General features: G+C 45.7%; 1 protein-coding gene across 1 annotated transcript; it reads right to left on the minus strand.

The window, feature by feature from the left end:
• Positions 1–878: 878 nt before the first annotated feature.
• LOC147712474 (uncharacterized) lies at positions 879–119891 on the minus strand. The gene is made up of 5 exons (XM_086923162.1): positions 118991–119891; positions 53515–54122; positions 48602–48755; positions 9486–9594; positions 879–4933 (listed from the first exon to the last, which is right to left on the minus strand). Exons 1-5 carry the CDS (start codon positions 119315–119317, stop codon positions 4674–4676), a joined length of 1458 nt encoding a protein of 485 aa, XP_086779288.1. The 5' UTR covers positions 119318–119891; the 3' UTR covers positions 879–4673.
• Positions 119892–144179: the final 24288 nt, after the last annotated feature.

A 144179-nucleotide genomic window follows, 5' to 3' on the forward strand; every position in this document is an offset into this window, starting at 1 on the left:
ACGCCAAGAACTGTTTGGAGATAAGATACCAGAGAAAGACCTCATGTTTCCATCACTGACATATGTTTATGGAAATTCTTACATCCGCTTGAATCCTGTGGCCTTAGCAGATGTGTCCTTTGTACACTGGAAACATTTTGGGTCGGAAAACAGCCAAGTCTGACAAACTCGAAGGAGCAAACTCTGAATCCGTGTAGGAAGATGTAGAAAGAAAGAAACTGAGGTCAGGGCGTGGAAGTGGTGCAGATATAGTGGCCCTATATCACATCTGTGGTAGGACGGACTGAAAATGGAATGGCACAACTCCACTTAAGGGTTATGGGAGTTGCTATGAATATATTCCAGATCCAGTCCGATGCCAGGGTAAATTCACAAGGTGAGGAGCCTCTGGTTAAAATTATCTATCAGAACCATCTTTCTCAAACACACCTACCTCATTTAGCAATTCCAGAAATGTTTCTTTTCCATCATGTAGATTGTTTGAGCAGTCTTTTGAAGTAGCAATCAGCACGCAGAGGCTAGCAAAAGGCATGAAGGAGGAGTGATCCCAGCCAGAAAGGAGTACACCTTTTGAAATCTACTTTGGGTGAGTACAGGCAATAGTTAATAATAATTTACCTACTCTGGTATTCTTTGTTTTTTGTTGTTGTACAGATTACCTATAAACAGCAAGCTTTTTCTTAACAAATGCTATAGATTTCATGTTTTAATATTTTTTACACAAATATGTCATGGACCAAAGGCTTTTAGAAATAACATGCAATCAAAAATCACTGGTTACATTTTAGAAGCAGGTCTCACTCCACATATGTGTGCTCTATCCAGTTATAAAAAGCATCTGAGCCTAGTCAAAAGAATTTGGATACAAAAAATAGTTGTCCATTTAAGCAAAGCAAATTTTAATGGGTCTTATTGTCTTCAGCCACAAAAAAGGCCAGAATCGTGCTACAAAAGTAGGAGTTACAAAGCAAAAAAGTTGGGTTTTCTTACAAATGCGCATTTTGAAATAAGCAAAACATATGCAAACTTTTAAAAGCAGCTGCTATTGCCCAAATGAAATACAAGAATGAGATTAGACATTACAAATATCACCATTTATACATTTTGCTTCTTTAGAGAAACACTACAAAAGCTTTCATTGCCATAGACTTTCTTTTATTTAAAATAGATTGATAAAAAAAACTATCCCAAATGCAAATATGAAAAAAGTAGTGGTTCAGTAGATGATTGCCAAACCGTTTCGGCTAGAAAGCCTAAACTGCAGGAACAAACTTTTAAGAAACATTGAATAGGTTTTATTTTCAAGTAAACAATTTGACTGAGAAACACTGTTAAGAGCAAAAGCACCCATGTTGCCATTGTATCCGTCTAAGAAAAAGTACAGAGAATAATAGCGAATACCTCCCCGAATACAAATGGACATAACTCATCAGAGAGTCAATCTACTTACACCACACCATTCATTGTTTTTAAGCCTTCAGGCGCTTACCCGTAAACTACGAGGACCTTGGATCCAAGGATTTCACCCAAAAATCTGTATCTTTAGGAATCATAACAGCATAGCCAAGATTACAGACAGCAACTATGGGATTCGTTACATCTCCAAAATGACCCGCTAATGCAGCCCTCCAGCATGTAAAACAGGAATGGCTGATGCTCAGAAATGTCAGGATTCACTTTGAAGATTTGTTTTGTTTGCTTGAGGACTTGCAACATCATGTATTACAGGACAAAGGGATCAACGAACACCAAATAGATCTAAAGTATTATCTGCTACCATTGCTGTGCTTGGCATTCAGCAGCGAGATCAGTAGACTTGTCAGAAGCCAACATGAGAAATTTACAACATGTTTTCTGCTCCACCGTTTCAACTATTCTATTGTGTCAAAACTGCCAATAGTGATACCTTAGCCTGACAGCCAAATGTTTTTCACATGACTTACAAATGTGAACACGTCATACATTCCTGTCATGATCTGCGGTGCGGTACAATATCATTATAGACACAAGCTTTTGTGCAGAATTTATCTTACACAAATACAAGACCAACCAATGGTGCTTTTCTAACACATTTGCTGAATTATGAACTTTTAAAATGTTCCAAAGTAGCACGGACACGCAATTATTTAGCCACTTTCACAAGTTCCAACCTAAAACCAGTCTAGTAATGGTAAGCTCTGATCGTAGAAGTTGTGCAGTGAAAGCACTGTCAGTCCAGTAAAGCCTTTCTGAGGTCAGGCAGCGTAAACACAAAAATCAGTCTGGATTCACTGCAACAACAATGGCAGCTTGGCAAAATATAGCAACAGCTACTGATGAATACTGCTCCCTCCTGATAGAGCTAAAGCAGACCATTCTATAATACCCCTTGGCCTATTGATCCTTTTCAGTATGCTTTGCACTGCCATCTCTGCTTTCCTTACAACGTTGATTAAGCAACCAGAAGACTAATTTCTTCTCAGAGTTGCTTCTCCAGTTTGTGGAATCTTGAAGACATCACAGTGAAATTCTGTAATATTGACCACTTTTGCAATATACATTCCACAGTTAATTCTTGTAGCATTATAAAGACCCAAAACGAAGGTATCAATTTTAATGGCATTGGAAGAATTATTAGCTTAGTTGTCTTGGTTGGACTTTGCTACACACATGCCAAGCCTCTTAGCTAGCTTATGTCTACTTCCACAAACTAGGTGCCCTAGGCCTTGTCTGGGTGCCCTTCGCCCTCTCTACAGACTGCACACTGCTAAACACAAGACTGAAATTAAATCTCCATACAGGCATCTGTTCTGCGCCATGAATATCAACCAAATGAATTTCCAAAAGACAACAGATCAAATCCTAGGCCAAAATGTCCACACAAAAAACGAGTTTTTCTTTCAGTGAAATGTTCTACCATTCCCCAAAATGCCTGTGAACACTTCCCAAGAATAGCCCAAGAAGTGGGCCACAGAAGTCAAGCTCAATTTAGGTGCAAGAAAATAAAAACTTGTTTCCTGTAGTTGTGCATCGATTCAATTATAAGATTGGCTATCTGCAAAGAACAGATTTACACACATAGTCCTGTGCCTTACCGATAAATGAAATCCTAGGAGCTCCACAATAACCCCTTAGGATTGACCCAATGTCGATTATCTCTTTAGTTGGATTAACACAGTCTTTCCAACCATATTACACTAACAAACATTTCAACCTATCCAAAACACATTGCTTGTGACCTGTAACTCAATCCACAAAAACGCAAGTAGAAGTATAACCTATTAAAACTTGTCAAGAATGTCAAAATGCAAAGGATGTGCACCTTGGTCACGCCTAATAAAGGCACTGGAGAAAACAACACTCCTTACTGCTGATGCCCATCATCCCAGCCATCAAGCAAGAGCTTGAAAGATATCTGTAGAAGGACCAATAGCTGGTCTGCGGCGAACAAAATTCAGAATGAAAGAACAGAGCGAGTGCTGTAGAACAGTGTCCCAAACACTGGAGGAGGCATTACAAGGCACGCAGGAACACTTAGGTGAAGCGCCAGGCGCCATTTTATCACATCTACATGTTGAGGTTTTCACACGAAGCACACCTGCTGTATATAGACTTAGTGGGGGAAAGTAGCTTTTGCCAGTCCCCTCCGAACAATAAATTGCTTTGCTTGTGAAAATCAACGAATTACGTTAGCTTAATATCCCCTGATAACTGTTTTTACTCATCAATAAAAATACACATTCATTTTTTATCAGATTTTTATAGTGGAGAGAGTAAAAACAAAAATGAGACATCCATTTCAAACAGAACTCTAAAACTTACAAAAATGTGCGTTCATTCCTTTAGACCTTATAAAAAGAGGCCACTCAACATCTTAATAAAACCTCAATTTAAGGTTATTGTTCATATACTCTACAAAGAACACTGTGCTTCCAGCGTGCTGGATACTGCACCCCTGAATGACATAAAGACTTGTTCATAAGGCACATACGGGTTTCGTTTTTTTCCTTTTTCAATAGTTCATGTTAGCATTAATATCAAGGGGTCGTGAGTAGAATGTTGCTACACTACTCAAAGGTACTGTGCGTTCATTGGAAACAAAATGGCAGAAAAAATTATTCCTAGAATTGCGACTTTTGGTAAAATAATCTCCACTATTGCCAAACAAGCTAAAAGAAAAAAAGCTTATTCACCCTGACAGAAGTTGGCAGAATTAAAGGCCCCACTTTATAAGTGGAAGCTGGGCCTCAAATTGAATCAGTTTCTTTTTCCCACACACAATCGTGGAGAAGCACACTGGTGTCGAAAACGAGAAAGTAACAAACCGTACCTAAAGATTTGTGCATGAAACAATACCAAGGTTGCAGAGCTTTATAAAAAAACTATTGCTTACCAACTTTGCTTCATAGTTAAGCGTTAGGAAAGCTGCCTCGTTACCAGTGTACATAAAAACTGATTTGCCACAATGAAAATTAATGGTCACCAGGTTATAAAGCCTGGGTGGCACAGCCACTGAGTTACCAGTAGTGCACAAACAAAATCCAAAAGTCTAGTGCCACACTGCTCAAAATAAAAAACAAATATAGATGCATAAATATACAACATTCTCCGTGAAGTACCCCTCTCCCATTCATTCCCAGTTAAGAGTGGTTTTCTCGGCTTTCAGCTGCCTCGTTCTCGCAGGTCTCACGCTCTCACGCGCACAGCATCCAAGTCACCCTGACAGACGACAGATGGTGGTCTCCGATGTTACCGATCTGGATTTTAAAGCCAGAGTCTGTGATGTCTATGGCTTTCACTGTGACACCCACAGAGCCCTGGGCGCTGAGGCCAGACACCCCCAGGGTGATGGTGGGCTCAGTCAGCACGCGGTGGGGGAAATTCACCTCACGCAGATGCGGCCATCCGCAGTTGTCTGGAGTCTCACAGAAGGTCTGCACCTCTCCCGAGAGACCTGTATGGGATAGAGATAGGTCATGGTTACTTTATGGGAAAAATAAATTAATCATATAAACTACACGCTTTCTCCTTTCCAGTTCTGGAGTGATCTGGCCCACCAGGGTCCGTCCATTTGTTTCTTCACGCAAAGAGCACCCTCAGGGGCCGATTCACAGAACTAACTTAAGACAAAATCATAAACTTACTACTTCTGGTATTCACAGAAGGCATTTAGTAGTCTTAATTTAGGATTTTGCCTTAAATTACAATTTTGTCTTAAATTACCATTTTGTATTAAATTAGGATTTTGTCTTAAATTAGGTCAAAATCCTAACTTAATACAAAACCTAATTTAAGACTACTAAATGCCTTCTGTGAATACCAAAAGTAGTAAGTTTATGATTTTGCCATAAGTTAGTTCTGTGAATCGGCCCCTCAGTGATTTTGCTAAACCATTTTCAGAAGCAGTCAATCTCCAATCACAAGGCCCACACAGTCTTCTGTAACAGAGACAATGCAATGGAGCTATTCCTGACACATGGCCGCAGGCAGGGGAGTCAGAAGTGGTCCTATGAATGTGGGTTATAAGGGTTGCTGTTTTGTGGCGCTTACTTATGCTTAAAAGGTGCTTTCAATAAATCAAAATGAATGCAATTAACATGTATAAATAACGTGCAGGCCTCAAAATGAACACTCACATTTTAACTGTAAGTGAGAGGACCACGCTTTCATAGCTCCAAAGATTACGTTACAAAGACTTCTGAATGCATTTTTTCTTTTACTTTCTCTATGACCTACTGTCGGTAAGGTGAGATGTTAAACTTTCAATGATACAAACATGCTAAACTAAACATGAACTAATGCAAAACTTTAGATTTTGATCTTCCTATAGAAATATCTTCAAAGAATACAATAATCTATTGTATTGCTTAGTTTAATTTTCACAAGATGTTTCTTCCTAAGTAAAACTCACGAGTTATAATGTGTGAGAATTGTTTGATTTAACCTGTAGGATGCAGATACTTAACCCTGAAAAGTTATGGGCCAGATGTATCAAGGCTATTGCGACTCGCAAAGGCCGAAATTCGCAGAATTTCGGCCTTGGCGACTCGCAAACGGCCGATTTGCGATTTTTCTTATGTATCAAAAAATCGCAATTTAAGGAATCGCAATTATTTGCGATTCCTTATTTTGCCATAGCATTTAAGGAATCGTAAATTTTGCGACTCCTTAAATGATATGTATGACACATTTTTGGTTTGCGAATTTGTGTTAAGAAATCGGAAGTTACCACCAACTTGTAGGGCATGTATGTGTGCCACATGCACAAACATGTAGATTTCAGGGGTGCAGCAGGGTGTCTTTGAGACACCCCTGCACCCTTGAAATAATTCTCAAATTGCGATTAGCAAATTGCGCATTCACAATTTGAGAATTATTGCACTATCATTCCTATGGGCCTCCACTCTCAGCTCTCTCCACTCTCACTCTCCCCACACACTCTCTCTCTCTCCCCACACACTTACTCTCTCTCTCTCCACACACTTACTCTCTCTCTCTCCACACACTAACTCTCTCTCTCTCCACACACTAACTCTCTCTCTCTCCACACACACTCTCTCTCTCCACACACACTCTCTCTCTCCACACACACTCTCTCTCTCCACACACTCTCTCTCTCTCCACACACTCTCTCTCTCTCCACACACTCTCTCTCTCCACACTCTCTCTCTCCACACTCTCTCTCTCCACACTCTCTCTCTCCACACTCTCTCTCTCCACACTCTCTCCACACTCTCTCTCTCCACACTCTCTCTCGCCACACTCTCTCTCTCCACACTCTCTCTCTCCACACTCTCTCTCTCCACTCTCTCTCCACTCTCTCACTCTCTCTCCACTCTCTCACTCTCCACACTCTCTCTCCTCTCTCTCTACCCTTTTCTACCTTGCACCATTCTCCCCTCTGCCTTGCACCCTTCTCCCCTCTGCCTTGCACCCCTCTCCCCTCTGCCTTGCACCCTTCTCTCTACCTTGCACCCTTCTCTCTACCTTGCACCCTTCTCTCTGCCTTGCACCATTCTCCTCTCTGCCTTGCAGCCTTCTCCCCTCTGCCTTGCAGCCTTCTCCCCTCTTTCTTGCACCCTTCTCCCCTCTGCCTTGCACCCTTCTCCCCTCTGCCTTGCACCCTTCTCCTCTCTGCCTTGCACCCTTCTCCCCTCTTCCTTGCACCCTTCTTCCCATTGCCTTGCACCATCTCTTTTCTGCCTTGCACCCTTCTCCTCTCTACCTTGCACCCTTCTCCCCTATGCCTTGCACCCTTCTCAGCCCCCCCCTTTTACTCCCCTGCGGACGCCCACATAGTGCTTCTAACCAATGCTTACCTGAGGGCACCATTTTGCTGCCTCATCCCTTCTCATATGAACTTTGCTCTGGAGAATGATCTCTCTGGGGGGCCCCACTCCCACCCTTGTCAGGGTTCCGAGCAGTGCTCTGTGCTGCCTCCTGCTCTCTCTCTGGGGCCCCCACCCCCGTCCTTGTCAGGGTCCCGAGCAGTGCTCTGTGCTGCCTCTCTCTCTGGGGGCCCCCACTCCCACCCTTGTCAGGGTCCCGAGCAGTGCTCTGTGCTGCCTCCTGCTCGCTCTCTGGGGCCCCCAGCCCCTGTCCTTGTCAGGGTCCTGAACAGTGCTCTGTGCTGCCTCCTGCGCTCCCTCTGGGGCCCCCAGCCCCGTCACTTGTCAGAGTCCCAAGCAGTGCTCTGTGCTGCCTCCTCTCTCTCTAGGGCCCCCAGCCCTCGTCCCTGTCAGGGTTCCGAGCAGTGCTCGGTGCTGCCTCCTGCTCTCTCTCTGGGGGCCCCAGCCCCCGTCCTGGTCAGGGTCCCCAGCAGTGCTCTGTGCTGCCTCCTCTCTCTCTGGGGCCTCCAGCCACCGTCCTTGTCAGGGTCCAGAGCAGTGCTCTGTGCTGCCTCCTCTCTCTCTGGGGCCCCCAGCCCCTGTCCTTGTCAGGGTCCTGAGCAGTGCTCTGTGCTGCCTCCTGCTCTCTCTCTGGGGCCCCCACCCCCGTCCTTGTCAGGGTCCTGAGCAGTGCTCTGTGCTGCCTCCTCTCTCTCTGGGGGCCCCCAGCCCCCATCCTTGTCAGGGTCCTGAGCAGTGCTCGGTGCTGCCTCCTGCTCTCTCTCTGGGGCCCCCAGCCCCCGTCCTTTTCAGGGTTCAGAGCAGTGCTCTGTGCTGCCTTCTCTCTCTCTGGGGCCCTCAACCCCCGTCCTTATCAGGGTCCTGAGCAGTGCTCTGTGCTGCCTCCTCTCTCTCTGGGGCCCCCAGCCCCGGTCCTTGTCAGGGTCCCGAGCAGTGCCTTGTGCTGCCTCCTCTCTCTCTGGGGCCCCCTACCCCCGTCCTGGTCAGGGTCCTGAGCAGTGCTCTGTGCTGCCTCCTCTCTCTCTGGGGCCCCCAGCCCCCGTCCTTGTAAGGGTCCGGACCTGAGCAGTGCTCTGTGCTGCCTCCTCTCTCTCTGGGGCCCTCGTCCTTGTCAGGGTCCTGAGCAGTGCTCTGTGCTGCCTCCTGCTCTCTGGGGCCCCCAGCCCCCATCCTTGTCAGGGTCCTGTGCAGTGCTGTGTGCTGCCTCCTGCTCTCTGGGGCCCCCAGCCCCCATCCTTGTCAGGGTCCTGTGCAGTGCTGTGTGCTGCCTCCTGCTCTCTGGGGCCCCCAGCCCCCATCCTTGTCAGGGTCCTGTGCAGTGCTGTGTGCTGCCTCCTGCTCTCTGGGGCCCCACCCCATCCTCTTTCCAGGCCTGGCACCACTGACTGAAGAAAAACAATGTCAGTTGATACTTTGTTTCTCTTCAGTCAGAGGAAGGGGGAGGGTCTCAGAGCAGGCTGCAGACAGCCTGCACCTGCTTTGGAGGGAGAGAGGCTTGCTTCAGCTCAAGCCTCTCTCACAGCTAGCTCTCAGAAGAGCTGAGGAGGGGGCAGGGCCCGCTTCATTTAATGAAGAGAGTGGGCCCTCCCCGCACTGCGTGGCCTGCGGGGGCGTTTGTTACCCCCCTGCCATTAGGGGAAATAAAGCTACTAGCATCAGTTCAGCTTCTCCCAGTGGCAGTAATTTTAGGAAAATGAAATGAAATACCAGGATTTGTAAAGCGCAAACAATTACCCCTAAGGGTGTCAAGGCGCTGGGGGCCGTTGGGAAGATTAGGTGAGCTATTGCCTAGAGTCGCATTGTACTGGGCTAACCTGCAGCCAGCGCTGGGGATCGAACCGTGAGCCCCATGCTCCGGAAGCATCCGCCCTGGCCACTGCGCCACACCTCAACTCAACGTCATCAGTCTGCTGCATGATCCTGCTTTATACTTTCATGGAACATAGAATGAGGACCAATATTAGTAGTCATTGGACTAATTTTAAGACTTCTGTGATTGACTGAACGTATCAGAGTCTTCCATAGAAAGTGTTACAATACCGCTTACCTGAACCACACTTTCTTCTTCTTACTTTCAGCAACACCTACAACTGACGGACTTCATTCACTTACTGACAGAGGAGTGAACCTTCACAGACTCTTCCTCCCTGCACTTACACTGCTGGATGCCGCTCTCCACCTTGTCCAGCCCCTTCCTCAGACTCTGCAGCTCCAGCTCCAGGGCCTCCGAGAGCTTCACATTCTGGCTGGTGGCACCGGACTCCACCTAGGAAGACAGGAACTATTAGCTAGGACCATGGTTGAGAGCAATAGCATACATCTGCTCAGAGGCATTTGGAAACCCACAAACTAAGTAGGTAATATTACCTTTCCTTCCAGGGAAATAAATTGCACTTGCAAATCTTATTCCATCTTGCAACATGGGATAATTTAATGTTTTAAAAAACCCATTCCTAAAACAGTTTTCGTGCAAGAATAAAGGATAGCTTTCAAATTAATTTGAGCTAAATGGGTTTTGGGAAATTGACAACATTTGACAGCCTTGACTAGAAGCTCCTTATCTGGGACAGATGCATCAATACATACGAAGCAAATTGATTGGGAAGATTTATACTGTTGGTCTAGTCCATGGGTCCGGGCTATGAACAGAACCCGCACCTTACCTGTGATGGAGCACCTGCACATGATGCGGGGCCGCTGAACCTCTTCCTTTTGTAGTTTTACGCAGACCTTGTCCTGTTGTCTTTCAGGTCCACAACCCATCACCTTTTTTCTATGCTCCCCATTTTCTTCAACTTTTTTTTACTCTCCAGTGGCTGAAGTACGAGTTACTTACCTTCGGTAATATTGTATCTGGTAGAGACGATTCTAGCCGCAGATTCCTTTATGTAGGACTATCCCAAGGTGCGAGACTGGATCGGGATTTTTTTTTGCCACAGCAGCCCTGCGCGCCGGGGGACGGCATCACACGACTTCGCCCTGACGTTGTCCGTGTATGTGACGTCAGCGAGGTCACATAAGTCCCACCCCAGCGCGCCCACGTCAGTTTTCGTCAGAGAACTTTTCCGCGCCACAACGCGGAGCCATCAGACAAAACTTGTGATAGTATAGGAACAATGTGCGAAAGAGCAGAAAAATTGGGAAAAGGAATGGCGAAGAACAACACCATAAGGAGCAGTGCCAGCAGTAACCCTGCCAGTACGGAGATAGCAGCGCCCCCCCCCCCCCCCCCGGAGACAAAGATATATGAAAAAACGTCATGATAACATGCAACCTAGAAGATAGCAAAGGGGCCAGAACCCCTAGTAATGAAAGGGGAAGGAGGGGGTCTAGAAGGTAGGCCCCAACCTGGGGCACCTAGAGCACAAGGGCACAGAAGTACCTATGAACCTATTCTCCAATGTGCCAAAAAGGGAGGAAAAGAACAAATAAACAGGACGAACATCCTGCAGAAAGAGCGACAGAATGCACTCACGGAAGACCTAGCCACCCACAGGGAGGCAAATGCAGAAGACCAAGCCAAAGGTACTCTCAGAACAGGGAGGAAGGGCGGGCCGTGAAGGAATCTGTGGCTAGAATCGTCTCTACCAGATACATCGTTATTGAAGGTAAGTAACTAATACATCTGATAGAGACTACTAGCCGCAGATTCCTTAACGTAGAATAGATACCCTAGTCATACCCAAGGGGAAGGAGGGTCTGCAAGAGGATCCCACCAGCCTGGACATAATAGAGGGTCCCACAGGGGACGAGGTCAACAGGTAAAAGAGCCCTGTCCCCCTAGGCAATGGGAACCCCTGCATCTATTAGACCACCAACCCCAGAGGGGATGCGGGAAGACAAGACGAGAGGCAGCCCGCCGTCCATCAGCAGGAGAAACTGGGGCAAGGCAAAAGGAGGCCAGTGCGCCCCACACCCATTTAAGGCATCAAGAACCTCCCCCAGAAGCCCCAAGGCCCAAATGAGGAAGAGGAGCACCTAGGAAGAAGAGCAACCTAGAGACTCCAAGGAGAAGAGGTAGAGCAAAGGCAAGCCCCCCCCCCCCCACGGGAACAAGCCTAGTGAAGAGGACAGCCGAGCCTAACACAGCCAGAAGGAAACAGGCCAGAAAGAACGGCGCCTTCAACAATAAGGCAGGCGGAAACAGAAAGGGTAGCCCAAGGACACCTAGGGACAGACTGCGTCCGAAGAGGGACAAGGAACTCAAGAACCAGCTCAACCCCTAGGGAGGAGAGGCAGAACTGAAGGCAGGGCCCACTGGAAGAAGCGGACAAGGCAAGGACGACTGTCCCGCAAAAGTGCCAGAAGGCACAATGGTGCATAAAAACAGTAGGTCGGCACCGGAATGCACGGCCAGACGCAGACAGCACCACAGAACGGTGCACTCAGGTCAAGCCAGACGCCAGTCGAAGACAGAGACCAGGAAGGTCAAGAAGGGCCCGGACACATCCCAAAGGGAGGAGTCCACACACACACAGGGCTCGAAAAATCTGAAAAATGGTACTAGTCCTGCAGGTCTAGTACCCTGGAAAAACCCCTCGACCCAAATGCAACCTACTTGACCTCCGTCTCTGAAAACGGAGCAAAAGTGACAAGTTAACAAGTTTTATAGGCATCTTTATTGCTCAGTCCCTTTGTGAGCAATAAAAATGCCTTTAAATCTTGTTATCTTGTCACTTTTGTTCCATTTTCAAAGACAGAGGACAAAAGTTAGTTTGTCTTCCTACTCGTCAGAAAGGGCGAGTAGGACCTAAAAATAGCTCGTCCTCGTCCATTCTCCCTCGCAAATGCGAGCGGGCGAGTGGATTTGTCGAGCCCTGCACACACAGCCCAAAAAGAAGAGGAACAAAGCAAAGCCATGAAGCAAGGCCGCAGACAACAGGCCAGACCAGGTCAACAACGCAGCGACCCTGGAGAAAGACAGCCCGGGGCGCAACTCAAGCCAGTCCAAAACTATCAGCAAGAGGATCGCACCTGCAACATACCAGAACGCCACGGAGAGCAGAGGCCTGAAAGGCAACCACACCTCCCCAGCACATGACAGAGCTATATAACAACTACCATTACCTCACATAGGGCATGTCACGTCCAAAGACATGGGAACCCACTTAGGAAAAAACATTCCGGAGTAGAGGACAACAGAAAGACCTGCGGAGAACCCGCAGATGGCTTGCCAATTAGCCAATAAGAATAACAGAAGGCCTAGTCTCAGGGCCAACACAGTTTAGCAAAAGCCAAAAAAACGCATAAAAAAAAGGGCCGGCCTGCAGCCAAAAGCACCATAGTTCAAAAAAGAAGGATTCGAATACACAGTAATCACACAGATCACACAACTCGGGCGACCCGCCCCAACGGAAGAACACCTCCCGAAAACCAGTTCAACTCACAGGTCACTGAGGCGGAGGAGGAAGAGTAGGAGGAGGCAGAAGCCCCGCCAAGAACCTCTGTCTGGCTGAGTCCGCAGGGGCGTGGAACAAAAGAGCGCCATCGAAAGGAAGGTCCACCAGCCGTTCTTGAACGTTCTCTGAGAATACACTGTCCTGAAGCCAGGATTGTCAACGAAGTGCGACCGAAGAAGCCATGGCATGACCAAGCATCTCCGAGATGTCCAGAGCGGAGCGAAGAATAAACGCTGCCAGCTCCCGGCCATCCAACACTTGGTGCTGTAGATCGACACAGGCACCCTTCAGAGAAGCGGCAGACATAAGAGACTCCGCCGAGTCCCACAGGCTGGTGGAGGCAAACACATTATGCCCCCCGGAGTCAAGCCAGCGGGCCTCCCGCGACAGGGCAGGCAATAGCGGTGGCATAGAGGGGAAGGCATTCTGCAAAAGAGGGCCCCTGGTAGAAGGGTGGAGGGAAAGACACACAGGATCACGTGGCACCGGATGGTGGCAGTGCAGAAGGTGTTGGGGCACCGTGTCCCCCGTGGCGGGGCGGCCCCAAGCCCCCGGAAGAGATGAATGGAGCAAACCCTTTTAGGGAAGCAGCAGCTCCCTACCACCAGAACCCTGATGGAGGACCTCCAGAAGATCCACAGGGAAATGGGTAGCTGGATCACCCATTCGCAAGATTCCCACAGCCGTGGAAACAGCGGGAGCAAAGGCAGCACCCGCCTTTGCTCCCGCTGTGGAGAAAGCAGCTCCTTAGGAGGTGACAGCTGCAAGCTTAGGCGGCCGTCCCCCAAGCCAATCGGAGGAAGGAAGGGCCAGGTTCAGAAAAGAGGAAGAGGGACCGAGGAGTGGGGGGTCTCCGGTGAAAACCGCGGCCACGGTGACGGCAAGGAGCCATCCTTAGACGACGTCGGGGGGAAAAGCTACGACGCGGCAGACCGTCTCCGGCGAGGATGAAACCGGCAAGTGCCGAACCTCTGGAGAAGAGGAGGCGTCTGAAGACGAGTCAGTGACCCGACGTCGGCCTGGCGCCATAGAGTCCGCAATCTGAGGCAGGACCTTGTCGTCCGGCGCCAGGGGAGATGCCAGAATGACCTTCCCCACAGCGCACGGCACAGGTGACCGGGGCTGGGCTGGAGCCGGGGTGGCAAAGGAACGGTGCCGGAAAAGCGTCGACCCAACTCTGACAAGGCAGCCGCTTGCGTGGAGGGGAGAGAGAAACCCATGGAGGGACGAGGGGTCCCTCGCCAGCCTCAGCCCGTGACGGGATGAGAAGGGCCCTCCGCCAGTCCCTGTGGCGCCGCCAGGGACAGCAGCCGCCGGCGCCTAAGCGGCGTCACCTCGGTCTCGGACGAGGGCACTGCCTGTGCCAAGGGCCGATGGGGACTCGGGATGCGACCCGAGCCCCGGCGACCTCCCACGACACCACAGGGTCTCCCACAGGAGTTTGTGGCGAAGCAGAGGTGCCGTGATCCGAAGGCGGGACCCCCGAAGGGCCGCACCCCAACGGCACTACATCCTCCGAACCTGGAATCGAGCCAGTCGGTGCCGGGACCAGAGCCACCGGCGATTCCGCAGAGAGCCCCGCACATGGCAAGGGATCTGCAGACGTCCCAGGAGGGGAAGGAGGAGGAGGAGGAGAAGGCAGTGAGACCTGCAAGACCACCGCATATGTCTCCATCTGGGCTCTAGGCGCCCCCACACCGGAAACTGGCAGATAGGGGGACGGCACGCGGGGCAGCACCACCCGCGGAGCCCGCACCCCCAACAGGCCGAGAACCAGCTCTCGGGGACAAACTGCGACACTTACCGACAGGTGAGCGATGCTCTTCCGGCCTGGGAGAAGGACGATGCTGAAGACAGAGGCGTGATTCCTGAAAACCTCCGCAGGGGCCAGGCGTGGTGACGACGCCGACCTGGACATGCGGGCTGAAAGAAGTTTCATCCGGCGCTCCCACCGGGACTTCGGATTCATCTGCTGGCACGCCTCACAATCTGTGGAGTCGTGGTGTTCTCCCAAACACCACATGCAGATGGGGTGAGGATCCGTCGCTGACATCTGGCGTGCACAAGACGAGCACGTCTTAAAGCCTGAAGGCATTCGCACATTGTTCCCACACACATGCAACAAGCGAAAGGCCCGAATCAGGCCAGGAGCATGATCCGGATCGCGTTGCACGCGGAAAAGGAAAAAATTGACATAGGCGTGCCGGGATGGGACTTATGTGACCTAGCTGACGTCACGTACGCGGCCAGGGCGGAGTCGCGTGATGGCGTCCCCCCCGACGCGTAGGGGTGCTGTGGCACAAACAAATACAGGATCCAGTCTCACGCCTGGAGATATTTCTACGTTAAGGAATCTGTGGCTAGTAGTCTATCAGATGCCTCTTCATCAGGCCTCAATTACAACTGCTATTTTTAAAGGTACAAATGGTTTGAGATTAAAGTTGCTGGAACCTCTATTTTAGTACATCTACAGTATGTGCAGATGCATAGTGTTGAAGTGAAGTAAACACCATTGTTACTGACTTCTGACAGAATCCCCTCTGGACAGCAGAAATACTCAATTAAGTAGAAGTAACAGGAGGCCTGTGAGGAGGACCATCTTTGATTTGAAAATCCATGCCTCCCACAAGCGGGCACTTGGGAAGTAGACGCTACTCATAAATGCTTTGAAAAGAGAATGAGGTGCTCAAGAGGACTGAGGGATATCCGGTACATGACTTGACCACTAGTCGAATCCCACTGTTGGACAAGACATAAGTGCAGGAAAGCACATCTACACCAGTCCAGTCAGGTGCAGACAACAGTCTCATCCCCATGAGCAATAACACAACAAATACAACAAGGCATCTGAATCTGTTTGGCCACAGGCCGCGCATTTTGAACTCCAAAGTCAACAAGAGTCGCCCTGGGGACGGCTCTGTCCACAATCAAAATAAAATCATGTTATATCCAGATTACAACTCACAAGGCAAACGGGACTTCCTCAACTGGGGGGATATTATCAAACTTTGCACCGCTCTGCCCATTTTAGGATAGTTAAGTTCTACTGCAAGTGTTAACTAAGTAAATGTGTACTTTGAACTTAAGATCGCCCCCCACATATTCTACTGTAAGGCGTGTGCCTGGAAATAAAAGTCTGAACTCCCATTGCAGTGAGACAAGCACCCAATCAAGTACATTGTAAGGAAGCAGAGACAGGAAACAAAACAAAATTCACTTGAATGACGTATGGGAGATTGTCCACAGAAATCTGTCCAGCCATACCTAAAGCGAATGTGCTGCTGGATGTGTTGGAAACCAAACAATTCCACCCCGCCATGGGCAGGCCAGAAGGCGGGCCAGCTACTGCAGCTGATGACTGTTAACCGTTTATGAAGTCCAAGGGTGGGGTCTTGTGACTGCTATAGTGAATGAACCATGCACCACGAATCCCAGCACTGCTGGAGCTAGGTTATAGCTGGTAGTGGAGCACAAAACACCGATCACTGTAGAAAAGTACATTTTCTTTGCTCTGTGAGTACCATTCCATGAGCAGTAGCTGTAGGAGATAAATGACAGGACTCAGACATCTGGTCTTACACTGGAGGGCCTGTTGTTGGGAGGCAGGATGAACCAAGTGGAGGCCAAGACAGAGACAAAAGAGGGGAAGACTAATAAAATCAAGCACTGACAAAAGCAAAGTTCTCACTTTGTCGATATTGGTGCATTGGCTTAGTAATGGCTTGCAGAATTGCTGTGCAAGTACTGGCAAAGCCAAAAGTGGCAGACAGCCATAGTGGATTGTTATTTTGTATACTTCCTAAATGAATACCACTTTGCATGTATACCTGACAACCATCTTGGAATGGTATAGCAAAAGGTAAACAAAATCTTACTGTTATACCGTTCCAAAATAAATAACAAGTTGTAGTCATCTTGGAACTATTCAAAGTAACAGTACAGGATGCCCGTTTGCTGCAACAGAATTTGAAGATGTTTATAGAATTTTGCTGCAAGCAAGAGAGAGAGAGGGAGAGAGAGAGAGAGCACGAAAGAGATAAAGAGAGAAGGAGTACATAAAGTTCTAAAGCGGACTAGAAATAAATGCAAAAAGAATACAGAGTCTAACATCAGGAATGGAAGCATATACTCAGCCAATAAAAAAACAGGGTGAAAACTAAATGTTCCAAGGGTGGGATGAACAAAAAAAAATGTAGAAAATCCACCAAATCGAGAGCAAGGAATTGAAACCGAATAGAAAAACATCCATTCATGACTAAAAGGCAGGCCCAAAGCCCACTGTAAGCATATGTTAAAGAATTGGTTACAAGGGCATCCAGAAGCTCCTGTTCCCCAATATGTCAGTTGGAGTTGTTTACCACTGGTGTTCCTCTACTATGGTCACTTCAGATTGAAAATCAAGCATGCCTCTTCAGCACTGGACCCTCAAGGTGGCACCAGCAGAGCAGTCCAAGGCTCCCTCTGGGAGGTTATATGGGCTGGGAATTCAAAACTCATGAAATAACAGTATATCTTATTGGTTCTAAATACCAACACATTTCGAAATAATCTGATCACTTCTTCAGAGCATCACAGTATTAATATCTAGGACATCCATTTGAAGTATTTTCCTTAGTATTGGGTTCAATAAAAGAACTCTTGAGGCTTATGTAAGACCTAGGAGTTAGATTAGGGTTAGTGACCGGTTGGAGTGAGCCATGTCGGCAATAAGAACAACTAACAAAAGTGTTATTTCAGGAAAGTAAGAAGAATAGATGAAGAGACTTACCCAATATTGAAATATACTAGATTGGAGTACTAAGTATTGGTTTTTTAATACATTTTGTATACACTCAAACTACAGAAGGCCTAAAAACCTTTTGAAGTGCCCTTACCCATAGCCCAGCTCATGCTTTACCAAGGTCTGGCTAGCCCAGTATCTTAAAGTACCGGTACTTGGACCACTTTATTAGAATATGTCTGGGGGTGTCTATGGACATGGGCAGGGATTTCACACAAGATCTACATCCACTCCCTCACAGGTCAACTAGTAAGACCACTATCCCCAACTACTTCTGATGATTCACTAAATGGCTAAACCATTACCTTCAGGCGGGGTTCAGGGCACACTTTAAATGGTGTCTTATGATAGAGGCTGCAATAATCCATGCAAATCTTGCTGTGCCTCCGATGGATGGGCTGATTTTCTCTTTTGATTAGCCCTTTCTTTCAACTAGAGGTGCTTTTATGACGATTATTCCTTATTGACGTTTTGAAGCCACATAGTGACATTTTTCTTATGTTTCTCACCTTAGGCATGCAGCTGAAGATACGACTCAGTCCTTACAACTGGATTTTTTTCGGCTCACGGGCAATGATAAATCTTTATGCAACCTAGTGAGCTACCTAGAATTTTTAAACTTGAACTCGGTCAAACGCCAATTGGATGTGCTCCCTAGCAATCAAGATGTACAACTCTTCATAGGTTTCTGTCTGGTCACCACTAACCCAGCCACTCATTTATTTCAGTGCCTTTTCCACTCAGCCCTCTCTTGCCTGTTTACCATTTAAAGCTTTGTCACCGTTATCCTGCAAATTGTCCAGGATTATGCTAAAATTCGTAAAATAACTTACTCCTTGTGTTCAAAATCAGATTGCTTTTCTGGCTCCCAAGCTAAAATTACAGGTTATATTCAAACCGGTGCCCGAGCTTCACTGTTCTTCAAACATTCACTAGGCAGCTTGTACAACAAGCACTAAAACAGTCTTATCAAAACAGTGACCAGTTACAGTATTCTGCACGCCAATAGTATTCAAAGAGGTTGGTGGAGAAATAAGAGCCTTCCGCATGCCAAGAATTTTTCGAAGAGGTTGGGGGGGAAAAATAAGAGCCTTCCACATGCCAAGAGATTTCGAAGAGGTTGGTCGGAGAAGTAAGAGCCTTTTGCATGCTATGAGTTTTCGAAGAGGTTTGTGGGGAAGTAAGAGCCTTCCACATGCCAAGAGTTTTTGAAGAGGTCGGTGAAAGAAGTAGGAGCTTTCCATATACCAAAAGTTTTCGAAGAGGTCAGTGGAAAAAGTAGGAGCATTCCACATGCCAAGAGTTTTCGAGGAGGTTGGTGGGCATGGTGCCATCCTTTACCATGATATTTGGAAGTAGAGATTCACAGAAGGTGTACGCTGGTCTTCAGCGTAGGGCTGCTGTAACGGTCTGTGACCCTGCCTTTGTTGGTAAATCTGTGTACAGGTGAAGTCTGCAGTGTGGTGATAAGAGAGCAACCATTAATTAAGGTCCACTTGATGCCACATAGCACTTTGCATTATTTCTGTGGACACGGAGGTACAGTAAGGTACACAGGCCCTCAATTTAGCGTCCCTTCGCAATCTCTCTTCTGACTACTTCCACAGCTACCAAGCCACTGAGAATTGCCGAGGCAAGCTGTTCTGCACCTTCAATTAAGGAGGACAAAGCATGCATCGAGAGTACTGGACCAAGGGGAAAATAGTTAAGCACACAGAGGGCTATTTGCACGCTCAGTTGTTGTACCCACCACAGTCACATATAGGGAGCAGGTCAACACAAGGAATATTCTCCAACGACGAATGGTAAAACTCTTAGATGACATGTGAAAGGGGATTACCAGGGGCGTGGCCAAGGCAGCGGCCGTGATGGCCGCTGGCCTCTGAAGCTCCGTCCGGCCATCCTGTAAATTCTGTGTCCCTGCGATTACAATCATCATCGCGGGTCCGCCGCAACATCGTAGATGCCTGAATTGACCCTGAATCCCCCGATGATTCAACGAGGCCGCTGTGTGCTCTGGAGCGGCTGAGAGAGGGATCGCAGGTATGCGGCACGGTCCCTACGCCGCGGGCCCACCCCCCCCTCTTGTCCGGATTCGTCTGTGCCTGGAGTAACGAGCACCTCCTGCCCTGGTGATCATTGCAGTGCGCCCTCATAGCGCTGTGCACCCGCGGCCCTGGAACGTCACTACTCTTTGCTGTATTAGCACCGGACTTCACATGTCAGACGGCCGGCTCAGGGCCCGAGGGAGGAAGAGAGTGCAACCTGCGGCAGCTGGCTTCGGCGTCCCCCGGGCCCGTGTGTGCTCGATGAAGAAGTTGCTGGGCCCACGCAGAGGGGCGTCTTGCTGCGCTGCTGCAGGTAAAGCCGGATACTGCAGATCAACCCACCCTGGCCCCCGCCTCTGGTAATTAGCGCTGTGCTGACGCCCTGTAGCTGTGCCATATGCTTCCTAAGCAGGGGAACTTTCATTTTGTCTGCAGACGGAGTACAACAAATCGGGCATTCTGTCACAGCCCACCCACGATACTGGTTCAGTGGAAGAGGATCCACTGGGGATATCATGGATGGTGCCTTCCCTCTTCTCTTCGGCACGGGGTACTTGCACTGTCTGATTTTGCAACAGCAGGTTTGCATTAACTGCTGGCAATTTCTTGCGACATTGAGGAGGAGATTGTCCACCCTACATACCACTCTATGATTGCTGTGCCCTCCTAGTCCAGCACGAGGTGTTCACACAGTCTAGCCTGGCACTGGTTTGCCTGCACTGATTGGGAGCAACACGCAGCACTGGGGCATTACCCTCCTGCCTTGTGGGGCCTGCTGAATACTGGCTGTCTGAGAGTGCCTCGCTCTTCGTGGCATGGGCCGCAAGGATCCCAAGCAGAGAACGCTACCCTTCGAAAAGGTTGCTGACACTAATCCTACTCGCGGCTTGAACATGGCAGAGGCGGAGCAGATCCTGGGCCCCGAGGGTGGACAAACAGACCCAACCACTTCCCTGCTGCAGGAGATGTGGGCCGGTTTTAAAGCATTGGATAGCGGTTTTGACTCTAGATAAATCCCTTGCCAGCCTTGGCGCCAAAGTTCAAGTGCATGACAGACGACTGGATGTGGCAGAGGCACGTATTACAGACATCGAGGACGGGACTGCTCAATCTGTGAAACGACTCCACCGCATCCTGAAGGAGGTCGCTGTCAAAAACGAAGATTTGGAGGCGCGCAGTCGCTGGAAAAAACGTACGCATTCTTGGGGTCCCAGAATCGACTCCCACCGGCCGCATGGATCAGTTTGTAGAAACTCTGTTGCTGGACTTGTCTGGTAAGGAGGCTTTCACTAGTGGCTTTGTGATAGAGAGGGTACATAGATTGTTGGGCCCTCGCCCTAATCCCGGTCTTCATCCCAGACCTATTGTAGCGCGAGTTATGAACTTCCGAGACAGAGACACTGTTCTTCCGCTGACGAGGGAAAGAGGTGACGTGGATTGGCAAGGTTCCAAACTGTCTTTTTATCTGGATTTCACTACTATGGTCCAAGAAGCGACACGGAAATTCAGTGGAGTCAAGGCCGCTTTGAGAAACCTTGGAATTCGCTATGGTATGCTGTATCCGGCCAGACTAAAGGTTGATGTGGACGGCAGAGCCCGCATCTTCGAGAACCCAACGGAGGCGCAGGAATTTTGTCGACTCTACAAACAAAAGAACAACCCTGCCGTTTGACCGGGATCCAGCTCCTCTCCCCCGCACAGTGGCTCTGACGCGAGTGCGGAACTCTTCTCCATTGCTGGCACGGGATGACTGGGACACTTTGAACTGCAGGCATTGAAGTCAAATGTTGCAGAAACACTCTAGTTAATTTACATTGATGTTACAGTATGCTGGAGACAGGCCGGGGCGTTGCTACCCCCCATGGTGTATCCTTTGTGTATGGTTCTGTTCACTTTGGGGTAGTGTTTTTTGGAATGTTCTTTCAATGTAAAGCACTTTGGTACTTCGCGTTCACTATCATTTAGGTTGTGGCCCTTCCCCTTCGGGGGCATGGCTGGGTGGGAGGTGGTGGGTGTGTAATGTTTTTCATATATCACTTGTTTGTCGTACATTTAACGCATTCTTGGATGTGCACTGCTGATAGCGATAGATTGTCTATTGTGCTAGAAATGTTCTATCAACCAGAATGCCAAGTTTGGTAACGTAAAGGGTCCATCATTCCTTACCCTACTCTCCTGGAATGTGAGTGGTTTAAACAATACTCGAAAGCGTAGACAGGTCATCCACTATCTACTGAGACACAGGGTAGACATTGCATATTTACAGGAGACGCATCTTTCCAAGTCAGACAGGGCACACTTCGGGGCTAGTTAGGGACCTCATAGATATTTTGCTAACTACAGCAACTACGCTAGGGGTACAGCCATTTTGATACACAACAGGGTTTCATTCTGCCACACATCCACTCTACAAGACAGCGAGGGAAGGTACCTGGCAGTGTCGGGATCTATCTTTGGTATAGAAATTACATTATTATGCATATACGCACCCAATACGGACGATCCAGATTTTTTTCACACTGTGTTGACGCAGTTGAGGACCCTAGACCCGCTGACTCTGCTCATGGGTGGTGACTTCAACCTACTTCCTGAACCCATCGCAGACAGCACCTCAATGGCACACGACTCTAAACCTCGGGCCCGCAGGGCTCTCTGGGAGCTCTGTGACAGGTACACTCTCCTTGATGTTTGGCGGAAACGGAATCCCACCACTATTCAGGCCAACACAACACGTGGACGAGGATTGATTTTTGGCTTATATCACCCGATATTTCTGGCTGGTGTTCTTTGGTTGAAACGCTCCTCAGGACCTATTCAGACCACTCTCCAGTTAAGATACTCTTACGGATACCTCGTCCTGAGGGTTTTGAGCGACAATGGCGATTTCCAGGCCACGCCTTACAGGATGAAGTCTTTAGAGCTGAAATCCATGAGGCTACTGAGGACTATTTCACAATAAACTCTGTTCGGTGGGCACATGGGCTGTACTGTGGGAGGGATTCCAAGCCGTTCTTAGAGGCACATGTATTGACAAACACGCCGGAGTCCTTAAAGACCTACGCCATACATTATCACGACTTGAGCAAGACCTAAAAGGGGTCGATGAGGCGTCCACTCATCAAGCAACATCCACGTATGGGAATAGACGTACGGTCCTATTGGAGGAATACAGAGAGATGGCGGGCAGGGAAATTATTTTTTTAGGGAAATATCAGACAGCTAGGCGCTATGGGGAGGGTGAACGTCCGGTTAGGGTACTGGCTCAGTTACTAAGACCTCCCTATCACAAAACTTACATTACCGACCTGAAGACGCCCGATTCGCAAACCTACACCTCCACTACAGACATTCAGAGCAGCTTCCTAGATTTTTTTTCAAAGTTATACATGTCTACCCTTGGAGATGATTCTGTAGCACAAAAAAACTATCTGGACGAAATTGCATTAGTATATATGGAAAAACAAATGCAAGATTTCCTGGCTGAGCCCATCACGGTCGCGGATGTTTTGCTTGCCATTGATACTATCCGTGGCTCCTCAGCGCCAGGATTAAACGGGTATACGGGGGTGTTTTACAAAACATTTTAAGACATACTGGCCCCTAAACTTATTGAAGTATACGCTGAAGCTCTAGAAAAACAGATCCCCCTTCCCCACTTTACGCGAGGCTGGCATTATTCTTCTTACCAAACCCGGTAAGGACCCCTCACAATGTGGCTCTTATCGCCCGCTATCCCTCCTAAATTTGGACTATAAAATCTTGGCGAAGGTCATATCCAACAGATTGTCCCAACTGATGGAATTCATAATTTCCCCGGCTCAATCTGGTTTTGTGCCCCATCGTTCCACCTCCCTCAATCTCCGTACGTTTTTTTCAGTCATACATAGGATTAACCCTGACACACTAGCAGTTGCTATATTATTAGACACAGAAAAAGCTTTTGATTCCTTGGAGTGGCCCTTTTTCCTCTCCATAATGCGCCGTAAGGGCATGCCCATGGGTTTTATCGCCACAACAACTCTGCTGTATTCTAAACCTTCTGCCCGTGTGCGCTTAAATGGTACACTTTCCACTCCCTTCCAGCTTACACGTGGTACAAGACAGGGCTGCCCTCTTTTCCCATTATTGTTTATCTTGGCCATGGACCCACTCGTAAGGCACTTCCAAGAGAAACATTTGCACAGGGGGCTGCAGTTCAACACTGGCCCCCTTTTGGTATCGCTTTACGCAGACGATACAATACTTTATGTTAGACATCCGAAAGACAACCTACACAAATTGATCAGGGAAATTATTAGATTTGGCCATTTTTCTGGACTGGGCATTAATTGGCACAAATCAGTCATTTTCCCTTTGACGAGCAGCACGAAACCTTGGGCCCTGGAGTTCCCCCTAGAATGGTGCACTGAATCAGTGAAATATTTAGGAATACACGTACACTTGGACACAGTGCAAATATTGAGCCTCAACTATGGGAGAGCAGTGGACACGTTAACCTCTCAAATAAAGAAATGGTTACAACTCCCTTTGTCACTGGCCGGATGTGTGGCCATAATAAAGATGTTAGTCCTCCTCAAATTTCTATATTATTTCAATAACATACTGATCCCACTCAACAACCAATTTTTTAACACACTTAATTCTCTCCTTAGCCGTTTGGTATGGGGTGGTGGGCATGTGGAAAATAGAAAAATTGATGTACATAAGCAGCGTTCATTTGCCCTCTCCCGTCCCCCTCCCTGTAGGCACCACGTATACCCTGAAATATTGACCGTATCACTCCGCCAGTAAAAGCCCGTGCCCATATGTACATGACAGCCATTTTAGGCACCTTGACCTCTTGCCCACTCATTAGAATCACTGGCTTCCCTCCTGCGCGCATTTGAGCACCCCCCTCCCACTCTCACATGCATAGACCATGAAACCCAGCACTCTGCGTGACCCTGCTATGAAAGGCAACCCTCCTGCTTGACCCAGGCACCCCCCCATTTCCCTCTTGAAGAAGCATCCTTCGCCTCAGCTGACATAGCCCCCCTGCTGTATCTGACTGCCCCTGTTCTCTCATGTACGGGTCATAAGACCTCTCTCTCTCTGTGCGACTCTGACCCTGCGCGCACCCTGACCCCCTCCTTCTCCCTCACATGGACAAGTCATAAACCTTCCTCCTCTGCAAGACCCTGTCCTTGGGAGTCACGGCCGCGCCTGACCAACACCTCCTTTCCTTTCATGAATAACCCCTCTGTTAGCAAACCCTCCCTCCGCGATGGACTGTCCACACATGTCCGAGGCCATCGCCTAAGCCGGGAGACACTGTTTACTGCCCTTTATTGTATGGAGTCACTCCTCTTCAAAGGACCCACTATTGATCCTGGCCTCCCCACCCCCTGGGCTACGATCAGGCGCACACATCCTAATAATCAGCGGAACATTCAGCTGCGTCATTGCCCCCTCTCTTATCAGCAGGTCAAGGGTCCCTATTGTGAACACATGTGGGGTAGGATTGACACGAGGATTATGGGGTTGTCTTTTCTTTGTTTCACAATGCTGTGACTGTAATGCCAAGTGTTTTGTAAAGTATAAAAGACAGAGTCTCAGCTCACTTGTTAGAGCACCTCCCGATGGCACCTTGTTTCGTGTCTGACATGACAGGCTCTCCTCATGAGAATTAAACTCTGTTCTTGATTCCTGCTTCCAGCGCCCGTCTCTTTATTTTGGTAATTATTCAGAATGGGAACTAAGAGGCGTCTTGCGCCAGCAGCCTGGGCATCGATGGTAATATGGGCTCCTGTTCCACAATTGGCGTCCCAACGCGGGGTCCATCAGTGACATAAGGTCCAGTAAGAGAGATCCAGACGATGAGGTGAACATCTAAATGATCGGAGTATACCTGCCTTGAGAGGGCCCTCGTCCGGCTGCCGATTGAATGAACTTCACCAATTCTGAACGGACCTCTCTCGAGTGACCTACTGTCCTGACTGGAATCCCACAGGACTGCTGCGGTAAAATCATGGAGTAAGAGAACGATCGGGCGCTGGAAGGAGGAAGGCGAAGAACTGCCCACACGGTCCGGTCCGGGTAAGGTCGCATAAATGCGACAAATTGTGAAATGATTGTTTGTTGGATAATACTAGTATTACGCTTTGTTGAAACCTCTGGAGATTCACCGTCTGCAAACGGAGAAAACAACAGGCTCTCCCTTTGCAAGCAGTGAAGGATAGGTAACGCAGACTTTTGTCCCCATTGTAATCCGTCGTGCCTATCTTCCTCCCCCACTGTTTCCCGAACTGTCGTTCGTGGATTATTGTCTGGAGATTCTTTGTCTGCAAACAGGGAAGAACAAGGTCTCTCTTTGCAGGTAGAGAAAGAGTAGGTAACGATAACTTTTCGTGCCCACTTATTCTCCCCACTGATTGTTTGATTGACCGAACATTGATTGTTCGGTATTGGTTTGTTTGAGGTATTCACCGCCGCCAAACAACGGAGAATAGAAATATTCTGCCTAGTCTTTGCCCGCCGTGATAAGATAGGTAATGCAGACTTTTGTCCCCGTTGTAATCCGTCATGCCTATCTTCTCCCCACTGGTTGGTAGCCTGTTTAGCCCGGACCGCTTATTAGAGATGAACCATCCAGCTCCACTGGAGGGCACACCTAATAAGGACATGTTCATTAAGTGTGGACTAGTCGCTATAGCTTATAATAGGTTATGGCATAAAAATACAAGAAAAAGAGTCGAGCGAAATCAGTAGGCCACTGATGAGTCATCAACTTCGCTAAAAATAAAATAAGAAACGTTAGAAATAACCCGCAATAAGAAACATAAAAATGGCGAGGGAAGACAAGCTTGACACCAAGACAGCCACGAGGTAGCTAGGTTCCACTGCCTATTCCTGTTCCCAACATGTCTGCCTCATTGCCCACCACGCCCAAATAACGGTCACATGAAATAGATACAAATCAATAGGTACCTACCCCCATTCCGGAAGCTCCCGAAGTGCAGCGGGTCCGCGGTTACGCCCATCCGGAAGGCGAGGCCTCGAGGCATGCGAGGCTCGCCTGGCCGCGGTCAGAAGGAGACGCTGTTGGGCAGGCGGCCCAAAGAATAATAAGGACCTCTCCACCTTTCCCTCTTCTGCCGCCCTGCAGGCTGCGGGGAGAGAGGGGGCTGTCTTGCCTCGGCCACCGACCACCCCTCTCTCTCACCCGATCCGGCTTTCGTCGAAGGCCGAAGCCAAAGCGAGGATGACGACATTTCTTTGAGCTATAATGGCTGCAACTACACCCAACGCCTGACAGTTGCAGATAGTCCCGCCACATGCCGACGCCTGGACAATTGTAGGGGTAGTCCCGCCACATGTCAGCGCCTGGACAATTACAGGTAGTCCCGCCACATGTCAAAAAGGGGGGGGGGATGTCTTGCCTCAGCCGCCGACCCCCCCCCCCCCCCATCTTCATCGCCTGACACAGCCTTACCGAAACTCTGGAGCCGGAGAACGGCGCTGGGTCGCTGGAAGGGGGAGGTGACGCGAACGAGCCTCCCCCACCTCCCTCCAGGTGGAGGCTTCCAGCGACACCCCAACGCTCTTTGCTCAAAGAGGGTCCACATCGAAAAGCGGTCTTTTGCCCAGGACGGGCACGCGCCCCATGCCTTCTCTCCTCGACCTTGAAGATTCTATGAGAGCCGGGGGGCGCCCCGACCCCTCCGCATGGGTGCCCCCGTCCCCCTCACTGGAACCGCGACATCGGCGCACTCCTGCCGGCGCCAGCCTCAGTTTGGAAATGGCTAAAAACACCGCCAAGGTACAGACTTGTTCAGTTCCGGTGGAACACCAGAGTGACCCGGTAGGAAAATTGTTGCCGCCCTCCCCACTCTTTGACTGTTGTTAGACTGTTACCACATTGTGCAAAACTTCTTGAACTACCAACGGAAGGTTCTGGTCCAACCACGAGTAGTTGGAGACATTCTGACTATGCTGGAACCAGCCTGACCTCGCCCAAAATGGCGCCGACACAAAATGAGACTTTTTGAATAAACTTTGTTGCACCCTGACCGCGCAGCTTTTTGCCCCGAGATATGTATGCAGTCTTTGGATAATGAAAGTAGATATGAAGGATATTGAGTATGTGCTCGAACAAAGAACTGACTTAGGGTGGGTACTGATTATGATTTGGAAAATGAATTGGTGTAATTTAGATAAAGAATGAGCATTGGATAATGAATTTATGAATTAATTAAAACTGAATTACTGACATGCATCATGCTTGCTCTGTAGGGAAGTTTAATACGATTTTATTGCACTGCTGCACTTTATGCAATGAACTGCCACCAACTTCGTTCTTCTTATGTACAGTTTCAATCTGCTCCGTGGCCGGTCCACTGGGTTGTAGGCCTGTATTTATACGTCAACACTTTTTATTAAAAGTATTTTGAAAAAGAAAGCATAGTTGTAGCGGTTGCATTAATGAGTTTTGGATGTTTTTGCTACTATGAGCGAAGAATAAGTATGATGAAAGCTGAAGGTTAAAAAGGACCAGATATTTGGCAGCTACATTATGTGTCACAGGCAGCCGGAAAGGTGTTTTAGACGCCCTTAAAACGACACCACAGAAAGGCCACCTGATCGCCACCCTTGCACCCAGCAAAAGGGGTTGCGACCAAGTAACTCATGTAGATACACAGATCGTCAATTATTATCTATCTGACATTACTGGTCCCTCTGGGCTTAAACGCCGAGATGGTAAAGAAATGCAGTACGTGGAGATAGGTCGAGTATGTGGTAAGTAAAAACATTTTCGGACTACTGCATGCTGATGTGCTTTGAATGCTGCCCCCCCCACCCCTTCTTTTCTCCTCCCTTCTGCAGGTCACGTCAGAACGTCGGCTGAAGTGTGGGAGAACGATGGTCAAACCACCGACGAAAAAGGGAAGGAGGGAATATGTGCGTAGTCGTTATGACGATAAGTTTTCAAAAAGACGTAGACTTAAACATGACTGTTCCTCCTTAGAACATAGCGACTGGGAGGATGGACTGACATAGAAACTGGACGGGTACCGTATGACGAAAATTGACTAGAAATAACACGTTAGATAATGTAACTAGACGTTTGACTAGGTCGGGAAAGGATAAAGATAAAAATGTGTGGGTAAGGGTTACCACGGCACCACCCGTCTGGGAAGTTAGAAATGTTGCTGATGTTCAAAATGCACTGCCCCCCCCCCCCCTTTCTCACACTCTTATAGATATAGCCAAGCTGTCCGACTGTTCTCCCGATCCATACTTGCCGTTGCCTCAGCCTGGAGAACCTCCCACCAAAGGAAGAAACTGAAAAATGGTTTAAGATCCAATCATGGGTAAATAGCGCGACCAGGTTAATTTCTGATCGACCAACCGAGGTGTAAGTATTGGCAATTGAGAACACTCACAGAGATAACAGGCGAGAAAGAAAAGGAGGGAAGGGTAAAAAGAGCTAAGCACGTAGATAAATAGGATAGTAAAGATACGTAAGATATAAAACAGATCTTGTTGGCTAACAATTGTTTTCTGTTTTGTCGTGAATGTCTTATATATATGTAATGCATGTGCTGTCTTCCTTGTCTGAGTTTGTGTGTATGTAATGTACGGATTTATGTCTTCCCTCTGTCTGTATTTGCGTGTTACCTGACCTCTGCTGTTCTGTGTTGTGAGCGCACTAAATGACCTATTTTCGTACACGTCTCTCTCTCTCTCTCTCTCTCTCTCTCTCTCTCACCACCCCCTTATCTCTCTCTCCCTCTCTCTCTCCCTCTCTCTACATGTCATACGTGTACCGAATGGCTCGTTTAGATTGCGAACGACTCTCACCCTCTATGAGAGTCTCCCTATTTTCTCTCCATCTTTGTGGTAAAATTGTGCCCCACCGGCACCAGTCTGATTGGATACTTATTGAACGCGAAGGTGTTCAGCGAAATTGACCGAAACTAAAATGATTGTATCTCGCCATATTACTACCTCTCCTTTCTGCAAAATGAATGAACTCGAATTGGCTGAGAAGGAAAGGACAGGTAAGACGACTAAGGTCCCCCAATCTGGCCATTTATAGGGGAACTGTATGTCAATGGCACCTTATTTCTGTTCATTAGAGACGAACGCCAACGTCTAGATTGACCCCCAATGCCCAGATTGCCCCACCCTCTTTTACACCCAAGCGCGAGCACCCGAAGCATCCCCGCCCCGTCTGATAGACCCCAGCTGCCGTCCCGGATATAAGTATGATGACCATGAGTAACTGTTGTCCCTCGAGAGAAACCTGTTTTACCTGACTCTCGATGATGGCACCCCCGCCCTGTTTGAAAGGGTTAGCCAACCTTGAAGGAAAATGTTAGAACTGTTAAGGCCAAGGTTGGAAAGACGAGTCTCCCTGGAAGTTCCGAAATGTTGAGTTTGATGAAATGAACAGTTGATAAGAGTATGACTTTTCTCTATATGTGGCATATATCGATGATGAATAAGCTTGGCACGAACTCAATAAGAATGCCGACATATGCACTGCCTGGTAATAGACCTCTGACTGTGACCAATGAGCGTATCTCCCAAATGCGTAGGATTAAGGGAGGAACTAACATGCATAAATGTCTTCGTCTGCCAGTTCTCTAAAAACTTGTTTTGTACCTATTCAAAGATTCACGATCACCGAAGGAGAAGGGTCGGACGTGACGCACAGCCTGGCTGCAGATCTCGAGACACGTGTGACCTCGACCAAAGGTGGAGCTGCAGAGCAACAAGATACGGGACGAGACCGCAATTTCAACGTGGGAAATGAAAAATGACGGGCCGCCTTGAAGCCCTCCGTCTGCTAACCCACGTGTGCCTGGAGTCTCCGTTCCCCTTCTTTGGGCCCGATTGATGGGCCTGCCTGCTTGTTATCCTTTGCTCCCTTGGTCCCTTTTGTGTGTCCCAGGAACTCTGACCCAACTCCGCCCTCTCTCCTATCGACTATTTGAACCACACTCACCCTCTTTTCCACGTGACTTTTTGCCAAAAGGAAGAACTGCATTCAAATGGGAATAGGGTGTTGCCACGGAAATATAGGTGCCGAGCATAAGGCGCCGCCAAACGGATTGTTTAGGGAACAGGACTGTGGTCTAACAGCAGAGGACTGACCGCACCCTGCAACGCGTAAGGATAGAACCGAGCTGGACCTATAGCTCCACCGCCGGTGCTCAACAGCGCCAACGAAAGGACACGGACTAGAGCCTACCAGTGATGGCTCACTGCTAAAAGACACTGTGACGAAGAGACTTTGTATATTGAACTGATTCCGCCCTCAACTGCTTGGTCAAAATGTTCATTGGTCACATTTTTAAGTCAGAAACATTTATGCTATGTAGTGCTTTTGAAATGATAGGAACTCGACAAATGCAATTTCCTATGTGCTGCATTCTGCCCATCACATCAACTGTTCATGATTTTTGTGCAATATGTTAGTATTGACAAATGCTATTTCATCAACCACATGTTTATATGTACGCCCCTTAACCAGGAGGGATAGGAAAATGAACTTTGTTGTTTATATATACTCCCGTCAATTAGAAAAATGAACTCTGTTATGTAAAAAGGGGCGACTGTGGAAAATAGAAAAATTGATGTACATAAGCAGCGTTCATTTGCCCTCTCCCGTCCCCCTCCCTGTAGGCACCACGTATACCCTGAAATATTGACCGTATCACTCCGCCAGTAAAAGCCCGTGCCCATATGTACATGACAGCCATTTTAGGCACCTTGGCCTCTTGCCCACTCATTAGAATCACTGGCTTCCCTCCTGCGCGCATTTGAGCACCCCCCTCCCACTCTCACATGCATAGACCATGAAACCCAGCACTCTGCGCGACCCTGCTATGAAAGGCAACCCTCCTGCTTGACCCAGGCACCCCCCCATTTCCCTCTTGAAGAAGCATCCTTCGCCTCAGCTGACATAGCCCCCCAGCTGTATCTGACTGCCCCTGTTCTCTCATGTACGGGTCATAAGACCTCTCTCTCTCTGTGCGACTCTGACCCTGCGCGCACCCTGACCCCCTCCTTCTCCCTCACATGGACAAGTCATAAACCTTCCTCCTCTGCAAGACCCTGTCCTTGGGAGTCACGGCCGCGCCTGACCAACACCTCCTTTCCTTTCATGAATAACCCCTCTGTTAGCAAACCCTCCCTCCGCGATGGACTGCCCACACATGTCCGAGGCCATCGCCTAAGCCGGGAGACACTGTTTACTGCCCTTTATTGTATGGAGTCACTCCTCTTCAAAGGACCCACTATTGATCCTGGCCTCCCCACCCCCTGGGCTACGATCAGGCGCACACATCCTAATAATCAGCGGAACATTCAGCTGCGTCATTGCCCCCTCTCTTATCAGCAGGTCAAGGGTCCCTATTGTGAACACATGTGGGGTAGGATTGACACGAGGATTATGGGGTTGTCTTTTCTTTGTTTCACAATGCTGTGACTGTAATGCCAAGTGTTTTGTAAAGTATAAAAGACAGAGTCTCAGCTCACTTGTTAGAGCACCTCCCGATGGCACCTTGTTTCGTGTCTGACATGACAGGCTCTCCTCATGAGAATTAAACTCTGTTCTTGATTCCTGCTTCCAGCGCCCGTCTCTTTATTTTGGTAATTATTCAGAATGGGAACTAAGAGGCGTCTTGCGCCAGCAGCCTGGGCATCGATGGTAATATGGGCTCCTGTTCCACAGGCAGGCACGGGTCCGTTGGGCTGTCCTAACATTGCAAAATATTAGAGGAGGGTATAATGTTCCAGACTTCCAGCTTTACTATTTAGTGGCACAAAGCAGCTATGCCTTTGCCTGGTATCACCCTGATGCCCGGACTCCCTATCTGAAGCCTGAGGCCGACCTTGTATTTCCAGAGCGCCAATCAACGCTCCTCCCCACGGGATTCCCCAGGGACCCACAGGACATCCAAACAGTCTCTACCACGGGCTGGGCATGGCATAAATTATGCCAATTCACTGGCACCGAGAGCCTGTATTCCCTGTGGTAAACCTGCATTTACTCGCCATAACGGGTGAAATACTGGTACAGCGCACTTTGACACAGTTTGCACTGACGAGACTGGGTGACCTTTATCCGGACTGCCACATTTTCTCCTTCTCAGAGGATGCACGCTTTACCCCTAGTGGTGACATGGACACATTTGTTTTAGGCTGTATCCGCTACGCACTACGCGCCACTTTTCCGATGTTCCCACTTGAGCCAGCTTCATTTTCTCCTCTAACGTTGATCATTGATAGCTTGAACAACTCGCACCTGATTTCTAAGCTTTACAAGGCATGTGCCCTACTGAAGCCAATACGAGACAACAAAATCCGTTGTGCATAGGAGAAAGACTTGGGAACTACCATCACTGACGACCAATGGGCTTACTGCTGTCCGGTTACATATGACGTTTCCCTGAACAGCAGGCACAAACTGCTACACTTTACATTCCTGCGCAGCATCTATTTCACCCCAGCCCTTTCTCACAAAATAGACCCAACCAGACTACATACCTGTCACAAATGCTCTGCACCGCATGCAGACTTCGCTCACCTCTCCTGGACATGCCCTAACCTGCTAAATTATTGGGAACAAGTTCAACTCACGTTAGGCCTGATGTTACGCATACCCCCTGACCCGAATTCCAGAAGAGGCATTATTGGGATATACATGTACCTTCCCCAAGAAAATTTGCGGGTGTGTGTCACTTGGCCTTGTATTAGCAAAGAGAGAAGTGGCTATTCACTGGGAGCGTAAGACTTCCCCAAATGTTCAGGGTTGGTTACGCAGTCTCGCCTATTGCAATGCCAACAGTGAACTTTATGCAAGCCTATTGCCCAGCACATCCCGACCCAAGGATATCTGGGGTCTCTACAAGTCCTATGTTGAGACGCTTAGGCAGGAGTCTGAATCCCCACTGGAACATGGCATAACCCCTGAGGGGGTTGGGTGATACTACATTTACAGCTGTCTGCATTCTTATGTATACAAGTCAATGTAACATGCAATTACATGTTGATTACTGGGAGTGGAATTGCTCTGTCGATGCCTCTTTTTGTTGTTGTTATAAAATGGATGGGATTGAACCAGATGGGCCCTTACATAATGTAAGATTAATATTGCAAATGTTTCTTTTTATTTGGTAACTGGTTGAATTTATTTGTGCACAGAACAAGACATTGTATCGGCATGACGTGGCAATCACTGACCACGACATGATGTACGAGTATGTACCCGTGTTTCTTTTGTATGATGTACATGGAAAATATAGTAAATAAAAAAAGGGGATTACCAACATGACTGGTGAAGTATCTGCACAAATAACTGAAATGCAGCTTCCAAAATGCATTGCCGTGTGACTTGCACACCACATGAATGCGTGAACTACAATCCGAGAGGTCTGCAAGGTCTCCTGACCACGAAGGACATCCTAAATAGGTTATCCAAACTGGTGGCATGGACCAAGCTTCATTTGAAGCAAGTACACAGCACCACTGGTTTTAATGCTCTCATCTGAAGAATGGTTAAACCAGGAAACACCTGTCAGGGACCTTCCAGCATGGGTGAGCAAGTAACGAGCAGTAAATGTATCTAAAATGTGAATACACTTAAATGAATGGACAATAACGCATAGCGGGAGAGCTGGTGTTCTTGTGAGCGCGTTAAACAGGTACTGTGAGGTGTAAATAAAGACTCTGGCTGCCTCCAATCCTGGTAGTTGGAGACTGGAACAGCGAAAAGGCATAGAAGAACGTGCAAGCTCCTTGTTGTAACTCACTTATTTGGAACGAGACATACTTGACACTCACACGCTCAATGAGCTCATGAGAGCTCGAGGTCCTGTAAGGTATCGGTCGGTCATGGCTGGTCATGGTTGCGCCTGGCACGGCTTTGGAGTGGGCTGTGCTCTTGTTTACTGAATTAATCGCTCAGATTTAAAAGAGAGACGCTTTTTCAATTATTACAATTTTGGTGACGCTCTGAGGCATGCCAGGCAGTGAGACAACAAGGGCCGCATTCCACCCACGAACCCATGTGATGACAGTGGTGCGAGGGAGAGACGGAAATAAACCACTATCTACCAGTGCATGTGTCTGGCGGTTTATTACTGAGTAATCGTAAGCAGACGTGTGACGTGTGGGCAAGGACATGCAACTGCAGTGGTAATGTACACCGAGATGTACTTTGTAGCCTGAGTAACGCCCAGGACGGGTCCTCGTCTCTTCACGTAAAGTGCAGCGCCAAACCAAGCTTTTTCCTAAGTCTATTCACTCCGGAGACGTTGAAGGCTGGTGCGGCAACCGCTTCGAGGAGAGGGGTGTACCTCCGACGAAGACAAGCCCGGTGACGCGCACACCCTGCGGAGCGTGTTAATTACGGGAGGCAAGCGTGGTAACTCCACTTTTGGGAGTTTCAGTGACATGCTCACTCTCAAGCCTTGTGATGTTCTAATACATGATAGTCTAATTAATTTCAGTGATACGTACACTTAAAATGAGAGATTGTTAATTCCTCTTAAGCCTTGGCTGGCATATGATATACCATATTTGTGGGATACTTATATTATATATAATGCAGGAATATGGAGATATCATTTCACAGTGTTTTTTATTTTAAGGGATGGGTTACTGCATACCACAGAATGTGAGGAGTCCTAGTATATTGGACGATAAGTGTATATTTTTGTACTTGATGGCTCATATGCGCTAGAGATACAACGTATCTAGTTACGTAGATGTGTGATTATGCTGTTTTTGAGCTTCCTATCACTATAATTTATTTTGGACTCTGTGCTGCCAGGTGTTGGATGATCTGTACATTTTCATCCACTTTCCCCATTGACGTATTATTAATACACAGACTCAGACTGGAATATGGCCGGGTGATATAGCTTCCTTATTAGCTATTTTAAAGTTGGACTAATTAGAAATTTTGTATCGTAGGATCCACTGGTGCATGATTAGGAATATTGGATGTTCGCAGGACAAGGCAAAAGTAAACACATGTAGGGTCTATGTGATGTCTCGAGGCCGAGGACTTAATTATGGATCAGTAATTATGTATATAGAATTTTGTCTTAATGTTTGGATGTTCATCTGAATATATACGAGAAGGTGCCTGGTTGTCATAAATTTTGATTTGTGTTAGGAATAGTCATGAACATTACCTGTCGCAACGAGTAAGGAATTCTTAATTCAGGTTGTAAAGACAGATAACATACATGGGTTCTGAAGTTGATTTGGTACGTTCAGTTGGTCTCTTGTTTTCTGGGATTGATTGGTTATGATCAGAAGGACTTGTATGTATATATGGGGAAAGGTATGGGATCTTGCGAATCAGTTAGTCCCTTTAGAATATAGGGCCAAAGGTGTTTATGTTAATAAGCTAGCACATTCCTTATCTTGGATTGCGCAAGAGTTTCTTGTTTTGAGCTACATTATAAGTAGGATGCATATATATAATACATCTGAGCTAATATGGCAGTGTTATACCGAACTGATATGGATTACATTAATTTATTTGTGTCTCAAAATGGTAATGATTACTTACTGAGTGAAGGCATTATGATATTTACACTTCAAAATGGCTGTGATATGGGCTTATCTGTACTGTGCTAGACAGGGCTGTTTTCAGTCATGTGATTAAGTACGCTATCACGTGACTATTACGAAGGACAACATAGATTGCTTGTATGGAAAGATTGAGCAACACACAGCTGAACTAGAACGCTGTCGGAGCCAGGTGTAGAGGTGTACTTTCCCAGGACTGCCGTGAAGGGTTTGTGTGTTTCCGTACACCCTGTAGGTGGTTTTTATTACTTATTGTGTTCGGCGGATACGCCCTTTATATATATATTTTATGTGGTGATTTAACTTAGGAACACTTGTTAAAGAATTACGGTTGTGTGAATATACTTATGGATCATTTGAATGGGAACACAGGATTGTGTGAGGCTAGCAGTCACAACATTGATACAGGTGTGCTTGTATTTTGGGTATGGTACGGAAGGTGGGATTAGTGCATCCCATGTCTTGTAAGTGGTAGGTAATACTGTTACTTATTTATGTTGGAAATTAAGATAACCGACATGCATGTAAGAGTACGATGTGACCAACATGTTTATTTTAAATATTTGTGCTGTTGGTTTTACATTTAACGTTTTTTAAAGAAGTCATGAGGGGCATTTAGGGCACGGCATGACTAGCAGGAGAATTAAGGAAGAGTTTTGGTGGCCTGGGCGTGATGACCAGGTCAAAAGGTGGTTGGAAGGTTGTAGTCTTTATAAGGAGAGTAAAAAAAGATTGAGGGTGGGCAGCCAGAGTGGCGCTTGTCAGATCCTTGATCCTGGGAAGGCTTGGAGCCCTATTTGTCTATATTTTATAGGTCCGTTGGCTAAACTGTCAGGTGATATGAGATTTGCAGCTGTTATAGTGTATGTTCATTCTAGGTGGTTGATAGTTAAATTCATGAAAGATTTAACAACCAAGTCTACTATTACTATTTCTAAGCCAGGGTATCAAGAACAATGCATCCTGGGACACCTTTACCCCCCTAAATAAAAGTGACATCAAAAGGTTCTTCGGAGTATCAACCCATCTAATCACTTCAGTGACCCGTTACCACCTTCCTTCTTCAAAGAAATTAAGGATGCCGTCTCTCCCATCTGGACAAAGATCGACGATGCATCTTTGTAGCAAGGCACGATCCCAGAACGCCTAAAAGCTGCACATGTAACACCTATAATAACAAAAACTACAGCAGACAGTGCTGATCTTAACAACTTCATCCCTATCTCTAGCATCCCCACACTAGCCAAACTCCTAGGAAAAATGCGTCCAGTTGCACCTCTGTGCGCACATTGAAAATCTCCATCTCCTGGACCGACATCAATCTGGTTTTCGTAGTGGACACAGCACTGAATCGGCTCTCACTCACGTGATGGATGACATTTTAATAATGCTTGATCAAAATTAATCTTACCTTGTTATCCTCCTTGACCTTTCCTCTGCTTTCGACACTGTCAATCACTACAAACTACTAGCCATTCTGGAGCACAGAATGGGCCTCTCTGATCAGGTGCTGCAATGGTTCTCATCCTTCCTCCAGCACAGATCCCAAAGAGTGAAGGCGAACCACTCTCTCTCTCAGCCATCACCAGTTTTTATGGGGGTTCCCAAAGGGTCCGCACTATCTCCCATACTCTTCAACCTGTTCCTGGAACCATTAGCTAATGAACTAAAATCCATGGACATTCTCTTCCATATGTATGCAGATAAAACCCAACTCTATCTGAAAATCCCCTCCCCGGATAACATCACTTCACTCAACTCCACCCTATTGACTACTCAAAACTGGTTAACTGAGAACCATCTCCTGCCAAACACCTCCAAAACAGAATTCCTCCTCAAATTTCCCCCAAACACACTCCTAAAATCGACCTCTGGATGAACCAACTCAACTCACCAAATTCACTGCTCCCCCTGCATGATTGACTCAGCTAAATCTCTAGGAATCACCCTGGACAAGCACTTGAACATGAAGACTCATATCAGAAATGTGTGCAAGAGAGGTAAAAGGGGGCCGACCACCTTCTGAGGATACTCGTGAATCTCAAACCTTTCCTACTACAAGCTGACTTCAAGCAAGTGGTCCAAGCGCTTGTTTTGACGAGGCTGGACTGTGGCAGTGCCACGCTCTGTGGCCTCCCCAAATATACCTTGGCCCCTCTAAGAGCATCCATGAATGCGGCAGCCAGATTGGTTATGGGCACCAAGCGAAATGCACACATCTCCACAGTCTTAAAATCTCTATACTGGCTGCCCTATGAAGCAAGAATACAGCTAAAGATAGTCTGCCTATCTCACAAAGCCCTCCACTTCAAAAACACTAACTATCTAGCACAATAGCTAGAACTAACCGGAGGGGGTACATCGTCTAGGAGTGTTAACTCTCTCCTCCTGAAACCTCAGATCTTTCGCAAAAAGAGAACATACCAACAAACTTTCTCCAGCTCCGCACCGAAAATCTGTGACTCTCTTCCACCAGAAATTCTTAGAATCTCTTCCAAGGATGCTTTCAAATTGGAAGTAAAAAGATTCCTCATAAATAAGTTCTTACCTCAATAGGAATGCGCAATTGTCTGCTCTAATGCATTGGACATACTCCATTAAGCCCAGAGCTGGATGCTAACCTTGTTTTTTTGTCTATTCTCTTCCTCTCTTGTTGAATCATTTGCTCCTCTCCTATGTCGCTATGTATCAGTTACTAGCCCATTCTTTGCTGACCCCCAAGATGTGTAACTGGCCTTGTTATGGAAGCCCTATTTGATTCACTGTCTGTTTTATAGTCCCCATTTGACTCATTTACTGAACTGTTACCTTCCTTTCCCTCAAATTGTAAAGCGCTCCGATATCGGTCGGGATCAAGATTGCGCCATATAAAACTTTATAAATAAATAAAATAAATACTATTGCGGTTTTGGAGAAGATCTTTGATGAGGAAAGCATTCCATACACTTTGCTGACTGATAATGGGACCAGTTGACTTCCAGTGAAATGCGCTGTTTTTTCGAGAAGTGTGGGATTAAACATTCTTTCACCTCTCTTTACAATCCCATGGGCAATGGAATGGTGGAGAGGGACAACAGATTAGTAAAAGGCACAATTTAACTTGTGGTGCTGAATGGTCAATCTGTCAACAGACTTGTAGACAAGATGTTGTGGCCATATCGTACTACCCTTCATAGTGTCACTGGCAAATGTCCTTTTCAACACATGAGAGGACGCCTGCTGGATACTAGGCTGGTCCCTGCCTGTTTGAAAGATTGGATACTATTGGGTGGTGAGCATGTTAATGACAATGGCTTTACCAAATTCAAGATAGGTGAATGGGTCAGAATAAGATCAGGCAGGGTGAAGGGTGCATTGAGCAAATTTAAGGGACCCTTCGTATAGTGAGGGTAGGAAAGTATTTTGTAGTAATTGAAGGAGGTGAAAGGTGGAATTTGCATAGAGTAGCTTTGTAACAGAGAAGTGAGGAGTGTGTTAAGAGTGAAAATGATGAAGGATGTTTTGCAGCCTTGTTCATTCTGGATAATAAAGTTGACTGGGAATCTAAATTTAGTGCAAGACCATCAGTCTGAGAGACAGGGGGAGTTACCGAAAATGAGTGTGGATCCACAATAAACGGTGAGGTTAGAGTTCGAAAGCCACCCTCTTATTTGCTGGATTATGCGAGAATGTAAAAGGTCTCCAGTCTGGGGCATGTTACTGTTTAAAGATTTGTTGCAAGACATGCGTTACTGTTTTATTGATTTAGAAATTTTTATTATCTGGATTTTTTTGGGGGGTGGGTTATGCGAAAGGAGAGGATGCGGTATGATGGGACTTTACCAATTTGTGTTCTAATTTAGAGTGTAAGGCTGACAACACTCAAGTCAGTTGCTGCTGGCTCCTTGAAGTGATCTGATGCGAGGTTGTGCTTCACCAGTAAATCTTATTTTCCTACTGAATTGTTGTCCTGTGGTCATCGGAAAATTCATCATAACAGAGTACAGTGTAGTATTCCCGTTGTTCATTTTGATGTTCATATGGGATTTTCTGTTCCATTATGTCCTTCAATTATTTAAAACCTATGGAGATTACGGAACGATATTTATTCGATCTGGTAAGATTGACTTTGTGTACATTATGACGGCTAGGGGTGATTGCAGAGGTTTGAGCAACATATCGCTCTTATTTTTAATTTTGCAGATTTACTTATAATTGATTGTTGAGAGGGACGTTATTGCATTCAATGGACAGTGGATTCAGGGTGAGAATCATATTAGTGTTTGTTTGCCCATGACAGGTGACACTAGGTGGTGATAGATTGCAATTGGGACACGTTTGGCTTTTCCTTGTCCTTTATCTTTTCACACTTGCACGATTAGTGACACAGGGATGTCTCTTGGCCTTTAACTACTGATTATATGTTGTTACACAATGGGTGCATTATATCTCTTCTTAGCAGCATGAGACTCCTTTTCCATTTTTGATCATGGGGTGTACACATATACACTTCGAGCATTTCCCCCATTTTTCAAGTTTTTGGTATATTAGAAAAAGAACGGTGTGACATGACTTCTTAAAGTTTTGAGATACTTAATGTCTCCCTTGTTTGTAGCCCTGAGGAAGTCAGTGGTGAATGGTGCCACATCAAGGAAACGTATGTTGCCTAAATTGGCTACTTCTATGATTGTTCACATCTTTTAACACCTTGCATGCTCATGACGAGCTCAGCTCGTCATGAGGCACGGTGGCGCTGTGCTCATGACGCACACGCATGGATAATTCCCCCGCTGTGCTGAGCGTTCTATACAAACGGGCGTCGTCATGACGAGCTAAGCTCATCATGAGCACAGCGCCACCGTGCTGCATGACGAACCAAGCTCGTCATGAGCACTGCGGCACTGCGCGCGGGCCCCCTCCCCTCACCGCGGGGGAATTACCCCCGCGGCAAAGGGGTTAAGATGGTTTGGGAATTAATTAAAGCAAGAAAAAAATGTAAGCTTGGACATTTGTTGCCTACACTGGTGCTCAGGATATTGTTTATGTTCTTTCAGGAGATTTTCTCCTGATATAAGAGAGCGGCAGCCGCCATTTTTCCTTTGTAGCACCGAATAAATATGTGGTATATGTGAGATAACAGTATGCACAAGGTCTGCGCATATATACACCGTGCCACCACTCTAATGACTAGCATACATTAAGTCACATCAAGAATGGCACTTCCATGTGCAAACAAGCCGGTTTTCCAAAGTGCACATCCCTGGTTTGCAAATGGGAATCGGGCATATGCCCTGTGGATTTAAGGGCCCTATCAGCAGGCATGACCTGTGTCAGGCCACTGTCGAGGTACACTAATGGTGAGCAGATGGCATATAGGTGAAATAAACTCAGGGCAGGTTCAAAAAGGAGGCTGCACAAAAATGACGTTATGGTCAGATGATGATCTTTGTTACTCTACCAGTGCTGGTTTTTTTTAAAGTACGAAGTCTTCTTTACTTTTATTTTTCCTGCTCTATAAAAACCCCTTTGACGACCTGAGAATACATGCAAACTTGTTTTTATACAGCGACCAAAGCCTTGCATGTTCAAAACTTAACAGAGCTTACATTTGTATAACATAATCCAATCTAGCACATTAGAATCGACTTCAGGCTCAATAGAACCTCACAAACAATGCTATCAGTAAAGCACATTCAATAACCAAGGAAACTCACAACCCTATGAATTATGAAAAGAGCACCCAGAAGTGCCTTTATTTTTAAGAGCCATTGTTATTGTTACCTCAGTGGGATAATGCATCTGCTGCAGAAAGAAGCATGCAAAATAAGGATCACAGGTTCAAACACTGGTAGGGCCAGCTTTCTCTTTTCAGTTTTCAGAAAGAAATTATTACCCTTGAGGAAGGCAATACTCATATGTGACATTTACAACACTATGAAGCAAAACAAGACTTCTGTGGAAAGGCAACAGCTCTTCATCCGTGAAGTGCGAATTATAGGGTATGCAGCATGGATTGTTGCCAAAAGCTTATTTGTAAAGAAAAAGGAACACTTGCAACTCAGCTATACATTAACACTATTGCCATATGCATTCTTTGAAACATTCGTGGCATCAAACATAGGGGTTAGAGGAAAGGAATCAAAGCAAAATCATGCTTGAATGACAGTGAGATGGATGACTGATGAAGATCCCTTTTCAGAGCCCTCTTAATGTCACGCTAGAAATAGGAAATAACAACCGAAGTCTCTTCTTAGCGCTGGAACAGTCAGGTCACAGAGTGAGATGAAGTCATTTGTAAATATATATGGGATTAAGTATCCCCTGCCGTATATTATAAGAATACTGCAAGTCACAAAGGACTTCCATGACCATAAAGGTGACTTGCAACATCCTTTTAACATATGGCAGAGGACAACTGCTATTCAGTATAATACACGGTTTCATCAACACCCTTCCTACAAAATACTTAAATCCTTAGTGTGTTGCTCATTTATATGGAACATATGAATTCTAAAATCTACAAAACAGATCTACACCCTTACAGAGTTTAGATAATTTAGACCGACTAGGTGTTGCACCTTTTGATGGCACCTCTCTTTCAAGCACTGACCCTGAAACCATGAGCAGGGAACAAAACTCGGTTTGTGGGTTTTCTGGTTCCCACCCTCCACCCTACCACTCACCCTGAACATCTTAAGCTGGGAAGCGGCAGGGCTAAAAGCTAATATAAATTCCATAGAACTGGTCTCCTTTCATTGATTTGTATAATATATTGTTCCAAGAAACTTGGGCTGCTTCTAATCTACTTTGTAAGGGCAACGCATGTCACTCTATCGCTAACAGCCCATCTAGCTCAGGGTGGGCTAAGGGAGACGCTTTGCAACATGGTTTAAGTTATCGTTGAAAGTCAAGATTGCAGTCTTAAACACAAACTGTCAGTGTATTCAGTGGTTTCAGGTAAAACAGAAGATTTCTGGAGGAGGGTTCCTATTAACTTTTACAGTGATGATTTTTCGCATTCTAACATTAGGATTTATCAGTTCTTGTTTATATTTTGTTGATACATTATTTATTCTGAATTGCTTGAATTTTAATAGGCCACATCTCGTCCTTTGTGGGGATTTAAATGCTAAGCTGCAGGCGTGGGTCTCCATATTTGATCAGAAGGGTCCTCGTTTGATTGATGGGTTGCTTTTGGACCCCTGCGATTCCAGGGGGAACAACCTTTTAATTTCATTAGCGAGCGAGATTTGGCGAATGTACATGACTGTAGTAGCTGCCACCTTATTCCCACATATGGTGGTCTCGGATGCATCTCAGTAATTGATTATATATTCTTCTCCTTACAATCTTCTAAATCGCCTATCATTTTGTAGGTTTACGAAAAAACCCTTCAGTGATCCTAATCCACCTACCACAGTTTTCCTCATAGCACTATCAAATTTTGACTGTCTACCGAAGAACAACTATCGATTTGGCACATCATCCGGTAGTTTCAGGTTGGGCTGGAGACTTGACTATCCAGATCGTTTTTTTTAAGGTCCCTGGTTCAAACTCACTATGATCTCTTTGATCTTTACTTGTCAGAGACAACCACCTTACAGTAGCCTCTTTTGTAGATATATTTTGTGGTTAATTCACTCGTATTTAAACAGGCCCACAAACGAGCCTATCCCATCCCTAGATGGTTTGGTTCAACTTGCTCGGCTGCAAGAAGGCGTTTAGGGTGAGATTTGAAATCTAAACCAAGGGGTATTACTAGGATGTCAACTTGCTGTGCATCATATAAGGAATCAACGCTCTGGAATTTAGAGCTCCGAAAGCAAAAAATGGGCACAATTAACGTTTCACTGAGAATCTAAGATCACTAAAGCGTTTTTGTGTACAGTAAGAGCTACAGAGTTGGCAATAGCAATCTTTCCAGCCTAAGTGATGATATAAACATCAGTACAGCAGATTACCCATTTCTCATACATTCATCAAGTAAAGTTTGGTTCTGTTATCATTCTGATGGGCTCACTATATCCGGATGTCTGGGAATGTCAATCAATAGAACTTTACGATGTTACTTGTGCCTCGCAAGAGAGTCCCTCCGGTAAAGCGCCAGGACATGATGGGTGCCCATGGATGCATTTAAGGATAATACTGAATTATGGGCAGCCTTACAAATGTTTTTAATAAAATATCTTATAAACATATACAAAGATTCTGGTCATTGTAAACTGTAGTACCCATCTTTAAAAAGGGTGTTAGGCTGCACCTTGCTGCTGTAGGCCTGTTTAACTTATTGTCTCAACGGTTATATTTCTGGCAGGGTTATTTTTAAAAGGATTAGTGAGTGGGTTGAGGAGAATGACATCAATAACCTTCCCAGTCTGGGTTCCTTCACTTGATTCTGAGCAAATATATTACAGCTAAGCATTGCCACCTGTACCTGACCTACAAGTAACTCTCCTGTGCACTCAATCGTGTCAACCGAGAGAAACTTTAGACAATCCTTTAAGAGCAGGAATTGAATGATTACCAGGCCTTCTTCGATCGACATTCGGATATCGAAGCTAGAGTACATTTTGGACCCAACAGTGAGTATTTGGACCCTTCTAAACTTGAGCGAGGGGGACGTCAAAGCTGTGTTTTGGCACCCATTTTATTTCTTTTATACATTAATAACTTAACCCTATCGATGCTTATGACGAGCTCAGCTCGTCATGAAGCACAGTGGAGCTGTGCTCATGACTAGCTGAGCTCGTCATAATGCAGCGGAACGCCCACACAGGGCTAATTCCCCTCCTGTGCAGGCGTTCTATGGGAGTGGGCGGAGTCGTGACGAGCTCAGCTCGTCATGAGCACAGCTTCACTGTGCAGCATGACGAGCTGGGCTCGTCACGAGCACCGCGGCGCCAAGCCCGCCGCCCCACCCTCTCCCTCCCACCTGCACCGCGGGGGAATTAGCCCCGCGTGGAATGGGTTAAACCATTGAGTGATTGTGGATTAGACATGTCCCAAATCAAATCTACATTGTTCTTGCCACTACTTTATGCAGATGATGCAGTTTTATTAGCGTGTATTCCGAATAGCCTGGAGCAGTTGGTAAGAGCTTTTACGAGCTTTATGTCTGAGCCTGATCTGGAAGCTAACTTTAATGAATCCAAGCTAATGGTACGAGGGTCACATGGTTTTGCTCTGCGAATCTTCTCCATAGATGGTAACATGCTGGAGAAGGTTTCCCAATGCCTGTATCAGGGGATCATCTTTAAACCTTCTAACCTACTGAGTTACAATTTGTTTGTAAGGAGTCTGAAAAACAGACAGACTGTGGGTGCTCGTTTAATCCTTCAAAGGAAATCGGAAGCAAGCTGCAGGCTCCACTAATAGAAATATATAAAAAGAAACGGTGCTGGTATTACTGTATGGTGCCGGAGTTTGGGGTTATGCCAACACACGGCAAGTGCAGCTGGAAGAAAACCACTGTCTTTTTTTTAACTTATGTGTATCCCTCCATCTTATCCCAGTTTTATTTGTTACGAGGAGCTTGGTCTCCAATTTATCAATGATCCTATCAGATTGGCTCCCTTATGGTTTCGGTTCTCAGTATGTTGCAATCCCCATGCGTGTTTCAATCGACTTGTCATCAGTAACAGTTTAAGCTGTGATAAGGGCCTTAATTTACCCTGGATCTAATATGTTAAAGTCACTGTGGTGACTTAAGGTTGTCAAACCTTTTTGTTGATCCTTTGGTCTTAAAGAGTGATAGATCGCATGTGAAGCAACAATTTATTGAGTATAGGCATATGGAAAGGGATGGTGCAGAAATGTTAACATCTTCTGGGAGGAGTTATAGCTTACTTTAGACAACCTTAGCTATGAAACCATATTTATTGAATGAGACCAGGGCTTAGGACAGGGTCCTTTCCACTCATTTTTCACGGAGGCCACATACGCTCTCATCTAGGTTTTCCGTTGGGTCAATGACAGTTCTAACATAGGTATATGTCCCCGTAAGGGCACTTTAAACCGGACACATTTGCACTTTATATTCTTTTGCAAATTTGATGGTACTTATTCTAAATGTTATTTATTTCTACTGCTAAAAAGATATAGATTTATCCAAAGTAGACGTGCACTGTATGTTTTACAGGTGTTGAATGGGGATGATGTATGTTCTGCAGAAGGTTCCTTTTTAAAATCGGCTAACTAATGCCATAAATTGATGTTTTTTTAAACATTGTAATATTATTGTTATTATTTGTACTTTAATATGTATAATATATAATCAAATAAAGTTACTACTGACTGACAGAATCTGTAGTGCAAAATAAAACATATCAAAAGTCAGTTAGTAATTTATGCAGAAAGATTTTAGAATCAGTTTAATGTAAGTCACTTTTACAAAATGCTGTAGCTCAGAATTTGCAGAAACAGGTTGAATTGATCTTTCCTGTACTTACATTTAGCATAAAAAATAATCATGTTATTGTAAGTATCTGTTTTCTGCTAATTACATCTCATTAAAAAGAATTATCAGAAAAAAAGAGAGGCCAGTTCTTATTTGTGTTGTTTAAACTGCGAAGTGAAATGCTACTTTGCAGCTGTCTTTCACATTTTCTACTGGCTGTGCCAGAAGCCAGAATGGTGTAACAACGGAACTATAATAAGTTATTACGGTTGAGCAGCTACATCATTTCGTTAATGTAGCCACAATAAGGAAATTAGACTTTTACACAGGGATTGTAGGAGCTTATGTAGTATAACTGTAATAGTGATAAAGATTACAGGTCTTCAACCTTCTGATCAATGAATAGTGTTCACCCCGGTGGGTGCTTGCAGTGCCTAGCAGGTAGCATACAGAGATGTTGCCTATTTAGAATGTAAGTCAATGAGAGTATGTTCCTGAACTGGTTACTTTACAGATCCTTGCGGATACTCTTAAATTTTACTTCAGCAACAAACATAAGGAATGGGAACGGAAGAGAGGGAGCAATGGAATTCAGTGAAGGCAAAGAAATTTGAGGGCAAAAAAGGGAAAGTGAACGCAAATCTGGGAGACAAAACACTACGAAGACCAGGGAAAACAAGCATTGCTTATGCTAATAAGCTTAGCTTTAATGTGCTGCACCATGCACTCACGCAGGCACAGTGCACTCATAGATGAACATTGCTCACCTCCAGTCTGTACACATTGTTCATCCTGCACATATCGCTCACCTTGCACTCTAGACCCACACCACTCGCCCTGCACTCTCACTCCAGACATGCACTGCTCAGCTTGCACTCTACACACATCACTCACTCTGAAGTCTACCAACCACACTCTAGACCTACAATGCTCGCCTAACACTTTAGGCGAACTTTTTACCCTGCACTCTACAAACACCACTCACCGTGCCGGAAGTAGGCTTTTTGTATCCACGTCTCAAGGAATGAACATTAAGTCAGATCAGAAACGAAAAGAGATCGCCCGGTCTTACACACACTACTCTCCTTGCACTCTACTAAGGAATAGTACACAGGACTAACTGAGCACGGGAGCAACAAGGATGTGGAGAGGAAAAGGAGAGAATAGAAAGGACAATAAGGGTTTCAGGGACACAAACTAGTGGTGCTATTCTGCAATAGTTACCTGGGTGGCCATCGGATTCATCATGGTGACGGGGCCATCACATCTAGTGCTTTTGTGTGCTAGAATGAGTGACTGCCCAGAAAAGGGGTGTGTCAGGGCCATTTTCTGAGGTGTGCGCCAGGGTAGCGCAATAACGGCATGTTGAGGCGGCCATGCGGTTGCTGGCTTACGCAGCCTGGCAACAAGAACATTTCACACCAACTAGCATTACAGCATCATGGAAGGATCCCCTTTGTATAAAGACAAATCATTACACCATATTAGGGGGAGGGAAACCCTTAGAGATGAAATATAGGCACTTTTTTTGGCAGAAGCACACCACATCTGGCAAACCAAAATCTGTATTCAAGCAAAAACAACGAGTGGCGGCAAAGCTTCTCTATCCATACTGCTTCTTGAAACTTTTTTGGTAAGCACACGTGGTTTAGTGACATGTGCGCTGTCAAGGCAGACCTAAAAAACAGCAAGTGAGTAAGCATGAGAAACATAGAACATGTGCTAGCGAGTATGCATGCGTGAGGCACCATGCACAGGAGAGAGCACAGGGAAAAGAGATGAAGGAAAGAGCATTAAAAGGGGCAGGTGGCACGCAGGTGATACAAAGCACATCTCTTGGGTGAGAACATAGCTTGGGTGAAAACATGACAGAGTACTGTACATGAAAGGTTAGACGAGAAGGCAAGGAGAATGTTAACTCTAAGAGAAGCAGAAAGAAAGTGCACCCAGGAAACATTACTGATAAAAAAAGGATTAAGAGAGTGCAATCGCAACAAGGCTGTGGAGAGGGCAAACAGAATAGAAATAACAAGGGTTTGCAATGCCACTAACTAGAGAGGTCGTTCTGCAACAGGTACCTGAGTCACGCGGGTCTGGAGAACACTCAGGGCAGAGCCAAGCACGGACACTTCATTCTGGGCCTCTCGCTTCTGGTCCGCGAGGCTGCGTCGGATGGAGTTCACCTCTTCCTCGGTATGCGATTTCTCCAAATCCAGCTGCTTAATCATCTCCCTGAAAATACACAACCATTAACAAGGAAAACGAAGCTGTTCTGTTGAGGGAGGAAGATGGAGGTGCAGAAAATGTTGGGCAGATGAGTGTCCTGGAGCTCTAATGGAATAAGGGCAGACCTCAGCGATGCCTTGACACGGGACTATGAAAAGGTTCTGGGGAGCAGAACCTAATTGCACATGGTTTAGAATTCGCATAGTAATGAGCACCAATGATGTACACAGAGCAATCGTAGAGAACAGTTTTGGGGATACTCACGGGAACAGCAGCGGTTGCTACAGCTTCTAACAGAGGTCCATGGCACTCCTAGATAGATGCGAAGTCAGAAACAGATTCCCTTTGGTATTTCTCATAAGCATACCACAATGTTTGCACACCACATTCAAACAATTAGCCAATCACCAAAAAGTGTAGCAGTGGCCAAAAAAACAATATACAAAAGTTTATTTGATAGATTTATTCAATGAAGTTAAAAAGAGTAAAATAGACAAAATGGACAATACAGTAAATGCTAAAATCACATATTAGTCAAAGTTTTTATACCATACAAGATATGGAAAAATACATGTAATATAAAAGTGCAAGTCAATATACACAACACCAAACCAAACTTGTACTTTTATAATACCTGTATTTTTCTATATCTCGATGGTATAAAAACTTTTACTAATATGTGCTTTTAGCATTTACTGTATTGTCTACTTTGTATATTTTAATCTTTTTAACTTCATTGAATAGATCTATCAAATAAACATTTGTATATTTTTTTGGGTTACTGCTACACTTTTTGGTGATTGGCGGATTGTTTGAATGTGGTGTGGTATGCTTTTGAGCACTCCCAAAGGGAATCTGTTTCTGATAGTGTCATTTTGGTGTCCTGTCCCTTTGGTGAGTAGGACCCCTCTCTTTTCTTGAGACTCCTAGATAGATGGCCCCTCACATTTATTTCACATTGTATTGAATTCGTGGTGTCTCACTGCTCATCGCTGATTCCGACTTTGGATCAGCTCAGGCCCCAGTTACTTCCTGGTCTGATTCTCACCTGTGCGCCATATCACAGACAAGCGGGGTGGAGCCAAGGCTGCTACCAGCCATTTAATGCCGGTTGCAGCAACAGAGCTCAGCGGACGTGCCAATGGCGCGCCAAAGGCTAGTCCGTCTGCGCCTGTCCACAGACATCCGGGGCCAGTTGTTATGTCCAAATGAGCCTACTCCTCAGCTGACCTTAAAAAGCTTCACTCAGACTAGCTCATTCCCAATCCCTCTACTTGCACCAGCCTAGTCAAGCATGCAATCATGGTAACCAGAACCTCCTTCCCTTGAACTATAAGCCCCCTCCATAGTGCTGAACATTCCCAGTTACAGGTTAGACATTGAACTCTGAGGCTGTCTTATATTTAAATACCTACTCCATGGTAAAACATTAATTAGACATATTTCACTTACTGGAGTCTGAGCAACCTGACATCCTTCTGCCAACAGAAACCTGACTCTCTCAGGATTCCTCCCATCACATTTTGGCAGCCTTACCCAAGGACTAATATAACCTCCAAGCACACCGCCCCCAAGGGAAAGTGGGCAGAGGAGTAGCCGCCATAATACGCCATGACCAGAAATTCACCGCATTAATGCTGGAAGATCTACCGTCAGTAGATAAACTTGTGGTTAAAATAGAATCCGACGTGGCCCCTCTAATCTGTGATTTGCTCTACAGCCCCCCCCCCCCCCCCCCCCCCCCCCCCCCCATAGCATGCCTCTATTTCCACAATCCCTGGGCGAACAGGTAGCTCACCTGATTACTAACCACACAAAAATCCTGCTGAAGGGTGATTTCAACTACTGGGCCAACGACACAACGGGTGGTCCTCAATCCACTGAACTATCCGCCCTACTCACTGGGCTAAATCTCACTCAGCAGGTGTCCTCTGCCACACACATCAAAGGGCAAACACTTGATCAGGTATGGACAGCCAACCTTGTCACGTCCACTCTTGTCGGTCTTCCCTGCACATGGTCTGATCATTATCTAATCAAATTTACCATCAATAACATCACCATGGCCAAATCCCCCACTACTGAAGGGGGAAGAGCGAGGAACTGGAATAAGACTGATAAAACTCTATTCCTCAATACACTGGCCAACACAGTCCCGTCCAATCAACCATCTATCAAACCTAACGAGGAAAACTTAATAGCTTGGCTATTAGCAGCTAGCAACAAACATGCACCTGTCAGGAAAACAAACCTTGCCCGACGTCATGAAGCACAGAGATGGTTCTCCACTGACCTAAAAGCCCAAAATGTAGCCCTTCGGCGATCTGAAAGGTAGTGGAGATGCAATTACCTGTCTGAGGACAAACGGACCTATTTAGATGCTATGAAAAACGACAAAAAAGCTATTTTGACCACCAAAGTGCCTATTATTCCTCAAACATTTTGACTGCCACTAATAGGACCAAAGAAATCTTCTCGATTGTTAATGAGCTGTCCAATCCTTACAGGGTCACGATGAAACCCACACCCTTTCAAACCCTATATAACTCCCTGAACAACTTCTTCATTGACAAGACTACCAAAATTAAGGCCAGCATTCCTGCATGCTCAAACCCCGATGCTAACTCCTTTGCACCTAAAAACCCTTGCACTTTCAATCAATACCCTACAATATGCAACCAGACATTCTTGGATCTGCTGTTCAAAGTAAAATCGGGCTCACCCAGTGACTGTTGCCCTCCCGGCCTCTTAAAAGAAGTATTTACCGTTTTCCCCAGACCAGCTCTATCCCTTCTGAACGAGTCACTGTCTCAGGGCCTTGTTACCGAAACCTTCAAGGAGCCAATTGTCATCCTCCTCCTGAAGAAATTAGGGGTGGACCCTCAAACCCTGGCTAATTACCGCCCGATTTATCTGCTTCCATACCGGGCCAAGGTCTTGGAAGGTTACGCGACCAGATGCCTCTCCATATTCTTAGAACAGTCTGAATATCTCGACCTCCATCAAGCAGAGTTCCGCCCAGCACATTCCACAGAGGCCGTCATACTGATGGTAATGGAAACTCTCCGGAAGGAGGCCGACAGGGGCTCCCCGCAGGCCCTAATGCGGCTTGATCTCTCAGCGGCTTTTGACACGGTTGACCATGGAATATTGGTCAATCGTGTCAGAGATGCAGAGATCCAGGGATCAGCCCTCGGCTGGATCAGTTCCTTCCTGGTAAACCGCTCCCAGTCTGTTCGTATTGCCCAGTTTATGGCCCCTAAGATGAGGACTACATGCGGAGTCCCGCAGGGCTCCTCACTATCCCCCCTTCTGCTTAACCTCTATCTCCTCCCACTGATTCGAGCCTTGAAAGAGAGCAAAGTCTGTACATTCAACTACGCTGATGACTTCCAACTAATTTTCTCCATCAGCAAACTCCCCAGATTCAGTCCGTGATTTACAGACCACCATGCTATTCATTGGCGGGTAGATGAACAGCAATCATTTGAAACTCAATCCGTACAAGACTGAACTAGCCCTAACAGGGGGTACCCATAACCCTTGGAGCCCACAATTTTGGCCAAGGGAACTGAGCCAATCCCCCACCCCATCCACCTCCGCTAAAAGTCTTGGCGTAACAATAAACTGCGATCTTACCATGACGTCCTAAATTGGGTCAGTTGTATCAACTTACTTCTACCAGTTGAGGAAAATAAGAAAGATCAGAAGATTTCTCACACAGGAAACCCTGACCCAGGTGGTTCTTGCCATGGTTATGTCCCATATTGATTACGCTAAATCCCTATACTTTGGCATTCCACTAAACTTAACCAAACGTCTACAACTGGTACAGAACCAGGCAGCAAGACTGATTTTTCAGCAACCTAAGCAACAACATGTCACCCCCCTCATGAGGAAGCTGCACTGGCTCCCTAACACACAGCAATGCGCATTTAAGGTATGCGGTCTCATCTTTAAACCCCTGAATGGAAGAAGCCCTAAATTTGTGGACAGCATTATTCAAAGGCATTCACCCATGCGCAATCTGCACTCGGCCCACAATCACTTTCTGTCAACTCCCTCCTTGCGTATGGGCGGCGCTAGGTTTGCCATTCTAGCTCCAAGATATTGGAACTTCCTCCCCTTTGAAATCCGATCCTGCACAGACCTCTTGAGCTTCAGGAAGATCCTAAAGGCTTGGCTATTTAGACAAGCTTACAAGTAGGTCCCCAAGGCTCCGGTACCTCTTAGAGTAGCGCCATGAAACCAATCCAGTGTACATGCGCTTTATACATTTTTTTAACATAACAACATAACATCAAAACTTAGTCCGGAAATGCCATCCAACATAAATATCATGCTCTAAATACTGTTTACAAAAATATAATCCGACTCGGAGTAGATTTTCTGCTATTAACTCCAATAGGGCAATATTTTTCTAGACGACACTGAGGATACCATGTTTATGGCAGACAATTTTCTGACAAAAATATTCTGGTACCACACCACTTAATATATTCAAAATCAAATAATAAGCTGTGGGGTGAGTCCATGCTGGAACTGCAGGAAGCAGTGGAGGTGATGACACTGGTACCTGGCATATCATGGAGTGCTGCCCACTCAGAGATGTTTGGACATCAGAGAATGTGGCTAGCATAGGAACCTTCAGTACAGTGATACATCGGTGGAAATGCACAAGTGTCAGAAACCTGTATAAAAGTCAATAAAGACACTCAACATACAACTGCCTCTTGTCTTTAAGAAGTGATCAGAAGTGTCCCACCTGATGTTATCCAGCTGCAGCGAATCTGTGGTTTGATCTTGCCGCTGGTTGGCTGCGACCTCCCTCAACCCAGCCAAATCCTCCCTGCTGCGCTCAAACTGAGACTGCAGCATCTCCACTGCACGCAACGTCTGGTTGGAGCCACTTTCTAGGTCTCCCACTCTCTCAGACAGGAACTCCAGACTAGACTCTAGGCTGTCGCTCACAGCACCCATGTCCTGCCGCAGATCCTGAAGGCTCCGGCTGTTCTCTTGCATGGAGCCAGCTACGTTAGAGTACCAAGAAGTCAGGGAGGTGATATTCTCTTTCATCCCAGAGTTGTCCGACAGTATCTCGGATATGTCCTGTGCCAATTTCTCCATTTGAGTGGACTTGATAAGCTCCACTTGGCTCTCCAGCTGTGCCAGGTCACTGCTGGTGGGAAACTCATCTCGGATTTCATCAAGACTCTTCTTTACCTCGGACTGTAGGTCCGACAGCTTGCCAAATGCATCGGAGGCCATGGTCTGCTCTACCTCACTTGTTACCTCCTCCAGTTTCTGCTCCAAAAGCTTCCAGGCTCCTTCCATCTCTGAAAGCCTCTGTTCAAGAGCAACCGACTCGGACACCTAGAAAAGAAGGAAGATCCTATTCAGAGTCAGGTCAAAGGAAAAGGTTTCAAACAAATTTCCGCTTGGCTAAATACACAATACCACCATTGAGTCACCTCTTCCATGTATTAATATAGGGATCTAGCTAGTATCTGGAAGGAGATCGGAAGGGTGCATAGGTGTGGTTTATTATGCTGAAAGTCAAATAATGTTGTAGAAGAGTGACAGAGAACAGAAAGTTGTATGGAGTCACTGATGAAATCAAGAGACGTTGAGAGGCTTTGTTTAAGTAAGGAGGACAAAATCATGATTGGAAGCCATCGAGCAGGCTACACGTGGAGAGGTGGTTGAATCTACTTGCGCTCTATAGCTTTGCAGATGGCTGGATGAGAGATTTGTTGGCACTAGCAATGGGATAAGTGGCGCTTGGAATGTTTACTGTAAGGAAGAGATGGCTAAATCCATTTTGAAGCCATGAAGGAAAGTACAGGTGAGGAGTAAATGCATAAAAACATTGGCAAATAGTGATCATGTTAGTGCTAGTCAAGAGACAATGGTGTGGATGAAGGAGCCAGATGAGGTGCATGAGTGGCTGTCAGTTTTGAGGAATAGCTTGATCAGAAAGCTTGGGCTTAGGGCAAAAAGAGAAGTGATTAGCAATCTTCAAAAGCTGCTGTTCAGGAACTGATCAGAACTGCATAAGGGATAAAGGCCAGAATAAGGTGGGGGTGGAGACTGTGTGGTTAGGAGGAAAATGGAAGAGGCTATGGGTGTTGTCAAAGAGATCCTGAAAGAGATGTATGTAAAAAGGAAGAAGATAGACTTCTACGCATTGTCACAGCCCTAAACATCTTTCGCATTTCACTTTGTCTGAGACGATAAAGTAACAATGTTGGTGGCCTATCACACAAACAAACCAGACACAATTCTGGAAATCTGAAATCTGTGTCGAGACCAGAAGGGAGGATTATGCTTTCTTTACTTTTATTAATCAAGAAGCACAGCAGCTCTCATCAAAATAATAACACACTATATTTCAAAGTAGGCATGGTGAAAATCCTGGTCCATAACAACCGAAGCCAATATCTCTCTCCGTATGCATTATATCCTGTTCATGCTCTCATCCTCTGTTTTTTTCAATGTCCCCCATCAGTTAAGTGCTCTCTCTTGTACTGTGCTGTTGTACTGCAGGGTAACTTGACATCTGCGCATATGTAATGTTCATTTATTCACTACACACATGCACCCTTCTCAATCAATCAAACTTTATTCGGCTCCAAGGAGCCATAAAAGTGAGCAATACAGATATAAAACATTACATAATAAAAAAACATACAGTACTCTTGTAAAACATTTCAAAATTATCACAGAGCACCCTAAAGATCATAGACAACATCCCTCTAAAAGCAAATAAGACCTTAAATCAGCAAAAAAAACTCTAAGAAGACCTAAAAGATTGGGCAAAAAGGGTCCATCATGTTGTCTAGGTATCAAAAGGTAAAAGTGATGAATGAATTAGAAATCCTAAAACATAGAAACAGATAAAAAGAATATTAAAAACAAATGCAAATTCCTGCGCTTGACACAAAACATAAGGTCAACACTTCAACCTGGCAACCCAGATAAGAGGGCTTGTCAACATTTGCAAATACATCAGCGCTGGACGTACAAGCTCAAAAGGTTGGTTCTCAAATAAAGGCAATATGTACCGAAACCGCAAAACTCTGTAATAGTCACAAAAAAAGATAAAATGCAGAGTATCTTGTGGAGAAAAACATCACATAAGCATGAGGCAAGCGCAAGGTATGTGTATTTATATATTTTTTTACTTTCCCTATCCCGTCGTCTGTCCACTTCCCCCCACACTGCCCGGTCCTTGCCCCACCGCTATTACGTGTGCCGGCCACACCTGGTGAGCTTTGAGACTTTTTGTTTTTTTCAGAGAACGGTTTCTTTTTATTTGTTAATGATTCCTTATTATTATTTTTTTTATCAGAGATGCTATTGGTTTCTTTAGGATTCCGACAGTTAAAATAAAGGACCTTTCCCTTTTTCTTTAGGGATGCTGTCTGTTCTGGATATGATTTTTGCAGACTATTGGTATTTATTTAATTCTGATTTCTGACTATTTACTCTGTATTTTAGCTTTTACGGCATTTTTCTATATCGCCTATGTTGGGGTTTTGTAATAAAACTCTACCTTTTTATGACTCTGGAACTCAGTTATTGGGGCATCCGAGGCACTATTTGATTTACTCTGCTGATTTGTTGGGCCTCATTGTGGAGGGCGGTGACTCCTTTCGCTAGATAAGTGTGCTGGAGCTGAACAGACAGAGGTTAATTTTGTGGTGTTCAAAATATTGCAGTTTGGTGATTTAGTGGGGTTTAGTGATACCCACAATAGCAAGTCACAAGGAAAAAAAAGGGAACCCATCTCATTATAGAACCAGGGTGCATACTATATATCAGAAACAGTGGTTCCAGTGGTGCAATTAATGTATGATTAATAATCAATACAACACATGATAATCAATAACACATAAAGGGTTGTTCAGGGGATGTCAGAAAGAAAAACAAACACTCTGTACACTTATATTTAAACCATCATTCATATTGTATTTTATCCGCATATGATGAGTATCTTTCAACATAGAGTGTTCCAAGGAAAAAGTGAGAAAGTGTCCCAAGTGTAAGGTGAGAATCAAGAAAGTACATATGAATACAATAAGGTGACAACAAGTGCAATATACACGGTTTCTTCAGGGAATATTATACAGGGGAAAGAAAACGACCAATGAGACGATAATTTTAACAGCAATGAATATCGACGTGACTATCACGTCATAGGCACTGTTTTGTAGGGTTCGTTTTCTAGGGGGCGTCGACGGCGTTTCGACCCTGGAGTGATAAAGGGTCTCGCCAAGACGGAGGGGATGTGGGACGTCTGTGAAAGGGAAAACAGAGTGAGGGATATGGACACTCATTTGGATAGGAGTTCTGATAACAGAAGGCTAGGGACAGGTCCGATTACCTGGATCTTGACAAGCTCAAACACAATTTCAAGTGACCACCATGCGTGAACAGCAAAGATAAAAACACTTACAGTGGACCCGGCCGGGTACTGTTAAGTGATGGGGGGGAAAGGAAGTGGGAGAAAGGATTAAAATAATGCTTGTGGCGGTGTATTCTCACTGGGTAGGGTTTTGTGCGCTGCTTACCACTGTAGTGGTGCAGTCGGTGATATCTGGGTCTGTATGGGGGAAGGATGCCGGTTACAGAGGCAGGATATGCCAGTCAGATTATGAAGCTGCACAATGGCAGCCCGGGATGAGGCCTGGAAGGGGAGGATGGATAAGTAAAGAATCTCGTAATGCCAGCATATAGGAATCTCATGGCAATGGGGAAGCAGCTTACCAGGGGTTATTTGGCGCGATCGCTCCTGTATTTTCCCAACTGCAGGGATGGGACTGAATCTACAGCGTGCACGAGACATTACCGTACTTTATGTTGTACGTGCGAAGGGAGTACAAAGAGAGCCGAGAGCTCGATCTCCGTATGAGTAAGGGACTTCTATAGTCAGAACTCCTATCCAAATGAGTGTCCATATCCCTCACTCTATGTTTTCCTTTCACAGACGTCCCACATCCCCTCAGTCCTGACGAGACCCTTTATCCCTCCAGGGTCGAAACGTCGTCGACGCCCCCTAGAAAACGAACCCTACAAAACAGTGCCTATGATTGAAGATAGTCACGTCGATATTCATTGCGGTTAAAATTATCGTCTCATTGGTCGTTTTCTTTCCCCTGTATAATATTTACTGAAGAAACCATGTATATTGCACTTGTTGTCACCTTATTGTATTCTTATGTACTTTCTTGGTTCTCACCTTACACTTGGGACACGCCGCACTTTTTCCTTGGAACACTATACGTTGAAAGACACTCATCATTTGCGGATAAAATACAATATGAATGATGGTTGAAATATAAGTGTACAAAGTGTTTGTTTTTCTTTCGGACATCCCCTGAACAACCCTTAATGTGTTATTGATTAACATGTGTTGTATTGATTATTAATCATACATTAATTGCACCCACAATTGCATGGCATCCCCTTGTGCAGGAAGACACCATTTAAATGAGAGGGTATTTAGAATAATATACCTGTGTGCAAATGATACACAGGTTAAATTTCCCACTAACAAACTTTAAAGAACAAAGCAAGGCTCTGGTGAGTTCTGTGACAACTTGATCAAAAGCAGTTACTTTATAAAGTCACAGAACTCGGGGTGAGGTGTGTCCAAGATGGCACGCGAGATGGTTGACTAAACCATGAGTTTTGACCAACCGCCTCCATTTCTCCAGTTCCAGCGCCCTTTGGAGCCTCCCTGCAGCGCCCGGAGGATATAATAAACTGTGCACCTAGTGCGCGGGGTACTGTTTTGCCTGATCCTCAGGGCTGTGAGGAGTCCCGAGAAGCTTCGGCGATTTGGGGATTGTAGGCGGAGGCCCAGTCACTCTGGTACACGCACTCCTGCAGACACCTCCCAAGCTTCGGAGTGGAGCAAAGATGGTGCTGCCGTTCAGCGTGCTTGGTAGGCCAAAGTGGCGGCCGAAGGGTCCCCTTTTAAATATTTGGTAAGGTGCAATGAACAGAGATTGCTGTGGTCGGCGACCCCACACCCATCTCCGCAGATTCACAATTGACCCGTGAATAGTGGGGGATCGCATTGCGCTAAGGCACGGAGCCTTGCACACAGAGTCAGCACAGGGACCTGACCTCTACTCATCGCCTACCTCCTGCACTCGGAAGGGGATCATTCCTGAGGCCTGCACACGCAAGGAGCCTAGGGACCCACCCACTTTGTTATCCGGCTGCACCTGGGGGCTGCGGGGTGCAGAGTCACTGCTCGGGCACCCTAACGGATCAGACAACGATCCTAAGGAAATCGGACGTGCCCTCCACACACAAACCCCTCCAGCTGCACTACTGGTGGTGGTCAGGAGGCCACAGAGGAGTGGGAAGTCTGCTGGCCATGAGAGAGGCCTGCTCTTAAATTCAGCAGCATGTGACCACCTGCTGTGAGACGGTGGCGTACTCCAGCTGCACAGGGTGATTACGGGGGGCTCGACTCCCAATTCTTCCCTCTGCTCACATGGGGATTTGGCCTAACATTCGGTCTAGGAGGTCGGCTGACCAAGACATCTGAAGGCGATTTAAGCGAGTACAGACTACATCCCCTATTTCATATTTTGCTGCCTATACACACATGGGTATTCCTACCTTCGCAACCTGATTATGGCCAAAACTAAATCCAGGTGGACCACTGGGGAATCATCTATAATGCTTAGTCCGACACTAGAGAATGCTCAACTTCCCCAGGAATCAGCAGTAGAGTGACTACTGCAATACCATTCTGAGAAATTCTCAGAACTCCTGGCTGCTGTGGGCAATCTAAAATCATCCCTGGAACCGAAGATCGACACTTTAATGTTGAAGGTGGGGTTCTTATGCGAAGTGAAAGATGCGAAAATGGTGTTGAAACCTTCGACCCCTCTCACTGACCACAATCGACACATAACGACATTTTGGAGGGAGATGGCAGTACTGCGAGCTCGGATTGGAAGTCAGGTCCAGTAAGGAAAATGTCTGGGCCTGACCAAAAGAGTAGAGAGACCAAGCATGTATTGTATTTAGAGACCTGGCTCAAACATTCTTAGGGGTAAGACATCCACCTTCTTCTAGATGGAGCGGGCCCACAGAGTACAGGGCTGCCCCACCCCCCAGTCCAGGTGCTCCTCCTTGACCTTTGGTAGCTCTGCTCTGCAGCTTCAGGGACCGCAGCAACATCCTGCAGATGGCCAGAGCCAAAGGCCCATGTAAGGTGGGCAATAGCACCATCACCATTTTCTCAGACTATACCCTAAAAGTCAGACGGCAACGAGAATCACTCCAGAAAGTGAAAAGGTGTCTCCAAGCTATGGGGCTCAATTACTAACGGTTGTACCCAGCAAAGCTTCCGGTCATTCTAGATAAGGAAAACCTCTTCTTCACATCATCACCGGATGTCATGACCTGGTTGGAATTGACAGTCGAATATCAGCGCACTGCCGGGCCAGTCGGGACAGATGGATGGAAGGCTCAGAGAAGCAGGTGCCGCTCAAAATGCACAATCCGAAACAAACCATCGAAAGCGCAGGCAAAGCAGAAGCGCTTGTGCAGTAGAACAATCCATAGCTGCAGGCTCTAACAACAGAAGCTCAGATATGGACACAGTATGGCTAGCCGACCCTCCTCTGATGGAAGAGGTGCCTAAGGAACTACGATGTGGCCCCCCCGGTCACACCGATGACTGCAGACGCGCTTTCATGTCCTTGACTGTGGTGTATCCTTTTCTTGTTGTCTCTGAATAGCAATGGGGTCTTCTGCCAGGCGGCGGTGGAGCAGAGAGGGGGTAATGGGTGCACATGTAGAGGTACGAGGGACAGCACTATACAATCCAGATGTCAGTAGGGCCGGACACCTCACACGAAAAACAGCCTGTTCACTATGCATTCTGCCCAATCTTCTGGTGTTGGGATTTTAACTGAGTCCCAGACTTGGTACTCGATAGATCAACACCGCCGTTAGTGGGAGCCCAATCCCACACCAACTCCAGGCCGCTGCAGCAATGGGTAATCAATATGCATGTGATAGACACTTGTCGAACCTTACATCCATGCTGTGGGATTACTCACACACCTCAGCACTACATGCACTGCACACATGGAATGATCTGATCTATAGCAGTGGGGCACTGGTGAATACGTGTACTCATGCTGACTACCTGGGCAGGACACTGTTGGATCACAACCTATTATTAGTGACATTCTCCTGGGGGTATGCACGCCAAGTAGCAGCTGCAACTGATAGCATTGTTGGATGAACTGTCCTGAACACACGTTGGTGAACAAATTACCTGTTATCTCAAGGACAACGAGGCGTCTGGTGCAGACACGGAGGCAGAGAGGGGTGCATTTAAGGTGGTGGCCAGGGAAGCATGTATGGTAACACACTACGGTATGAAGCGTGAATTGAGAAGGGAAGTCTTACAGTTGGAGGACCGCAGAAAAGCAGCAGAAAGGAGTGGGTGTCTAACCCTGACTCTCTTGCCCCTTTACAGGCTTTCCGAACCGAGCATAGGGAGGTGTTATGGCACCTATCGGACCTAGACCATGAGGAATATCCTAAGTTATCAACACAAGATGGGTGGTAAAGCCAGCGCAGGCCTCAAAATATCCACTGTTCTGGCGAGTTGACAAATAGGTGTTCTACAATTACTTTTCCTTTTCTGCCTGTAGAGTTCCAGGATTTTGTAAAGTGAACTGTCTGACCTGCCATACAAAGTGTGAACTGAAAGGCTGTTTTCCGAACACACATTTAAATAGCTAATAAGTCAACTGTAGAAACATTTCAAAATATATTTCAGGGGTTGCGAAAGCCCATTTTTCTACTTCTGTGTGATGACAAAAATATTTTAACAGGATGAAAAACAAATCATAACACTTGACTTGGTGATGTGCGAATGATAAATATATGTTTTCTGAAACCCAATTTTCACAGATTATTGTTAATACACTATATAGTTTTATCAGTAAAGCTGCATGGTATTGTGAAGGTTTTTGGTCACTTCTTGGAAATTTACGGCCTCTAAATGACAGTGCTTAACAACATTATGTCTTAGTAATAGATTTATTAAAAGTGAGTGTTTAAACATGTACTGAGAAACACTCCTGCCCCTGCCCTGATGGCAATGCTATTAGTAAACTGAGAGGCAAGTCAGAGATCATATGTACGCTATATGTGGGCTAGATTCTTACCAAACATGGAACAAATGTTTAGTCTATTTAACAAACAATCGAGTTTTGTTTTGTACAACAGAAAGGCTCAGCTCACATATTTGAAGGTGCACTCGTAGGTGAGAATGAAGAAAAAAGTAAAATAAAATATTTGCCATTCGTCACACAATTCGAGACCAGTGTACGGTTCAAGTACATTACAGTTAGGTCGAGTAGATTATGTAAATTACTCGCCCTGCAGGTCTAGTAACATTTCATGATTTTTCGAGGCCTGGTTCAGCAGTCTACTCACACAGCTATTGAAACCTGAGGCTCCACGGGTTCCCATAGGGGCAATAACTACTACCAGCGGGCTTCCACAACATTCACAACTGGGTATTAATAGAGCGTTTGAGGCCTACTACAGGACTCAGTAGAGAGCTCCAGAAGACTAGAATCAGGGGGCAATAAAGATTTACTCGAGCAATACCTAGACCCCTACAAAAACAGGAATTAGATGTTCTCCTAACTCTCGAGGCGATCAAGCTGGCAATAAAACAGATAGGCCAGAGGTCGAACTCCTAGAACAGATGGCATTCCTGGCGAGTATTATGCCGCTTACAGCACCCAGCTGGCACCTAGGCTCCTATAAGTATATGGAAAAGCGAAGGAGAGGAGTAGATTTTGCACCATCTATTTTGAACTATGGACTAGGTAAACAGAAAAGGTACTAACTGATGGATGGCCTCTCTGGACATAGAGAACCCTTCCAATACCCAGGGATTGGTCTATTTACAGTCAGCCTTCTCTAAATTTGGGATGGGGCCAGTGTTCCGCAGGTGGATAGGGGTACTGTAAGAATGCCCGTTAGCTAGCATCCTGGCGGGGGAGGTTATCACAGACAGTTTTGAAACTGAGCAGAGTACCAGGCAGGGATTCCCCTATGCCCCCTCCTGTTTGCCTTTGCAATGGAACCACTAACAGACTTCTACGTGTACAGGGACAGCAATTGGGGGATCTGCATCTCCAGGTCTCCTCAGATTGTCTCCATGTATGCAGATGTCACTTTGATCCATTTGAAAGGCGACAATAGTGTATTACTCTAGGTCATGGCAGCTTTGAATGAGTTTAGGAGGGTGCCCAGACTTCGGATTAAATGGGGGGGGAGTCATGTTTGTTCCCACTATTGCAGAATCCTGAGCACCCCTGTCCATCATCAATAGGGGTCCCCTGCAGTAGAAATATGACTCCCCTAAATACCTGGGTACAGGTGTAGCATGAGGAACAAGATGTTGTTGATGGGAAACTAGGTAAGGCACTGACATCAGTCCATCCCTTCTGGACATAGCTTTTCATTTTGCAGGTTTTTTTTTGTTGCAGTTTTATATAGCGAGAACTCGACCAGAAGTTATTGGAGCGCTTTGCATGAGCACCAGTTACGTTACACAAGGATATATACATTTTTTCTGGTAGGCAGGGAGAAGAGGGAATTGCCCAGAATCCCAGGATATTGATCCATCGCAGAGACTCGAACCTGGTTCCCCAGTTCCAAAGTCGGCAGCTCCGACTATTACGGATGGATATCGTGTCAATATCGATAATGCTAGTCCTCCATAGACTTTTGTATTTCTCTGGGGCCTTACCAATCAAACAAAAGAGGTCCTTCTTCATAGAACAGCAACGCATACTCGCCTCCTTGATATGGGGCCTGAGAGGCACAGGGCGTCCATAACAACACTGGATGCACAATCGAAAGAGGGTGTTTGGGGGCTCTTAACTATGAGCCTTATTACACAGCGGCGTTGGATAGAGGACACACCAAACCCCGAGAGGGGCATGGTGAGACTGGAACTGAAGGACCAGCCGTTGCGGAGGTGGTTGCTGAGAACCCCATCTTCTTGTGGCATCCACAATGTGCTACTCCAGGAGGCGGCATGGTGCTGTTGGATATACATTAGAGAAAAGTGAATGGTGCCCTACGGTACGGGGCTACCGCTATGGGCCACACCACTTAGTTGGTGCTTAAGAGAAATTTATCAGACAGAGGAATGGACCATGGTGGGAATTCTGAAGTGGGGGATGTGGTCATCGAGGGGAAGTTGCATACATTTGAGAAAATTGATGGATGGGACTGGCCTGAACCCTGGACAGTTTCTGCATGCACCTATTATCGTTTTTATTAAAGTTAATGGAGTTTTAAGAATTAGCTTATGGAAGGTAACACAATTTGTATTGTGTACTAATTATAAAGATAGTAAGTTTCTACATTTTAAAAACTTTTAATAAACAATAATTAAACATGCTGATATTGTCGTTAATAATCCTACTGAGTCTGTAGTGTCTCAAAGTACTTTAAAGCACTAGTAAATCATCATGTTAGCTTTTCATAAACCATCTAGAAATACATACTATTCTCAGATTGTTCCCTCTTTGACATGTACAATAAAAGATAACTGGAAGACACCATATTGAACTACATGGTTGACTGAATCGTGGCATGGCGGGAGTTCCTAACCAGACACAGTCAAGTCTCCTCCCAGGAGTAAACTTGACTGTCTGCTCTACTTCAGTTATTCTTCAGACTATGGTAGGACACAATGTACATGCCCCGCCAGAAGAAGGATGAACCTGCTGCTCAGCCCCTCTGCCTCAACTGACACTAGATCCAAAACAATCAGAGACACAACCAATCGCAGGGAGTTCCCTCATGCTTAAGCAGATCAAATCCACACTAAGACAGCAGGCTGCAATACATGACAAAACAAAGTGCTTTCATTCTCCTCCTTGAGACTACCAGTAGTCTGCAAGTCAGTAACGCCCCACTCCTCCTGGCTTCATCATTATGGTCTGGCTTGACAGTGCTGCTGTCCCCAGATAATTGTGTGAGCATTATTTGAGGGGGGTTTTAGCTCAGCCCACATGTTGAAAGCCAAGAATACATGTTTTGATTGGGAAGAAAGTGTGTGCTTCCAAAGAAAAGTGCTTGACCTCCACACAGCTGCGTTCATTTTGTTTATTTATCCAGCAGCCTGAGACTGAATTGTCAAGGGCACACATGTGACATTGTGTAATTTTAATAACGTGTCTTTGATAAGATAATTTAAGTTGTTTTCTCTGGCATGAGCACAGATGGGAGGAGGGCAGTCACTAACCTACATGGATTTTTAGGTCTTGCTTGATGTGCAACTGTCACCTGACCTTTTAATCTATGTCAATATCATTCTACAGTACTTTACTTCCACACAATTACATATTCATTGTCATGATTTTTAGCTGTAGTGCTCTACATTGCCATACAACAATCTTGTAAAGCCAGATCATTGCCAATGATTGTTTAGTTAGCTGACTAGCACAGAGAGAATGAGTTGGCCGATCCTCAGTACCAACATTTAGTTGCATCTTAACCAGGTCATTTTTGGCATTTTACCCTCTCTTTATCATCATGTTTGCTGGAAATATATTAGGAGTTGAATGGGAAAAGGGGAGGGTGCTTTGTTTCCAAATCAAGCTCAGGGAAATGCAGGCCTCGAAAAATCTACTGCCCACTCACTATGACGAGACAGATTTTATAATGGTAATATATTTTTAGGGCCTCCTGGCCCAGTCCGGCAAAAGAGCTCAAGCTAGTGAAGAATAGGTGTTCCGCTCATTCAGAGTGAATAAGCAATAACGATGCATTTACATTTTGTTTTTATCTTTTCATATTTGCTGTGCATTGAAAGAGAAAAGTTAAATGTCAACTTATGTCTTATTACAAATTGCTGCTCATTTTATCCTGTAGATTGGTGTTTAATTTGCTTTCGGAGCTGCAGGATGGCTTTTTTTTTAATAAACCCACAACATTTAAATATCTTGGAAATTAACTGTACAAATATTTCGAAATACATCAGCAGATGCATATTTTTTGTAATTCAGACGTGTAATGGAAACAAAGATTTAAATAGGATCAACATAATGTGCACACAATAAACATTAGCTGAAACTCAGTTTCCAAACAGTTTTGTTGTATGCTCTACAGTTTTATCAGTAAAAAGTACTATCTGTAAATGGCAGTGCGCCACCACATGACATGAACTAAGAAACATCACTGGCCCCACACTGGTGACAATGCTGTTAGAAAACTAAGACGCAAGTCAGGGTTTATGTGTAGCATATATGTGAGATAGATTCGTAAACATGGAGCAAAAGATTAGTTTATTAAATCAAACAAAATAGTCTTTTGTACAGCAGATATGCTGAACTCACATATTTGGAGGTGCTCCCGTATGTCATAAGATAGAAAACGGAGTCTTGTTGAAATAAAATAATTACCTAGGATCACACAATTTGAGACCAGTTTATGGTTCAGGAGCATTACTGTTTCCTGATTCTATCGCCCCCTCCCCCAGCCTGAAATGGTAGCACAGACTTGTCATCATGGTAACCAAATAAGTAGGCAATGGGAAGTCCACCTGCCCTGGTGCACAACCATTAATTATAGCTTCCCCAGGCCCCTCTGATAAGAGCGTAAACCAGATTTTCTCTGTCGACTAATTCCCGTTTACATAAAGCACCACTGAACTGCTAGAAGGCAACTTTCTAAACTGCTTTCACCAGAAATACCAGTTCTGAAAGTGGTCTAACAGGGGATTCCCGTAGCGAAAGATGCCCTATACAAGTACAGCTCACACCCAATCCCTTGGACCCTTGATACTGTGCTTTTAATAATCAACTGACACACAAATATGAAATACTTAGGCACTGAGTGCAACCATACAGGCCGTCAAAATGGAGACCACGAGATGGCTTAATTTTCCTAGGCTTTGTGTACGAAAGTAACAATAAATAATTCTAAATGTGGTGAAATTCACTGTTGCTATAGTTATGTACATTATTCCATGGTGACCCGTTACTTTATTCTTCTTGATTTACGAAATCAACAGCAAAACATATTGCTGCCACTGAAGGAAAAATGAAGCACGTCCTCGGCATACATTTCTATTTATCGAGTGCAGCGGTAGATGGGCTTGCTCATACATTCCAATTAGTTTCACCTTCAATTGTGCTGCTTTCAAATTGCATTGTGTAAGCTTTGTAGAAAATACAAATCTACAAAATCTGAAAATGGGCAAATTTTACACACATCACTTAGTGTCAGTCAGTTGTGGACTGAAGCAAATCATTAACTTATTCTAGAGAAGCAGCATTTGCTCTATTTCAATCAAATTACGATCCGGGTGTGGTGGACAGCGCGGGGCTCTTGCCGATGAAGAAGATGACAACCTTCCTCACACTTCCAGCCCTAACCTTCTGGCAATGCAGATAACACCAGATTTTACCCAAAACACCGTGATTGGCAAATGGCAACAAGTGGGCCAAATTTGTCAGGTCTGAGGATGTATGGGGGATTCCCAATGATCCCTTCTCACTTAAACCACTTCCAATAAAATTGTTTTAGAATTAGGCACAGGAGTCTGAAGAAAATAAAGTAATTATTTCTTTCAAACTAGTGAGTTGTCCTTTAGTGCGGTTACTTGCAGCCGTGGCTAAAAAATATTGAGATAGCTTATGTATTTGGACCCATTTTTTTCAAAAAAATTCCAAAAAACAAATATGTTCACTTACGTGCCTATTGCTGCAGCGGTAAGAAATTTATAGATGGCCTCAAAACTGCATTCACTACTAAACCCCCTTAAGAAATTATTGTTAAAGAAGGATACAGAATAATTTCCAAACACAATGCCCAGTCACTGATGGTAGCAGAATGCAAAAAGAAGATAACGAATGGGCACGCCCTATAACCTGTGCATGATAGGCAAAGTCAAAGGACTTGCTTAGAGAATTCTGAGCATGGGGAAACTGTTTACAGCATGGTCAAAGGTCACGTCTTTAACCAGTAACCACTGGGCATTGTAAAATATGTTCTCGGTAAGCTGTAGGGCTATGGGACAGAAAAATATAATGTTAATTCCCAAGTCCTCCTGCCATCCGGTGCGTCACTCTGATTGTGCTCCATTTCTTGTTTGACCCTCAGATTATGACCCAATGCACTGGAAGCAGAACCTAAAACAACGGCAGTACAAGCAAAGTTAAGACCCTACAAATCTGTCCGCCAGCCGCTGCACAAGATAACCTGGAGCAAAGGGGATACAGTTCTGCATTTTGTAGCTTACATTTGTTACAAACAAACCCCAAGTGTGGCCACATGCCTGGCAATACAAACAGCAAAGATAATTCACTGAAGCACCCAGCAAGACAACATATGAGAAAATCTTGACCGCTCCAGGATAAAATAGTTTGGACAAGTGATATCCCTAAACCTTCAGCATATTACAGCTGCTTCTGTCACCCCACAAGTTTGAGCACGAGGAAATGAGACACAAGGAGTACTCCAGTGCTGCCTCCCTCCTACTCCCATTGAGCTACGGTCACGCAGGTAACTGAACATAGTAGGAAGAAATTGCATCTGAGAGGTCTGACTACAGACCCCAAGGATTTGGGGCAGGTGGGTATCTCATGACTCTTGGTGGAGAGATCTATCTGAGCTAACCTACAATCCCCCCAGCAGTGCATTATGATGTTCAACTCGGCCATATCTCGATTACTCTCACGGTCACTCCTCAGTCTCCCTACCTCCTAATGCATTACCCCATTCCCTCGGCGATTAGCATCTGATCTCAACACAACAATTTCTTCTGCTCCACTTCAAAATATGGAACCTATCATTGATATAATAGGCAGGATTCATCTGGCCGGTAAATATTTAAGCTAGCTATGTATATGGTCTATCCTCTCAATTCAAGCACAACTAGGAGTAGTCTTCATCCATACTTTTCCAAGCACACACTGCGGCCTTACTCAGGAAACCATACTCATCTCACCGCAACTCACCTTCACTCACACACTCTTCCATTTTTAGATCTTGCCTGGCATTAGCAGCGCGCATGCACTGCTATCGCCATTGCGAGGGACTTTTGGAATCGATACGAATGCCAGGCTTACACGCGGTGGGACAGAAGATGTGCACGCTGGGACTTAATGCTTTACTAGTGGTGTGATATTCTGGGAACTTTTTTTTTCACTGCCAGTAAAGGCAGTCCCCGCGTGCACATCTTTTGTCCGCCCTGTAAAGAGCGGTCACGTCCCATGATAGGCATTATTTTATCCCTCCATCACCACTGCCTTAACTTTCATACCCGCGACTCCCTCTTTTATCACCTCCTCAGACCCAGTCTTGTTAACATTTGAGTTTGTGCGGCCTACCGTGGCGCCTGGTTGCATGTTTTTTAAATTTTTATTTGATCACTATGGCGCGCCTTCACGGTTGCCATTTACATAACTTGAATTGGAGAGAGCCGTACACATTTGACAGCCACTTCAGTGTCCGTCGGAGAAGAAGCAAAAGCCTCCCCAGCAGCGGAGGTAAGCAGCTATAAAATAAGCTATGTTTCTGAGGCACTAACAGGCGCTCTTAAAGCAGCAGTCTCTGTCTGTTCTTTGCAACTAGGGCATTAATCAGCGAGGCACTCTCAGGCACTCTTAGGCAAGCTGTCTCTGTATGGTGCAAAAACACCAGAGGGAGGCTGCGCGAGAGCATTAATTCATTATTTTATCACTCCACCACTGCCTTAACTTTCATACCCGCTGCTCCCTCTTTTATCACCTCCTCAGACCAGTTCTTGTTTACAAATACCGGGGCACTAAAAAGTGATTGGGCCCAAACGATGACTGCTTGTCCAGCTGCGCCCTTTATCGACCTGGGCAGTTTTCACATCTGTCGCATATTCTTGGTTGCAGGTCAAGAGGAAAAGGCAGTGTGGAATAAAAGAGGGGGTGCCTTTTTAGAGGCAATCGAGGGGGTCATTTCTGGTGTGAGAAAAGACTGGAGTAAGTAAGGAGAACGCTTACATGTAAAATGTTTATGAATGTAGTCTGATATGAAGTAACCAGAACACCACACCCCAAATATACACTTTACATGTTTTCTTGTTGTGGACATGCATTGTATAACTCAGAGAAATTACAAAATCCGAAATAAAAGAAAAAAAGGTGCAGAGAGCAAAATTAAATCAAAATAGGACGCACAACCTCGCCTGTAAAGGTAGGGTTAATATCCTTCCTCAGAGGGGACAACTTGCACATTGCTGAGACTAGGTCGAATTCCTGCAATATAGCGTTAAGAATTGTTCCCGATTGGGTATGTTCCATATGCATACCAGTCGTGAGGAATCATCCTAGAGCCTGCACTCAGTCGTACCTCGGGTCCCCACATAAGTGAACATTAAAGACACCCACGATCATGATGTTTACACTTCACACGTTGGGTCCTTTCAGATTTCTTAAATGGGAGCCCAGTACTTGGATGTTACAGACCACCGAGGACACACAAATAGATTTATAAAAGTTCAATTGGACATTTTACTTGATCCCATGGAGAATAAAAGAGCTTGCAGGATAGGAGCTCCAGTAGTTAAGATGTTAAGGCTGCAACAGATCGCTTGAGACATAAAAATAATCAATCCCTTCATTGATCTACCCACCCGAGAGGGGGTTGCAGGCATAAAACAGGACTTAAACCCTCCAGAAAGAAACGGTTTGTGGTGGCCCATGTCTCCTGAAGAAAAATCACATCAAACCTTTAATAATATAAATCAACCATGTAGGGCCAGTGCACTTGCCAGTCATGCCAGCGATGTTCCAGCTGATGAGATTGCACTATTTACACCCAGAAAGTATAGTAACATGAGGACTTGGAGCTCAAAAAACCTTCTGAAACACTTCTGGAGTATTAGTCTCAGCTAGTCAATCACAGCCATTCAAAGATGATAAGGAGCCAAGACTATTCGAAAGCGCTATGTTCGAGGCGACGCCTTGCCAGGTACCCCGAGCCAAATCCAATGATCCCAGGGTTTGCCTATGGCTAAATTGTAATGATCAGACCGATGGTCTGTAGAAAAACCATAGGGGAAGGGCCACATTAGTAGAGATAGATCCACTTGGAATAGGGTGCCTTATAGATGCTAAAATGTGTACAGCTACATGAGGCCTAATAAAATTGATGATTAAACAGGCCTCTGTAAAGGATTTCTTGACCCTGCCATCCCAGCTCACTCTTCTTACCATGATAATAGGTCCTCCCACCTGAGCCTGAGGGTAATCTTTAGGTTCAACCAGTGCAAAACTTTACTTTTGAGTTAGTCAAAATCCTTTGTAATGCCTTGTGAGAGGAGAGGAACATTCTCCAACACTACCACATAAAGGGTAGATGGGGGAGACTAGGTTAACAATATCCAACCTGGACGAGAGAAACATGTATCGCAATTGTGTGGTCTATTAACCTCTCCTTCAGACGTTCCGTCTGACAAGGTCTAATTTCTACCTGCTGCCTCTCCATGGTACACTCCAGCTCTTTACGGGGGGAGGAATGATATTTGACCACATAGGCTGGATTTGGGGCTAGGTATCGCACCAATACTCTGAAATCTCCTCTGATCGTCTTCCCTTGCCAAAAGAGGTGGGTCACATGGCTTAGCAGTAGTAGATGACCCTGTAACTAAGTGATTAGGGGCAATGACTTCCACAAGGCATGCAGGCTGGGATTTGTTTTGTTTGTAAAGCTCTTTTCCAATTGCTGTTAAGCGATGACTTATGGGTTCCAGTTCAGTCTCCATCCAGCTATTAAGAGTCTCGAAATGAGTCCAACAAAGCCACTAAATCACACTTTGCCAAATCGGAGTGGTTGATGTTAATTGATGGTGAATCATCTGTGACCCTGCTGTGACCCTGGGTGCTTAGATTTGCTGACAATAGTCGGCTGTTTTCTTATACCTCCCGCTCTGGTGACATCCTCCACTACAACAGATGGCCGCTGATTAACTGGATCCTGCATCTTGGAGCGTAATGGGTGTGGTGAAACCTTCACAACGAAAGGTGTGGGAGTAATATCTTCCAAGCCACCATCATGCGCAAGAGGGGATACGACCGCTCCCAAATCCCTGAGCAAAGGGGACAGACAAGGGGACGCCAGAAGATAAACGATAAAGAGGGGAACAAGAGAGTCAAGAGTGACCAACTCTATTTCTTTGTCTCGCACATAATCGGCGCACTGCAAGAAAGCATCCATGGTGGTAACCCTTTTCGTACAGCCCTTGGGGGCAACCCGGGGGTGGGGGGAGGGTCTTGTGTTTGCCCATAAATATCCAAAGGCTATCCCCATTTCAAAAGACCAACACAACACTAGTCATGAAGAATCAAGTAGACCTCATAGTGCTCACTTGCGCCAGTTAAGCTAAGGATAGGGTTTAACCTCTAATGCACCAACATGGATATCAAAATAATAGTGCCAGTCCTCATAGGCAGTGATGTGGTGTCGCCTGATAAGAAGAAACAGACCAGTAGGCACAACCAGGGATCTAACGACCAAAGAAAAAAAAAAGAGAATACCTCCCCTACCAGCTCCTCCAAGCCCCAGGCTCCTTCAGGTGGCATGATAAAGGTCTCTGAGGAGATGCCAGTCAGGCTATCAGACTTCAACGTATGAAAACTCAGAGCCAAGAGAGAGGGCCCAGACTGGCCTACTCCGGTGTCTGACGGGTGCGGACAGGCCTGCCATTGGCCCGGCCCGTGGCGTGGTAGGAAGAAGGCGCTTTTCAGCGCGCGGTGGAAGGGAATTGGTCACAGATGTCCCAATAGCAGCAATAGGATCCACCAGATGTCTTGTGCTGCGGTAGGTGGAGGGTGCTTTTCAGCGCAAAACACAGGGGAACTGGTCAAGGTACCGTCCTCCTTTATGCTCAGGGTCATGGGACACGAAGTCCCAACAGCAGCAACAGGATCCACCAAACGTCCAGCACCGCAGTAGGTGTAGGGAACTTTTCAGCACGCGACATGGGGGAACTGGTCACGGGCCCCTCCTCCTTCAGAGCACAGAGTGGTGGGACACGAAGTCCCAACAGCAGCAACAGGATCCATCACATGTCTCATGCTGTGGAAGGTGGAGGGCGCTTTTCAGCATGCGGGGAAACTGGTTACAGGCCTCTCCTCCTTGAGAACACGGGGTGATACGACACGAAGTCCCAACAGCAGCAACAGGATCCACCAGACGTCCCGCACCACAATAGCGGACGGGTGCTTTTCAGCACACATTTGCGAGGGAACGGGTCTTGGGCCACTTCTACTTGAGAGCAAAGGGTAATTGGACATAGAGTCCCAACAGCAGCAACAAGATCCACCAGACGTCCCGTGCAGTGGTAGGTGGAGGGCGCTTTTCAGCGCATGACGTGGGGGAACTGGTCACGGGGTCCTCGTCCTTTTGAGCACAATGTGAAGGGACATGAAATCCCAACAACAGCATCAGGATCCCCCAGACGTTCCGGACTGCAGTTGCTGAGGAAGTGAACTGAAGAATTCTTTTGTATCAGGAAATGGGTTATTATTATTAAGGTTTATTGAAATGATGAATCGGTTTTGGATTTGCCTAATGTGACCTAACCCTAATCATGTCATGCTGACTCTGCAGGTTTATTAATTATGATGCATAAAGTGTGTATAAAAAACCCTGGTTTTGGGAGTTCAGGAGCGACTACTCGTTTTCCTCCTTAGACACTATTCATTTTACTTGAGACTTTTCTCCTCTCTTTAGGGTGCTGTCAGTACTCTACTTGAGTTTGACGATTAGGAACATTAGAGATTTAACCGCTTGAATAGGGATTATTAATATTCTGAATTCTGATTTTGTGTTCTGTATCAGGACCTGCATGGCATTTTCTGCAATTTCATTTATTGCTTATATAAAGAACTCTGTAATAAATCATTATTGATCTGAAACTCCACTAATGAGTAGTCCAAGTTGCTATTTGGATTTACTCTGCTAATTGAAGGGGTTCAATATTGTGGAGGGTGGTGTCTCTTGCAGCTCTATGGACAAGAACCCCAGAGCCGAATCGTCAGAGGTAAATTTCAGGAAGTTTGAATTATTGAGTTCATTTGATTATTGGGGTTAGGCTCCCACAGACACAAGGGCTCAGGGCCTGCCAAAAGCTAGGCCATAAAGGCTTTCTACAGACATTAAAAGCCAGTGGTCCTTTTGTAGGGGTAGGACGACCTGTTAGAGGCAGTGACCAACGGTCTGTGCACACACCCACTGGATACTTTGGTTGTGCAATCTTACACTTGTACAAATACATTCATAACATAGAAACTTGACTAAAGGGGTTATTTACTCAAATAAAACACTTACATAGGTTATAAATAGAAAATACAACTTCCTCTAATGAGCATCAGTTAAAATTATACTATGGTTATAATGCAACATAAAAAACACTGAAATTCACTAGCGCTGGCGAGTTATGCAGCCATATCTTCCAATGCGCAGATAACAATCACCCCAAAACATAGATGACATCACCTTGCAAGTAAAATTATTGACATCACAGAAGCTACAACTGATTGTTCATTTACAAGGGAAAACAAAGATAGAGAAGACCAGGCCCAACTAACACACTGCAAAAGCAGGAGGTGTGACATGCAGCTCGGCTACTGGTTGTCCCCAATTCAGGTATGGCTTGGAGATCTTGAAGTAGTCCTTGCGGATCATGACTTTTAGCTGACAAGAGGGCGCTCGCGCTTGCTGGGGGATTTCCTGGATGTTGGTTCAACTGTGTCTTTGCGGCTGCATAATAAATACGTGCTAATCTTATCTAGAGGTACCAAAAGTGATGCGATGTGTAAATGTAAATGTAAATGTCTTTGTACTTGTATAGCGCACAGCTACCCGCAGTGGGTCTCCTGGCGCTTGTACGAATACCGCAAGGGAACCCTTCCTGGTTTTCCATGTGAAGTGTCCACTCCTGGGCACCCCCATGGTGAAACCAGGCATCCCCGGCGCTGTGGGGGCCGTTGTGGAGACTTAGCAAGCTATTGCCCAGAGTTGCAGCGTGGGACCCATGATTAGAATAGGCACTGAGGCGAGAATATCCAGTCAGAGAAATTTATGAGCCCAAGACCCGCCGAGGCGAGAATCGAGCCCAGGTCCCTGGCCAGAGCTCTGCATCAAGGTCTGCCTGCTCTAACCATTGAGCCACACTTCTCCACTGTAGGCACACAGACGACGAACAGACGAGCTATGTGCACTCCAAACCGCAATCCGTAAGCTGCTGAAGGCCGAGGGACACTGTATTGTGTGTTGTGGCAGACATGATGCATGTGGGGTAGTGGCAGCAAACGTACGGCACACTCCAGGCCATAATCCGGGAGCCGCAGTAGGCCAAAAGCTGCTGAGCTGTGTGCCGCAGCCTACGTGACGCAACAGGGCAGCGGCAGGAGCAGAAACTTGAGGCAAAGATGCGGAGTGAACCAGATAGGCTGTGCCTGTTGTGGAGTGACAGCTGAGCTTTATACGGCACTGTGATCAACCGGAGCCTGTGAAATCCTTGGTGATGCATGAATCCTCCAAGGAATGGTGACTGCTGGTCGGCCATGCAGGCACAAGCAGTAAGTGCACTAGGCTACCCGGTACCTGCGTTAGGCTGATGTGGCTTGTTCTTACAGAGGAGCCTACGCATTTAATGCTTGCCTCTGCCCATTTCCAATAGAAGACAACACTGGCAAACTGTGAGGCTGCGTTACCCCACACTGTGGCCTGGGTACCAGTGCGGGCCTGTTTGAAAGTATTGCTGGCGACCACCCAAGTACGTTGAGGCCCCTTCCGACTCTGCCCTAGCTGCTCATGGCAAAACAGCATCAGGCGCAAAGGTTGGGGGTGGCATTAAGATAAGCCCCCTTGATTTGTTGATTGGACAGTCTACTAGTGGTCTTGCATTTGTTCTCCCCTGGCTGCTAGCAGCTGGTGGAGGTGGCACTGTCCAGACCTGGCTCGGTAGCTGGATTTCAGCAAGCCATTTGAATTTCTAATGAAGCCCGTATTGGGACCTTCCTATAAGGCTGGTGTGCTTGTGAGACTTGATGGGCTATGGGGATCGTAGACCATAACCAGATCTTGACAGCTGTCCGTTGCTGAGGAAGCCCTTCCACCTATAAGCCATGTTTAAAGCCTCAGGTGACGTCGTTCCTTCGTTGCCTTCTGAGTAAATAAGGAAGCACATGATAGCACAGAAGCTCTGCTCAGGTGGACTGATTCACTTAAGGGCTTGCAAAAAGACCTAATCTAATCCCCTCAGGGATAAGGCTGTGCATTTAAATTTAATGCGGGTTCAAACCCTATTTTGTCCTTTTTTCAAAAAGTTAGAGACGCTAATCCAAAGTCGCAGGTATCCTCTGTTTGCAATCAGCTGAAAGATATTACAAAGTTTACTTCTCTGTCTTCACTGCCTCCGCCTGCTACTAATGCTATGAATGTAGTGTCTAGGGAGGATTCCAAACATCATAATGTTATTTTACTTTACCGGATGTTGACGCAGAATTGAGAAATAACTTGTCAATCGAAATAAGCTTCCCTACAACTCCTCCTGGCCAACCACAGGCAACAGGGTTGAAGCTTTGTAACAGTACACCTACGGACAGTGAACGCAAAAACCACTTTATTCTATATGCGTACACTTCCAATAGGTATCTACTGCTTCATCAGGACCGGTTTGAACTTTGCTACTGTTTCAAAAAATAAGTGAGAGTGAACAAAAACTGAAAAAAGGAGAAAGATATCACCTGATAACTCCCCCCACTTCTTAAGTGAGAGAGGAATGTGCTTCTCCTCACCTGGCTACAGCTCAGGTACTAGGGGCACCGCTCTCTCCGTCGCTACTCCACGCTGCCATCTGGGCTGTTTGGGGATCACAAAAACTGCAGAAACATGTCGACCTATACACCCAGCCAGTAGTTATTTGCTGAATTCACTGGCTTCTTTGCACTAATAATGCTTTTATCTATTGGAAGTGTACGCATATAGAATAAAGTGGTTTTTGCGTTCACTCTCCAATTTTAACTGAGCACTTTTTCTCACTCACTTTTCCTTTATGCACTGTTTCTAGTAACCATACCCTGCCTACCCTACATCTCAGTAGGTCCCACTCACTTCACGATCAGATCCAGGTGAAGTGGTTACAACGAGGACTCTCCACTCTGTGTAGTGGTCCAAATGATGGAAAGGGCGGTACAGGTTGGTTAACTGATGGTAACCTGACATGCTGTGCGGACGTCCTGTTGCATACCACACTTACTTTTTAGATGCACTAAGGTGAGGGTTTACATCATGAGAGACTTACATTAGGGTTCCTTTCTACCCATACCCACAGTTACTCTTATGTATTTTCATGGTGTGATCTACATCCATGATTATTGGTGCCCCACTGACCTTGTTTCAGATGGATATTTTGTATTATGCTGTAATGCCGCCCCATCTAATAAAGGACATGCAAAGGGAGGGACAGCTATTATTTTAAATAATTATTTCAAATGGAACTATAATAGTTTCATGGATACTTAGAATCCATTGCAGGCAGTAAAAATTACCCATATCCTGGGTGAAAGCATGAGGGATCCCATTTTAGTTCCGAATGCTTATATTTCCCCAGATTCACATCATAATAACTTTCTACCTGACCTTTTCGCTTTTATAAGCTAAATTACGGATCGGGGGCAAACTCCAGGTTATCCTAGTCGGAGTTTAAACAATCTCTAACCACTCCATCCTCTTGTTTGCTGATGTTGAAAAAGAAGAAGGGTTACCTATTCCTCCAATCCACATATCATCATGAGTGAAAACAGATAAGAGAGGACAATTACTACTTGATCTGCTAAGAAAGAATGACTGAGTGATTATAAATGGTATTTTTGTATAGGACACTCCTGCCCAATTTAGCCATAAATGTCCATTGGGCTATTCCATAACTGATTATCTCATTGCCTCTTATTCTGATTTCAATCTTATATCTGATTTGAAAATTATAGACAACCAGCTTAGAAATCATATAACTTTAGTTTTTTCTCTTTAGGTCAGTATGTCATCAGTGGGGTCATGGAAATTTGGTGGAGCTAATTCCAAGTTTAATAGGAACTCTGGTAAAACGCAATGGATCCACGTCAGGATTTCTAACCTGACAGGGCTATTGGAAAAGGCAGTTAATGACACAGGCCAGTGGAAATCTGATTTATGTTGCTTCCTTTGTCAATTTATGAAGCAGATGATTAGTAAAGATTACCAGAACCATATTAAGTCATCTCATTAACCTTTCTGCTTTCCTCTCCTCTCTATGAACAAAGAAATAAATAGAATGACTAGAATTCAATTTAGCCCCTTCTCAAAAGAAAGAGATAGACTGATAATCTTATTGAAGGGGGGAAGAAATCAATCTGCGTGATGCATACTTCTGGTGCAATGGGTCCAGATGAAGTCCTGATCTTGGTCTTAAAAAGGAAAGTAAACCTTTGGGAAATAATACTATCCCCGGTCTTTGAATGCAGTTCCTCCCTCTTGTACCAGAAGTGTCATGGTCCCATGACATAACAGGCATTTTCAATGCAATAGGTCTCGCATTTGCGAGAGTTTAAGCTATTGCCATTGTAAATGACAATGCCTTTTATTTATAGGTTTTGATAATAAACACAAATAAAAGGCATTGTCATGTACAACATGCCAATAGCTCAAACTCTTGTAAGTGCGAGACCTAGTCAAAGAAGCGGCCGCAAGTGTCCCGGGCTGCTTAGAAAGTGAAAGCGTGCATGGCACACTGAATGTTGAAGGAAAGCGTGTTGTGCCTGATGTAGGAGAAACTATTTAAAGTAAATAGTGCTTACATACTAAACAAGCATTGCCATAGGCAATAGGTCTTGCATTTGGGACCTTATAAGTGTTTAGCCATACAACATATGGTGGTGTTGCACCAAGGATATTCTGCAGCATAACTAAATACTTATACGGTCCAAAAAGCGAGACCTATTGGCTATGCCAATGCTTGTTTGTTATTTATTGCTGTTCTGTTTAAGTTGCCAGATCTACAATAGCTGGACATGGTTTTTGTTAACAGTTCTTTGCATCAAATGAACTTGTTTTCATAGCTCTGAATGTTGTTTCCATTCTGGTTGTAGGAAGCAGTCATTCCCAGGGGTGTGGGGGCTGCCTAGCTGTGCGAATGCTCCAAACTTTGCAATTGAGAAAATACCCGGTGCAGGCGCAATTTACATGTGTGGAGTGAGTGAGCCCCAGGCAGCGTGTTTCACTCACACAGGAGTTCATGTACTCCACCTGCATAATCAGCATGGTTTAAGGAAACTCGAACCACTCCCTCCCAGGCATCAAACACATTTACCAAGAAACTCTGAGAAGAGCCTGCCTGCTGTACTGATGGCTGGTGGTGTGTGTGCCTGGTGAAAGCGTGCACTGACGGCTGGTAGTGTGTGTGCCTGGTGAAAGCGTGCACTGACGGTGGTTAGTGTGTGTGCCTGGGGAAAGCGTGCACTGACGGCTGGTGGTGTGTGTGCCTGGTGAAAGTGTGCATTGACGGCTGGTGGTGTGTGTACCTGGTGGAAGCATGCACTGACGGCTGGTGGTGTGTGTACCTGGTGGAAGCGTGCACTGACAGCTGGTGATGTGTGTGCCTGGTGGAAGCGTGCACGGACGGCTGGTGGTGTGTGTGCCTGGTGGAAGCGTGCACGGACGGCTGGTGGTGTGTGTGCCTGGTGAAAGCCTGCACTGACGGCTGGTGGTGTGTGTGTGTGCCTGGTGAAAGCGTGCACTGACGGCTGGCGGTGTGTGTGTCTGGTGAAAGCGTGCACTGACGGCTGGTGGTGTGTGTGTCTGGTGAAAGTGTGCACTGACGGCTGGTGGTGTGTGTACCTGGTGGAAGCGTGCACGGACGGCTGGTGGTGTGTGTGCCTGGTGGAAGCGTGCACTGACAGCTGGTGATGTGTGTGCCTGGTGGAAGCGTGCACGGACGGCTGGTGGTGTGTGTGCCTGGTGGAAGCGTGCACGGACGGCTGGTGGTGTGTGTGCCTGGTGAAAGCCTGCACTGACGGCTGGTGGTGTGTGTGTGTGCCTGGTGAAAGCGTGCACTGACGGCTGGCGGTGTGTGTGTCTGGTGAAAGCGTGCACTGACGGCTGGTGGTGTGTGTGTCTGGTGAAAGCGTGCACTGACGGCTGGTGGTGTGTGTACCTGGTGGAAGCGTGCACGGACGGCTGGTGGTGTGTGTGCCTGGTGGAAGCGTGCACTGACGGCTGGTGGCTGGTGTGCCTGGTGGAAGCGTGCACTGACAGCTGGTAGTGTGTGTGCCTGGTGAAAGCCTGCACTGACGGCTGGTGTTGTGTGTGTGTGTGTGTGTGTGTGCCTGGTGAAAGCGGTGGAATCATGCACTGATTGCTGGTGGCGTGTATGCCTGGTGGAAAACGTGCACCGACGGCTCGTAGTGTGTGTGCCTGGCGGAAGCGTCCACTGACAGCTGGTGGTGTGTGTGCCTGGTGGACTCATGCACTGATGGGTGGTGGTGTGTGTGCCTGGTGGAAGCGTGCACTGATGGCTGGTGGTGTGTGTGTCTGGTGGAAGCGTGCACTGACGGCTGGTGGTTTGTATGCCTGGTGGAAGCATGCACTGACAGGTGGTGGAGTGTATTGCACTGACGGCTGGTGGTGTGTGTGCCTGGTGGAAGCGTGCACTGACGGCTGGTGGTTTGTGTGCCTGGTGGAATCATGCACTGACAGGTGGTGGTGTGTGTGACTGGTGGAAGCGTGCACTGACAGCTGGTAGTGTGTATGCCTGGTGGAAGCGTGCACTGACGGCTGGTGGTGTGTGTGCCCGGTGGAAGCATGCACTGACGGCTGGTGGTGTGTATGCCTGGTGGATGATGTGTCCACCTGTGGGCGAGCACTGGAGTAGTAGCTTTATTTGATGTGCTCCTTCTCTTACAAGTGAAGGCAATAGTCTACTCCTGCAGTGACAGGCGGCACTAGTTGTGTCCTCTGGATGATGGCAAGCTTAATTGCTGCATTCGGTGGGCGGGGGGCCAGGACAAGGGGTGGACCATCAGTAGTTGTGATTTTCTGGTGATGTGTTCCTCTACTGAACAGTCAAGGTTATGGTAGTTACAGCCGCTTGGTGGCATTTTGCCTTCCTGCCTGCAAGGACTGCAGTGTAGTGTCCTCTCACAGCAGGAGGATTGGTTTTCTCACCTGAAGCTACCAGTGAATGAGATAAATCTTGCAGTGGCGCTGTAACTAGGGTGCTGGAGTTGCTGCAGCCACTCTAGATAACCTTGAAAGAGTTTAAACAAACAATGAGCTATACCAGTTGTTCCCAAACCTTTTATGACTTCAACCCTATTTTTAGAACGTCAAGCATTTGAGACCCACTAACTTTACTGGACATGAGGCAGTGCGATTTCATAATAATAACAGCAATTAGTTGTAAACCTCACGCCCTTGACCACACCCTTCAATAATGAACTGTGTCCAGGATATTGATCGGCCCAGAAAAGTATCAGATCATGACCTGCATTGGAGTGTGGAGCTGTAACACTTTTCAGAGTGGAGTGCTGGCCTGTGACATCAGTTTACTAAAATCACAAGGTTTCTGAAAAATCTTGGCGTTGATACCAGAGATTTTAGAAAATTTGAGAACCCCCCTTCTGCAGCAGAGTATGAGGTTTGGCCTTGTATCAACTTTTGTGTTAAAACAAGGTCCAGTGGTGCATTTTGGACTCCATATTTATATTTTGCAGTTTTATATATCACGAACCAGGCCAAGGACATTGGAGTGCATTACACGAGCACCAGATTACATTATACAAGCTAGATAGAAGCCTTTGATGTGTTTTGGTTCCACAGGTATTTGAAGCGTTTAGTGATTTGAAAGGCTGACTATCAAACAACTTCTTTTGAAAAACTGCTGAGAATTACTTAAAAAGGAAGATGATGTAACAGAGGTAACTTTATCATGGTGACACTTTTACTGGGGTAGGCGAGTGTATGAAAAGAGAAGGCTACATCAAGGCAACAATTTTCTAGTACACATGTAATTAAAACGGGTTTCCTTTGCAAATTAACCTTTACAAGTATTTCTGAATATTCTGGTATCCTTCTAAGCATTGGCATTTAATTTTGAAGTTTGATGGAACCAAATATTTGAGTTGAATCAAAACAAATCAATCCACAATAAGGTGGCTGTTTAAAATATGGCAGGCGGTCCGTCAATCCTCTTATGCAGGTGAGATCTTGCTTTGTTCATCCCGTTGCCAAACCGCCCACCAAATCCCCCTTTTATTTGCCAAAGAACCTGAAGCAAAAATGCATGCTGGGCAAGCTAATCTGCGGGGTTTGTTTTATTTAAATAAGCATCCCTAAGAAATTTCTTTCATGTGCTGGGAATGTTCTCCTGGCACTTTGGGCATATTTTCCTATTTTCCCCCTAAGGCCACCATGCCTTGAATGGCAGAGTCATGCACGGGGGCTTGACTTTCAAATATACAATTGTGTTTATGATTTTTGGTGGTAGCCTCTCCCTATCGAGCTACACAGTCTCCTTGGCAGCTTTGAATAGGTTTACATGGAACGCTGTTACTTCTGGGTGCCATCAACTGGGAAACATGTTAACAGAAACAGCCAAAAGTACCTCCTCTACACCAGAAACCTGCCGACCGACCAGGACGCGGAAGACCAGCGGGCAAATTCTGTGTTGAGCCGCATCACATGCACTTCCCGATTACTGGAGCCAATGACCAACTGGGCAGCGTTTTACCAACCCAATCATCTACCACGTTACAGGCTATCATACAGTACAGACAATAATCATCTAAAAATCTTATACCCAATCCAGAGATAAGCGTTTCCACAACCAACCCAATGTCATTACGCTTCCCACACTATAACTTCAAAATGTTTCCTCGAATATGATTGGAGGCACTGACCCGGGTGTCCCCTCCTTGACTCTGGTCGTACTTGGCGTTATTACAGGACAAGCAGCGTTCGTTAAGGGTGTATCACCGGAACACGGATTTCAGTCTGAAAAATAAAACTTTCCTGGAAATATTGCTGCATAATGAACTACCATGGAAATGGCGGAGCAGGTAGGAATTCATTTCAGTCAGCATACGAAGATGTTTCTTTGCGGTAGAAGGAGTAAAGGTTGTATCGAAACATTGTCACCAGAAGTTGGTAGGTGGGTTACGTTATCTGGGAGAACCGGTTGGTATACGAGGGTTTTGAGAGACTGTTAGGATTAATGCTTGATTTAAACGAAGGAAAATAAAGTAGCAAGTTGGAACCATACCGTGCACGGTTGGGCAGCAAAGCCAGGTCCATAAAGCCAAGGCCTGTCTGACAACGTCCAAGAGAGGATATATGTGATCTTGATATATCTCAATGTACGTATTAGGATAACCAGATTTTACATAGTCACAGACGAGTCAACAAATTATAAAAATATCTTCAACAAGGTTTATCATTAGGAGAAATAAGATGACAACTTTCTAGGATGTTCTTAGTCTAGTTTTATTTGTATTCATTTGGACTGAACTTCATAAGTTGAAAAGATAGATGGGTAACCGGTCTGAAGCACATATGTTAACTACCGACAACATTAGAACAAACAGAGCATTCCTTGCGCTAAAAGGAGGCAGCAGGGGCGAGAGGAGGGGACGAGTGCCTGATAAACAAAAGTGAAAGTGTTTCACTTGCGAGAGCAAGCAGCGCCAGGAGCGATAATTGCTACCATATGGCGCCGCGCGCTCCCGCAAGTAAATTGTCACACATGCACGTGTTGCCATTGAAGGCAATGGAACGGGCCATGTTTTTGGCTGAAAAGCCAAAGAGATTACTAAAGGTCTTTTTGCCTATGCAGCGGCTCAATCTTCAAAATGTGCACTTGAGTGAGTGATTTTCTTACACCCCACAACTCTACAGTGCTGCTGCTTCAGTGCGCGATTTTACCATGGACGTTAGGAAGCTGCCGAGTGCCTACAGTATTCACAAAGAGAAAAACAAAGCTGCATATTTAAAATGCAGTATCATGGTCCTCCTTGGGTATTTTGCATGGTGTGTAGCGTTTTCTTCCAGAGAAGCGAGCAGGAATTGTAATCAGGAACCCCATGGACCAGGTATAAAGAAAGGGTCCTAGAGTAAGCACTACTCCAAAGCCCCCGTCCAACACCTAAGAGCATTTAATCAGTCCTTCATAGATCTGCACCACTGGTTTCTCCTCCTGTCAACTGTATCTTCGCTGTAAGGGCTCTGGACCTACCCTCCTTCCCACTGCTGGTGGTCTCCTGACCTGGGACATTTCAGCCCTAAAGCAGCACTTCACAGGTGCTCACCAGCAAATTGTTCAGTGACAGCATTCCACCGAAACCCAGGGACACAGACTCCCCTTGAGGCTTAGAAACCTGTGTTGCATTAGTCACAAGGGTGTTTCAAATGTTATGTTAAAATCATTTTTACCGCGCACGGTCACCAGACGGTTTCATGGCGCTCATAGACAAAAGCAGAGGGGCCAAGCAGCAGGGTTACTTGTAGGCTAACTGAAAGAGAGGAGTTTTGAGTAGTTTGCGAAAACAGGTATAGGTAGGACAGACTCAAATTGGAGTCGGAAGGGAATTCCACAGTGCAGGGGCGAGAAAAGAGAAACAAGAGCCTCCGTGCTTTTTACATTTATACCTGGGGATGGTTAGGAGGTTGTGTGCAGAGGACCGGAGATTTCTTGAGGGAATGCGACGCTTGAGGCTAAGAGAAGTGAAAGCTGGGGCAAGAGCAAGGAGTGCCTTAAAAACGGTACAACCCAATTTAAAAATGCATCGAGAGGCCACTGGGAGCCAGTGCAATCTCCTCAACAGGGGCGAGACATTTTGGTGTTGAGGCTGTTGAAAGACCAGTCTGGCCGCCTGATTTTGTACCAGCTGAAGCCGATGAAGATGGTAAGCAGGAATCCCAGCATAGAGGGAGTTGGCATAGTCAATATGGGAGGTGACGAGAGCCATGATGACAAGTGTGAGAGCCTCAGTAGTGAGAAACCTACGAATTTTGCAGATCCTGCGTAGGTGGAAAAAGCAGGAAGAGGTGACAGCATTGATTTGAGGCTTCATAGATAAATCACTAGATATAATTACACCAAGGCTCTTTACCGAATCGACAGGAATGGGCGGGGGGGCCAAGGGAAGGGGGTCAAAAACTAGAGCTCCAAGGATTGGCCAACCCTCCTGTCAGCACCAACTCCGTCTTGCTGGGATTGAGCTTCAGCTGGCTGAAATGCATCCACTCAGAGATGGCAAGCATGATGGATTGGAAATTGACACAGGAAGAAGGGGAGGAATCAATAGGAAAAAATCAGCTGTAAATCATCCACATAATTGAAAATAGTGACCGGAGTGTGACGGAGAGAAACTATAAGGGGTTGCATGTAGAGATTAAATAAAAGGGGCGAAAGGGCAGAGCCTTGAGGGACACCACAGGAAAGTGAGGAATAGGGGGCTGAAAAAGTGGACAGATGGACTGACTGAGAGCGCTGGTGCAGGAAGGATCTGATCCAAGTTAGAGCCATGCCCTGGATGCCCGCATTTTTTACACTGTCGCTCAAAATCGCATGATCAAAAGCTGCCGACAGATCTACTAAAACAAGTGCTTGGGCCAAGTTCTTATCGGCGCCTTGCCTCAGCACATCCATTACAGCCACGATGACAGCTTCAGTGGAGTGGGCCGGTCTAAAACCGGCTTGCTGGTCGTCTAAGAAAGAAGACCCTTCAATGAATGCGCTGAGGCAGCGGGTGACATAGGTCTCCAGAATCTTCCCCAAGTAGGGGAGAAGGGAGATCGGCCGATAATTGCTCAGGACAGATAGATCAGCACCATGCTTTTTAAGTATGGGGACAACAACCGCCTGTTTGAAAGCATCCGGGACAGAGCCTGTGGCAAGCGAGTTGTTAAGAAGTGCCAACGGGGGACCAGGACATGCCAAAAAGGCGGCTTTCATAATTGGGGGGGGACAACAGTTGTTGTGTGATCCTGAACTGACCGCATGTAACAGGGAGATGAACTCGGTCAGGGAAATGGGAGGGAGCTCATTAAAACAACAAGGATTCATGGGGGGTAAAGAGCAGGCAGTAAACGAAGAAGGGGGAGGGATTTTGTTTTTAATAGTGATAATTTTATCAATAAAAAAAGAATTAAGATAATCACAGAGGACTTGTGAGGGTTAAGGTTGGGCAGTAACACGATCGGGCAAATATATACATTAACGTTCTGTCTTTGCTTGTCAGTTACTTCAGTCCTCTCCTTTTTAAACGCCATCACTCAATGTTGCTGCCCACCATTGGAGCTAACAGCTCTTAGCATTCTGTTACTCATAAATTTGATTTTTGCACTGTAAATATTGGATTGAATATCCCAGCTTGCAAAGAACTGTTGGCTATTCAATTATGCCTATTTTTTGGGTAGACTCCGAATAAAAGAAACAGATGTTCGAAAATGTTATTTCATTTTTTAAGTGTTTTGATATAATTTTACATGACAGAGTAATATATTTTTCAGAGGTTTACAAAATATTTTGTTGCATGATATACATTTTCTAGACTGGCTCGGGTTTTGGCTTTTAGAACCAACCAGACTCCTGATTAGACTCTGGTTCAGCTCTTTCGATGAATTCTCTGGCTTGCCCTTCTCCATAGCACACTTTTAGCGCTGATGCTGCCAGGCAAAAACAAGCATTGGCAAAGGCGGTACATCTGGCCGCTTTTGTTATACACAATTGCACACATGGAAAGCAAACATGGAGATGTTCACATTACCAATCTCTCACATACATATACAACATATTCTGAAACAGACAAGCATGCACAGTGCAGTTACATGCATACACAGAAGTATGCAAGTGGAAAGTCCTATTAAGCTGGTTGGGCTCTTGCTCATGAGTGAGGCTACCATGAGTAATCCCTTCATTCGGTCAATGAGCTGTACAATAAATGTATCATGGAGAAATAAGTAAAAAGGTAGCAAAGGCAAGGGAGAAGTGAGAGACCACAGAGAAGTACACAAACAATAATAAGAGATATAAGTAAATAAAAAATGCGACAAAGAAAGAAACAGAAAGCCCAGTAAAAAAAAATAATACATGAGGAGCACAGAAAAGGAAACTATGATAAGAAAGCCAGGATACTAAGAAATGAACACAATATGCTGATTTAAAAAATGCAAGAGAACGGCCACAATACAGAAAAAAGGGATAGCCAACAAAACAAGCATTGGCCGCGCGGCTCACTGAGAACATCAAAGCGGCCGCGAAAGTGAAAACGATCAAGCGCGGCAAGCAATGCGCTTAATGAGCATGGCTATGGCGCTTCTGCTAGTAAGCGCGCGCCCGCGCACATGCAAACAAGCTTAAGGCAGTCCATGGTAGCATTTTTTAAGCCCTTACTAAAAGTCTCACCAGAGCAGCACATGCGCTGGGTCAGGCGAGACCTAAAAAGACTCACTATGTAACTACCGAAGTAAAAGGGCGACTCCTCATGGGAGGTTACAAATGAAGACAAGGCAGTACTAAGGAGGGACTAACAAGCCTATTAACGAATCAGAAGCCAGCATTTACAAAGGACAATGACACAAGCCAATGACAAATATAGACGGAGAGTGGGCGGGGCTTCTATTTCATACTCCAATACAGTATGGCTTGCAGAGCAGTGCATGTGCTGCCCAGGCTCAACCTAAAAAGGGTGACCATAATTTGTCTTTTAACTACCAACAACTTGTACTGTTAGATGCTGTGGGCAAGGTTTTTACTAGGTGCTTACAGCAGCAACTTAACACTTGGGTGGAGGATAACATGACTATTCCACTAGACCAATCGGGCTTCAGAAAAAAAGCATGGCACTTTAGAAAATAATGCAGCCTTCCAACTTATTACAGAAAAATAGGTGTCTATCATAGGCTCCTCAGAATATGCCGCTTCATCAACTTTTCCACAGCCTTTGATAAAGTTGATCGCCCAACCCTATAGAACAAAATATCTAAACTCTGCATGCTTGGAACCCTTTTGCGTCTAATTATAGCCCTACATTCAACCACCTGGTGTCATGTACTGTTAGGCAGGGACCGGGGACTTTGAGGTTATTCCAACAAAACATGGCCTAAAGCAGGGGTGTCGGCCTACATCATATTTTTCTTTTTATATATTTGCTCTACCTAGTTCATTATGAAAAGGGTCGGGTAACCCCTCAAGTATTGGGGGCCGCCCAGTGACCTGCCTATTATATGCAGACAACATCCTAACCTGTAAAGGCTTAAATAGTTGTCTTGCTTCATTACAGCAGTACGCTGGATCACAATTTCTGAAATCCAATTTTTTTAAAAGTAAAGCTTTATGCTGCCATGGTAAAAGATTGTGTAACCATTCAACTATTCTTGACACCTTGGCATGCAAAAATTGGAAACAGTTAAGTCTTATAGATCCCTAGGGAAAATCATGTGTAGTACATTAAATGACTCAGAACACATATCTAATAGCATTAGTAAGGCACAATCACAGGCCAAAGGGCTGGGTGCATTTTACAATGCGGTGGAAGGGAGGCACCTTTTCCATCTTTTGTCTGTGTGTCAGGGCACAATCCCACAAACTCTATTATATGTGGTTGGGTTTATTGATGTGGCAAAATGTTTTTTTTAAGAGAAGGTTAAAGGGCAAATATTAAGGAAGTTATCAGCACTCAATTCTTTAGTGGCCACTGCAGCATTAAGACTAGGATGTTGGTTGAAAAGATATTTTGCTCAAGATTTGGTGGGAGTGGTATGATGGAGTCATTGTCTTCGGAGAAGTGACTGTAACTCCCGAAGTGATTTGATGTGAAAGAAAATCTTCGTATTGAAAAAAGGAAAATCTGTTTTTTATAGGAATTACAAATATGCACTAGGGTAATTGATCTGAGTCAAAGATTGGTATTGTCTATGTTGTCAGCCCTGTTAAAAGCACTTCTCAAGCAGGTTTCTCTAGATCTAAGTCTTTGTTTGGGCATTGGCTCTTGCAGTAATAAAGGAAAATTCGAAGTGGTAATGAACTCTTATCGTGAAAAAGCGATAACATTAGATGAAATGGAATATGGTCCATGGGGTTAGATGTTTCTAGACATTAGAGTGTTTAAATATTGTACCGTTAAATGTTTTGACACTTAAATGGCACACAACATCAAGCAAATGCAACTTTTCTAATAATGGAGTCCAGGATTTAAAATGTGTAATTTATTTGTGCAGCTTTGCTGTTATATTGCCGTAAGCTGTTGAGACCACTCTGTTAAAAATGTTATGTCCGAACGACTGCTGAAGCTATACATTTACTGTTCAATCCGCCAAATGAAATGTTTTGTTTTCAAGTTTTTAACTTTTTTTAATGCTTTTTAATTTTGTGTTGAACGACTCAGCACAATTTTGTTTTATGATCATGTTATTGATTGTACTGTAGGGGGTAACTGGTTTTATTATATCACATACCGGTGAGCCCCTTTCCTGTACTCTTTTACATCCTGGCTTCTGAGGCGGATCCTCACACTCTGTGGCTTCTAAGATGGCAGGCCCTGACAGTTTGCCTTCTGCCCACGGCGGCCATGTTAGATTGGGCTCAGCTGCCCCATTCACCTGCTAGCCAGCTAGCTGCCTTGAAGCAGTCTCAGATATCTATGTCACTGTTGCCCCTCGAACTCCTGATCTGTCATAGTCCACGTGGAACAGTATAAGTGAGGATACCTCTCATTCCATTTCATCTCCCAAATCCCTCACGTTCTCGCTCTGTCACACTGTGGTCCAAGAATCAGTCTGTGATGAACAATTAATACTTACGGGAGAAAAGAAAACTCGAGCAGGGGAAACTGAACACTGGGTCTCACTGTCATTATTAAAGGGCAAGGAGTAGCTGTTCTCTACCACTGATTAAAGTGCCCGTAGTCTTAACTGTGCTCTCCATACTCTGCATTGATAGAAACCCCTTACAGGTATGATACCAAGTTCGGGGTCCTACTGCTGGGTCAATGTTCCGCCGCAGCTCCATCATGGAAAGATAGAGCCCTAACTCATACTTCATTAAATTTCCGCTAAACCTCTCCAAACATGCCGCTAAAAACTTCAAACACAAAATCCTCAAAGAACACCATGAGGCACCAATAACAGACATTTTCTACGGCCCAACACCTGGAGGCCTTAAAAAGGACTTCATCTTCTGAACGACCACTCATCCCCTTTCATCTATCTCCTCACCCCATTGTGGTTCTCCATCATTCGTTGAGATCACAAGGATTGCATTGGTGCTGGATTAGACATCATACATGAAAAATATCTTTGCTTAACTCTCTTCCACAATACCAAATTCCCTACCTTTGAATATTTAGGAGCTCAACTTGCCTCTAAAGTCCCCAACCCCGTCAAGTTTTATGTCATCTATCATTCACCAGGGGAAAAAACTGAATTCTTGGAGACTCAGTTGACCTGATAAAGCAAAACTCCCTAAAAGGCAACACAGACATTATAGTAGGAGACATAAATCTGGACCTGAATAATGCCGAAGATGCAATAGTTCAAGCCCTATCCACCCTCCTAGAAACAAATGATCTCACCCAACAATGCAACAAACAAACTCGCAATGAGGCCTCTTGCCTTGACGCAATTATCTTCAAGCACAACACCCTATCCCTCAACTCTATCCCACCCACAGAATGGACTAACCACCAACTAATTCTTTTTTTATCTCAATGCCATTCAACCTAAGGCCCACCCCCAAACCATCCATCCCAAACACTGGGCAGGGAACATACATAGATTCCCCAGACAGAGCTAAAAGCATTAGTCAGTTCCCAAATTCTTCCCCTTCTTGACCTCCCCTCTGCCGATGACCTCACAGCCCACTACAACACAGAAAGGATAGCAATCCTTTACACAATCAACCCTCTGAAACTCAAGAAATCAAGAAGTATCCCTTATAGATCTTGGTTCAATGAAGACTTTAACAAAGAGGCAACAACTCCAATTGGCTGAAAGAAACGGGAGACAACAATCTACGTTAACCCATCTCGATTACTCGGAGCTGAACACCTAGAAAACAAAATACATCTTCAACTAAAAATAGTCCTTATTGACCAGTCTAAGAACAGAACCAACATCATCTTCAACATCATCAAACAGCAAACCTCCTCATTCCCTCAATATTCAATGAATGACTACCAATAGCTGCGAAGAGTTTGCAACTTTCTTCTCTGAAAGACTATCTAAAATGAAACTTTCTCTTGACCCATCCACCTCTCCACCCTACACCACGGATGCCTCCCTATTAAAGAGGGTCCGCTCAATGCCCTATCTCCACTTAATAGTGGTATCCCTAAACTCCCCCTCTCAACACTTCAGAACACCAACCGCAACTCCTTGCAATTGGAAAATGAGGCATGCTGGACTGAATTCAACAATATCCCTGAAGAAGCGCTCCAAATACACCTTTTGCATGAAGCAGACTTTGCATGTCTCCGACCCCCTTCCTGCTGCGCTTGTCAAAAATCTCAGTCACGTCATTCCTCCTACATGAACCAAAATCATTAACTCCGTCTTATCAAGCAGATCCATGTCAGTCTTCCTCAAACTCGGCCAATTTACCCCTCTCATCAAAAAAACAGACGACCATAACAATCTTAACAATTCAGGCTTATAACTAACCTCCCCCTCCTTTACAAAACCATTGAAAAATGTGTGCTTGCACAGCTCAAAAACCACATCAGAAAATGTAACCTGCATGACACCTTCCAATATGGGTTCAGGAAAGGCTGCAGTACAGAGACTGCAATACTGAACCTCACAGATGACCTACATAGATCTCTGGATGATGGCCAGGCCTGCCTCCTAGTCCTTCCGGGCCTCTCTGCTACCTTTGATACTGTCAACCATGACATCCTCCTAAATACCCTCACACAGCGTACAGGCATCAATAGAACTGTCCTACCGTGGTTTGCTGCTTTCCTGAACCAATGCTCACAGCTAATCAAACTAAGCAATTACACCTCAAAAGCAACATCAATCTTACAAGGAGTTACTCAAGGGTCAATCCTGTCTCACACACTACTCGACATCAATATGGAACCCCTTGCGATGATCATGAAACAAGCCAGAATTGCCTATCATCTCTATTCAGAGGACACCATGGGTGGGGAATTCATATCGCCCGACGCCCGAGACATGTTGATTTCTGTCAGGGGCAAGAAGATTTAATGTTTATTTTGTCCCACGGACAACTAGACATTAAATCAAAGGAAATGGAGACGTCCCTACTTGGCCCCGCCCCTACAGCTATCACCTCGGTGAGTGACCGGTAGTGTTCTCTCAGATGCAACTTCTCTTGGCTACTGGTTGTAGCTTCTGCATGCATTTCTCTAGTGCGCACAGAAACAATGGTCTGCCTATGGGCAATCTACAAGTCTCCCCCACATAGTTTACTAATGCCATAGTATTCGTGATGGCACGGGATGCCGAATACAGAACTTGCACTTTATTTTCCTTGCAGGCTAGGATTTAAAAAACACGTTTTTGTGTTTTACTAGCAGCTAATGCCTGTGTGGATAGTGCTGAAAACTGGACACTTTTGCTACGCAAGCTTATAAAGTTGGGGATAGAGGCGGCAGAAAGAGAATGAAACCGGGATGATAAAGGAGCTTGGGCTTTGAGAACGGGCGTAGACTCTGCCAGTATATATTTTTTTCCTCACTAATTGCCACAACAACACACAAAGGAACTCCATAGTAAAGTAATTTTTCTTGCTTTAGATCATGATAAGAACGCAATATAAAATCTGCTGAGGCATGGTAACTCCTTTCTTCCGTCTGCTATGTTGTCCGTTTTCTCTTTCTCCTGTGGTGCGGCTGTTCAAAGCAATCAAAAGTCTGGTGGAGAATACTCATGCAGAATAGCGAGTTTGTATTTACAAGCCTTATTTGCTGGTGTGCCAGGAAGCATTCCTGCATGGGTAATAGCACTGGACAGGACTGTCATCTGGCGTGCAGGGTCCCATTTGGCTCAGATTCTCTTCTGACCATGGGGGCTTGGGTGGGGCAGCCGACCGCAGGGAGGCCCCCCTCCCCCGCCCCCCCCCCGGGCGATTTGGGAGGGCTTTGGGGTGGGTTAGCAGCCCAATTGGGCTGGTTTTTCATATTTTGGGCTTCTTTTTTCGTCCCAAATGGAGCCCAGGTATAAATGCCTCCGGCTCCTCCTCCCGGCCACCATTTTAGGTTCGGTGACCTGGTGGCCGGGAGGTTATTGTAGTCAGAATTTTTTTTTCTCTGTTGTGGTATTTACTAGTTGTTATGGCAGCTGGGGATTATAGAATTTTGGAAGCGATAAGGCTTCTCAGGGAGGCTGGTAGGTTGGACCTCGTCTTGGGGGATGTCACGGGCCCGTCGCGTCCTCAGCGTCAGGCCTCGGCAGGAGTGGCGGCGGTTGTGGCGGCGTGTCTGACCCCTAAGCGGGCTCGTGCAGACTTGGTAAGTGAGCTGGGGCGTTCGCGGGTTCGTAAGGCGGTTCTGGGTGTGAAAGTGCGGCGGCTGGAGGTTGTGGAGTGTGGGCGAGACTTTGCTGTTTCTGAGGTGTCTATGCAGTCGGTTGATATGGCGGATGACGTCATGGAGCCACCTGAGTCTTTGGCGGTTCAGTTACCCACTGCGCGTGCTGTTTCGGCACCCGCGCAGCGGGGGAAGCGCGGAGGCAAGCGTGGTCGCAAGAAGCGCTCTGCTTCGACATCAGCGTTGGGTTTGTGTGAGTCGCGGCTGGGGGAGGGGGTGGAAGCTGAGCCGGTGGGCACTAGGTCGAATTTAGAATTGCAGGGGTTGGGGGGGTGGGGGGGGAGGGGGGAAGGTTCGGTCGGGAGGCACCTTTTCTTGGTAGCCAGCTTTTATTCTCTCCTCGTAGTTCACACGGGGGTGATGTGGTATCTGTGCACAGTGGTTCTTTGGGTGAGGGTGAGTGGGCTCAGGTGGGGGGGGTTTACCTTCAGAAGTCCAGGATCGTGAAGCAGTTTTTCGGCCCCCCCCCCCCCCCTTCTTATTCTGTGGCACCTGGTGGGGTGGTACAGGGGGATGTTGTCAGGGATTTGTCGGTTTCTTCTTCTAAGGTCGGCATTATGAAACAGGGGGTGCCTGCTAGGTCTTGGGAGGGATTGGATGTATTTCCTTCTTGGTCTGAGGGGATTCGTGAGGCTGGCCCTAATAGGGATGCTGTTGCAATTGGTTCTCAGAGTACTTTGGGTTTTCCAGGTTTGAAAGTTGGGAGTTCACAGGTAGGTTTGGGGGCACAGAAAGCTACTCCTACAGAGTGTGGGGAAGGGGAAGGACAGGCTTCTGGTCCGGCGTCAGGTTGTACAAGCTATGTTGGATTGGAGTAGTGGTGAGGAGCTGGTCGAACCCTCCCCTCCTCCTCGCGGAGTTTCTTTTAAGGCGAATGTTTCAGGTTCTCAGAGGGTCTTGCAGGGCAGGGGTACTTGGTCTGGTGATAGGTTGTCTGGCAGGAGTGAGCATGTTGAAGTTCTTGGTAGTAAGGGTCCCGGCACATCAGTCCAGCCTTTTTCTTTCCAGGTACAGGGTCCCACTGGAGCAGCTGACTCGGTAGGGCGAAGTGCGGCCCATTGGCGTCGAGGTGAAGGGAGGGTGGAGCCTGGCGCGGCACAGTCCGTACCGTCGGGGGATCCCGGCGCGGTCAGCAAATGGAGGTCTGGCGCGACCTCGCGACCTCGCTGGCCCCAACGTATCTTCAACATCAATGGCAGGATGGGTCATCTCAACATCTACAATTGAGTGGTCAACAATTTGGGGAGTACCGGCGGGTACAGTCGGCTCCTCCGTCAAGTGGTTCAAAAAGGGTTGGTAAGGCCCATGTAGGCCGTGATGGTTCTGTAAAGGCTCATGGGAGGTTGCCGGTGTCTAGCCCTCCCCGGTTGGAAGAGTCTTTGATTTTGGATTATGACGTGATACCCCAGAGGAAGGGGAGTTACGTGAAACTGAGAGTGGGGGGGGGGGGCAATTTCATGCTTCTTCTATTCTTTTTCAGACACCAGTGTGGTGCGCCCAAAGAAGGTGGTGGTCTCTGGACCGGGTCGAGAGCGCGGCCCCTCGGGAAGGATTCCTCAGACTGTCGATAATGTTGAACAAATGGAATTAGAGATCGAGGCCGCAGCAACCCCCTTTATTACAACCAGGTGAGCTTTCTGAACCACGGGCAAGACCAAAAATGGTGTCTGTGGGGACAGGGGGAGAGGTACTGGTTGAGGGAGCTGAAGGCAAATTATACAAGGGACGTTATGTTAAAGACCAAGGGGTAGGCACAGGAGATGGGGATATCACGTTGGGCACCAAGGTGGAGAGTGGCATGAACACTGATGCAGTTGAATTAGTGACAGGTACATTGCATAGCAAGGAGCTGAAGATTAAGAAATTGCCCTACATGGGTGTCACAAAACCTTTAGGTGCTCATTTGATGCTGTCCACTAAAGAGAGAATTTGAAAGGGTGAGTATGTGGAAATTTTAAAATTATTGCACAGGGAGGTGCGTTCAAAGGAGGGTTCGAAGGAGGAAGAGTATGAGCTGGCTAAGCGCCCAAAAGTTCGTCTCACAATCGAGAATTTGACAGCAGCCTTTTTAATATACGCTAGCGTATATTGCGAAAAGTTCCTTGAGCGCTGCGTAGCTATATTTAAGTATATAGATGTTATCAGAAAGGCGCAGATCACAGGTAGTGGTTTTGTGTGGGCACAATAGGACGAGGAATTCAGGGCTCGGATGGCTTGGGATCCTGAGGCCAAGTGGGGGGAATTGGACACGAATTTATGGCAACACACGATGGGTGCATCTGCTGGTGGTAAGACAATCTTTACGGCTAGTGGATTACCGTTAGTTTACCGGCCCTTTCAGGGAAAGCCCACCAGGGGAGGGGGGGGGCTCTGTATCAGCCACACAGACTGGGGTGGGTGCCTGCTGGGACTTTAACAAAGGATTGTGTACCAGGGAATTCTGTAAATATCGTCATGAGTGCTCACAATGTGGCAGAAGACACCCATTGGCTAAGTGTTGGGGGCCCAGGCCTTCGGGGGGCCAGCAGTGGTCACTAGCGCTTCAAGCACACCACAGCAGTAACAGGCCAATAGAGGAGGGAAACACAATTCAGGGGTTGGGCCCAAAGGCTCATACTCCGGTTAAGTTGGATCAATTGTTTGAAGGTCTGCTGGATTATGAGGATATTAGAGCTCAACAAATTTTGAGGATTTGTTTTCAGGACGGTTTCCGTCTTGGTTACTCAGGGCCGAGGCTACGGCGTTGGTCTAAGAATTTAAAATCGGCTGAGGAACATTAGACAATTGTGCAGGATAAATTGGACAAAGAGGTACGGGAGGGCAGGAGGGCCGGTCCTTTTGATGACTGGCCTCTGGATACTTTGATCATTTCCCCAATTGGTGTGGTCCCTAAAAAGGAAACAGGGCAGTACAGATTAATACAGCACTTGTCATGGCCGGAGGGGTCCTCAGTTAATGACTTTATTGATGAGGAGGCAGCCTCTGTGTCTTACTCTTCCGTTGATGTTGCTATGTCATTAGTGGTGACCGCTGGTGTTTCAGCTGAAATGGCAAAATGCGACATAAAATCCGCATTTAGATTGCTTCCAGTCCATCCTGAAGATTGGAATCTTCTGGGAATCCATTTCAATGGAAAATGGTACGTGGACAAATCACTGCCAATGGGCTGCTCCATATCCTGTTCTCTTTTTGAAACTTTCTGTACTTTCCTTCAATGTTTTTTTTACACGCAATTCTGGACATCAGTTAGTGAACTACTATTTAGATGACTTCTTTTTTGTTGGCTCCCAGGGCTCCTCAGAATGTCAGGCAGCTCTGGATACATTTCAGAACCTTATGGACCTTTTAGGAGTACCATTGGCACCTGAAAAGACGATGGGTCCTTGCGCGACCATTTCCTTTTTAGGTCGAGCTGGAGTAAGCATCCGTAGGATGCAGTCCAAGTTCGACAACTATAGTTATCAACTTCGGGGGAATTAGGGACAAGAGGGTGCCACGCGCGTTTCCTTTCGTGTTTGCTGGATTTGACCTTGTGCACGCGCTTTTGTTTCTTTCAGCAGCTTTGTTCAGCTGTGAAAAGCGTGCTTTCAGTTTAGTTTCTTGATTGCAGAGCAGAGCCCGATTGCTTGCGTTTCAGAAAGTAACATTTCTTAATACAGCCTTCTCCTAGCCTGCAGCCATTTAAGAGAAAGAAAGTATTTTTTTGGCGAACGTACATTGTTCATTTCAGAGGCTAATTCATATTTTTTTTATACATAGCCTTCGCCCCCGTCGATAGCTCCACGCTCCTTTTCCTGCCAAGCTGTGTTCCCCGTAAGCACATTACTCGTGCCATTGCCATAAATGTTAGCCTATTTAAGACACACCACGCTGGGTCTTTCTAGGGCTTAACCCTCAAATTTACTTTCGACATGAAGCCCATCCATTCTGGCCTGCGCCTGTACTTGTACGTGCGGCCCCCTGCCCCTAACGCCCTCAGACATCTTCGCATTCTCTACCACCATCACCCTTAGCGCCATTGCAAGAACTGGGCAGACCCTGTGGAGACATACAAAACTGAGCAAGCACTCTTTCATGAAGTAACATTTCTTAATACAGCCTTCTCCTAGCCTGCAGCCATTTAAGAGAAAGAAAGTATTTTTTTTGCGAACGTACATTGTTCATTTCAGAGGCTAATTCATTTTTTTTTATACATAGCCTTCGCCCCCGTCGACAGCTCCACGCTCCTTTTCCTGCCAAGCTGTGTTACCCGTAAGCACATTACTCGTGCCATTGCCATAAATGTTAGCCTAATTAAGACACACCACGCTGGGTCTTTCTAGGGCTTAACCCTCAAATTTACTTTCGACATGAAGCCCATCCATTCTGGCCTGCGCCTGTACTTGTACGTGCGGCCCCCTCCCCCTAATGCCCTCAGACATCTTCGCATTCTCTACCGCCATCACCCTTAGCGCCATTGCAAGAACTGGGCAGACCCCGTGGAGACATACAAAACTGAGCAAGCACTCTTTCATGAAGTAACATTTCTTAATACAGCCTTCTCCTATTCTGCAGCCATTCAAGAGCAAGAAAGTCTTTTTTTGTGAACGTACATTATTGATTTTAAAGGCTAATTCATTTTTGGGCAATATTTAGTACATTGAAAATAGTACGTCAACATTTTAAATATGTTTTATATACCGCCGACTTTACTCGAAAAGGTACGCTGGGTTTTTCTAGGGCTTAACCCTCAAATCAACTTTCGACATGAAGCCCATCCCTTCCGTCCTGCGCCTGTACTTGTAATTGCGGCCTCCTGCCCCCAACGCCCTCCGACATTTTTGCATTGTCTACCGCCATCACCCTTAGCGCCATTGCAAGAACTGGGCAGACCTCCGTGGAGACATACAAACCTGAGCAAGCACTCCCACGTTTCATGAAGTAACATTTCTTAATACAGCCTTCCCCTACTCTGCAGCCATTCAAGAGCAAGAAAGTTTTTTTTTTGTGAACGTACATTGTTGATTTTAAAGGCTAATTCATTTTTTGACAATATTTAGTACATTGAAAATAGTATGTCAACATTTTAAACATGTTTTATATGCCGCCGACTTTACTCGAAAAGGTCAAATTACAGGCGCATTTCATTAGAGGATTTGTATTTTTAGGGTTCTACTAGTTTCTGTTTTGTTTTTCTTTATTTAGTAGGATTGCACTTGGTGCACTATTAATACATATTGAGCGTCTGTTAAGTTTTAAAGCGTGATGTCAGAGTGCGCCTGCTTTTGTTACAAAAAGCTTCATTTTATAGTCAGTTTAACACATCCTTTTCTTCCACTTTACAACCATTGACAAAGTTTTCTGTTTAATTAGATACAAACTGTTACAAATCACAGGGGCACTTTACAAGATGCTTATCAGGCGCTGCCATGTCTGCTTTCAGTTTAGTGGCATTTTGCAGATGTTCACGCTTTTATCTCCCTTATGCCTCATGTCGAAGACAAATAAACACTCAGGACGCGTTTGAGGGACTTTATAACTTTCTGCTGTCTATACTTCTTTTAATACTGTTGTGCTGGGTCTTTCTAGGGCTTAACCCTCAAATCTACTTTTGGCATGAAGCCCATCCTTTCCAGCCTGCACTTGTACTTGTACTTGCAGCCCCTTCTCCCTAACGCCCTCGGCCATCTTCGCATCTTCCACTGCCATCATCCTTAGCGCCCGCAGCATTGAATATCCACACCAACCAGCCCTAGCATGATGAAGGCCGTGCCTGACGCCCCTTTCACTACAGACTAGTCTCCTCTCTGCACAACATAGCCTTTGCCACGGTCGACAGCTCCACGCTCCTTTTCCTGCTGAGCTGTGTACCCCGTAAGTACATTACTCGTGCCATTGCTATAAATGTTAGCCTTTCAATACTTGAACCTAGCCACCATTGCCTATGTAACGTACAATTCGTTGGTGTGATGCAGTGAGATGTGCTGGACAGTGAGCTGATATGCCAATTGTAATAATTAGGACACGTTGCGCTAGGTTTTTCCAGGGCTTAACCCTCAAATCTACTTTCGACATGGGCCCATCTCTTCCGGCCTGCGCCTGTACTTGTCCGTGCGGCTCCTTGCCCCAATGCCCTCGGCTATCTTCGCATCCTTTACCGCCATCACCCTTAGCGCCCGCAGCACTAAATCCCCGCACTAACTAACCCCCCCACACACACACCAGCGCACCTACACTCACGCACGCACGCACGCACACATACAAAGATCCCCCTCCCCCCGCCGCCATTGCACACATACAAACACACACACACACAACCGCATCCCCCTCCCCCTTTAGAACTAAGCCACACTTACCGCCATTCGGGACTTCTGTAGCCGGGGCTCTCCCTCGGGCATGGGAGCCCCGCTTTCAGGCACTCCGTGGGCGCGTGCGCGGGACTTCCAAAGACGGAAGTCCCGCCCGCCCACCCAAAGGAACTCAAAGGCTCAAACGCGCAGTGACGAGACATGTATTACCGACTGACCTACAGAAGAACGAATAATGAAACATCTAGGATGTCCGGGCTTTCCTGGTCTTCTACATATCGGTTTCCTAACGAAAAGAGATGTGTAGCGAATTCCCCAGTGCGCCAGCAGTAACCGAGGCAGCATGGGTGAGTGCATAAGCGTGAGGGTGGATTGGATTAGAATGGATAGATCATATTTGTTGTGAATACTTGCGTGGTGTTGGGAAGCGAGTGGTGAAGGTAGGTGGGCCGTTCGTTCTTTGCGTGTGTTATTTTTGCATTGCAATTTAATTTTGACCAGATTCTAACATTTTCAGAGGACGTTGGATTCATTTTTGAAACGCGTTAATGATGTTGATTTACATTGTGTGTTTGTTTTAGGGTCTTCAAGCGAAAGAAATTAATAAAAAGCTGCTGATATTTTAGCTTGGAAGGTCCCGATGCCAATCTGTGCTAAAGCCGCATTCAGTAGCACTGTGCCCGGTCAGATTACCCTTATTAAGGTATTTGGTGCAGACAGGCGGAGGCTGTTCTGTGACCGTAACATGCAAATATGCATCAGAAAGGCAGTGGGAGATGGCTGAAGAAATCAAGTCTGCTTTGAAATGACAGCAACTAATGCCGATCATTTTACTCCGAAATCCCTGAACGCACGCCAACTTCCAAACATTCCACCGCCAACTGGTGGTCGGAAATATGATGCCTCAGGGCTACAATGGAACCGAGATTCGGAGTACATCAGATTTAATTAAAACCAGAGGGCTATTGCCACGTAACAGTTTTGTGTGTAGCCAACACGCTTCGGGCCGGTATGCTGCTTCATAAGCAGAGCTTTAACTGGTCTGCTTGGCCGCCTCAGGGCTGTGCACGTTCCCTCTGCTTTACGTTCCTTTTTAGACGGGAGGCGCTTTCGTGGGACACTGTTTCCCCGTGTCCTTCTGCAAGCTCATAAATGTTCATGAAGGAGGGACCTCTGAATTTGTTTTACTTCCCCAGTCCTCTGGAATAAGTTGTTACTAAGAGGGGGCGTGTGGGTACCACCAAAGGGGCGTGTGAGTATAAGGGACTTGTGAGTACAGCCAGAGGGGCATGTGAGTACAATGGGGATACGGGCGTGTGAGTATAAGGGGCATGTGTGTACAGCCGGAGAGGTGTGTGAGTATCCCAGGGGTGCATGTGAGTACAACCGGCATAGGTGTGTGTGAGTACATGGGCTGAAATGACTACAGCCGGAGGGGCGTGTGAGTAAAAGGGGCATGCCATGCCAGTACAGCTAGGAAGCTTGTGAGTACGCCCAGAGCTGCTTGTGAGTACAGCCAGAGGTACATGTGAGTGTACACGCAGGGTGCCTGTGAGTACAAGGGGGCATATGAGTACAGCCAGAGGGGTGTGTGAGTACAAAGGGGCATTTCAATACAGCTAGAGGGAGGTGCGTGCGAGTACGTTCGGGGGGGGGGGGTACATCTATTTTTCTTATTAAAGGGAAACTTGCGTCACTCACTGCTGTCTGTGCTGTAGTAGTAGTAGTAAGTAAGCTTTATTTGATTTTTCAAATAAAATCATAAAAGCACAACACATACAACAATTAAAAAATTCATATACATAATTGATACAAATAGTTGCTTACTTAGACATTTAAGAAATGTTTCATTTAGAAAACAGAATACAACACCAATTATTATAAGTTTAAGATCCAATATCATCAAACAACCACAGACATCATGGTACCAGGAAGGGAAATGTTTTGCCACATAGATTTACGGTACCTTATAACCGATTTTAGAAAACATGAAACGGCGAAAATCACATGCTCATCTTCTAGCTGAAGCAGTTTTAGAAAGGCTGCTCTACAGTTTCTTAACCCCCATCGGTTTAATAAAGGTTTCAAAAATTGTTGCCTTGGGTTGGAATAAAATTTGCAAAAAAACATTAAATGTATGTTAGATTGCATTGCGATGTTATCGCATGGACAAACCAACTTACTAGATGACCAGTTATTCATGTCAGGTAAGGTAACCATGCGATAAAAAGTCCCCAAACGCAGGCGAGACAGAAGCATTCGATGATATGGGCTAGGGACCACAGTCAAGTAGGTTTGCAAACCTTCTTTGGGGGTAATTTCCTGGAAACTTAATACTGTGTGTTTCAGCTTTTCAAGGTTCCATCTCACAGTTTCTAGGTGGATGGTTAACATTTTTTTAAGCGCTGATCTTGGGATACCCTCCATGGTTCTAGGGTTTTCATAATACTCTGGGTGTCCCAGATCGGTAAAAGTTGTTCTTACATATGTTACCCATTTGAAGTTAGCAACCCCCTCTAAGGCCACACAGTCTTCTATGAGGTCCCTGTTGAAACTAGCTTCGTGCGTTACCCACACCTTGTGCCACAGCAGGATTCGGGACATCTTAATGGTGTCACTGAGGTGTGTGACTCCTGCCTCAATATGCGCCATAAATGTGGAGGTACTTTTAGGTACTCCCAAAAGATAGCAGATGAATTGATTTTCGCAGGCCTGCAGTGAGTGGTCCTTCTCAATGCCCCATAAGCCCGCACCATAGGTGGCTGTTGAAACACATTTCGCCCGATAGACCTGGATCAGCTCCTTAGTTGGCTTGCCGCCGAGTCTGTCAGAAAAAGCGCGCAAAGCGCCTATGGTGCGGATAAACGCCAGCTTTCTGGCTGCAATCGCAGGCTTCCAACAGCACCGTCTGTCGAACAGTACTCCTAGATAGCAAAAATTGTCAGTGGGAGCTATTTTTTGTTTATCCAGGAATATATTACAAGGGGCTCTATTATGCTTCCAGGTGCATGGAATGGTAAATGTTTTTGAGATATTGACTCTAAGGCCTCTGTCCTTCATGTAACTTGCAAAATTGGTTACCGCCCTCTGTAAGCCGACTTGGGTCTGTGACATTATGGCTGCATCGTCGGCGTACAGTAAAATTGGTACTGATAAGCCTTTTACACTGGGGTAATCATTTGGAAGGAGAGAGAGGTAATGTCCGACTGAATTTATATAATAGGTAAAAAGCTGTGGGGCCAGAATGCAACCTTGTCTCACACCTCTTGAGATCGGAAATTTCTCAGTGCATTCCCCCTGTTTGCCATACCTCACTCTTGCCCCTGAATTATGGTAAAGCTCTTTAATAAAAAATAATTATACGGGCGTCAATACCCAGTTCGCCCAGCATGGTCCATGGTAATGAATGGTCCACGCAATCAAACGCGGAGCTTAAATCGATAAAGGTTATAAAAAGTGCTCCGCTTTTGGCCTGGGTATACTTAGAGATAAGGAGGGACAGATTTAAGCACTGTTCAGTTGTCCCTATCCCTTTTCTGAACCCGTACTGCAAACGAAACACCACGTTATGATCTTCCTCCCATAATTGTAATCTTTTTAGGATAATTCTGCCTGCCACTTTCATTAAACCATCCAATAGAGATATCGGACGGTAGCAGGTAGGGTCGTCCCTACTACCCTTTTTATATATGGGGACCACTATGGCGTCCGACCAACTTTCAATAAACCCACTTTGGTTTCCCTTGTTTAAAACATTAGTGAGCAGGGGAGCCCAGAAATCCGGTTCAGCTTTGTAAACGTCTACCGGCGTACAGTCTGGACCTGCTGCTTTACCTGAAGCACTTTCCCTGATAGCATCACGGACTTCTTCTATGGTAAAAGTTAAATCTATTGGGAAAGGGTGGGATGAGCGGTGTTCACCTTCTCCGTTAGGTACATTTTTATCTGCGATTGAGCTCACCCCTAAAAGTGGTGTAGTGTCATCTACCCCCCTTTGATTATACAGTTGGCTAAAATGAGTTAGCCATCTTTCACCAGCTATGGCAAGGTCCATCGTATTACCACTTTCCCTCGGGTGGTATAGGGTTTTTACCACCCTCCAAAAATAAGAGCTATTTTTCTGACTAGAGGCCTCCATCAGTAATTCCCATGATCTCTTTTTTAAAGCTAGTCTTCTTTCTTTGATAGCTAATTTATATAGTTTCCTCGCCTCTCGTATTATAAGTGGGTTTCTTGGTTTCAGGGATAGGGCTTCTTTTAGATCTTTCAGCGCTTTCGTGCATTTCCCGTTGAACCACCCTTCAGAACTTTTTGGATTACTTTTAGGCGCACGGACCAGCATATTTTTAATGTGATGTTGAATATTAGCAAAGGCTGACATAACATTACTAGGAGCCCCATGTTCCTCCAAACAAACATTGACATCTACAGCACAACAGGTAATCAACTTCTGTAAAAACGTCCTGGGCACAATTTTTTCCCATTTTACAACATAACCATTAGTTTTGGATAGGTTGATCTTATATGGGTAAGTGCGGGGGTTCCCATATTGCCAGAGCGTCCTTTTATATTTACACCAATTATCAAAGGATAGTGGTCACTAAATATGTCTTTTCCGACTTCCCAGGAGGTTATAAACCCTGGGTTAGCCTGGGTTATTAAGGCGAAATCGATTATCGAGTTGCATCCTCTACCAAAAAAGGTTGGCTCAAAAGGGGCAGGAGGTGAACACATCTGGTTAACAAAAGAGAAATCAAAATTAAAAACAATACCATTTAAAAGAGACCCCATCTTTGTGTGAGAAAAATGAATTGGGCCCTCCGTCCCATAGTCTGACAAACCACACAAGTCTGTGTCGATGAGCGAGCAGATGGTGCAATTAAAGTCCCCCACCCAAATGATCTTTGCCCCCTTAGTCATCAACAAATCGGGCCATGTGACACAACATATTTGACATAGTGGACTCCATATCACTATTGGGCATGTTGTTATAAAAATTCACCAATAAAATCTTTTCATTGTGGCCCCATTTTAAAGATAATATTTGGAAATATTGGCTGGAAAAAAATTTAAGAACCTTGACATCAACAACAGTTGAAACATAAACACAGAGACCACCCTTGTTGTGTCCCTGTGCTGATGGCTTAGCCGGGGAATGAAAGGTCTGATACCCTAACAAATGAACTTCCTCAAGAAGCCATGTTTCTTGGAAACACAGGATGCCATGTTTGTATATTACATCTAACCAGGCTTGATTGGCAACTTTACTTCCTAGGCCCGCCGTATTCCATGATAGCAGAGAATTGGAATGGGGTACCCTACCGATGGTAGCCTGAGGGCTACCAGTATTCACCAAGGAATTCCGCAGGATCGGAGGAGACATATTTAGGGTGGCAGATGAAATCCTGGGAATGGCAGGAGAACACTCCTGGGAGATTGGTTGGGAATGATATGAGACGGAACTAAGATCCAAAGCATGTCTTGATGAAATTTCCCCCACCATCGTATTAACATGTTGTTCCTTTAATGAACTAGATGAAACGTTTTGGGCGGAGATACCTTCACACAACCCATGCCCCTCAAGCAACTCCTCTCTATTATCAGTCTCAATGAGTCATTCATTCTCATCCAGTCCGGAGAGAGGATGGAATAAATTTGTTAGTGGTATGTTCCAAGAGTCCTTGGGATAGTAAGATTGAAAATTGCCCCAGTGACTATAGAAAATAGGATTTTTGTAGTTTGGCATAGGATGGTTAGGCTGCCAAGATGGAAAACAAAAATCGCTAGAGTCATTGTAAAAATCATGAGCCCCTGGAATCATCGATGGATCAGATCCATAGGGAGGATATGGTCTATGGCTCTTAGGTTGGAGAGGGATGGGCATTGGTTGAAGGAGGGGAGAGTCATTTCCTTTGTGGTGTCTATATGCTGGAAGAGAGGCTATAGTGTGTCCATAAGGGCCTTCATGATTCCCTTTGTTCATAAAGTGATGGATTCTCTTCCTCATTGGTAATTTATTTAGGGGGTGGGGCTTCATCAAGACTTCCAGATAAAAGTAGCTTAGGTTATGTGTTGCAATCCCCCCCTCACCCTTCCCAGGAAACCAGTCGCTGATGTATGTGACCAGTCTGTGATCTTTAAAGTTAACTATGATCACATCACCTTCGATATCCTTGGGTCTGGGGCCCACCCACTTACAACGCCTAACCGAAATTATGTCACCGTTTAGATGTGTAGGGAGTGACCTGTTTTTCCGCAGCCAGTAGATAACCTTATTTTTGAGATTAGAATGATGTTCAGGGTTACCCTCTGGCGTAGGCGGAACTCCTGTAAGTACGATGACATAGTTTAGGCATTCTGGCGGTAGGTCAACGATATTTCTTGATCTTGTTCTTAATTTAGGATCAGAAGATGTGTTACCTGGGGGATTTATATTGTTGGAGCCTCTATTTTGAGTCCCTGTGTTAGGATAGGGCCTGTTTTTACTGGTGGTGTTATTGGAGGAGGCAGGTTTATTATTGGGTTTGCTATCTAACACTGGTTTTGGAGTCCCATCTGTGGATTTTATGATTAATTTTGGGGTAACAATCAGTGGCTTGGATTGTTTGGTAGACTGGGTTATATTGCTGCGTTCATCGGGTTTGTGACTAGGTGTGTCCTTCTGACCTTGGAGGATTTGGTCAACTTTTTCCCCTAACCTTGTAACTCTTTCGGTGAGGGGAAGGATCAAAGCCTTTATAAGGCAATTGATATCATTCAATAACCCTGCATAGCTAGGAACAGATATTGATTTGGAAATCAAATGCCCTGCTGGGTCCGCTTTCCCTTCCTTTTGGGGAGTCGTGTGCGCAGTATTCATGGAATCAGTGAAAGGTCTAATTCCCTTTTTAGAAGCACCCTTCCTTCTTTTCTTCCTCGGCGGGGAGCCAAAGGAACTATTAGAGCACTTGTTAGTTTCCTTAAAAGGTGATCTTTTTGGCTTTCCTCCAGGAGTACTAAGAGGAAATTGGTGGGGTCCCACTGGTGTGAATATTGGAGAAGGAATGTTTATGTCATGAAGAGGCGCTAGGTCATTAAGGGGAGTGCTTAAGTCTATTATCTGCTTATCGGTTGTCTGGGAGGGGATGGAGTCGGGGATAATTATAGTGTCCTTCTGGTCAGGGTACTTAGTCTGAAAGATGAGGGGGATATCCTCTGTAGAGAGTGAGTCATTATCTAGTTCTTTGGACTTGGTTAAGTCTATTAAGGAGCCTGTATCTACGTCCGGGGGCGGGAGAGGTCTTTGTTTTAACATCTCGATAGAGAGACGTCGCCCCGCTCGCTTCTCTGCAAGTGTGAGCTCCCTATCGACTTCATTTTTGATTTTGGCAAAGAATTTGTCCAGAGGGCCCAGGATGGGAGACCCTACTGTTCCTGGGACAGAATTTACAGAGTTTACCTCAGGAAAAGACATATCGTCCCACAAACCAGACAAGAAGCTGAAATAACGGGAACCTTTTTTACATGCGAAAAACACTACAGTAACTAAAATGAATCAGGTGGCGTTTGAAAGGCTATGGCAAAGTCAAAAAACAAGGGGCGATATAGACGATACCAGGACACAGCAATCGCGATGAAAGGGATTGGGCCTGGCCTGGCCTCCTTCGGCCACAGACTGTCCCGCCTTTGTCCCGGGCTTCTCCCGGCGCTCTCCTGCGCGCTCCCGCGCAGCGGGATCTACGCCACCTTTATATAACTACCTGACTGATAGGACGACTAGCGGGTGGGCGGGGCCGGCAGGGAGAGCAGCCCAGCTGATCCTGAGGGCGCGCAGGGACTCCTGGTCCTCGGAGTCCCTGCTGTTGCTCGCAGCCCTGCCGGTTGTCCAGTCGCTGCCCCAGTAGGTCTATGTGTTGATGCCGGTGTCAGGGGGCGATGCGGGACCCGCGTAGCGGGTCCGGCGAGGTCCTGAGGTCCGAGGTGCAGAGGGAGAGACTTCAGCTGGGAGGAACGCTGTGTCAGCGACCAGCGAGTTGATGCACGGAATGCACTTTTCCCCAGGTGCAGCCGCCTTTTAATTCAGAGAGCGGGCGGGCGGGCGGCAGGGAGAGCAGCCCAGCTGATCCTGAGGGCGCGCAGGGACTCCTGGTCCTCGGAGTCCCTGCTGTTGCTCGCAGCCCTGCCGGTTGTCCAGTCGCTGCCACAGAATGGTCTATGTGTTGATGCCGGTGTCAGGGGGCGATGCGGGACCCGCGTAGCGGGTCCGGCGAGGTCCTGAGGTCCGAGGTACAGAGGGAGAGACTTCAGCTGGGAGGAACGCTGTGTCAGCGACCAGCGTGTTGATGCACGGAATGCACTTTTCCCCAGGTGCAGCCGCCTTTTAATTCAGAGAGCGGGCGGGCGGGGCCGGCAGGGAGAGCAGCCCAGCTGATCCTGAGGGCGCGCAGGGACTCCTGGTCCTCGGAGTCCCTGCTGTTGCTCACAGCCCTGCCGGTTGTCCAGTCGCTGCCCCAGATGGTCTATGTGTTGATGCCGGTGTCAGGGGGCGATGCGGGACCCGCGTAGCGGGTCCGGCGAGGTCCTGAGGTCCGAGGTGCAGAGGGAGAGACTTCAGCTGGGAGGAACGCTGTGTCAGCGACCAGCGTGTTGATGCACGGAATGTGCTGTAGTACTGCGCCCCGCGTGTGAGGAGGCTTGCAAAGCAGCTGTGCTGTAGATGTTGTGTATGGAGGACAATAACACCCCTGTGCATTACTTGCATTGTGATTCCATTCACATAGCGCTACTTGCCCCTGACGAGGAGTTATATGGGGCAGTCGCTTTGCTGCTGTTCTCGGCTGTGCAACCTTACTGTGGTGCGCATGCGGGCACACTGTTCCTTGTGTTTTTGTGTAAATGAAGCTTGTACTCCTGCTCCACCAGCCGCACATGTTTTGTATGCGAGTTAAGCAAATGTGTCCTTCCGCCATCCTTCGATGTTCAGTGTCATGGGCGCTGGGCAGCAGCCTGGCAGTGGAGCCATCGAATAGCAACAAGGAAATGGCACCCCTTTGTCCAGGTTGGGTAGCAAATGACAGCATCAAGCGCTATGCAATGGGTTCCTCACTACCCCTGGTCAGGTGCAACTGCACCTGCTGCCCTTGATATGCAGCCCGTCGCTGGCACTGCTCGCGCTGTCTGTGGTACAGACCACCCTCTCCCCGGCAGGGCCAGGGTCGGCTCTCCTAGGGGTTTAGTCGGAGCCGTACTTAAAAAAACGTAACTAGGGCGCGTACGTGCTAGGGGCCTGGCTATAGGAAGTGCAGCAGGTACCGTGTCACCATGGCCCAGGGGTGCTAGAGGCCGTATGGACTCTCATTAAGGCTAACTCTCATTAAGGCTAACTCTCACTACTAAATTGTGACCAGGTGATCCATTTCCCTTGATTGCATGACGGCCCGTGTCACTCTTTCTACGCCATGGCATGTGCACGGAATCTCACCAGGCACATGCTGCTTAACCTAATGGAGCACAGCTTCTACTACCGTGGTAGCACTTCACAGTTAGACACCTGCTGAGACACTACGATTATGCGTGACAATGCATTTCAGTGAGGTAATGCAGATTACCACACTGAAATACGCTAGTGTCACGCCTGATGCGTGACACTTGGCAGGCCTGCTTCAACGGCAAACAACGCTCTCAAGCGCTAAGGAGGCAAATCCCGCGGCCAATGCCGGGTGGGCACTGGCCTCCTGCAACAAAGCGCTCCCAGGCGCTTCAGGGAAATGAAGCGCTCCCAAGCGCTAGGCAGGTGAATACAGCGCTCCCAAGCGCTATAAAACTTGTCGTTTTAGAGCCCCCACATCCTAAAAATCTCACCACACACTGGAAAGGAGCAGGCTCTGGGATCATCGGTCTAAAGCACTTTTCTATTAAAAAGATTATTCCACACAAACTGTCATCCAGAGACCCAGTACCCCTGATACTCTCCTGCAGCACTCTCACCACGGTGAGACTCGTGTGAAACCAATGACGTGTCAGAGGGAAAATTACACCAAAGGATGAAAGGCAGAGGCTGCCCAGCAGAGATGTGAACCTATAATCTGCAGAGAAACACACACACATACATACACACATACATACATACACATACATACACAGACACATACGTACATACAAACACACACAAACAAACCCAAACACATAAACACACGCACACACATACATATATGCACACGCACGCATGCACACAAAGTCACTGAAAAAAAGGACAAATTAACACTAGGTATCAATTACATTAAACAATGTTCCATGTGTAGCGCTTAACACAAAAACAAATGAATAGCCCCTGACAACTATCCAACACTGCCAGCTCTTTCCTGTATACCCGAGCATATTGTATAATGCTATTAAAACAGAGACTTTTTAGGTCGATCCTGAGCAGCGCATGTGCTGCTCTTCGAAGCACGCTGTATTCAGGTATGGACTTGCTAAGATAAGCTTGCATTTTTGTCCTATCGCTGAAGGTTGGTAGGTTGGGGAAGAAGTGTCTGGGGCGTCCTTTAAACAAGCATTTGCAATGCAATAGGTCTCACTTTTGCGAAAGTTTAAGCTATTAGCATAGAATGACAATGCCTTTTATTTATGTTTTAAAAGCAAAAACATAAATAAAAGGCATTGCCATTTACAATGCCAATAGCTCTAACTTTAATAATGCGAGACCTATTGCATTGCAAATGCTTGTTGGGTATTGAGATTGATTCTCAGGCAATGCAGGCTCGCTTGCCAGAGGATAAGAAGAGGAAAATGCTGGAGCTGTTACAATCAATGTTTTCAAAAACAAAAGTCACAGTCAAGGAAGTGCAAGTTTTGTTGGGCTATCTGAATTTTGCTTGTAGGGTGGTTAGAGCGGGCAGAACTTTTTGCAGGCGCCTCGGCAGGTCCTTGTCTGGTTTTCACTTGCCCCGTCACCATGTGCGTTTGTCAGCAGGGGTCAAAGAGGACCTGCGTATGTGGAAAGCCTTTTTGCGCTCCTTCAATGGTGTTCCTTTACTCAGAGAGGAGAATTGGGTTTGGGATATTCATATTTTCTCGGATGCAGCTGGCAGTGTAGGTTTTGGTCTGTACTGGCAGGGCAGGTGGTGTGCGGAAAAGTGGCCGGCAAGGTGGAGAGATGGCGGTAGGAGTATTGTCTTTTTGGAGCTGTTTCCGGTGGTAGTGGCTTTAACATTGTGGGGACAGGAGTTGGCGCACAAAAAAGTTCTCTTTCGGATTGACAATCTGGCTGTGGTGGACATCATCAATAGGCAGTCGGGCAGGGATACGCAGATTTTGAAATTGCTCCGAGTCTTTGTGTTGGGCTGCCTTAAGGATGACATTGGTTTCAGGGCCTTACACATTCCTGGTGTGGACAATGACATTGCGGATGCTTTGTCTCGTTCGCAGTGGGAGAGATTCCATGGGCTGGTTTGTTGTCCTTATCTACTCGGTCTGCATATGAACTGGCTTGGAGAGAATTTTTGGCGTCAGGGGCCTGCAGGCATGATTCGGGCTGGAGACGGGTAGAAGATGTTGTGCAGTTTATTCTTGAGTTGATAGACAGGCAGTTATCCAGGGTTACTATTGCTGGCAAGTTGGCTGGCATTTCCTTTATGGGCAAGCTTTTGTGGGGAAACTCTCCTTCTGCTGGTGAGGTGGGGAAAAGAATGTTGGAGGGTTGGTCCTGGGAGAGGGGAGGCGAGCAGTCAGTTCGGAGCCCATTGTCTTGGCAAAATTTAGCTAGAGTTGTGGAGGTGTTGCCCCGGATTTGCAGGGATGATTTTGAAGCGTGCCTTTTTTCCACTCTCATGGTGTGGATGTTTTTTGGTGCTTTCAGAGTTTCGGAGATGTTAGGCTCTAAGTTTCTTGGGGGGGTTGTTTGGGGGGACGTTCATTTGTCAGACAGAGGGGTTCATTTGTGGTTATCTCGATCAAAAACGGACCAGAGAGCAAAAGGTAAAAGTGTTTGGTTGGAAGCGTCTTCTCCTCTAGGTACCTGCCCTCTACACTGGGCGCGACGTTGGTTGTCTGTTTCTGGGGTAACTGGATGCTTTAGTTTTTCAACCTGCTGATGGTTCCAGGGTTATGGATTTTCAATTGCGCATGGTGCTCCGTAAGGCTTTGCGGGTCCTTGGTTTGAATGATAAGAAATTTGGTACTCACTCTTTTAGGATTGGAGCGGCTACTGAAGCGCATAACAGGGGTTGGTCTGGTCAGGATATCATGCGTTTGGGTCGTTGGTCTTCAGCATGCTTTAAGCGCTGTGTGCGTAGTGAATCTGGAAAGGCGATGGTGCAATCATCTTCTTCTTAAATTTGATACTGCCTTTTTCGTTTCAGGTTCCGTGGCTGGCCCCCGTTCAGCAGTCCTGACCATTTGGATTGTGGGACACTCTTTCATGAAGAGATCAGCTGTACAAGCTTGTGATAGATATTTTGGTTCTATGTTGGGTTTCAACGAGCGTTATTTTTCTGTAATTTGGAAGGGAAGGGGAAGCATGCTTTGGAAGGATTTAATTCTTGCTCTTAATGCTTGGTTGGTCGGGGGCCAGTGCCCGGATGTCCTGGTTATTCACTTAGGAGAAAATGATTTGTGCACTGTTAAGGGCGTGGTTTTGTTGAGAGCGATGAAAAAAGATCTTTCTTTGTTGAGGCAGCAGTGGTCGGGGTGCCATGTTTTTTGGACTGAATTTGTTCCGCGGAGGTCCTGGAGAGGTGCAATTAAGCCCAAGGCAATTGATGGAGCTCGTAGGAAGATCAACCTTGAGGTTTCCAGATTTTGTAGAGGTCTGGGTTTCGGTCGTGTGACACATGGTGACATCAGGTATGACGTGGTGGAGTTTTTTCGTGGTGGCGGTGTACATCTTTCCAGGATCTATATGGATCTTTATCTCCTTGAATTGAGAGAGGTTTTGTCTCGTTGTTTGAAGATTCAGCAGTTTGCGACATAGGTTTATTTCTTCTGGCTTCAATTTTTTCCGCGATTTGGGGGGGCAGAAAGGGGGGGTGTATTTCGCCCCCCCCTCTTTCTGGGTGGCGGGGATTTTGATGTTTTTGTCAGGATTGTCAAGATGTTGTTTTGGTACGTGTTTAAGTTGGGGCATTGTCAGGGGGATTTGGGCAGGATAATTTTGGGGTAGGTTACATAGGTTGGGGGACCTAGATTTGTTGGGGGACAAATTGGGGAGTTGTGTTATGATTTGGGGGATTTGATAAGTTGAAATTATTATGCAGGGTCTTTGCATTGTTTGAATTGTAATTATGTTATGTACGGGTGGGGGCGGGTTTGATGACGTGTTAGGGGTGGGAGTGGTGATTGGGGGTTGAGGAGATATCATATTTAGTGAGGACTAGTTTTGTAAGGCTTGGCCGAGGTTTTTAATTTGTTAATGTGCACCTGTTTCAATAAAGCGGCCTTTTTCACACACACAACAGTTGTCTTGGTCTACTCACCCCCCCACCCCCCACCCCTCCCTCCCAAGGGGGATTTTGGGGGGGGGGGGCAGCCGACCGCAAGGAGGTCCCCCCGGGGCGGTTTAGGAGGGCTTTGGGGTGGGTTAGAAGCCCAATTGGGCTGGTTTTTCATATTTTGGGCTTCTTTTTTCCTCCCAAATGGAGCCCAGGTATTAATGCCTCGGGCTCCTCCTCCCGGCCACCATTTTAGGTTCGGTGACCTGGTGGCCGGGTGGTTATTGTAGTCAGAAATGTTTTTTTCCCTCCCATCTATTTTTTCTTTCCGTTTTCTTTTCTTTCATCCCTTTCCTTCTCCCCCCCCCGCCCCCCTCCTCCTTTTTTCTCAGTTTTTTGTGTTTTCCTCTGCTTTTCTTCTGGGTGTTTTTCGGAACAGGTGGACATGGGGTGTTTCTTATTGTTAATTTGTCGCTTAGAACAGGTGCAGTGCGGGGATTTTGGTGTTTTTGTCAGGATTGTCAAGATGTCGTTTTGGTACGTGTTTAAGTTGGGGCATTGTCAGGGGGATTTGGGCAGGATAATTTTGGGGTAGGTTAAATAGGTTGGGGGACAAATTGGGGAGTTGTGTTATGGTTTGGGGGATTTGATAAGTTGAAATTATTATGCAGGGTCTCTGCATTGTTTGAATTGTAATTATGTAATGTACGGGTGGGGGCGGGTTTGATGACGTGTTAGGGGTGGGGGTGGTGATTGGGGGTTGAAGAGATATCATATTTAGTGAGGACTAGTTTTGTAAGGCTTGGCCGAGGTTTTTAATTTGTTAATGTGCACCTGTTTCAATAAAGCGGCCTTTTTCACACACAACAGTTGTCTTGGTCTGCTCACCCCCCCCCCCCACCCCTTCCTCCCCCCTCCCCCCCACCCCTCCCTCCCCCCTCCCCCCCACCCCTCCCTCTTAAGGTGGCTCTGCAGGGGTTGGAGCTGTAGCTGTGCTAAAGAGAGCAGTGGAGTTGGATTGTGCATCAAGTTCCGGACCAAGTGACTCTGATTTGCTACTCGGAGGGCACAGACCTTGTTAGTCAGGTTCTGAAAGGTGAGCTTTGTTCGGGAGAGGCGCTGACAAGATGTCAGTGTGCTTAGGCATTTCAGGGTATTTTTATTTAAGGTTATCTTATGTGTAAAATGTAAGAGTTATGCGTTTGGCTCTTTTAGCTTTGGCTCTTTTAGCTACACACTTAGCCCAGCATTTTAAAGGCCTTTTGTGTGATGTCGTACTCATAGCTGGTGATTTTTCATTGCTTATGGGTGACATTTCCGTGGTTGCAGTGTACTTAAAACGAGTGACATTCTGCTGCCAATTGTTGGCCACCTCTAGTGACATTTTATTGTGAGTAAATGAATATCAAAGACGTATAGAAATGCATATCAGAAATTAACCCTTTTCAGAAATGAGAACTGCAGCGAAACACCTGAAATAGACGACCTAGCATACAGGGCATGTTTTGAAAAGAAAACAAGTAAAGAACGTGAGGCTGTCTGTCTGAGGAACCGATGCCTAATATTAGGAATTAATATAGTCTACAATTAACCAATGTAGGAATATATTCAATTTAATTCTAATACTTTGCCATCATAAGGGTCTGGGCAGGATATTCTTTTCACATCTGAATAGTATGGATCCTCAATGGTCTGAAAGAATACATTTTTAAAAAGAAGCAGTATTTAATATAGTGCTTCAACCTGCACGCCTGCCATTTCTAAGCACAAACAAAACACATAGCTGCACTCTACTGGGGAATTATTGATTGAAACTGTATAATTTAATTATATATTATGCATAAGAGTGAAAACAACATACTTTTTAGTCAACAAGTAGTTTGCCCAACAGTAATACTGTCTCCAAATTCTCTCCATGCTCTCTGTAAAAGGAACTACAAAGCAAGCAGTGAGACATTTCCCTACAATCCCACCAAATTAGGTGGTGTTTTCTTCCCACTTCCACCCTGGACACAGATTTTGTCCGAACTTTGATAGGAGCAAATATTTGCCCATAATGCGAATAGGCTGTGGCAAGATTTGTAAAAACTCCCAAATGCATTATTTTGTGAGTGTGCACAAACTTCCCGGGGAATTCCAACTCTGAAACACCCTCGTCTCCCACCTCAGAAAATATTAACTCACAATAAAATGTAGGTGTATCTTTTACAAGTGCACATCTGCACTCTGAGCCTAACCAGCTGAAAAGCTGTGCTATTTGTGAACCGAAGTTAAAGCAAGCATTGGCATAGAAGAGAGCCTTAAACAGCCAAAGAGACTAAGTGTGTGCAACGTGTACTGAGGACGGCCAAACGCATACTAGATTTTCAGGATTATCACATAAAATAAACAGATATTAACTTAATCTCGTTAGAAGGAATTTGAATAGTAAGTGGTCATTTTGAAAGCCTGGCCATGGATTCTATTCTGACCTGCCCTCATGGACCAATGCTGGACATCACTGCCACCTAATCCTAAACTTCCTACAAACTCTTCCCCTTCTGCCACATACATTTATATTTTTTATACATTTGTAGAATGTCCTACCTTAGAAGAGAAAATTAGTGGCTTCTTCCAGCCTTTTTGGAAATCCGTGGATATCTTTGCGGGCAGTATTTCTGCTCCAGTCAGTGCCAAATTAGGCACCTTATGCAAACCGTTCCTGTCAGGTACAGCTTTTTAATAGAGAGCGCTTGGGTATATCTATAGTGGGTGTGTTTATGTCTGTGCTGGGGTAAGTCTCTAGAGATGTGGTCCTGCATGTTTTTTTTGTGTTTGTCCATTCAGTGAGATATGAGTCTATGCATCTTTAGCTTAGCTATGTGTCTGTGCAAAGATGTTCGAGTGTGCAGTGGGTGTGTTTGTTTCTCCCGGGAGAGTGTGTCATTGTAGTTGAGTTGTGTGTATGCGCAGTGAGTACGCCAGTTTGGCAAGATGATAGAGGAAGAACTAATTAGGTTGGAAGCAGGCCAGACGTCTCATGATAGACCGCACCTCCTCAACTGGGGATTATCGCTTTTCTAAGCAATAAAGTAAAGTTTGCCAACAACATTTGGGCAAATAATTGATAAATCACTGGTCAGTTTTATTAAAACAAAAATCCATAATTGGCTCTGTGTCATCCCACATAATTGATTTGGGAATAGGTGGGACAAGTTGATTGACTTACAGGACATGTAGGTTTATGTTGCATTTTGTCCCATGAACAAGTAGATTATGAAAAAATTTCCACACCCCTGTGACACCCAACACTACCTTAAAATGTTGTCACTTCAAGACATCCAGTAACTAAACAGCACTCTCTCCATGATTCAATCCCGGCTGACCAACAGCCATCTTAAGCTCAACCCCAACAAAACCGAACTCCTCTTCATCCAACTGAAAGTAAAGTCATTTGCCGTAGATATCTGGCTTGACAACCTCACTGCATTAAACTGCAAACTATCCATCTCCAGTTCTGTCAAACCTTTGCGGATTACGCATGACTGAAACCTGAACATGAAAGAGTGCATTAAGACCTCCACTAAAAGTGCCTTTTACATGCTGAAGCACCTAAAAACAAAAATCAAACCCTTCATCCCCGTCAAAGACCTGAAGAATGTGGTGCAATCCTTAGTCCTCTCCAAGCTAGACTACGTTAACGCAACGCTCACTGGCACCCCAAAAACACACTCTGCCCCTTCGAAAGAAAGCTATACTCTGCACAGCGGCCAGACAACTGTCGGGGAAGAGTTGCTTTCAGCATATCACTCCCACCCTCAAGAAACTCAACTAGCTACCAATAGAGGCAAGATGTATTCTCACAACTGCCTGCATAACCCACAAAGTTCTCTACATGGAAAAAACAGTCTACCTCGCAAACAAACTAACAAAAGCCGGTCCAAAAATACCTCTTAGAAGCTCTAACAGTCTACTCTAGATTCTGCCCTAATTTAAGAAAGAAAAATCTTGCACCCATTTCATCTCCGGGAACTCTCCCAGAATCTGGAACTCGCTGCCTCAGGATCTGCTGGCAACCAATCATTCCTTCACTACAGGAAGAAACTTAAACTTCATCTTCTCAATAAATACCTACACCCTCCCACATTAGCCATCTGACTGACCTGTTGCCCTTACCCCACACTCTTCAAATAAATATGAGCATCACTACCTCTGGGAAAAACTGTGATTCTACTCTCCCCACTTTTTTAACACCCTACCTCAGAATAATATCATCCACACATCATACTGTCTGTTGTATACTTCTTTTATATACTGTTACTATGTATTCTTATTAACTCCATATGCAACTCAGGTAACTGCTAATAACTCTGTAAAATGCTCTGATACCTTTGGGTCAAGTTAGTGCTATACATAACTCGATAAATAAATATTATGCAGCACTTTTTTTCCATGTTATGTGAACCTCTTAGGAGTTCCGAATTACGAATTAAAAACTTGACTGGATTTTTAGCATAAGACCCACACTTCAAACCTGTTCCTAGATTTCAGCACCGAGCTGAATGAAGACTTACAAGCACAGCATTTTCTGAATAATGCATCCTAGCAATCCTACTTATGGTCGGAAATAGAATTCGGCAAATCCTGACCTTGGCTGGCTTGTGATGATTAACAAGCTTTATTCTTTGTTTAACATTTCAGTGCAATTTCGTCTTGTGCTAATTTACTGTGAGTAACTTATTGTGCAAATAAGTTCCAACATTATCATATTAAGAAGCAGAGTTTCCAGTGACCGTACATGCCCTGACAAGTGCCTTTTGGTAGGCATGTGGGGAATTGGGTCTTTTACAAAAGCTGCATCTTTCCCTCAACCACACCAGGCAAGATCACATGCCTTCTGGTTTATGGTGAACAACATACGTTCAAACAAGCATGCTTTTCTGAGAACAGGAATTTAAAGCAGTTGCTTGAGTTGTGTCTCTAGTTCTATGTTGCTGCCAATCCCTCAATGTGTCTTTCTGCATCTACTTGCTGATGCCTACAACCTGAAGCCCCATAGACAATTCCTGCAGAACCCCACTGACAACTCTTACAACAGCAGTGTTTTCTAACACTATTCACATGGAGCAAGGTCTGAAGAAATTCAAGTCTGCTCTTAGTTAAGTATTATATTAGGCTATCACACAGATCTTCTTTAACTAATCTAAATGAAAACTTGAGCTGCGCGATTTCAAATCATTCCATGGATTTAACACCTACTGATTGGGTCTTCAACAGCATAACCATTGACCACCACTTTATGCGGCACATTCCAACAGTAAGAGGTTCTTCTCAAATGAGTCCTGGCACAAAATCTGAACAGAAGCCCTACGTACCTCCAACATTCTCCATTGCTCCTCCAATTCATTAAAGAGCTGAAGATATTGCTTTACAGAGCACAAGATAGCCATGGCCCATGTATAATTAGTATCTCATATCGCTAAATGCTAATGCTGGAATACAAACAGTCCTGGCTATCAACTGGACCATTACCATGAAAGTGGCTTTCTGCCAATGCTAATTACTTAGACAACATCAGTGTGCATGCTCGGACTTGTTATTTGGATGTCACAATTGAAAACACAGGCTTACAAGTTCAACCCAGTTTAATGTTGCAGACAGACAAAAAAAAAAAAAAAAAAAAAAACAAGTTCACAGTACTTACACGCCTGGAAGAGGGAGGACGAGCATGAATAAGAAACAACGTGTATGGCTTATACGGAAATGAAGGCGTGAGGAGGAACTTTTGTGGACAGGAGGAGGACATGTGCAGAAGAGACTGGAAGGTCTTGGGTAAAGAAGGGTGGGAAAAGCGAGGCAAACGTGCAAATGATCTAATGTACTGACGAGACGGATGAAACAGAATTATTTATAAATCATACCTTGTCCTCTTGCTCTCGCAGCATCTGCTCCTTCAGTCCCTCCAGCTCCCGGGGGAGCCTGTTCCGCAAGGACAGCAGCTCTTGATGCAGTTCCCGCAGCCCATCCCTCTGTGCCAGGTACAGCCAGGCAAGGGTCCCGAGGGCTCCTGCCAGCAGAGCCAGGAGAGGCCATATCAATGCATGGATCCGTGAGGGGGAGGGAGCTGCAGACCGAAACGAGGAGCTCCTAGACTCACGGGGAGGCTGCGGGGTGGAATTAACGTCCTCGCTACTGCGCGCGGAGGGTGTCCCATGGACACCTTTTCCCTTCCTCTGCCGTGATGACATGATGGCTGGGTACAACTACTTGCAACCGAGACAAGCTGTCTCTTAAAAAATGCACCGTCTGGTCTTGACACCGCAATGGAGTACGTAACTTGTTGCCCAGGAATGGGCGTGAAGTTAAGCAATTAAGCCAAGTAGGAGGATATAAAAGCGCAAACACGATCGTTTATTCAATCATATAGAAAATGTAAAAGTGCCTTGCGACTCTTTCTCATGCAACGCAATACATAACCTGCATCCCAGAAAAGAATTGCCATTCAGCGATGCAAAGGAGAAAATATATCTAAATGTTCTGGAACAAATTAAAATGCCAGATAAAATGTTACCGGTGCATGCACCAACCGACTAATGCACTCCGTTCTTTATACCACAGGGCATCGGATTCTGTACCACCATCTGAGTCAAGGGAAAGTGCGAGGAAAACAATTAATTATAAAGATCTCAAAGTTTTTGAATGTTCAGCACAGTTTGCTCCGCGCGGACCATTTACTCCAGGGATCAGCCCAAAAAGGGACTCGGGAACTGGAAGATGGGCGGGGCATACAGGGGGAAGACGAAAGCGCCATATTCATTGGTTGCCTAGCAGTCAGTTCTCCTCCAATCGCTCGCGACCGTCCTAAGGATACGTGGCGAGGCGTGCAAGGCGGAGAAGCCACCCGGAGGAGGCGGAGCTTGAATGGTAAACTCAACCCACACGCCCCTGGACGCTTCCGGGGCTTGGCAGGGATTGGTTGATGTGTAATATAGATTATAAACAGGTAAGGTTCCCATTGATATTTTATGTTCGAAACAAAAGAAGGACGCCGGTGCATATCACAGTAGTAGACGCATTATAATGGCAATCGCATAACCGTTTTAGTAGGGTCGCTTTTTCTCCGTATTTATGGGATTACTGACATTGAATCAAAACTACTTTATAGTGTCGACATACGAATCTAAGTCGACTGGGCATCACAGTTTTAAAAGTCATTTGAAGAATGAACTCTTAACAATGCATGCCATGCCGACAGTTCCTAACTTCTTGTATTGTAATTGCATTTGATGAAGTAGTGTGATGTGCTCATATTACAGACTTCTCAAAATTGTTGGTGGTACAATGGGATATGTAAAAGCGATAGTTTAAAAGGGATTTTAACTCCCTATAGCCCAAAAAACTTAGCGCTCATGTTTTTAGATTTTGTGAACTGTGGTGAGAATGGCTCCGCAGGGGGAGCGGCGCGAGACGTCTCCCCCTGCGGATTTCGCGCATAATGGTAGGGTCCAGGAGCGCGAGATAGAGGGAGCGTCAGGGCAGGCAATCAGCGTGTATTTTCTGAGGAGATTAGGCGCAGGTGATAGAGCGCGCAGGTCACCCGGGTCACTATTTTACCAATTTCCACGCACTGGGCCCTGGCGTGCATATGATGACTGAGTTTGCGTGAACCGGGTGATTCTTACCCGCTACTATGAGTAATTCAGTGGGTGACTCTCTCTCTCACCATTTACTATTCATGTACCTGACTTACCACAGGCACATTACTCCTGATGGATCAGGAGCTAGCAGTGAATAGGTGACAAGTTTCCTATCAGAGTAGAAATACCTTACACATTTAATTCATTTAATGACACTTTGGTGATATGTAATGACCACAGACACCTGATGGAGTTTTAAGAGTTTATATGAAGTTAGTTTAGAATGAAAATGCCATGATTATAATGCAAACACAAATCAGAACATCAATAATCAGGATCAAAGCCAAAATGTAACTATGGATTAAGGCAAGCACCATAGAGTACTAAGGAATTACTACAGGGTATGCACATTTGGGAACATACTAATCAGTACGAACTTTAAACTAAGGCAAATTGGATGAATAGGGCTAATAAGGGTACTTAATATTCAGATTCTAATTACTATCTCTAAGCTATCTTCACTAAATTCACAGCAAACATACTAAAGGGAAGGGATGGTGGAACAACTAAAAATATGCAATCAGTTTGAATAATCTCCTATAGGAAGGGGAAAAGTGGAACATTACTAATAAGCAATTTCGTAAAAGTCACTTTCAAAAAGGTGATAGGAAAATATCACAGGCAAGAGTGCTTTATTAAGAAAAAGGAAAAGTAAGAGAATAGTTTAGACGGACACCCACATATATATTTACCTAGGACAGAATGAGGACTAACCCTGGCCACGGGTCAGTTTGGGAATTGGCGGGGACAAGGACCCTCAAGGATTCGGAATGCCAGTAGGCGAGCAGGTACAGCTCAGGACAGTCAGGACAGGATACCCCTCAGGTTTTGGGTCAGGACTGGGCTCATCAAAGGGCACGACCAACACCTGCAGCTTCGGATGCAACGCCTGCGTTACTCCCCTTCTGCACGGAATCCGCCAGTAACCCCGATTGGGTTTTTCGAATCTCCCAGCAAAGTGCTTCGCCAGCACTTAAGACTATTTCCACCCCTTGGAGCTTGTGGAAAATACGGACAGAGTGCTCCGCAGCGCTCTGTATCAATCACCTATAGAGTTCGTAGGGTCAGTGACAGGTCAGCTACTCGGACAAGTCGGCAATTTCTCTAAACTGAGCTAGGCTAGTTATACCCAATTTGGACCCCCAGACCACCCACAAATGTTGCAAGTGACTAGGTCCCATCTTTCGATTGGTCAAGACAGGTGGTTAGGTCATTGTCACCTCCTAAATTCTATGTTCCCATAATTAATATTCATTTTTCAGTCCCCACCCCTTACATTCCAGTTCCCAGGGTATGAGAAAGGTGTATAACAATAGAACACACATAAGACTTATACATTTGTATCAATTTTAGGTACAGCCGAATTCTCTCCCCAGAGCATGGAAGATGTTCTCAGGCGCATCTCAGCTTCAGGAGCCAGCTGGCTTGGGTTTGCTTCTGCGCGGTTCGGCTTTTCCCTCATCACGTGTCAGGGTTGTGGGAGGTTTCAAAGATGGCGTCGCTCCCCACTCCCAGGCCCCAAATACGCGGTACATGAAAAGCAAGCGAAAACAAATTAGAAACACAGAAAAAATGAATACACTGTCTACCATGAATAAGCTTCACTGCACCCCTTTCTGTGTAATATCTATAGCATTGAGGGTAAATGCGGAAAAGACAGATATGCAAAAGCAGCAAGAGCTAGCAGAGAGCATGGTTAAAGACAAGCGGCCATATTTAGCAACAATGCGCATGAGCGAAAACATCCCTCCAAATTGCGAGTGCGTCACATCACGTGGGTATGACAGACGCATGCGCAGTCCGGATTTCTGCGCAGCAGCCATTCAGTAGTGCAAGCATCATTACAATTAATAAACATAGATGCGAGCTTCTCTCGGGCACCCGCGTGTACTGGAAAAGGTGAAAATTAAGACGAACAGGATTGGTTAATGCTTATTAAAGGTTACACGAGGTTCATGAATAAGAGCAAGTCGCTTTACGTGCAAATCCTTGCTCCATCAATCCCCTCTCTGATGATATTTACTATCATCACTATAACTGGAAACAGATGCCAACTTTTATTCTTGCATATCATTCATCTCAATCTCCACAAACTTGTTGAGCTTTCTCCCTGCATCCTTATTAGAGTGAGAGTTTTTAGCTCTCTTGTAAATTTCGTTTTTCAATTCTTCTAATTCTAGCTCATCAACATTTCTTTTGACTCCTCTCTTATTCACTGTATACTTCCTTTTGCATTTTTGACATTTGCAGCAGATAAATATAATCAGTACAACCACACCTATTCCGGCTATTGGCATCAGTATTTTCCATAGAAGGTTTTTACCCAAGTTAGAAAACCAACTACCTACAGAGGAGAGACCATCAGTCAGTCTCGTCCAGGCACTATCAACCTCCAATGGTTTGAGTTCTTTTTCCAAACTAGTTATGTTTCTTACATATTTCTTTATTTCAATGCTTTTATCAGGAATGTAAGTGCAACAATGTTGCGCCTTCAGCATCCTGCAGACTCCGCCCTCTTTTGCCAATAGGGTGTCAAGAGCAAGGCGATTCTGTAAAACCATTGATCTGATCGCAACCATTTCAGTATTGACCAGCAGGAATCCAGCAGCAGTGTCAGTTGATAACCGATCCACTACTGTAGACAATTTGCAGATACGGTGATACCCCCATTCCATGTATCAGTGCACTAAATATATCACCTATAATTTCTCCTACACTTTCACGTTTACTACGCACTAAGCATTGTTCACATGGTATATTCTCGGGAAAACAATGCCAAAATAGCAGCTTCCATACCAGTGATCCGGCAATTTGAAATAAGCCTTGTTTCCACATATATAATAAATTCCGGGAAACACAGGTTCTGACCCATTTTTGAAACCCCAACCTCCAATTACCTTGTAATTATGTTCACACTCGCTGGAACCGATGAATACATTGTTATAATAACTAGTCTTTTCTCTATGAAGACAGAGTTTCCCTTTCCGTTCAAAATCCAGTAACAATGCAGGACTAGCTTCGCCTTCTGAGGTGCTTTCCATATTCTCTGCCCATCTAGGGATTCTATCCTTCACGTCAGTGGCCTTTTTCTGAAACTTTTCTCTCCTCCTTTCTGCCATTTTCAAAAACATCTTTTCCTGCTCCTGTAGGGAACAGGTCAGATTATTTTCTCTAGCTTCATTTAAGTTTATGTCACCTATGGTCAGGAAATATTCTCCCATATAACGGGTTACCTCGCTTCTAATATGTACAATGTTCAGATTTCCTCGAACAGGAAGTTCTGAAAAGATTACGTCAGTGTTTGAGTAGTAGTACTGTAAAGTGCTTCTATAGAATAAGCTTGCTAATATACTACAGGAAATTCCGTAGGTCAGGGGTAAATGGTGATATGTCACGCTTTCAGCTACAGAAGTAGGTAGCTTCATACACACGTAACAATCTTCTATTTCCATAGCTTCTACATAGTGCACTAAAAGATTAGCGAAGACATTTAACTGAGTTCTGTTTTTCATTTTGTGAAAATGTAGTCCACCCTCATCTGATGCATCTAAGTCGAGTCGTTTTTGTTTTAGTACAGCAGTGTTGTCACGTCTTTCTACACTTCGTGGTGTTTCTTCAGTCTGTACAGTTTCTGTGTCTAGAGTCTCCGGGTTAGTGGGGTACAAGTTAGGGTCTTTACTTATCATAAAAGGTATAAAAACTGTTAGTCCTATCCATATTATTATCAGTACGGCTATACTACAAAAACAGATTTTACAGCAGGTTTTACAACAGCTAAATTTGGATCTTCCATTTACATTCGAATCAGACATAGTGGCTTACAGGTGGTTTTCCAACCCCTCTTTGTTTATTTTCACCAAAGGTTTTCTCAGGGTTTTTCCTCAAGGAGGGTCTTCGTCAGAACTCGGATCAGTAATTGACTCTTCGTCACTTTTGCCACTGTTGTTGGGTTCGTCAATTTCTTCCAACACCAAGTAAGTCCATTCAGGGCTCCGATACAGTTTGTTTTGTTTCTTTACTCGTGAGCTTTGTCGGTTGGACTGGACTCGGGCTTCTTTTCTTTCACTGGCAGCCCTTTTCCGGTCTTCTAGTTTTTCTTCAACTGTCTTGATTCTCAGTCTCAGTCTTTTTATGTATCGGGGTTCACTCTTCTTCTTGTGGCTTTTAGTGGTCGAGGAAACTTGACCTTCTTCGTGAACTCTCTTGTTTTCGCTTCGTTGTGGCACTCTTGTTTCGGCAGTGTCTATTTCCCTTCCTGTCTGACTAGTCCCAGGTCTTTCATAAGTTTCTTCTGCCTGGTCTCTAAGCTGGCCTTGTTCAGGTATACTTTGTATTTAATTTTTATTTTCAGGTGATCTGGACTCTGCTTCCTGAACACGTTCGTCTATTTCTATCTGTTCCTGTTCATGCACTTCGATCCCTTGATTTTCTTCCGCATGAACTTCAGCTTTAACCACTATCTGTCCCTTTCTAGTTTCTGAAGTTCCAGGAGGAGTGTCGATAACTTGGTCTGTCCCTACTTGGCCTATTTCCTGATCAGGTTTGTTGTGAGTTTCGATGACCTGACCTTCGTCCTCTAATTCTGTCTCACCTTCACTATCCCACTCACTATCTAGGTAAGAATATTTTTGGGTTCTTATTGGATCAAGAACTTGGTCGTCGGCAGAGAACCACTCAACGTCTTGACTTGAGCTCGGTAGTTCGATGTCAGCGGGATCTGGACCCTCTTCTGGAGTCTCCTCAGCTGCGCTACCTTCAGCTTCAGTCGCGTTTTCTCCTGTCACTGGCTTCGTATGGCTGGCATGGATCCACTTCGGTACGCCCGCACACTTCACAGCAGTTGTGGTTACAAGGATCACTTGCCTCGGCTTTCCCCACTTTGGTTTAAGGCAACTCTTCCGGGTGTGTTTCTTTAACACCACCCAATCACCAGGCCTCAAGTTATGTGCTGGAGATGTAGGCCATTCGACAGCAGTCTCTCCAATCTGGTGAGAGATAGAACGCACTTGGTCACCCAGCTGCCTGCAGTATTCTAGCACTAAATCATCAGAAATACTTAGCAGTTTGTGTCCAGGTACCCAGGCCTGTCGTATTACTCTTCCCATTAGCACCTCATGGGGACTTAGGCCTGTTTTTCGGTTTGGAACACTTCTCAAACTCATCAGCACAAGGGGCAAAGCTTCTATCCAGTTCATTTTGGTGGAATCACACACTTTCGCCAGTCTGGACTTGATGGTGCCATTCACTTGTTCAACTATTCCAGAAGCCTCTGGATGATATGCACAGTGCAACCTTTGCTTCATTTTAAATGCTGTACAGAGTTCTTTGAGGATTTTGTTAGAAAAATGCCCACCTTGGTCTGTTTCAATGGTTTCTGGAATTCCAAATCTAGGTATCAACTCTCTAAGTAATAGTTTGGCTACAGTTATGGCATCATTTTTCTTTGCTGGGTAGGCCTCCACCCATCTAGAAAATAGGCAAACTATGACCAGGACGTATCTGTACCCTTTACACATGGGCAATTGGATAAAGTCCACCTGCATCCTGATAAAGGGACCTTCTGCCTTCCCAATCATACTTTGCTCCACTACTGTCTTCTTTCCTGCCTTGAACTGCTGGCACACTAAGCACCTCTGGCAAAGCTTTTCCGCAGTGCCCCTGAACTTTGTGTTACGGAATACCTTGTCAAACATACAGCACATTGCATCTCTCCCAATGTGTGTGTCCTCATGTATGATCCTAGCCATTGGGGCTACCAAACTGTCTGGCAATACAGGCACACCAGTTTTGTAAACCATGACACCATCCTCATCTCTCGGTGTACATTCATCCTTCTCCCACCTGTCTTTCTCCTTTTGGTCTGTTGCCTGCTGTATGTCTCTCAATTCCTCCCAGGTAGACACACCTTCAAACACCATAAGTTGGCAGCTGTTTCCACCTCCCCATAATTTGATTTTGAGGGACATTTTGTATCGGGCGCAGTATTGGGCAATTTGGTCAGCGTATCGGTTTCCGGCTGTCACATCATCATTTCCAGACCTGTGAGCCGCACACTTGACCACAGCCAATTCTTGGGGTAATTGGATCGCTTCCAGTAAGTTCTGTACCACCTTTCCATTTCTGATAGGGGTACCTGAGGAAGTCATGAATTCTCTTTGTATCCATAGTTGGCCGAAGTCATGAACAACCCCATAACAGTACTGACTGTCAGTATAAACAGTTATCCTTTTGCCTTTTCCTAGTTTACAAGCTCTTGTCAATGCGATTAATTCTGCTACTTGTGCAGACTTTACATCGCACAGGTAAGATGCTTCCAAGATTGTCTCCAACGTAACTACAGCATAGGCAGCACTCAGACCTCCATCCTCATGTCTTAAACATGAGCCATCTACAAACATCATTAGATCCTCATCAATTAAGGCTATTTCTTTGATATCAGGACGGGGCTTGGTGCTGAATTCAGTTAGGTCCATGCAATTATGCTCAACCTCATCTTCTTCAATATCTAGGGGAATGGGCAACAGAGTTGCGGGGTTCAATATGTTACACCTGGAGATGATTACATTCTCAGCACCTATAAGAATTCTCTCGTACTTAGTCAGCCGACTAGGGGTGAGATACTGGGTCTTGGTTCGGGTCAGTAAGATCACAACTGAATGTGGAACATATACAGTGACAGGATGTCCCATAACAATGTTTTCACTCTGTTCTAGACTTGCACAAGTAGCAGCTACTGCTTTCAGGCATCCGGGTAATCCAGCAGCCACTGGATCCAGAGTGGCCGAAAAGTAGGGCACTGGACGCCTATTCAGTCCATGTTCCTGTGTTAGGACTGATAGTGCACAAGTGTCTCTTGTATCACAGAACCGTTCAAAGTTTTTGGAATAGTCAGGCATTCCCAAGGCAGGGGCGGAGCACAGGCAATTTCGCAATTTTACCCAGGCGTTCATGCTATCATCATCCCAACTAACTGGATCTTCCACCCCCTTCTTGGTCATTTTTATCAGAGGTTTGGCTGGAGCTGCGAATCCTACAATCCATTGCCTGCAGTACCCTACAACTCCTAGGAACATTCTTACTTCTTTCTGGGTTCTGGGTAGATCCATTGCTCAAATTATTTTGATCCTCTCTGTAGTAACCTTCCGGATCCCTTTCTCTATCTGGTGCCCCAGATATTTCACGGAATTTTTACAGAACTGTAATTTGTCTGGCGACACTTTATGTCCTCCCTTGCCTAGGTGATTCAATAAGGCAATGGTATCAATGACACAGTCGGTTTGACTTTTGGACGCCACCAGAAGGTCATCTATGTACTGTACCAAAACAGACTCCTTTGGCAGTACTAGAGATTCAAGGCATTTCTTTAGGATCTGGTTGAAAATCGAAGGACTTTCAGTGTACCCCTGGGGGACACGATTCCAGACATAGACATGGCTGTCAAATTCAAAACTAAAAAGGAACTTGCTTTCGGGATGCAATGGGATGGAAAAGAATGCATGACACAAGTCAATGACAGTGAACCATTCCGCATTCCAAGGAATCTGATACAGTATCACTGCGGGGTTGGGCACAATGGGACAGCAAGGTACAACAATTTGGTTTACCTTGCGCAGGTCCTGCACTACCCGGTACTTTCCGCTACGCTTTTTGATTCCAATTATGGGCGAATTACAGGGACTGCTCATTACTTCCTGTATGATGTTTGCTTCAAGCAACCTGTTTATTTCAATCGCGACTCCAGTTTTTACTTCTGCACTCATTTTGTACTGTCTGGTTCTGGGGTAAACAGCATTTGCTTTTATTGCTATTTTAACTGGGTCTACATTAGCCATTAAGCCTACATCTTTCCCAGTGAAATCCCACACTTCAGGTACCACTTTTAGCTGTAGTTCTTCAGGTAAGTCCTCAATGGACAGGAGTTTATCTTCTGTGTCTAGTTTTAGTAACATCAATTTGTACAGGCTATCTTCATCTGGGGTCTGAATTTCGACACCGTTTGGTGTGCAAAAGATGGTACAGTTCATTTTGCACAACAAATCTCGTCCTAGCAGGTTCACATGACTGGAGTCACAGACCACAAATCTGTGCATTTCCTTGAAATTTCCAATGGAAATCTCCATGGGTTCAGTTACTGGAGTACTGATTATTTGATTTGAAACACCCACTACTTGGATGGCTTCTCCCGAGAGGGGTAGGTTAGGAACATCCACTCTTCTCACAGTGGAACGGGTAGCACCAGTGTCCAACAGAAAGGTGACGTCTTTTCCCTCAACCTTTCCTTCGATGTATGGTCCTGTCTGGTCTACCGGTAAGGAGGCGCCAAGTACGCACTCCTTGTCCTCCCCCCTCAGGCCCCGTCAGTATTGATCATCACAAAGGAAAGAATCGTTTAACAAAAACTGTGAAGTTGCTGCATTCCTTTCATTCTCTCCTTCCCACACCTCGGCCCTTTCATTCTGCTGAGCCTGATTTTTATAATTCTGTCTAGGAGCGCGAGGCAACGGAGGCTGCTTTACCTGTGGTTGGTTCTTCCGTGTCCCCTCTTTCTGCATCTGTGGATTTAAACCATTTACGGGGGCATTACCAGCCAGCAAATGTGGACACTCGTCTCTCCAATGCCCTATCTGACCGCACCCGTGACAGGGGAACTTTTTCATAGCCTCTTCCCGACTCATTTTTACCCGGGGTTTCCCTCCTCCCCCAGCAGTGGGATTCTGTGCATTATTATTATTCAATTTACTTAACTGTTTTTCTTGTTGTTCCGCCAATTTCACTTGTGCCCACATGACCTTTTCTTTAAGGGCTTTCTTTTTGTTCTCTATTTCATCTTCGCAATACTTGGCATATTTCAGGACATCATCTATGGGCTTACCTTGCCAACTGATTTTATTATCTCGAATCCACTGAGATATTTCAGGTCTTAATCCTAACACGAATCGGTAACTGAAATGGGTCATATCCTTCATGTCCACATTATCGATTCCACTGTAAGTTTTGAACACCTGCAGTAACCTTTCATAAAAGGAGTGGACGGTTTCATCGCGCTCTTGGGTAGTTCTATCTATCCGGGTCCAATCAGTTTCTTTTGTGGGCACCTTTTTCTTTAGGTATTGTATGACTTGATCATACTTCCTCATTACCTCGGGTGAGGCAGCTTCGGTTTTGGGGTCTCTCTCATATTCATTATTGGGCCAATTAATTTCAATTTTGCATTCGGTCCACAAATCTACAGGTACCACAATGTCGAAAAACCCGTCCAGGTCTTTCAGAAGACATTTCTGAACCTTTATGAAACGTTCGACCTGTCTGTACCAGTCGACTGGTTTCTCTCGCAGTTTTGGAAAGTCATTTGTGAATGACACAATGTCTTGTCGGGACCAAGGGACGTGGACATATTTCCCCCCAGGTACCTCTCTCATGGGACACAATTTTTCTGCTGGACCTACTTCTTTTAGTACATATTCTGAGGTTGGGGTTTTAGCCTTATTATCCTCCCTTTTCTTTGCCCACCGGGTTTTCCATTTCTCCATGTCTCCCCATTTCTGCAGGATTTTCAATAATTCCTTTATCTGTGTTTGTTTCCCTGACACATTCATGTTTTCTAAGTCTTTGTCGGAAAAGTCTGCTCTGTAGGATTTCTGGAGGACTTTAGAACGACTAACATCAATGCCCATGTCTGTGGCAGTGTCCATTAGCCTTTCATGGAGCAATCTAGTGTTCCTGGTAAGGTTTTTGCTGATAAACAGTAACTCGTCTTCACTAAAGGAGTTTAACCTGTCCAACCCTACATTACCGGCCATTAGTTCCTCTATTTCTATCCTTAGCCTATAGATTTCTAAGGGTTTCGGTTGGGGGGTGTCCTTTTCTAACTCTTTGGTCCATCTATCCAATTCTTCTGGAGAAACTACAATGGCACTCCTGACCCATGAAGTGGTTTCAATCAGGACCTCTTTTGTCCTGGCCGGATTTCTTGCCCTTGGTACACTGGTTCCAGGTTCCCTGATAGGCAGATCCATTAAGGAAATCACAGACTCACATTCACTTTCTTGATCATCGACTATGAGCGGTTCTTTTCTTGGGGGAGGAATGATAGGGGTTGGTACAATTGGAGTTATAATAGGAGTTCTGGGACTAGTCAGTCTATCCCCATAAAGAGGTATAGCAGGACCAATAGTTACTGGGATAGTCAATGAATCTGGACTGGGATTTATCTGGGCTATGGTCTGAATTAAATCAATTCGCTGTCTGTTCAGGGCTTCCTTTTCTCGCTCACGCAAAACCCTTTCCGAAGAATTGTCATGCATCACTTGGGGCACCAATGTAGGGTAAATATTTGGGGCAGTCGGAAGGTCCAAACTTGGTCCGTCTTCCCCAAAGGGTCAGTAATTTGGGACTGCGGTGCTAGGTCTGCAAAACCCATCACTATCACTGGCTTTACTTTCTGTACCCGTTACATCTGTCTCACTGGCCCTCCTACATCTTGGATATTTAGAAAACGGGTTTTGTGAATTCAAAGATTCGGATTCCGCAACATAGGGAGGTGGGGTTTTCATCAATAAATCCTCTAGGTGCTCATCTTCTGAGTCCCCCATAGCCATGAGGTGTCGGCTTTTTTCCGTACACTTCTCTTTCCCCTCTTCGAGTACCCCAAACATGGGAAACAGTCCCTCAACCATCATATTCTGTCTCCACTGTTGCATCTTTTTCTCTTTAGTTTCTTTTTGGACCTTTGGGTACCACTTACTCACTCCCTTATCCATTCGGGGTCTGTCTCGTTCTAGAGCTTCAATTTCCCACTCCTCTAATGCTTCATATTGAGTTAGTCTAGGTCGGGGATGCAATTCATTCATTCGGGTTCTTAAGTTAAACAGGATCCTACCATTAAAAGTACCATTAAGGGGAAATGCTAAGACTCCATCGTCTTCTGTGTACCTTACCCAATTTTCCAACCATACACAGGTATGGTACCCTTTATCAAACATCATGAAAGAGGCGGGAGTATTTGGAGGTGGAATGATCACACCCTCCCTGGTTCGTATGGGCTTGTCTTTCTTGAAATAGTTTTTAATCTTTTCGGCAAATGACAATTTTCTCTTTCCTCCGTACATATTGTAAGGTCTACCTCTTAGCATCTGCTCCTTATAAAAACCTAAATTCTGAGGATTTGGCAAGAATTCAGGATACCACATGCACCTTTCCAGACTCGCTTCTAACTTGGCTTGATTAATTTTGTTTACCTTTGTGCTTCCAATGCTAGCGCGACTTTTATTTCGCGACAACCAATCAACACAGTGATTACAAAAGCCCTTGTCCAATGGGTGCACGGCCTTTCGCGAGACGCGGTCTCACGTTCCGGCACTCACCCCTCCCTTACAATTTCAGCTTCACTACACGCCCGCTGTCTTGACCAATACCAGCGCGGCACGGAGTGACGTCAGAGCAGCCTTCCGACTGACTCCCTCCTTCACAAGGTAACGGAAACTTTGAATTTTTCTTAAAGTGCAAGTGCTAAACTTAGTCAACAACACGTAACGTTCGCCGCTGTGTCTGAGTGTTCTAAAAAGAGAGAAAGTTCTTCTTTCGCTACAAGTAAACCACTTCTGTCTACTTTTCATTCACTTCGGGTAGACTTCTCAGCCTAACCTCTCACACGAGCAATATAGAACCTGCTACTCTCCTGACTTATCCACTTCTTTCCGGGATATATACTAAGTCAGGCTTTCACCAGCGGACTACCTTGCTTACCATTCAAGCTTCAGAGACCCTATTACTCCTTTAGTGTGACCCTTTCTAGGTGATATCAGACTAAAGTTTCTATTAGCAGTCTCGTCACTATCATTTATTCAATGTTTAGAAAAAGAATCCTAATTAGCGCTTCCAGTTCTTCCTAACCATGCACTAATAACTCACAACAAGCGACCTCATCAGCTAACCGGATTCTGCTCACCGTTAGCTATAAACTTCCCCGGGGATTCGGACTACATAAAACGCTCACAGACAATTTTGTTAATATTACATATAATACTTATAGCAGCAATACAAAACCATTTAAACCTAAAAAATCTTTTAAAACATTTGCGCAATATTTCAAGCAATGTAATCGATATTGAAACTCTTAGCAGCACATTTTTATTTTTTCGGTTTATTTACTAACTATCTTGTCTACCTATTTTAACTAGTCCTAACCATAGCTCTGCTACCAGAAAATTACTGATAGAGCGCGCAGGTCACCCGGGTCACTATTTTACCAATTTCCACGCACTGGGCCCTGGCGTGCATATGATGACTGAGTTTGCGTGAACCGGGTGATTCTTACCCGCTACTATGAGTAATTCAGGGGGTGACTCTCTCTCTCACCACTTACTATTCATGTACCTGACTTACCACAGGCACATTACTCCTGATGGATCAGGAGCTAGCAGTGAATAGGTGACAAGTTTCCTATCAGAGTAGAAATACCTTACACATTTAATTCATTTAATGACACTTTGGTGATATGTAATGACCACAGACACCTGATGGAGTTTTAAGAGTTTATATGAAGTTAGTTTAGAATGAAAATGCCATGATTATAATGCAAACACAAATCAGAACATCAATAATCAGGATCAAAGCCAAAATGTAACTATGGATTAAGGCAAGCACCATAGAGTACTAAGGAATTACTACAGGGTATGCACATTTGGGAACATACTAATCAGTACGAACTTTAAACTAAGGCAAATTGGATGAATAGGGCTAATAAGGGTACTTAATATTCAGATTCTAATTACTATCTCTAAGCTATCTTCACTAAATTCACAGCAAACATACTAAAGGGAAGGGATGGTGGAACAACTAAAAATATGCAATCAGTTTTAATAATCTCCTATAGGAAGGGGAAAAGTGGAACATTACTAATAAGCAATTTCATAAAAGTCACTTTCAAAAAGGTGATAGGAAAATATCACAGGCAAGAGTGCTTTATTAAGAAAAAGGAAAAGTAAGATAATAGTTTAGACGGACACCCACATATATATTTACCTAGGACAGAATGAGGACTAACCCTGGCCACGGGTCAGTTTGGGAATAGGCGGGGACAAGGACCCTCAAGGATTCGGAATGCTAGTAGGCGAGCAGGTACAGCTCAGGACAGTCAGGACAGGATACCCCTCAGGTTTTGGGTCAGGACTGGGCTCATCAAAGGGCACGACCAACACCTGCAGCTTCGGATGCAACGCCTGCGTTACTCCCCCTCTGCACGGAATCCGCCAGTAACCCCGTTTGTGTTTTTCGAATCTCCCAGCAAAGTGCTTCGCCAGCACTTAAGACTATTTCCACCCCTTGGAGCTTGTGGAAAATACGGACAGAGTGCTCCGCAGCGCTCTGTATCAATCACCTATAGAGTTCGTGGGGTCAGTGACAGGTCAGCTACTCGGACAAGTCGGACAATTTCTCTAAACTGAGCTAGGCTAGTTATACCCAATTTGGACCCCCAGACCACCCACAAATGTTGCAAGTGACAAGGTCCCATCTTTCGATTGGTCAAGACAGGTGGTTAGGTCATTGTCACCTCCTAAATTCTATGTTCCCATAATTAATATTCATTTTTCAGTACCCACCCCTTACATTCTAGTTCCCAGGGTATGAGAAAGGTGTAAAACAATAGAACACACATAAGACTTATACATTTGTATCAATTTTAGGTACAGCCAAATTCTCTCCCCAGAGCATGGAAGATGTTCTCAGGCGCATCTCAGCTTCAGGAGCCAGCTGGCTTGGGTTTGCTTCTGCGCGGTTCGGCTTTTCCCTCATCACGTGTCAGGGTTGGGGGAGGTTTCAAAGATGGCGTCGCTCCCCACTCCCAGGCCCCAAATACGCGGTACATGAAAAGCAAGCGAAAACAAATTAAAAACACAGAAAAAATTAATACACTGTCTACCATGAATAAGCTTCACTGCACCCCTTACTGTGTAATATCTATAGCATTGAGGGTAAATGCGGAAAAGACAGATATGCAAAAGCAGCAAGAGCTAGCAGAGAGCATGGTTAAAGACAAGCGGCCATATTTAGCAACAATGCGCATGAGCGAAAACATCCCTCCAAATTGCGAGTGCGTCACATCACGTGAGTATGACCGACGCATGCGCAGTCCGGATTTCTGCGCAGCAGCCATTCAGTAGTGCAAGCATCATTACAATTAATAAACATAGATGCGAGCTTCTCTCGGGCACCCGCGTGTACTGGAAAAGGTGAAAAGTAAGACGAACAGGATTGGTTAATGCTTATTAAAGGTTAGACGAGGTTCATGAATGAGAGCAAGTCGCTTTACGTGCGAATCCTTGCTCCATCACAGGTAGTTAGAGAGGGGGTTTTCTTCCTTTTTAGCGAAATTCGAGTTTTCAGGCAGGTTAATTACTTTAATGGTATAGAAGTGAAGTTTAGTTAGGCAGAAAAAGTAAATTTTTTCTAAGATGGAAATGAGCGAACAGCTGATAGCGGCGTTGAGAGTGATCCAGCGAGAAGGGAGAGAAGACATGCTGGCACAGGCAGCGCGCGATGAAATGCTTCCCCCGAAGCGTCCACCACAGAGACAAGCGGCGAAGGGGGTGAAATATGCAATTGAAGCCTGTCAACCGGCTTCTGTCAAGAAACGGAATGGCCGAGCCTGTTCTTTGAGCGCTGGTGGGGAGACGTCTGTGCGACCTGGTGAGACAGGAAAAGTCGTGACGGTGCGAAGAGCTTCTTCCCTCACACGTCAGAAGCCAGCGAGCGAATTTGACAGCAGACCGAACGCCTCTGAGGTAAATAGGCTGGTGGCGGCAACTCCTTTAGGGGCGGCTAAGAGTGGTACACAGGTGGCTCTGAAGAGAAAAGGGAAGGAAAAGGCTATTAAGAAGGTGGCTCTTACCCAGGACAGGATGGGCGGGCAGGGGTTTCCATTACCTCCTCATCCTTTAAATTGTCTTCCTGTCCGTGACGCAGCGGGCATGGACCATGGACAGAACACTGTCAGTCAGAATTTTGTAATGAGAGGGAGGACGGGTTCATTGGTGGCTTATTCAAGTGACAGCGATGACGAGGTGGTTTATGATACGCAACCTACCCGCGCCTATCCCCTCCAATTGATTCCTATGCAGCTACCTCAGAATAGTTCGATGCTGACTAGAACCATTGAGTCTGGCGCACAAGAGCTGCCCTTGGCTTTCGTCGTTGGTCCTCAGGCATATGAGCAAGTTGAAGCATTTCAAGGGACACCAGATGTGAGTGATTCTGAGGTAGAGGATGAGTTTTTTGAGGGTACTGACTCGGAAGGAGAGTTTGAACAGGAGCAAGGACATAGAACACTGTCAGCAGATCAAGAAGCCAGGCGGTGGGACACACAATATCTGTTTCCACGTGCCCGGCCTTCACCGTATGACGCACCACACACGAAGAGCGCACGGGTCGGGAGTGGAGAGGGTCTGTCGCTTTGGGTCGAGCGCCCAAGGTTCACTGACAATCAAGATATGCGCCATGCTTCCATGGATGTTGTTACTACCTTACGAGTAGCACGCGACATGGCTGAGGCGCAGATGGTTAATTTTCAGAACGCGCCATCTGTTCAGGCGGCTGCCCCTAATGTGTCACGGTATACTGGGGAGCTTGGTAAAGTAAACTCCAGCGAATCCAGAGCAGATTTTTTGCGATCAGACAGGCCTCAGGAGCGGAGTTCTGATCTGCTTTGGTCAAATTTTGATGGGGGAGTGGGGGGTGAAGCTTGCCCGGGTACTAGTGGTGGTGTTCAGGTGAGGGGTGATTTTAGTCAGGCGGCAAAGGGTCGGGTCAGGTCAGGAATTCAAAGAAAGGCAAAAAGAGTGAGGGTACTGTGGCGAAAGAGGTCAGAGTTGGAGGAGGGGCAACAAATTCTTCTTTGTTGTTTCAGAGGTCAAGTGCGGACTCTTCTGTGGTGAATGTGACTCCAAGAGACTATCAAGAGCGGAAGTCTCCGACAGAATTGCAGCGACGTGCAGGACAGTTACCAATGGTGGTATCAATGGTGGGCAGTGTGGGATGAGGGAAGAGATGACAGGGCAAATTTTCGTGAGTTACCTGTGGTGAAAGTTGTTGGGGGAAGGGAAGGCAGAAAAACTGTTGTGCCAGATACTTCGGTCGTTTCTGGTACACTGCTTCCGATTAATGCAATAGACACACGTGTTTTGCCTCAGGAGTTGCCAGTTGTGACGGGAGGGAATGTTCAGGATGCGGCATCGGAGCAGAGGGTAGCTGTTAATGTTTGGCAGAGGCTTCCTTATATGGGGTTGGCGATGCCTTTGGGGTCCCATTTGTCGGACAAAACTAAGCAGCGAATTTGGAATCACGAATTTGTTGACATATTCAAGTTGCTGCACCGAGATGTACAGGCCAAAGAGGGTTCCAAAGAGGAGGAATGGGAGTTAGCGCGACATCCCAGGGTGCCTCGTACGATTGAGAACTGGACTTCAGCCTTTCTGATATACGCAAGTATATATTGTGAAAGGTATCCAGAAAGGTCTGTTGCCCTTTACAAATACATGGACATAGTTAGGAAGGCGCAGTTACACTTTGGGGGTTACTTTTGGCTTAACTATGATGAGGAGTTTCGAGCTCGTATTAGCATTTGTGTACAGAAGCCTTGAGGTGACGTAGATTCGGAGCTTTGGCTTCAATGGATGTCCACATCTCATCCATCGGCTATGACACACACAGCAAGTGGCTTGCCAGTCCCCTACCGGCCCTTTCTATGGCGTCCCGCTCAATCTGGAGCGGGTACATGGGGAAGAGGTTTTTCTTCAGGTACAGGAGCCTGTTGGAATTATAACAGAGGAATGTGCAACAGACCATTGTGCCGTTTCAAGCACGACTGTTTCCATTGCGGGGGGCGTCATCCACTCACGCAATGTAATGCCCCAGCGGGGGGTTTCAGTGGGCACAGAGTCAGTGATCAACAGCGGTTTCCAGAGCAGGGTGGCTGGGCAGTGAGAGGTAGAGGTGCCCCTTTCCCTACTTTCCCAAAAGACGCCTACTCCAATTAGACTGAATAGCTTGGTGCCCTGGTTGAATAGATATCACGATACTGATTCAGCATCTCGTTTGTTCTGGGGGTTTCGGGAAGGTTTAAAACTGGGATATCAGGGCCCCAGACAACAGAGGTGGGCCGACAACTTGCGTTCGGCTAAGGAGCTGCCGGAAGTGGTGCGTAAAAAGCTGGAATCTGAAATCGAAGCAGGTAGAATAGCGGGCCCTTTCCGGCATTGTCCTTTACCGAATTTGATGGTGTCCCCTCTTGGAGTCATTCCCAAGAAAGCTGCTGGCGAGTATAGAATGATTCAGCATCTATCCTGGCCAGAAGGGGGATCTATAAATGATTTTATATCAGAGTTGGACACATCAGTGTCTTACACAACAGTGGACGAGGCAATGGAGCTAGTGACAAAGATGGAAAAGGGGGCTGAAATGGCAAAATGTGATATTCAATCTGCCTTCCGTTTGATACCCATTCACCCTACTGATTTTGAATTGTTGGGGATGTTCTTTCAAGGACATTATTTTGTTGACAGGGTATTACCTTGTGCGCTCTTCGAAATGTTCAGCACATTCATACAATGGATTTTTTCTCAGACGTGCCCAGAGGGTGTCAGTTGTCATTACTTGGACGATTTCCTTTTCATAGGAAAGGCAAACAAGGGCAGTGTAAAAAAGCATTGACACAATTCCAGAGGCTTGCGGAGGTTCTGGGGGTCCCTTTAGCGCCAGACAAGACCGAAGGACCTGATACAGTCATAACTTTCCTGGGCATTGAATTAGATACCACACACATGACAGCACGCCTTCCACGGACTAAGATTTGCGAGATCAAGGCTTTTCTCCTCACAGTTATGAACACAAATAAGATCGAGGTGAGGCAGGTGCAGCGATTGCTGGGTTATTTGAACTTCGCTTGTCGAGTGGTGAGGGTGGGAAGGACGTTTTGTAGACGTTTGGGCATGGCTTTATCTGGTGCATATCTCCCACACCACAGGGTTCGGGTGACTAAAAACATCAAAGAAGATTTGCGAGTGTGGCTGTGTTTTCTGGACAATTTCAATGGCATACCTTTACATTTTGTTGATGACAATTTTGTATGGCAAGTTCAAATATATTCTGATGCTGCGGGGTCCAGTGGTTTCGGCATCTTCTGGGAGGGAAGGTGGTGTGCAGAGGGTTGGCCAGAACATTGGAAGAGTCACGGCAGAAGCATTGCTTTTCTAGAGCTTTTTCCCCTGATCGTAGCATTACTAGTGTGGGGCCAAGAATGGCAGAACAGGTTGGTGTTATTTCATGTTGATAACATGGCAGTGGTGAACCTGATAAACAACCTGAAGGCCAAAGACGTTAGAGTTTTACAGTTATTGAGAATGTTCATGCTTTTAAGTTTACGCCTCAACATGATGTTCAAAGATAGACATGTACCAGGGATTAATAATTGCATTGCTGATGCTCTCTCCCAATTTCAGTGGCAGAAGTTCCGCGAATTGGCGCCAGGGGCGGATCTCCACAAAACGGAAGTGCCACACAACCTTTGGGCCCTAGGGGAGTGAGGATCTTTCAGCTAGTCGAGCAGTCCATTGCCCCTTCGACTAGAAGAACTTATGTGCAAGCATGGCAGGAGTTTTTGCATTATACAAGGAGTTTGGGAGGATCTGAGTCAGTGGGGAAGGTCAAAGGTAGTATTTGCGTTTTTGTTTTGACTCTCATAGATAAAGGTCTGTCTCACACCACCATTGCAGGGAAGTTGTCTGGTTTATCTTTCTATGGTCAATTGTGGTGGGGTTTTGACCCGGTGGATGACCAGTTAGTAAGGAAAATGTTGAGGGGTTTGCAGAGGGGGTCAATCGGTTTTCAGCGGCCGCGAGCTCCCATCACATTTGAGTTGTTGCAGAAGTTGTTACAACAGTTGGAGCTGTTTTGTTATGATCGTTGGGAGGTTGGGCGTTTTAGGTTAGTTATGATTTGGATGTTGTTTGGGGCTTTCAGGGTGTCTGAGGTGTTGGGAGTGGGCAATGACGGAGGTCTATCCAGTGCAGAGATTTCAGTAAGTGATCATAGGTTGGGGATATGGGTGAGGAAGTCTAAAACCGATCAGCTAGGCCGAGCTACGTGGGTCTTTCTGAACAGTAGTGGGATGGCAGACTGTTGCCCTGTGCAGGAGTGGGTTCGATTTGTCTCTGGGGACACGTTTAAAACAGGTCATATTTTCATTCATGAATCTGGAGAGAAGATTACTAGCTCCCAATTTCTAGCGGTATTGAGAAGGGCTCTGACATTCTTGGGAGAAAACCCGCAAATTTTTGCCACACACTCTTTTCGTATAGGGGCTGCTACAGAGGCTGGCAGGTTGGGTTTGGGTTTGGATGTACTAAAACGCATTGGCAGATGGAAGTCTAACAGTTACAAACGTTATGTGCGTAAATGATTTTGCTGTTTTGGTACCTCGTTGGGTTGCGTTGGTCTAATTCTTATTTCATTTCAGGTACTGTGCGGGGTGCAAATTCGAAGTTTAAACGGCAGACCTGGATAGTAGGCCATTCGTTTGTAAAGTGCGTAGCCCTGTTTGCAGAGAAGCAGATTTACGGACGGGCACTGGGTATTCCGAGTGCGCAGCACGAAGTAGTCTGGAAGGGTAAAGGAGGCATGAAGTGGGCCGATCTGTTTCCAACATTAACGCAGATGTTGCACATGCGTGGTCGTCCGGATCACCTTATCATCCATTTAGGTGAGAACGATTTAGTTAAAATGTCGGGCCTCACGCTCATCAAGCAGATGCAACTTGATTTGACTGTGCTGAAGACAAATTGGCCGACCAATCGCTTGTTTTGGACAGAGTTCATATACATACAATCTTGGCGACATGCCAGGTCGCATGCAGCAGTTGAAAAGGCCAGACGAAAACTAAACAAAGCTATGAGGGTGTTTTGTAAAGTGATGAAGATTGGGGTTTTATCGCACGAAACCATCTCGAGTAGCGAGAGTCATCTTTTTAGAGATGATGGGGTCCACCTGTCTCAGTTAGGCATGGCCTACTATTTAGTTGAACTCAGAGACATGCTCGCGCAAGAACTACAGGTAAATTTATGGTGTAATTCGAAGTTATGAGGAAAAGTTGTCTTATCACGGCTGAGGAAAGGAGTCTTCCAAGCCTATGACGATTGTTATTTTACCAAGGATCAAGGGATATTCTCAAGTTAGAAATACCCAGTGACCTTGTCGAGACCTGAGCAGCCGGTATGAGTAGTCTGGCTGTCTCCTGCATTTTACAGAACTAGTGTCCAAAAAAGTGAAGTGGCAGCAATTGAGTGCTGCCCTGATGAAACTGCTTAACGTAACATAGCAGTGAAACATGTCGGCACTGGCAGTAGGTAATGGTATGCATGATTAGCTACCAGCCTTTTTAGTATTCAACAGCACACGATCACCGCCCTATGAATAAAATTGGTTAAGGGACTGGTGAGCTCTGTGTGTTTTTAAGCACTCAGTTATATTTGTGTTTGTTTGTCACTAGCAGATTTTTCTGCACTTCACTATTTGTCACTTTAAATGTTGTTTGTTTTGGACACATCTTTTCTTTCCTCTCACTTTTCTTTGAGAAGCAAGTGACCACCGATGATGAGACAGGGGCCTGTCTGGAAATTTCATACCAGTTACCCCGATGGTGGTGTTTCCGTGAGGGGTCATTTGCTTTTCGCACATTTTTTCTCTATTATGAGGAACGTCTAATGTTTGTGGTGGACTTGTGTGACCAATCCTGGGTTGGCTCACTGTGAGTGGTTGTTCTGAGGTGTTGCCAAGGAGAACAGGTGTTTTTATGTGAGCGGAGCACAGTTCATTACCTCCTTATAATGTGTATAAGAGTGTAGTGGGGAGGAGGATTCCAAAAAAAAAAACCCTGTTTGTCACTGTTACATTGGCACGCGATTGGACTGGGTCTCTATTTTGAAATATTATTTTGGGTGGGGCCAGGAAAACTCCTTGGTTTTCCTGGTTGGCATAAAATCCCCAGGGTGGAGAAGTCTAGAGAGGGCTCCTCCAGTTATTAGTTAGATAGGGGGAATTATACAGAACAATGGAGGGGAAAAAATGGAAAGAAAATGTTGGGGAAGTTATGATGAGTTCAATACAAGAAAAGAGATTATTTGATGGTTTCGGTATAAAGTCTAAATTTATAATGAAATGAAATAAATAAATAAATAAATGGTTTCGGTTTAACTGCCTAATTTACATGATTGATGATCTGTTGGGAAATTTATGAATATACATATCCTGAATAAAGTGGCCTTTTCTGCTATGAGAAAGCGAGTGATCTCAATTTGTGGGCGATGGCTCCGCAGGGGTCGCGCATAATGGTAGGGTCCAGGAGCGCGAGATAGAGGGAGCATCAGGGCAGGCAATCAGCGCGTATTTTCTGAGGAGATTAGGCGCAGGTAGTTAGAGAGGGGGTTTTCTTCCTTTTTAGCGAAATCCCACCCACCCACCCCTTTTGTTTAAAAAAAAAGAGAGAGAAACACACGATGTACTTTAAGACGTAGATGTACACGTTCTATTGTATTGCGTATGTATATATATATATATGTGTATATGCGTTGTATATCGCCAGGTTATGAGCATGTTATTGGTGAGTGTACGGGTATATATACATATATATAGATGGTTTGCCACTTCAGGATGCGTTTCCCATAACAGATGGCTTGAGGCATAAAATCCCCAGGGAGGAGAAGTCTAGAGCGGGCTCCTCCAGTTATTAGTTAGATAGGGGGAATTATACAGAACAATGGAGGGGAAAAAATGGAAAGAAAATGTTGGGGAAGTTATGATGAGTTCAATACAAGAAAAGAGATTATTTGATGGTTTCGGTATAAAGTCTAAATTTATAATGAAATGAAATAAATAAATAAATGGTTTTGGTTTAACTGCCAAATGTACATGATTGATGATCTGTTGGAAAATTTATGAATATACATATCCTGAATAAAGTGGCCTTTTCTGCTATGAGAAAGCGAGTGGTCTCAATTTGTGGGCGATGAGAGCAATAAAGGCAGCTATTGAATCATTCACAATACATTAACATAGCTGCCAAGGTTTCAGATTGCCATGTGTGACATTTTAAAAATTTGAGAGAAATTATGAGTGACATTTCAACGAGTATGAGTAACACTTTCTCGGGAATCGATGTGACGGATCAGCATGCTCTTGCGCGTGGGCGGCCATTAAGAGAGCTGTTTTTTTTTACTATCTAGGTATTTCTTTCAATCACAATGTCCATATAATTTCCATTTTAAAGAGCAGGATCAGAGCTGTTAGAAATTGATCAGAGGTGAACACTGGTGCCTGCACAAGGTAGGCGGTTTAGAGCCTGTCTTTTATAATGCAGATAGCGTCCTGACAGCAGCTGGAAAGTGAATCCTCTAGAAACTAGTAAAGCAGGGGAGATGTGGGTTTCAGGCTTTATATGTACGAGTAGTCTGACAGCAGAGCTTTGAAATAATGGTAGTCTTTTCACAGTTGCTAAAGGAGATCCAATGTGGAGACCATTGCATTCAAGTTTAGACAGCACAAGAGAGTTAGTATCTTAGACCATGTGTGGAAGTGCTAGTTGGGGTAGATGCATCGCAGAGTTTTCATATATGTATTCATTTGGGCATTCACAGATAGCTTTGGGTCCATGGTAATACCAAGGCTTCTTACTTCTTTGTATACTTTAGGAGGTGGTCCCACTCTGCGTCAGGCCAGGCGCAGAGTGGGTCATCATATGTCGAATTGCCGCAGGTGAGTATTTCAAAGAGATCCATGAATTCAGTTTCAGATAGTTGTTTGAAGGAATGCAGATGATTGTTTAACCTCCCCTTGCGGGTGGATTGTTGGAAAAGGGCTTATGTTGGGTATTCATTTGGTTTAAATAGGAATCCAACATGTCTGCTTTGGTTGTGTAATGATTTTCCAGGTTGGAGTGTTGGCTGGTCAATTGGAAGACACTGAGAGGGGGATATTTTTCTTTGATCTAAATAAACCCTGGCTTGAAACTAACCTCAGTCCCTAGTCTTCGATTCAACAAGTACCTTCACAACTGAGGACCAACCCTTTACACTGAGGACAACTTTCAATCTATTTTTTTTTCCTCATTCTGCAATAGAGTGTATCTGAAGTTATCGGGGACCCGCTTCTCAGCTGTCCGGACCTTCACCACCCTTGGTGCTGGGGAGTCTCACTATGTTTACTTACAGAAGTCGGGTCCCCCAACATTCATGGCACTTTCAATACTTTTATTTCGAAGTGGGGGAGCTGACCACCTTGGCCACTCTCACAAGCATCATGCTTGTGTACATATTGCCATTGCATAATCATTGGAAATGAGTAGGGCTTAGCATGTTAGTATGTTCAA

This window comes from Lissotriton vulgaris, chromosome 5 (genome assembly GCF_964263255.1).
Source record: "Lissotriton vulgaris chromosome 5, aLisVul1.2, whole genome shotgun sequence".
Lineage (NCBI taxonomy): Eukaryota > Metazoa > Chordata > Amphibia > Caudata > Salamandridae > Lissotriton > Lissotriton vulgaris.

Excerpts from the sequence above, each read along its gene's own strand:
- LOC147712474 (XM_086923162.1), bottom strand. The coding sequence starts at position 119,317 with ATGTCATCACGGCAGAGGAAGGGAAAAGGTGTCCATGGGACACCCTCC. Across the intron at positions 54,123-118,990 it reads TGCGAGAGCAAGAGGACAAG|GTGTCCGAGTCGGTTGCTCT; the intron begins GTATGATTTATA and ends CTTCTTTTCTAG. Across the intron at positions 48,756-53,514 it reads CTGCAGCTGGATAACATCAG|GGAGATGATTAAGCAGCTGG; the intron begins GTGGGACACTTC and ends GTGTATTTTCAG.